Source organism: Micrasema longulum, unplaced genomic scaffold (genome assembly GCF_059751315.1).
Source record: "Micrasema longulum isolate JH-2025_06_02 unplaced genomic scaffold, ASM5975131v1 h1tg002514l, whole genome shotgun sequence".
In the NCBI taxonomy this organism is placed as follows: domain Eukaryota; kingdom Metazoa; phylum Arthropoda; class Insecta; order Trichoptera; family Brachycentridae; genus Micrasema; species Micrasema longulum.
Window position 1 is genome coordinate 1 of NW_028279655.1, and position 121,712 is coordinate 121,712.

A 121,712-nucleotide genomic window follows, 5' to 3' on the forward strand; every position below is an offset into this window, starting at 1 on the left:
TTATTCATTTCTCACAAAACTTAACAAAATGTACAGAGGATTTTACACTTCAATTTGAACCTCTATGGGCTTGTGACTTATTCCTTTAGAGCATATATATTCAAATCTGTACTCATAATAAATGTTTTGTGTGTGTGTATGTATTAATATATTTATTTATATCACTGTGTACAGTTATCTTCAATTAACATTGATGTTTATATAATAATTCCAAGTGATATTGTATCTTCCTCCTCAGCATTTTTGTCTTACAATTAATCCTAAATTATTCTAATATCCACAGAAATTTTATTAAATTATTAAGTACGTAATTTTAAATGTGAAATACAAATCAATGGAAACATTTTAAACTATTTTTGTTGCTCTATTTATATATTGATTTGATATATTAAAAAAATAATAAGAAATAAAAGAGCTTACTATCCCTTGCATCGCTCATAGAACATTGGTTTGTTTGTTGTACATACATAGCAAAAAGATTTCTCCTGTAAGGGATATTAAGTTTAAATAATTTTGAGCATGATGTTTTTTGTTCAGTAATCACTCAGTATCAACAGCTAATTTCTATGATATGTAAGTGCATGGTTTATCATTTGTGTGTGCGTGTGTTAACGCTAGATTTAATAAAATTGCTATGTATTTGTGTGCAAAATAGATTATATATTTTATGTCTACGTGTTGGTATTTTATTTTATTTCATGCACCCCTTGCGTAGCATGTTGGTAATGCTTCTAGTGTACCTGATCACGCAATGTCATCACCTTTACACCTTCGCTTTTATAGGGTTGCCAACATTGTACTGTAAATAAAACAATTATTAATAATACAACATAGAGACTATTACATAAAAAAATACATTATTTTGATATTTCAGTAAAATAATCAATGTAAAATCGTGTGTATTGATTGATTAAATGTAATTACATTTTGATAAGCACATTTTATTTTCTTTGTTGATAGAATAAGTGTAAGTGAAAAACTGATTTACCGTCCATTAATTTGACTTTGATTGGGAAATTGTTGACAATAATTACGTATTAACACGGTTGGCAAGTCTATTACATAATATTCCCCTGGATTCCCATTGTTTATACCACCCCCGTGAGTCTTACAGCACGATCCTTACAATGTTTGTGTTGCAGCTGCACATCTCACTATAACCCACTGCACAAAAGGTAGTATGTTTTATAAAAGTATAATTGCCTACATTATATGTTTGTTGTGTGTTTGCATAATTTAACCATACCAAATGTTATTATAATATGCATTATATACCATTGCTTCTAGCAAACTGCCTCTACACATTTAAGCTAGAGCTCAATAAATATTATAATTACATTTTAAATTTAAACAATATCAATTTATACTTAAGTCACATATTAAAACGATTAATTTTCAGTTTTTCTGGGAAATTCAAGGCTTGGAAATAATTTGATAGATTAAAAACATATTTACTTATTAACAATTTACCATTTTGTGTATTAAATGTAATATTTCACGGTGAATTGGTATACATCCTTATGTTTATGTAAACTTTTATATATAAAATCAGGTTGTGGCCCGATGTTAATGATATTAAAACCCCCCGTAATTGCTATTTTCAAACATAAGACATAGTCTTCTTGAAAATGGTGCAAGAAATTGTAATAATATTATCTACATATCCTACATGTGCCCTTTTATAAAATGTGATTTGTCGTTAACAGATAAAAAAAAAAAAAAATTACCCGGTTCATCAACAAAACAAATAAAATAGCTGGTTTTGTTATTTAATTTATACAGCATGGTTGTTAAAAATATTGACTAAATTTATGATTGTATAAAAACATAAATATTAATGTGGATTGATCTTCTTTCAAAAACTTTGCCGCGAGAAAGTTGGATAATAGAAAAATATTGATAAAGGCCGTGTTTTGGTTAGATGATTAAGAACTTTAAATTATAATACCGTCGTCACACTTATAATAAAACAACTTTGTTTTTTACCACTTATTTTATATTGTTTCGAAGCTACACAAGGTTCCTCATCGAGGTATCAGCTGGTGTAGCTTTGAAACCGGTCGGTAATAAAATATGAAATAAGTGGTTAAAAACAAAATTGTATCAAACTGATTCAATTCATGCTGAGCGGCTGTCAGAACAGCATGCGTGACCGCTGTTACCATTAAATACATTACGATTGTAATATGTGAGTTTATGTATTTGAACTATTTTTGCACTATAGGGATGTTAAGAAAATTTGTGATTTGCAATTTCTGAACTGTTTTTGGATCTGGGTGTGATTTACCGCCAATATGCTTCCTACCTATGAAAATGTAATTAGTTGCATATTTTGTCATCTAAAAGAGAACCGACATAAGGAAGAAATTCTACATTGTCGAAAAAAAAAATTAAGTAGTTGGAAGAGTTCTGAAAATGAGCATCAATCCTTTTTTTTAAAATGTTTACTTTAACAAAAAAAAACTTTTAATACTGCCATGAAAATGCTCAAATACCTCAAGTTTAGCAGTCTGGCGGCAAAGTTTGCCATTAAAATTTGTTTTTATGTTTATTTTTCCTGTAATCTACAGGCCACAGAACATTTCTTTCCGTATAGGGCGGTTTTGAAATTCCACAAAATAAGAAATCAAACCACTTTAATAAATATATGTAGCAATTAAATTTTTCGTTCATTTTATGTAATGTAATATTTTAATTTAAAAAAATATATATATAAATTTAGTAGGAACATTAAATACAAATCATCTGTGTCATAAACACGAATATTTATTTAGCATTTGCTAGATTATGATATCATTCATTTTCAAAACAGCTCAATAATATTTCAATCTTTATTTATATGTTGACCTATGTTTATTTTATAAAATATTTTTCAGACTATCGACATTCATCGGCTGACCGTGTGCTTCAGAATTCCCCGGGACATCCTGTTTATTTACCTCTTCAAACAAATCTTCAAAATCAATATATTTCCAAAGGCGAACATCATATTCAACAAGGGCCAATACCAACTGGAAAATATTATAGCCATGATGACCTACAATCTATAAGTGTGCCTTCTTATTCCCAAGGTAATGCGTATTGGACTTTGCAGCCTAAAAAGTCGGACTTATTATTAGCGTCTGATCCAAAGACATATCAACGATCGGTTACACCAGATATAACAAGAGATTTATATTCTTATCCTAATAAGATTCGTCAACCTTCGTTACATACGCCACCCCACATTAATGTTCAAAACAAATTGGCTGCCCCTGTCAGTCAAATGCCTCCTTTGCAGCAACTATATTACCATCGGATAAACTCCCCTATAATGCAACTACAAAAACCAGAGGACTTCCAGAGAAGTCATGGTATTGTACCTCATTCTACTCACTCACAAAATATGAACATTAAACAAGGCAGTGAAAATTCATTCCTTCCGATTGAAAATCGTCAGGACCTTTCTCTTGGAAGAGTCAGTTCAATTGGACGTGATAGTGATTCTTTAAAAATGTCTCCTATAGATCCCAGAAGTAATGGAAGATTTAAATCTTCAACTCCTACTCGTAACAACAGCGCCAAAGAAGAAAATTCAGTAATGGAAAACCAAATAACATCTCCAGTGAAATCTACTATGTCTAATGAAGAACTTTATGCAGTAATTCATAAAAGTAAAAAGAAGATGAACATTAAAAGCCCACCTCTAGATAGGGCGGGATCTCCAGCTCTATCAGTCACAAGTCTGTCTCCTGGTAGTTCTGAAAGTTCAATCTCGGGACACATTACTCCTATTAAGATGCCAGAAACTGGTTATTTAAATGATGCTCGCATGAGACACAGCTGGTCACCAAATTTCGTAGAAAACAACTGTATACAATCAGATTTTAATAGAATGCAAGAAACTAGTTCTCCGAGACCAGATATTGGTACAAAGCAGAATTGGACTTGCGCCGATCGAATGGGTCCTCCACCACAAACTTCCAGATTAGATTTTAAGAAATTACTTCTTCAGCATGGTGTGAAACTTAATACACAATATTCTTATAAGCAACCGACAAAGATATCAGCTGTTGAAAGGCTTAAAATATCTAAAGACTCAGGTAATGTGGGTTCTCAACAACAAAATCCTAATTATTCTAATGTTAATATTTTAGATCTCAGTGGGTCTCCTAAAACATATACCCATAGACGTATTATGAGAACTTATGTAAATCCAGCACCGTGTTCCCCATCAAGAACAAATGTATTAATCAAAGAACACAAGGCGACTCCTAAAATCCTTCTATCCCCTAAAACCCAATGGCGCTTCTCCAGCCCTCGATCAGATGTCTTGTCTTCACCGATTCCTGAAGCCTTTAATGAAGACGAAAGTCCGAATGGCTCTATCGACAAGGATCAAAGACAACTGGAAATTGACTTCTCTGACAGAACATTACAGAACAGACCCATATCCTTAAAAGCTGAGCACAAAGTAACTACAGGTGCCAGGCGAAGTCTAATACCTCCCATTAAAGAAAATGTTTCGACCGAATCGACCACTGAACCTTATTTTAGTAATGTTAGTAGAATTTCACCAATAAAAGACAACATTTTTCTTACAACACAAGAAAATAATTTTACGAAATTAGAACAGCAAGCTTTGAGTTCTTTCGGACAACCTCAAAATAAATTGAATCTTCAAACTAAAGTATCTCGAGCAGATATGTTACAAGCGCAAAAAGCCCAATTTCTTGCCCAAGATACAACTAACGCATCCCCATACAAAACTTCATCAAATGTATTCAAACATCCGAGTGCAACCAACTTTGCTGTGAATATCCCTCCAAATAAAAATGAAAAATGCCCATCTCCACCCACCCTAGAAACAGCATTATGATGAAATATAAGGAAGCTTTCCAGTACTGTAAATAATGCTTTCCGGTTGCGAAAATCAACAAAGAATGTAAGAAAATGATGATATATAAAGGATCAACTTTGTAAACGATTGGTGTAATTATTACAATCTTTAGTGTTATTGCCTTAATAATATTTGTACAGACTCGAATTATTTGCTGTAGATTTATAATAAATTTATAAATTAAGAGTCTAGAAGTTCTAGTCCATCTGCATTCATTTCTGTTTTGTTTCTACTGTAATTAAACATAAATGGTGCAGTTTATTTTCCAGTTTTTAATTATATTTTTCTGGGACCAATACTATAATATTATGAATCGATCGATTTGGATACCCCAGACTGATTTATGAAGTATTCATTTTGTATAATTATTTATTGAATAAGTTAAGTGTTTTTTTTTTTATCTTTATGATGCAGCTTTTATTTATTAAAACGAAGGAATTAATATATTACATAAAGCAGTTTTTCTTTATTTCCCTAAGTTTTACACAAAATCCCAAGTTAAAAATATTTCATAGTGGGTTGAATCCTTGCTTACCAGTCTAGTCAAAAGTCCAGTCTACATCAATAAAGGTTTTTATTTCACAAAAATGAACAGATGGAAGGATCAAACAAATATTAATGTTCAAACATAGGCGGAATTGTTGATGTTAGTGTGTAAAGCACCAGCCAATGACTGGTCATAAGCTCTATAAATACTTAAGACTTCTATATTCCTTCTTAACTAGATACTCTATCTCAGTTGAAATATCTTGAAACTAAGCCCTTGAAGGCAATTTTTTAGAAAAACAAATCAGTCAAAATTATTTTCAGAAAGTCTTCATAATTCTTCACGCGCATGCTTGGGATCAACAGTTTGCAACTTAGAAGGGACGGGTTCACACTGATCCATTTTTTCAGACTGATAAGAGGTTTTATAGAGAACTCAACCATTTTAGATAGTATACATTTTTATGTTCCTGATGGTTATCTCCGACAGCATCAGCACATACTGTTTTACCTCCCGGCTTCCAAAACCAACCTGCCTCTGGTTTTGCCAATTGAAAAAGCAGTCAGGCAGCTGAACATAATCACTTTGGAGATCCATATCTTTCACATCAGTGAAACTATGTTTAAGAGGCAAATATTCTTGCTATTGGAGAGTATAGACCTTAAAAATGTCGAACCATTGCTCATGGATTCCTGGTTTGATATATTGTCCCAATATAACAATAAATATAAATATTTTGTTGTTTGTAATGTTATTTTGGTAAAATAAATTCATTTGCAGAAGAAATTATAGCACCCTAATATTACCTGTGAATAGAGAAGAGGGTTCAGATCCATTAATCTGTCAGTACTTCGTTTTGTAAATTAGTTTGTACCGGGATAATGTAAATAGCGGGAGTGAGAGAGAAATACAATTTTGATTGCTTTAGAGTAAGATGGATGTATGAGATACGAATGAACTTATGAAACAAAGTAGTGACAGAATAGGGACTAAGAATCTCAAAAAAATCATGAGAACAAACAAAAAATAACACAACAAATTTTACATCGATGTCAAGGCATTGTAAATCTTTTTTTAACCAGTTTTCAAAAAAAAAAAATTAATCATATTATATTGATGTATCAATGGTCTCCTATCTACGATATCCATAAAGAGTTAGAACATTTGAAGAGTGATTTTTCAAAGTGGACTAAGTCAAAAAAGATCGTTTAGAGAAAAACAGTTATTTGTGTTTTGTCTGTTTCATAAGATCAAGTGGTTTTTTTTTAATAACATGTCAACATGATTTTAAACTCGAGTCATGCAATCAGATCACTTAAATACACTTTGGTAATTTACCATCATCTTCATTCTCATTAAAATGGGGATTTTGGAGAGCCTTTTGAGAAAATATGTGAAATTTAAAGCCTTATAGTATCAGATTTAGTGATGGTTAGTGAACAAATTTTATTTATGAATATGCAACTTTTAATTGTGATTACAATGCCATTCTTAATTTGAAATACATAAATTTTGACTTAGGACTCTTTAAAAAATCACTGTTCAATTGCATACCGAAACGATTTAATCAATACTTTGGATAATTACTTCGATAGACTGTAATATTTACTTCAAATAAAATTACAAAACGGAAAAATTAAAAACATGTTTCTAAATAAGCACTTAACATCTTACTATATCCAAATACGATATAAAAGAGTAAAATTGGAAAAAAACTTAAATGCTTGAATTTTCAATACAGGAATTTGAGAGTTAAAGTTTTTTGCCAGTATACCTACGATATGTAAGTATAAAATATAATACAAATATGTATGTGCAAATATACTCGTATATTTATATATGTGTGTAAATATGGTTATGAATGCATTAAAAGTGCCCCGACTCAACATGGATTTTCTAGCGAGTCGGGGCAAGTTCACAGGCATGGGTCGTTCCTGATTGTGACACTATAAACTGTGTCTCTGTTCCGTATAAACGTTTGTAAAATGTTATTAATAAATAAAAATTAAATAAATAAATGCCAAGAAAACTTAACTTACAATGAACTGTCTTACAACAGTTTAGTTGATATATTCCTACTTACGGACAAGGCAATAGCTTGTCGTAGTCGTGTGTTGATGTAGTTTATATGTAATTTAATGTACTTAGTATATCATTAATCAATTAACTACTTATGTACCAATCCATTAAGGTTTATTCAATAACCTGTTGATTGATTGAAATAATAATAAATAAATAATTGATATAAGTGAATATGGAATTGTATTTTGATAAAGAGTGTGAATAAATAAATAAATAAATAAATTTATTTAATAGAATTACTGTCTGCATCTGGGCGGATGAAGAATACAGTTGTGTTTTTGACTTGATGGCTGCTCTCTGAAATCTCTCGATAAATCCCGGAAAAGAAAATCGAGCGGAGAAAAGTCCATTTTGTAATGTAGTTATTGGCGCGTTCGCCTACCATGCTGGAGGTCCGGGATTCAAATCCTAGAAAGATTTGAAATATTTGTTTTAAATGTTACATTGAAATATTTTACTGTCCCTGGACTGGTACATGAAGCGTTTAGTTAAATAATGCACTGCCCTATGCACCATTGGGTGTGGACAAGGGTTTGATGATGATGATTTCATAGGGAAACTAATTACACAAGCATGTCAACACTTGCTTATAAAGAGAATCTGTCAGTCAAATTGGTTGATCAACTTGTCTGTAAAAGATTTTTTTTAAAAGGAAAAACCCGCTAAGCCTTTATTTCGAGGCTTGTCAGTAGGTGGGAAAGGGGGGCTATGGAAGGAGGTAATGAAAAATACATAACACCCAGACCAATTGAGAAAAAAATCTTTTTAAACTGGCGGGAATCGAACCCACGATGCCAGTTTCGCAGTCGGCCGTCTAACCAACTGCGCCATGGCACCTGTCGCATTGCGAAGCTGTTTTTAAAATGGCAGGGCATCAATAACACCAAAGGTAGAATACAACACTTCCCAATTCTCACCAAACAAAATTAAGGTTTGTTGATGTCTGACAATGATCGGGCTACTATTGATGAGTTTTCTGCGGTGTTCTTGTCACAAGAATGAAATATTTCAATTTAATTGGCAACACAGCTAATAAAACATCTGATTCCATAAAAATGTATTTTAATTGTATCATATTACATCTTAACCTAAGAACACTTGATATTGATTACACAGCGAGTTAAAAAAAGTAAAATTACTAAGAATTTTTTAATGGAGGTCCATTCATCATCGGAGGCCGCATTGGTCCCATTGGTCCCATGGGGCCCATCATGGGACCCATGGGACCCATCATGGGCGGGGGACGCATCCCCATCATGGGGGGCATGGGGCCATGAGGGCCCATCATCATAGGCGGCATCCCTGGCAGCATGCCCGGAGGGACGCCGGGCGGCCGCTGTGGGGGGCCCAAGTTGGAGGGCGGCGGGATCGCGGCACCGCCTTTGGCGCTAGCAAACGGATTCTGCGCGATTTTTCCAGCCTTAAAAGCTGCTGTTGTAGCGTCAATCAAATGCTGAGCCTGTTCTTCCATCCATTTCTGATAATAGAACTTAACATTATCCTTATGTTTGCGGCCAGTACAGTGGGTCTTGCGGACGCTAGGAGAGTCGTGAGTAAGATAGGTATCACAATAATCACAGTAATATTTCGGCATTTTGAAGCATAAAAATAAGAAAAACAGTTATTTTGTGATTTAGGTTAAACGCTAAACTAACGTCAAACTCAGCTTTACCATAGACAATCGAAATTTGAAATCATAGACTGCTACCACAGATTGTTACAATCTTCATAACGATTGAAACCAACATTGGCTCATTGGAGTTCATTTTTTATTTATTCAAGGTCGAATGGAGCTAAGCGGTAAATAAATATTCTAGAGTGTGGAGTAAAAAAAGTTCTGAAATATCACATCAAATTTTCTGTATGAACAACTTCATAAAAATAATTTCCATAACAATCCACAGTTTCAAAAAACAAGCGGTTTCAAAATTACTGAATCTTTATGTATCTTGATTACCGCAGTATTTTTGTAATGTGTGATTCCCAGTTTCAGAACTGCTAATCTGAACTTTTTTACAGTGCGGTATAACCCGTATTTAGTATGTAAATACGCGCTTTTCATTCCTTTTAGGCAATTGGTCGTAGAGTATAGGAGACAGAAAATAAATATAAATTGTCACTTGCATATTTTGAGATACAATAAGAAAATTAAGTGTTTTTTTTTCACCATTATCATTCCCCTTTCCACACCTAATGCAGTTTATCTTGATCATATTTTTTTATAAGATGATCAGTCTTACGCTTCAGAAGCCAGTCCATTTTTTCCATAGAGTGAAATGGGCAAATCACGTGATATCACGCAGTGGGCTTGTGTAGTTAAGTGAACCAGGTAATTTCTAAATCTATACCTGATTAAAATTATTTTTTTTTATAAAGGAATTAATTCAATTCACTCAATTATTTCAATAATTTTATTATTTACATTTATATTTTTTATGATTGACAAGCGGACCCGACAGACATTGTCCTGCCCAAAAGTTAGCTTGCCTGCTATTAGCTAGTTGAACAAACATCTTTTACACACGTTATTTATTTTGAACTTTTTTAAGCTATTTATATATTCGTAAAAAGGGTTTGTTTTTTGTTTTATCTCCACGTGTTATTGGCTAAGAGGCCTCATCGTGCTCAAATCAAAATCGTGCAAAAATTACTACTCTAGTTCCACAATCTATGGAGAAAATACGTGAATGCGTGTTGATGAAAAAAAGTCAGACTTGTGTTTTAATTAAAATTAATTAAATTAATTTTGGATAACTTATATAGCGCCATTTTCATAATAAAATACCTCAAGGGCGCTTTACATGGTGATTCTATTGTTAAGTTAATTTAATTGAAGCTTTTAAATTTGTAATTTAATTAAAATAATTTATTTTGTTGTCACGTGCTACGGATTTATTCAAATGATTTAGAGAACAAGTGGGTTTTAAGTTTTTTACCCTGAGCCTTGTAAAATTATGACACTTAACTCATGCCCAATGCGAATTTAGTCGTTCTCTAACCGCCAGCAGTGTTTTGATGTAAGTTTGACATTTAATTCATTTAATCCATGGAGAAAATACAGGAATATGTGTTAACTAAGAAAATTCAGAACGCGATTTACTCTGAGCTCTCTAAAATTATGGCACTCAACCCATGCCCAACGTAAATTTAGTCATTCTTTAATCGTCAGCCGCGTTAAGACGTGACCATGACATTTAATTCGAAACCAAAAGAAAAAAAAAGCTAAGATACACCAGATCTTGTCTTGAGGAAACAATTATTTTTTTGTCCTTGCTTTAATTTTATTTCGTTGTATTTTATTTAATTTGTACCTGTTTACCTTTATTGGAATGGACTGTATAAGTCCGTCAATAAATAAATAATAATTAAATAAAAATTTATGATAGTGAAAACGTGCAAAAACGTTCCGGATAAAACTAAAAATACTTTTCATTGATTTGTAGGTACTTAAGTACTTGTTAATGATTGAATTCGAAAACTAAACATTTTTAATATTCAAATATTGGATTTAATTACGTAGGTAGGTACCTTAGTACTTGTTTATGGTTGAATTCCAAAATATGAAATAATATTTTTTCAAATAAAGAATTCTTTTTGCAAATGTCACACTCTACGGTACTTACCGGCAGTGGTGCATTCTGAGTAAGAATCTGTTTTTCAAAAATGTCTCGAATGTTGGTTATTTTTTTTTTAAACATTACTAAAAATCCATTCAAAATATGTTAACATGTAGAAATTAAGAAAGTGTTGGGAAACTAATCAATTCAGTATCTATTGAAAATAATTGATGTTTGTAAACGTAAAAATACAAACTTTTTTAATATACAAAAAAACAACATTCTCCATTTTTTTTGGAATATGCATTTCAGTTGAATGCAACCCTGGAAAATCGATGAAAACACATATATGCTTCTAACTTTTTTTCTACTCAATATATTGAAGATGTTATTATTTGTAAACCTCGAGTATGTGAATGTAAATCTGTCAAGCCATTTTTGAGTTTTTGCGAGACACAACACGGCGATCCATTTCTATATATAAAGATAGATACAATTTTGAACGATTAGAGAAAATGATTACGATTTTGGAGAATTCGATTATTTTTAATTCTTAGTAGATACTAAATATGTTTTAAGGTGTAATATAAAAAATAAATATCCCTGCCTACGCCGATGAATAAATAAGTGTACCAACCTCCCAACTCCAACTACCAACTGCATCATAAAAATTTGCCCGCGCTCTTGCGCAGAAGGAAATCGTATGACAGTAATGTGAAAAAGTATCTCGATACCTTAATTGGCAAACCAGCTAACTCCATGTGGACAAATTTTTCACTAGACGCTTAAAATGTTATATTTTTTGCAAACTACTCATGAAGAAATAAAAAATACCGTTGGTAGATATTATTGTAATCTGTTATTTTTGATACCCTATAATCCTGGTAACTTTTTTATTACAATACTAAAGCGTTTTTAGGAGTTATCCGTTTGTCCTTTCCTGTAAAAATATTTGTTCTTGGAGTTAGCTGGTTTGCTCGATAAATAAATGGTAAAACAAAAATATTATATTTAAATTTAAGTAAAAGATAAGTAAGTGAACTATTTTAGGCTTCATGAGGAAAGTTGACGTAATAGTTTTGGTAATCTTTTGACATGGAGTTCTTTAGTTGCTGAAAATCTAAGAACTTTTTTTTTGTAATTTTCCTGCGCTCGTTGTATAGGTTAGGTATATTATGAAAGTCAATGTAGTTAATTCGGGCATTCCTGCGTTGATTGAGTAATTGATATTCATCGGTTTATTTAAGTTCATAAAAAATTTCGCCTGACGGTGCATACTTTAGTGCTCATAGGTCGGTAACCTGATAAAGAGAAACATAACTTAACGTGTGCATACAATAATTGTAGAAGTTATAATAATGAATGCAAGTAAATTTACCTTAGGGTCTCCCTTCATTTTTCCAGGTGTGATGGAGTTGTAAAATTGTAAATTTAAAAATTCTTAAAGTAGGAATAGTATACGTATTTTAATGTACATATATGATTTTGTTTTTTTTTTTGCATTCTTGCAAATTTTGATTTACTCTGCTGGAACATTGATTACTTTATTTTTTGTTTTTTTTCGATCATGACATGCATACTATCAATCTCTACTTGAGTGTGTCCTGATTTCAAATATTTTTGCTCTATTGTCACGTTGCGAAGCATGGCTAGGTTGAGTAGAGCGTTGCTTAATGTTGTGTTTCTATTCATATGTGTACAAGGTGATATACCGTTTTTTATCTTCCATTTTTGAGATTACTTTATCCATAAAGAACTTTGCTTAAATTGTTGCAAACTCATCAGAATTTAGCCCACCTTCGGCTTCATTCCATAGAAAACAATATCCGTTACTAGTTTTCATGTTATAAATACACCTGTTTATTATTGTGAATACATAGCTAAGTATTGTAATAATTTTATGACACATTGGATCGCGGCGCTAAAAGTACTGCTTGTGCATCTGCAGTAGAGACAAATTACTTTTTTTCTTTATCAGATTCTTTTTCCATTCTTGCTTTGTTCTTTTTATTTACCCACTCTTCGTAAATCTCTTTGATAATATCTTGTAACTATTAAAAAATAATTATAAATATAATCACTGAATAACACTATTTCTCTTTTTCTCAAAACTACGCCGCGGCTTCAACACTTTTTTTGTTTTTTTATATTTTTTTCCACTCTCCATCAACTTATTTTCTTACCACAATATTCTTTACCCTTTTCTCCATTCTTTTTTATTATTTTTGCTAGTCCATTCTTCTTTCTTAAATTGACACCCCTTTCTTTATATCCAGTTCATCCACTTTAGAATCAGATTCACGTTAAAAGAATATTTTTTTCATTCATTCAAGACGAGCAGTTGGGATTTGAGGTATAGTTTCATGAACATTTATTTCTTCATGTCGTGTTAAAGGAACGACCAAATCATCATCAAATTGATCAAAACTATTAAAGACATTTTCAGGATTGTAGTTGGACATCTGCATGAAAACAAAAATATCCATCACCATAAGCACCAAAGCCAAAATGTAAAAAAAAAACATTATATGTTTAATCAAATATAATTTTATTAATGAAAAAAACATAAAATAAAATAATTGTATCAATTCCTTGTATAAATGTTCAGCTGTATTTCAACACCACCTTTCCTTTTGTCACTTTTTAATAATATTTCTTAGTCAAAACGTAGAGTTCTAACCGTACATAATTCGAACGCTATACACAATGGCCGACTAAATGGAGTTGGCTGTCAAACTCGTAACGTTCCGTGTCACGTGGAGTTGGCTAATTTTCGAATAGCAGTTTAAAGAAATAATTTTGATTATAATATCGGAGTTGTTGTTTTTGCAAATCACGTCGAATTACCGTTGGTCCAATCTAAACCAAGAAAATATTTTTGACAAAATGTGGAGTTGGCTGGTTTGCCAATTAAGGTATCGATCTATGAAATTTGTCTGAGTCGTAGTGCGATGTATTGTGTTTTTCGTCGTTGAGTTTTCTCTTGAAATGTGTGCACTTGTTAATAAGATTTCAAACATGAAGTACATTTTAGTTACCGGTGGTGTCATAAGTGGAATTGGGAAAGGTGTAATAGCTAGTTCATTCGGGACTATTTTAAAGAATTGTGGGATAAGTGTAACTTCTATCAAAATTGACCCCTATATTAATATCGATGCTGGGACATTTTCGCCTTACGAACATGGTAAGACACTTAAATTTATAATGTTTATTTACTTCTGAATCAAATATTGATTCCCGTACCGCGCTTTCGAGGAAGTTAAGTTATTTGTTTATATTTGGCAACAAATCAATTCTTTGTTATCTACCGGCCATGTGTTTTTGATGCCATATTCGTTTAGGTTATTTATACCAGACTGTCAATGTCAAAATAGATAATGTAATTAAATTTATGAAATTCATTCAGTGATCTTGGATAATAAAATAGCTAAGATGATATTAATACTACTTTCATTCAGGAACTCATCGCGGTATTTAAAATTATGGGATTTTTCGCTTAGCATTTATCATCTACATAACATGTTTAGGCTGTTTAGGTTTACAATATTAACACGTGATTTCAATGTGAACTGGTTTAACAAAAATGTCATTCAATTAGATAGTAAAGAATGCTTATTTAATTATTTTAGTAATAGTAGCTAATTGTAAAGGGGAGCCATATAAAGTTTCTTTCTGATTTAATTCTATTGTGTGGATATATTGTAATAATAGTAGTTGAAAAAAAAATATTCTCGTGGTTTATTTAAAAAAATTATTTAAGTTTTGTATTTCTGAAATAACTCCGCATGTGACGTCAGAGGTTCTTTTCCGCTTATTCTCATTCAGTTCATCCATGGAAAGCAAACCGGAAATCTTCCATAGCCTTCATGTGATAATAGTAGTTGAAAAAAAATATTCTCTTGGTTTATTTAAAAAAATTATTTAAGTTTTGTATTTCTGAAATAACTCCGCATGTGACGTCAGAGGTTCTTTTCCGCTTATTCTCATTCAGTTCATCCATGGAAAGCAAACCGGAAATCTTCCATAGCCTTCATATCATACGTTGATTCATATGAACCAGTGACGTCATTCAATGTAGCCCATTTTTATAAAAATGTTTTTATGATTTTTTTGTACATTTTCAGGAAACTTTGCCGTACAATTTAATGCTTTAATGTTTACCGCGCGCAAGAAAACATTTATGAAGCTGAAGTTCCTCATTCTAGAGTTGAAATATTATAAATACCTACAGTTATTATCTAATTACAAGTAAAATGATTTCAATATACGAGGGGGGACCCAAAAAAAACGGGAATTTCATCATAACTTCTCTATTTTTGTATATTTTTACACCAAATTTTGATCACCTTTAAAGTATTCTCCCAGGGCAGATCTTCGACACACAAGCGACTGGTTTTTCCATCATGACAACATGCTGGCCCACACCGCTCTCTCTGTAAAGCTGTTTTTGACCAAAAACGGCATGACACCAATTGTTCACCCCCCCCACTCACCGGATCTAGCCCCCTGTGATTTCTTTTTGTTCCCCAGACTCAAAAGGGACATGAAAGGAAAGCGTTTTGCCACTGTGGAGGAGGTAAATCAAAAATCGCAGGAAGGCCTAAAGAACATCACGATAAGTGAATTAAAAAAATGTTTTGAACTATGGAAAGATCGTTTGCAGAGGTGCGTTGTGGTCAAGGGAGAATACTTTGAAGGTGATCAAAATTTGGTGTAAAAATATTAAAAAATAAAGAAGTTATGACAAAATTCCCGTTTTTTTTGGGTCCCCACATGTACTTGGTATGTATTTATAAAATTTTTTTTTTCAGGTGAAGTTTATGTGCTAGATGACGGAGGAGAGGTGGATTTAGATTTAGGAAATTACGAAAGATTCTTGGATGTCACTCTCCACCACGACAACAACATTACGACGGGGAAAATATACCAACAAGTTATTAACAGGGAGCGCAAAGGAGATTATTTAGGGAAAACTGTTCAAGGTAATATTTATCTCTCCACATTGTCAGTTTTGTATTCACTGAACTTTTCTCAATACAGAATAGGGAAATATCAATTTTTTCTTCTACATTTTTAAAGTAATAAATGTCAAAGAAATACTGACCAGTAAAAAAAATTTTTTGCTTATTATTAGTAGAATGAAAAATACTTTTAAATTTGTAATTTTGAACTCCCGCAAAAACGGTCATTCCATTGGCCACGCCTCTAATACGTCACGATTCATGTTTATTTGTTCTTAGCCATTGAAATTTGTTTAAAACATCACGAATCTTGACGTTACAACAACCAAGGCCAAACACATCGCGTATTTCTCGTATCGTTTTTCTATTAAATTTATTTTTTACATTTATGTATGAAAACATTTTTCCACAATATCCATATTGATTTTGAAAATATAATTCATTATTCTAAATCCATTTCTTATATTTTAATCGGTATTCGTAGCATGTGATATTTCCCTATTAATTACCCAGGTTTTCTTGTATTTCCATTATTGTTATTATGGATAACTTACATAGCGCCATTTTCGTAATATAATACCTCAAGGGCGCTTTACAAAGTTATTATATAAAAATATAAATTTAATATTAACTTTTTTAAATTTCAGTTTAATAAAAACAATGTACTTTGTCACACATGCTAAGGATTTATTCAATTGATTTAGAGAACAAGTGGGTTTTAAGTTTTTTCCGAAACATCACTTCACTCTCACAGTTTCGCACCTCTGCTCGGAGACCATTCCATGCTGTAGGGCCTGCGACCGCAAATGCGCATTCGCCGAATTTAGTGCGCTGTTTGCGTATAAGTATAATAACTTTTCCTTTCGACGTAGATGTAGCTGGTAAGCGTAAGACGTTTGTCAGCTAGTTCATCTGGAATGCAGAGTTCCCTTTGATATTCTGGAGCAGAGTTGTGCAGTGACTTATACATAAGCCAACAGAGTTTTTATTTCACTCTCTGTGAAAAACGTAGCCAGTGTGATCCCCGAAGTAGTGGAGTGATATGACTGAACTAAAACATGCCTAAAATAAGTCTCGCTGCGGCATTCAATACAGACTAGGTCATTTTATTCATTGGTAGACCTGCGTAGATACCAATACAATAATTGACTAGACACTACAAACACATTTATTAATTGACGGGCGGCATCAACTCGAGACGGACAATCTTTACTCCATTTCCTTTTTCAGGATTTTTACCTGAGGGTAGCCGTCGAGTTGAAAGCATTCACCAGGATTCCGGTTTTTGGTTTTATTTTAGACAACTTCTAGGATATGTCCAAGAAAGAAAACAGCATTTGACTCATGAACTGACTTTCAGCATAGCTGTAATCTTGCACTGTAAAATGATGATTCATGTCTTATCTGCATTTTAAATTATCCCATGGAATGCAGCTGGACTTCTTATTTGTTTTCCCAGCTTCTCATAACACATTTAGATTATCTTAATATCTCATTACTTTCTCTATCTGGGATGAGCCACTTTATTCCATCATTAGTTTTGTTTGCTTTATCTCTCGTTTCATAAAAATGTTTTTAATAAAATGGCAGTAAAGAGTATTTTCCAAGCTTAAAGCAATAAAGTCGTGAATCATTATAAAATGAAAAGTTTTTTAGTGCCACACATTTATTCTACTAAAAGAACACTTCTACGCGAATAACATTAAATTAAGTGAATTGAATTGAACAAATGAAAAGTGAAATATGTAGAAAAATAATTGATAATTGGAGCTAGGAACCCCGGTATTTGTATGACTGAGCGCTAGGCTCCCAATAAAGATAAATGATTAGCTTTCGAGCCTGGCCTCAGTAATACCGGGGAAATATAGCCAGAAAACACCCTTTTATTTCTGTATTGCGTGTATTTCGTATTGTTTTAATCATGTTTTGTAAGGCCCTGAAAAAGGCCGTTGTATTGTTTTGCCATGTTGTGCGCGTCACGACTGCCGGTGAAATAGCCGTACGGGCATTAGGCGCCTGTATTTACGTGACTCGCGGCCGGCGGCATGTGGCAAGTGGTGGGGGTAAGCCACCCCCACCACTCCAAGCCGGCCGGCGTGGGTGGGACGGCTGACTCACGAAGCCCGACACGCACCGCTTTATAATGCGTGTAATTTTGAGGAATAAATCAGTTGAGTTCCTAACTCTGAGCAGTTCACAAGTGTTTTATTAAGTTCTCCTCCCTGTTCGCCCTCCTGCACTTCGCTCTTCGCTCCGCTCTGCCAGCTGACTGCCTTCGCCTCTCTTCACCACTTGGACTGGGTGGAATGTCCTTTTCAGGGCTATTGAGGTTGACTTGCGGTCGGCGCAGTTGTACCCCTACCTTCCGACTTTGTCTTTGACTCTGTCTGGGAGGGCGGCTTCTCGTTTACGCCGGGAAGCCTGACTGCGGCAGACGCGGGTGACGAACCAGTAAACACATGGTAACGCGTATGTTACAGCGTGTATGGTAAACACTGTCACATCCAAAACCACAATGATCAGTATGAGCAAGATGACATATTAGCGTATTAATTTTTTTTTTATTAACGTTTCAAAATAAAAAAAAAAACATTAAAATAACTAAATGGTTGCTTACTTCTGCAGAATGCAAAGCTAGCTACCCCCTCCGCACTCCTGTTTTCTCCTCGGTTTTTAAATATATTTTTTGAAGTTTTAAAACATTTCTAAATTATTTTTTAAAAAATATTTTGAGACTAACCTTTGTTTATGTTGCTTGCAGACCCGATGGTTGGGCCTGGTTGCTGTTTGCTTACTGCGAACCAGTTTGTTTATAAAATAATTCAGCATGACATTGGCAAAAGCATCAAATTTATTATGCAAAGCCATTTTATTTAAAAAAAAGATATATATATTTTGAGTTTGTCCAATTTTTTGTAGACAAGAACTGGATTCAACTCGCTGGGAAGCTGTTAATATTGACATATTACAACATAGATGAACATTTTAGAGAAGGTTGTATGACCTGGCCTTAAGACCTGTCATTGGCTGATAAATAAACATTTCAGGCATTGCCTAGTATTTAGGTGATATAATTCAATCAGATGAATCTCACCCACATAAATAAAGGTTTCAGCTCTTTAACTTCAAAAACATCTACAGATGAAATAATTGAAGGAATAAAGATGTTCAAATATGGGCAGAATGGTGAATAAACAATGTTACACAGTGTGTAAAGTGGCTACTAAAACCAGCCAATGACGGGTCATAAGCTCTGTAGATGCTTAGACTTCAATATTACCTTCTCTAAAATGTTCTTCATCTCTGTTGTAATATATATCTTTTTTTTAATATGCCAATATGTCCTCGTACTCGTATAGATCATCGTGGTTTCGGATGTGACAGGGTTTAACATACACGCTGTATAGTTGAGAGGATACTTCTTTCAACTAACTCTAGTCGCGATCTGCGGATTAGGTTTTAGATTTATCCGACTGTGCAGATATGAATGTTGATGGATGCAGAAAACGAGAAAGACCGAGAAAGACATGGCTCGATCAAGTCCATCAAATACTCGAAGATGGACATGTCAAGAGTAGGAATAATCGGTGTGCGTGCATGAGAAGATGTATGAATGTAGAGGATCGAGGTCTGTATGCAAAGACAGTGTGGTGTGGCGTTCTATCCTCTCTGCCTACCCCTACGGAAAACGGCGTGATAGTTTGCTTGTTTTGTTTGTAATAAAAGTGGTTAAAAGCAAAGTTTTTTATGTTTTAAATTTAATTATAGTAAAATGAATAACCACAAAGTGCTTCAAATATAAATCTTGTATTTTAACTAGTATATTTGACCAATTAGCGTTGTAATGGCCATCGGTTCGAATTCGTCCCGGCAGTGACATCTGTTGAGAAAATATGAAGTCAACCGAAAAGGACAACGTATTTGATTAGTTAATCAAATACGTAGTTTTAATGGGCGTCTATAGATGGCTCGCCTGGTCTTCCGTCACTGCACACGGAAATAAAAAAAAAATATGTGTTGCAAATTTCGCCATATTGGGCACGCCTCTGAGTTTGTAATCTCCTTTCTTCGAAATAATCGCGAAGGAGTAAAAATTCAAATTCAATTCAAAAGAAGAGTCAACAGTTAATCCATCCCTGTTCGGGCGCCAGTGACCAGGAAGACGAATTGGATGCAGACCAGGACTTCGGGATTGCCCAGGTCAGTTGTATTCAGTTTTCTTTGACGGATTACCTGTCGGTTGGGTTCGAACTGTTGGCCATTGTTATATAAATTAGCTTTGATTGTTATTTGCGAATCGAAGCTGCAAAAGAAGAAATATGTGTATAGCTTGTGATTGACAGAACATTATACATAAAATGGTCCTTCGCCGGACATAAATAGTCCTAATCGAGTTACTGGATTATTCCAGTAAATTTATTTATTGTTCTATCGAATTTAATACAAAATTAGTTTATTAACTTCAACTCCAGAATAAATAAATTCTGCAAAAAATTCATATCAATTATCGCTTTCTAAATTTATTTCTTACCGTACCGTGTGACATTAAGTTATTTTTATACATATTTAATTAATGAAATTAAATACCTACCGCACATCTGTGGAACACTTATTTAGCGTACGTTTTACAAATACGTTTTACATATTATATTAAACATGTCGGAAATAAATGCAAGAAAATTAAAAATTCTCATAGGGAAACGAGAGGTATTTTTTGAACGTATAAATGCAATTTATAAATTATCGTTAAATATTAGTTCGTTAAACGATTCCAGAACAAATGAGAATTTCCTAGCGGAGTCGGAAACAGTCGACGAATTGAATAAAAAGTACGAGGAGGTGATCGACCTTATTAATCAGATAAATTTGGAAATTAATCCCGAAAACTCGCTTGATTTTCAATCACTGGGAGTAGTTCAGGATATGCATTCGAGAATTACCAGGGCTAGAAATAAAATAAACAAAATGAATATAACTACTTCTAGAGAAAAATGTAATATAAATTTGCCGGTTTTAAAAATCCCATATTTTGATGGTAAACAAGAAAATTGGTCTATTTTCTACGAATCTTTTAAATCCAATGTTCATCTTAATACCAATTTATCGAATTCGCAAAGAGTGCAATATTTAATTTCAAATTTGACGCATAGCGCGTTGAATATAATTTCCGGCGTTATTCCCACGGGAGAAAACTACCAAATTCTTTGGGATAGTTTAGTTCAAAAATACCAGGATTCAAGGTCACTGGGAATTTTTTATTTGAAAACCATTCTCGACATAAAGCAAGTAAATAATACTGCCGCAAACTTAAATACCTTTTGTGAAAATTATACTTCTAGCGTCGCCGCTTTAAAATTATTAAAGATAAATGATTTGGCGGATTTTATATTTTTACATTGCGCGTTAAGAAAAATTGATGTTCAAACAGCGCAACAATTCGAAATGCAAATGCGGGATAAGGAATTGCCCACTTTCCAAGAATTCACAGATTTTTTAAAAGGCCAAGTAAAAATATTGGAAAGGACAACAAATGTTTCCGCTTCCTCTTCTTCTTCTTCCCGGGCTGCTATTAATGCGGAGCCGAATGGGCCCAGTAATAAGAAAACCTATAAGGCTTTCATATCTACTATGGAAAAGAAATGCTTATTATGTAACAAAGACAATCATACTAATCTTTATGATTGTTTCACATTTAAAAATATGCCTGTTAAGGGTCGTTTTGATTTTATAAAATTAAAACATGGTTGTGTTAATTGCTTGAGTTACGCCCACACCAGTGCAGGGTGTAAATCTCAACATACGTGTAAAAAGTGTCAAAAGAAACACCATTCATTATTACACTTTGAATTTTCTTCTAATAATTGTATTACGAACAGTAGTAATGGGCAACATGCCTCAAATTCTAATAATGGGGAACATGCATCAAATGCGTTTATTGATTCTGAAAAGGAAGGTGGCAAAAATAACTCATTTTCTCGGAATACTCGTGTTGAATCTACTAGTACAGTAGTATCGCCTTTAACATTCATAACATCGCGATCAAATACACTGTCTTCTTCACCTGGCCACGCTATTTTACTGTCTACCGCGCAAGTTTTTGCGTATAAAAATAACAATAATAACAAAATAGTAGTGCGTTGTCTAATTGATAACGCGTCGCAAAACAATTTGATAACAGTCGATTGCTGTAAATCTTTAAATTTAAATATAATTCCACTAAATAACTCCTTCTTGAAAGGTGTGGGAGAGACATCACGACAAATACATGGGTATGTTTATTTTAACATTGAATCACGCATGGTTCCAAAAAATAAATATAAAATTCACGCATTAGTAGTCGACTGCATAACAGATAAGTTGCCTTCACATTTTATTGAAAAATGTGATTTGAATTATCTCGCTAATATTCCCCTCGCCGACCTAACATGGAACATACCTGGGAACGTGGACATTATTCTAGGTGCGACTATTTTTCCCTATATTTATTTTGGAGAAAAAATAGAATCTGGTTCAGATGCCCCGCCTGCCTTGTCTACAGCTTTCGGATATGTCTTACTTGGGAAAGTTCCTTACCATTCCGATATTCAACCTAATTCCTTTTCCGCTTTAGCCCTTCAGGGGTTAGAAAAATGTTTACAAAAATTTTGGGAATGTGAAGAAATGCCCGTTAAACGGTTCTTAAGCCCCGATGAAACTAAATGCGAAACCGCATATGCTGCTACAGTTTTACGCAGTGTTAATGGGAGGTATTCGATATCTTTGCCTTTTTGTAAAAATCCAGATGAATTAGGTCACTCTTACACGGTCGCTCTCCGTCGATTCTTCACTCTTGAACGAAAGTTCAAGTATGCCCCCACCCTTCGGGATGATTATCATGAAATTATTAAAGACTATTTAAGAAACGGCTATTTAGAAGAAATTCCGTCTACTTCAGATATAGAATGTGGGTATTTTATACCTCACCACGCTGTAGTTCGTAAAGATAAAATTACTACTAAGGTACGAATTGTTTTAGACGCAAGTGCTAAAACACACTCTGGGTTGTCACTGAATGACATCCTATCTACCGGCCCTAATTTACAGGCCGATTTGTTTACATTATTATTAAATTTCCGCTTACTGCCTGTCGCTATTACAGCTGACATTAGACAAATGTATTTACAAATTGGTGTGATTGAAAATCACAGAAAATACCAAAAAATCATATATAGATTTGATCCTAACGAAAAGGTTAGATCTTTTCAATTTACCCGCGTTCCGTTTGGACTCAAGTCCAGTCCGTATCTTGCAATGCGCACCATACGACAATTAGCGTTAGACGAAAGAAATAACTTTCCTGCGGCTGCTAAATTGGCCGAATCCGAATTGTATATGGATGACTTGGTCACCTCTGTTATGAATAATTCCGAAGCAATTGAGCTAGCAAATCAATCAATTAACCTTTTTAAGTCTGGTGGATTCGATTTGGTCAAATGGGCCAGCAATTCATCAGAATTACTCTCAAGTTTACCTTCAGCTTATTGTACACCTGTCAATTTTACAGATGATGATAATTTAAAAATTCTTGGCTTGGAGTGGCATCCAACACAAGATATTTTTTGTTTTACTACATCCCCTTGTGCAGAAAAATGCACAAAACGAATTATATTATCTACTGTTGCCAGATTGTTTGATGTACTTGGCTTAGTTTCTCCAGTGATATTATACGCAAAAATACTTATAAAAGAACTTTGGAATGCTAATCTAGGATGGGACGATACTCCACCTGAACAAATAGTAAAAAAGTACTTTAATTTAAAAAATGAATTACCTTTGTTGAAGGAATTACGATTGCCGAGACATTTGAATATTACACCTAATTGCACAGCTAACTTGGTCGCCTTTTGCGACGCAAGTATGAAAGCGTATGGATGTGCAGTATATTTACACGTAACTGATTTAACGGGAAATATTTCAATGCGATTGATTTGCTCTAAATCTAAGGTTTCCCCAGTCAAAGTGGTGTCATTAGCACGTTTAGAATTATGCGCCGCAGTTCTTTTATCGAAAATTGTTCGCAATGTTTATGAAACATATACTCCGCGTTACCTGATTTCCAAAATATATGCATTTTCTGACTCCACGATAGCTTTATCATGGATTCATTCATCTCCGCATCGCTGGTCGGTATTTGTGGCTAACAGAGTGGCTATAATACAGTCTAATTTAGATTCGAAATGTTTTTATCACATTTCTGGTGTTGAAAATCCTAGTGATTGTCTATCTCGAGGCATTTTGCCATCTCAATTATTGATGCATACTCTTTGGTGGTATGGACCATCGTGGATGTGCGCACCCCCTCAGTCATGGATGATTAGGCCATTTGCTGCTTCTGCTTACGAGGAAACGCCAGAATTTAATTCTAAAACATTGATCACCACCGTAATTAAAGAATCTTTTATGTTACTGTCTTTAGCAAATAGGGTTTCCGACTGGAATAAATTATTACGTATTATTGTATATATTCTGCGTTTTGCAAAGCTGTTACCATGTTCCGAAAAAATCAATTCTTCTGATTTAAATTTCGCTGAACATTTTCTGATATGTGAAGTGCAAAAAGAAGGTTTTAGGAAGGAAATTGATTTATTAAACAAGGGTCTTGTAATTTCTAACATTAAACATTTAAATCCCTTTATGGATGAGAAGGGAATCATTCGCATTGGAGGTCGATTGTCCAACTCCAATTTGCCGTTCGAAACTCAACATCCGGCTTTGCTACCAAAGAAAGGTCACATTATAAACCTTTTAATTGACCATTATCATCGCACCAATTGTCATACAGGCCCAAATTTATTGAACTCCTTAATAAAACAAAGATATTGGATTCTTTCTTCACGAAATATTATCAGAAAACGCACCAAATCGTGTATATTTTGTTTTCGCGTCAAGCCTACCTACGTATGGCCAAAAATGGCAGACTTACCAACGTACAGAGTCCAAGAAGCAAAGGCCTTTGTTCATACGGGTGTAGATTATGCTGGGCCAATCAACATTACTCTGACTCGTAAACGCGGTCAGCGTTCTCAAAAGGCTTACCTTTGCATCTTTGTTTGTTTGACAACAAAAGCGGTGCACATTGAGCTTGCTTCAGATTTATCTAGCGACACGTTTTTAGCGGCTCTAAAAAGATTTTTGTCTCGCAGAGGCCCAGTGTCTAACATGTATTCCGATAACGGAACCAATTTTATAGGTGCCAAGACACAATTAAATGAAATTTATAATTTAACCGCATCTTCAGACTTTCAAGCTACTATCAGCAATGAACTCAATAACCGTCGCATATTATGGAAATTCATTCCCCCTTATAGTCCTCATTTTGGAGGAATTTGGGAATCATGCGTTAAAAGTTTTAAGACACATTTATATCGAGTGGTAGGCGGTCAGTTATTAACTTATGAAGAACTCCTAACAGTATTAACTCAGATTGAAGCATTGCTTAATTCACGACCTCTTTGTTTATTATCCGAGGATCCGTATCCTGAGGTGCTGACTCCTGCTCATTTCTTGATGTCGTCTCCTCTTCAATATCTTCCCGCGCCCGATGTGCTTAAAAATCGTCTTAGTCTCGTAAATCGTAAACATTTATTAGATAGTTTAGTACAATCTTATTGGAAAAAATGGAGAATAGAATATCTCCATACTTTGCAAATGAGACAAAAGTGGTGTACCCCCGAAAACCCAGTGCAAATAGGCACGGTAGTTTTAATAAGGGAAGATGATGTTCCACCACTTCGTTGGCCTCTTGGGAGGATTGAAAAGGTGTATCCGGGGACTGATGGAACTATTAGAGTTGCATTAGTCAAAACACAATCCGCAAGAATCAAACGGCCAGTTGTCAAACTGTGCCCTATTCCAACTCAGTAACATAAGATTTATTTAGGCATCTTAGTTATAATTTACCTTTATTATTTTTTAATTAAGCTTGTTATTGAAAATACTGTTAAGTAAAGAGATACTTTAAAGAATAGCATACGCTTTTCTTTGAGTTTAGGCTAGTTCATTTGATTATTATTTTTTTGTTTTCTCTCGATTGTTTCCGATTTTCTGGGACAATTCCGCTTGTTTCAATATGTCACATATTTAGTATCATTGCATTAATGATCAATATTATTATGAATACAGTTCTAAATGCTTCGGTTATATTGCAATTATATGCGGTTTGTTCATGCTCCGCCATAGTTTATGTAAATACCATTAAATAAAACAATCATTAAGTTATTCAATTTTCTTGTTGAAAGTTTCGTCTGCAAACTTTCAAGGCGGGCAGTATGTAATGGCCATCGGTTCGAATTCGTCCCGGCAGTGACATCTGTTGAGAAAATATGAAGTCAACCGAAAAGGACAACGTATTTGATTAGTTAATCAAATACGTAGTTTTAATGGGCGTCTATAGATGGCTCGCCTGGTCTTCCGTCACTGCACACGGAAATAAAAAAAAAATATGTGTTGCAAATTTCGCCATATTGGGCACGCCTCTGAGTTTGTAATCTCCTTTCTTCGAAATAATCGCGAAGGAGTAAAAATTCAAATTCAATTCAAAAGAAGAGTCAACAGTTAATCCATCCCTGTTCGGGCGCCAGTGACCAGGAAGACGAATTGGATGCAGACCAGGACTTCGGGATTGCCCAGGTCAGTTGTATTCAGTTTTCTTTGACGGATTACCTGTCGGTTGGGTTCGAACTGTTGGCCATTGTTATATAAATTAGCTTTGATTGTTATTTGCGAATCGAAGCTGCAAAAGAAGAAATATGTGTATAGCTTGTGATTGACAGAACATTATACAAGCGTTTTCACCCTTTAATGATGGAATTTCATCAAGAATCGACAATAAATAACATGAATCAAAATAATATTTTTGTTTTATTTTCAGTTGTGCCCCACATAACAGACTCCATCCAGGAATGGGTCAGCAGAGTGGCACAAGTGCCGGTGTGTGGGGACGAGGCCCCCCAAGTCTGTATTGTGGAGCTCGGAGGCACCATCGGAGACATTGAGGGTATGCCCTTCGTGGAAGCCTTCCGGCAGTTCCAGTTTAGAGTTTCACGAGAAAATTTCTGCTGCGCCCATGTCTCTCTCGTTCCTTCCGTAAGACCATTATTAGATTTTACAATATTTTAAATAATTCTTTGATTGGTTAGAAATTATACTCAGATGTGTTTTTGTTAATATATTGGTGATATATATAAATATACTAGATAAATATACTAGAACAAATTAGTCATTTTGTTTAGCAAAAATTGGTTTAATTATTTTGATCGCTCAATTCATTAATAAACATCTCCAAATGACATGTTTATAGATAATGAGAAAATAAGTATATATTTAAATGGTCAAATCTAGTATTGTTGATTTGTGCCTGAAATTTATACTTTTTACCAATACAGTCAACCCTCCTATAACGGGATTTACATATTGCATCTTTTAGTTTGTTTTTCACTATGCTTTTTTTTTTACTAGGTATTTTTCTGTTTTTTTTTTAAAATATGTTTTTTGCTGTACTCATATTTTTATTTACTAGGTCTTTTACTATGTATTTTGTTTTTACTACATTTTACTATGTTTTTTTAAACTATGAATTTTACTATGTTTTTCAGTAAATTTTCGCTATGTCTACTACTTTTATTAGTATTTCTATATTCATATTTACATTAAAAGTAGTCTATCGACTATATTGCCCCCGATATCGCTGAGGCCAGGCCTGACAGCGAAACGTTTGTTTTTATTAAGGGCCTAGTACTCAGCTAGCAAATACCAGGGTACCGGATATCACATTTATTTATATTTCTATTACAATTCATTATACGCATCCTGAACAGGAACGTTTATCAAATATCCCAATTTGCTTGGTATTGCTATCACCATTTGATTCTGTAAAAGTTTTCCGGCATTTTATATTTTTTGGTGGCATTTTGAAATTATCTGAGGAGTGAATCAGGAAAATTTTATACAATCTCCATACTTAATTTTAATATTTTTTTAGACTTATTTTTATTAATGAACTGATCAGTTGATTTATACATTATAAAACACATTTCTGATATTGTTGCAATTTTATTTTCATATTAACATATTTAAAAAGTGTTGTTAGGGGAGTTCCTACATCAGTTGGAAATAACAGAAGGATGTTCGATGTTTATTTATTAGATGGTGAATATAATACAGGACAGCAATAACTAATTCGAACTGTATAATGTGATTAGGTGAGTACTGAACCGAACCACACAATGTTATCACACCCTGTGCTCCTTTTATAGGTCGTGTTCTTTTGTTCTTGATGTACAGACGTAGAGCAGAGATGAAGTTGAGGACTCCAGAGTAATACACACAGAATGTTTATTTTTAATAATGATATTATATCACAAATCCAGTGCAACCCTCTGGAGTGTATCAACTTTCATATTTTACAAAACGGCACAATGACAAATTCTGCTTGTACTAGGAATAGGCTCAGTATATGAAAGGTCAGCAAGCCAGAAATATTAGTAAAATGTTTGGCCACAAGGTTAATGCTTTGAATATTAATAATAATTTACACTTTATCCAACTTACAATATCTTTCCTTTTCCTGGATCATGTATTCAGGAATAAATTTTAAATCTCACAGTTTCCATTATGTAATGTATTTATGTATCTTGTAAAGTAAAGTATTGTTTTTTCGGCCTTATGGCGTAATGGTCAGCGCGTTTGCCTACCATGCGAGAGGTCTCGGGTTCGATTCCCAACATGGTTGATATGAAATATTTATTTAAAAGGGTGTATTCACACTAGAATATATCATAGTCCCTGGACTGGTACCTGAAGTGTAAGACTGATCATCTTACCTTCATGTAACAAAAAATGATCGAGATACGCTGCGATTGGATTTCAAATGCGGTGCCCTCTGCACCATCAGGTGCGGAAAGGGAATGATGATGATGATAGTACTGTTTACAAAATGCAGAAAGCATCTATCTAATAGCCCCGCCACACTATGCTCCTTGCGCTGCTCATGCCCATGCCCCTCGCGCTGCCGCCCTTTTGCCCGATGTTGCTCTCTCCGCCCACACACTGTTCTACTCGCGCAATTAATCGCGACGTTCCGCACTTGTCATTTGTCTTTCTATACAATGGACGATGAAACTGTGATAGCGTGCGCGCTATGCATTTTTAGTACTGCTAATTATATCAATGTGTATTAATATGGAATGATGGAATATTATTATGTTTTTTATATATTTTTTATTTCCTTTTTTAATTACTATAAAATAAAAAAGTACCTTATAGTCTTTAACAGAATATTTTCTTTTCTCTTTCTTATATAACACAAAAATATTATATCTGTCTATTTATTATAGGAGCAAAAATTCATAAACATTTCTTGTATACCCACGAACAGGCTATGCCTTTGTAGGACTTTTGTTTGCTATTTTTACAGTTAATATGTATTTCATTAATATGTACGAGTATTTCACTTATATGTAATTATCCTTTATTTTTTTAATAGGTACTTTGTTTCATCTCTTCTGTATATTTAAAAAAAAAAGTTACAAAAAATAGTAAAAAAAATGTCATACAAAGAAATATACATCATTTAAAAATTACGTGCACGTCTTGTGTGAGCGCTTGATGCGTACTGCGACCGCGCGATTATGTGGCCCCACTCGCGCTCATATTGCCGGCCCTTTGACTCACGCTCCAAAAACCGATGGGCACGACGAGGAGCATGACAAGCGGCATGACGAGTAACGTTGCCACACTACGTCTCTGCCTCCTTTCCTCGCTACTTCCCATACCACTCGTCGAGTGTGTGGCAGGCGCATAATAATGATTTGATAAAAACAAACCTTTGATGGTCGTGCGTATTGTTTTTGCAGCCGCGAGCCACAGGTGAAGCCAAGACCAAACCCACCCAGTCCTCCGTGCGGGAGCTACGGGGGCTCGGCTTGACTCCGGACTTGATAGTCTGCCGCTCTGAGATTCCCATAGGGCACGCTGTCAAGGAAAAGGTATCCAACTTCTGTCACGTTGCTCCTGAACAGGTATGTGAAGTAAACATAATATTAATATGTAGTAGAGATAGTAGAGTGATATAGATGGAGATTTTTTTCTTATACTACTTTTATTATTTAAATATTGTTCCTGTACATATGATATCCGATGATAAATAAAGAATAGTGCGAAATAAAATCAAAACTGTGGATGTGAGTTTTTCGACTCTATGTGGTGTGGTGTAGTGGTTGGCACGTTAACATTCAAACAAACCATCACGCCGTTTCACCGTAGGGGTAGGCAGAGAGGATAGAACGCCATAACACTATCTTGGCATACAGACCTCGCTTCCTCTACATTCATACATCTTCTCATGCACGCACGTCGATTATTCCTACTTTTGACATGTCCATCTTTAAGTGTTTGATGGACTTGATCGTGTCATGTCTTTCTCGGTCTTCCTCGTTTTCTGCGTCCATTAACATTTGCATCGTAGATCCTTTTAGCCGTTCTTTCGCTGTCCATTCGCTCTACATGTCCAAACCAACGCAGCACCCCTTTCTTGATTCTGTCAATAATGCATGTCTCAGCCTTACACACTTCACGGATCTCGTTAACATACCGTGCTTTATTTCCCGGATTTGATCCCTGCAAAGTTTGACCTGAAACATTTGTTTAAAAAGAGATTTTACTGCAGCGTTTTACTATCCCGAACTGGCACGTGAAGCATAAGACTGATCATCTTATCTTTATGTGATATTTTAGTTCAAAAAACCTTTGAAATTAATTTTCTTGTATACCTACGAACAGGCCATGCCTTTGTGGAATTATTTTTTACTATTGATATGTATTTCATTGCCATGTAATTATCCTTTTTTTTAAAATTATTTGTTTTACCTCTTATGTATATTGTAAAATAATAATCAAACCCAGGACCTTAGAATGGTAGGTGAACACGTTAACCACTACACAACAAGGCTGACTTATCTCTACTCGATTTAGTTTGTAGGATTTTTTGTGGTTCATAATTTCTTGTAAGGTTATTTCCCTCTTCTCTGTTTAGATTTTGGTCTCTTTTTATAAAATCTTAAAATGATTGAATTCCAGTTGGAAGATTTGGTCACACTCAAAACATAATAAATAAATAATGGATATATTATTTCAGGTTATTTGCATCCATGATCTCTCCTCACTGTACCATGTTCCCCTCCTCATGGAGTCTCAAGGAGTTGTACAGTTCCTCATCGACAGACTCCACCTCAATGTGCCGATACCCAAACCTGGAAAGTACGTACCCATTTCAATAAGCTGTTCTTTTACTCTTTTTTCACAAGTTCTGTGAGACAAAGTGACACTACGTCTACATGTCAAGTCCTCAAAATTTGTTGTGAACTTCTGTTGCACGCACTCATTGTCAACTCCAACAAAATGAATATTTGATAGATCATCCGCTTTAAATAATTTGATAATCAAATGGCTGATAAATACCTAATGAATGTAAATAAATTATTGGAAGATGCTACCGCAGTTGGAAGTGACAAAGGAAAATGATGTTATGTTTCAATGTGGATTTATTACACGTTGAATAATATACACAATTTGCTAATGGAGTGTGAGAGTTACTGACTGAACTAAGTGACTGAGTGAATGTGCTTGTAATAAGGGCTCCATGGCTTTTATAATAGTTCTCACTTCTTCCGAGTGGGCAATGGAGGTAATTTTCTATTTCCCTGACTGTCAGCAATTGGACATCTGCACTAGGTAATCAGTAATTTAGATGTTTTGACTATTCATTATTTTCATAAGGTAATCGTACATTTATTATTTACATACATAAATGTAAGATTACCTTCTGAACTGTCCTTAAGACGATAGTAGGTCAGATGACAACGAGGGTTGGTTTCCGGGGGAGTCCCGCAGTTCTTATTCTTAGTGGTGGGGGTCAATGCTATGTAAGCTCCTGACGTCACTGCGACTGACGGGTTCCTATGAATAGTTCTCGCCCTCCAATCTAAATAATGTGAAGTCCCACAGTTGTACTTGACATTATTTATTTGCAAACATTAAATACAAAGGAATTATTTTGCTAATTCTCTTATATTCAATATATAAACTGAGGTGCGCTGACCATTAAAAGCAGTAAATGTAAATTCTAAATGCGGTCAATTTTTTACAAACAAAAAATATTCAAAATAATATATTAAAAGTAATTGGCTCTATGACCACTATAACAGAGCCGGGTAAGTGGAGGGGGCTTTTGATGCTAACTCTCAGAATATGTATGTTTTTAGTAGCTTTTTGCTTTTACTACTGAAAAGTTCGATTATTCTTAAATATCATCATCATCGTTCCCTTTCCGCACCTAATGGTGCATAGGGCACTGCATTGGTACTCCAATCGCAGCATATCTTGATCATTTTTGTTACATGATCACATTTGTTACAGGATCAGTCTTAGCTTCAGGTACCAGTCCAGGGACTATGAAATATTCTAGTGTGAAAACACCCATTCAAATAAATATTTCACACCAACCACGTCGGGAATTGAACCCGAGACCTCTTGCATGGCAGGCTAATGCGCTGACCATGGCCGATGATATATAACAACAATAAACTGTTAAATGAAGAGAGAAAATGGGAAAATCTACATATCTTCCTGAATTAGTTAAAGCATTATTAATACCAAAGTGTTTTATTTTATTATTTTTTAGCCTAAAAAACAGATGGAAACATTCTCTGTATTACAAAATACCATGTCTGTCTATAGACAGTATACATACAGTATACTGTATCAATATTTTATTAATTTATTTTACAATCAAAATTTATATTTAAAATATTTTAGCTTTATAGGATATCTCTCTTGTGTATAGACAAAATCAAACAAATTCACATGAAAAAGTGTTACCAAAAAGAAAAACAGCATATGTTTACGATTTTGTCAATACTGAAATTATTTTTAAAAATGTGGTAAATTCAAGGCTCAAAGTACATTGTATAATTTCATTTTGACTAGTCAGATGATAATAATTTGTTTCTTATTTATCATAGGTTCATGGCAAAGTGGAAAGACTTAGCGAAACGCGTTGATCTTCTCCGCAATGAGGTAAACATATCCCTGGTAGGCAAGTACACCAGGTTTGAGGATTCCTACACCAGTATTGCCAAGGCACTCCAACACGCTGCCGTGGCCTCTGACTATAAGGTCAACATCAAGTACATAGAGGCCGCCTACTTGGAGAAAGAGATGAAGACCGAGAATCCCGTTCTGTATCATGAAGCTTGGCAAAACCTCTGCAAAAGCGAGTTAGTTGTTTTTTGTTAATTGAAATCGTATCGGAAACGTAAGATTGATCAATTTTTTAATTCAAATTTTATTGAATGCATTATGCTAGGCCACATACTAGGGATGACTCAACCACACTAGCCCACTTTTATTAGAAGCGCAGTCGGCGATCATAACCCGTGATGTCAAAATGACGTGATGCAAGCTGTTTTGTATGCGCTCATTTTTAAACCCAAAAATTATAAATGAAAACTTGTTTTGAATGCATTGACTCTAAATATATACAGTAAAACCCCCGTTTTTACGTTTTTCAAAGGAGCAAGAAAAAAAGTGTAATGTACTGAAATGAAAAATGTATGGAAAAAATCAGAATTTCATAAAAATAAAATTTATTTGCTCCTACTATAATGTACATATACTTCCAGAAAAGTTGTAAAAATTGTGATAATTGGGGATTGTTAATTTTTTTTTGACTATTTTCACTAAAAAAAAAAAAAAAATATTTTTTCGAATAATATTATGTAATCTGTTTTTTTTTAAAACAGCATGTTAAAATTATTTTATATGTGAATAAAAAATAAAATTTTGAATTTGCATAAAATAACCCACAATATTTTTCCCTCTAAATGTTGGGAAACTTTATACGCTATCACTTTATTTATACGCTATTACAAATAAAATATAGTCAATTTCCACTTATTACCGTTTTTACAATTTTTCTGAAAGTATATTAACACTGTAGCAAATCAATTTTATTTTTATGTAATTCTTATTTTTTCCATACATTTTTCATTTCCTCACTTTAGCATTTTCCTCAGTTTTACACTTTTTTTTCTTGCTCCCTTGAAAAACGTAAAAAGGGGGACTTCCTGTACATACTTTTGTACTTGTCGAGTTGTGAGATAGTGTCAAATTTTATTTTAACTGCTCGTGTAAAGTTAAAGAAAATCACATGCGTCATTGTTCTACGATCGTGATGATATGGTGACCCAAGTTTTTGAAGTACTGATCTTATAACAATTTCCTTTTAGGTCAACGAATTTTTGTGGGATGACACTCTCATTTTTGTATTTTTTGGGTTGCGACAAATTGCACTATAACCGTCGATATATTTATTAGATGCCTCTTTAAATTAAGTTTTGTTGGGGCAATTATATAATCTATCTAACAAAATAGCCATTTATTTAATTAAATTTTTCAGTGGTGTAGTGGTTCCGGGTGGATTTGGCAACAGGGGAATGGAGGGTAAGATCGAAGCTTGCCAGTGGTGTCGAGAGACCAAGAAACCCATGCTGGGGATATGCCTAGGTCTGCAGGCCAGCGTGATAGAGTTCGGTCGCAACGTCCTCAAGCTGGAGAAGGCCAACACGACGGAGGCTGATCCCAACACCCCTCACCCGCTGGTTATAGACATGCCGGAACACCATCCCGGCCAGATGGGGGGCACTATGAGGCTGGGGAAGCGAACTACGTATTTGAAGCCGAGCGTTATTAGTAAGTCTAAAATTCTAACACAAAAATGAAAATAACAATGCATCATTTGTGATAAGTTTAATATTTTCTGTGCCGCTAGGTATTGCTATGATAGTTCCCAGTAGGCTGTAAAATTTTAGGTAATTTTTAAAAAAGAAACAAATACCTGATGTGGCATTTACGACACCATTGTATACATTTTTTACAGCATGCATTCACATTTTCCTTTCATTTTGAGTCCGCAGAAGAAAACAATATTTTTTCACTAACTTAATGAATAGCAAAAATAAGCAAAAATAGACTTGCACATTTCACTTTGAAAAATAATATTCAGAAATTATATAAAACACACATTCTTCTATCCACAAATAATAGTTTTGTAACACCTGCATTATCTACGCATCAAACATAGCTCTCATTTGAATCACTGTTGCGTCGATAATTTTAATAATTCCTCGTGTCCTAGTGTTTCACTAAGGTTCTGAAAGATGTCTCCGGGTGCATGAAATGACCTTCGCCTCAACACGTAAAGTGTGTAAAAAATCGCATATCTTCACGTGCTATTTTTGTATGGCCAGCTCTCCGAGCACGGAAACGGAGGGCATGTTAATAAGTGCTTATGGCACTTAACCAGTTAATAAACTAAAATGTCTATATTTTGAGTTATTCCAAATGTTTGGAGACAAAAGACTGGATTTCACCCCCTAGGAAGTCAATAAGATTTAAATTACAACAGAGATGGGGAACATTTCAGAGAAGGGAATATGGATGTCTAGGTAATTTACAGGGCTTATGACCTGTTATTGGCTGTTTTTTCTGACGTCCGTAAAAAACTCTACGCATAGGTATTTTCTTAAACCAACAGTCAGTTTTATTATATTGTGATAAGTGAAAAATTTTAATAATAAAATTATTTTTTTTCTAGTGCAACTTTATGGTAATAAAGAATCTATCGACGAGAGACACAGACATCGATATGAAGTAAATCCCGCCTATGTAGAACAATTAGAAAACGCTGGACTGAAATTTGTTGGTAAGTTTATATTCAATTCAAACTACAGTAAGTTCTACAGAGTTTTGTTCATTCTACTTTCCTACAATGCAGCCCTACGGAAAATTGGATATGAAAAATGTTTTCTTGGGCGTGGTAAAAATTAGGGCATTCAATTGCACGGAAAAGTTTCTTGGAAATGTATGGAAAGAAAACTAAACTTACTAGTTCATATGAATCCTCAGAGTAATAATTTTCTAGAGAAGCCCCTAAGCTCTATTGCATAGAACAAAACCGTTCCGTTTGTTTGGTTTTAGTTTTAGTTTTTAGTTTAACAACAAATGGTAACGGGCGGTTTCGGTTTGCCCGTAGCATTGCTGAAATCTGTAGCTAACTTTGAAAGATTTCCGGTTTACAATACGTTAACTAACGGACAAATCAGCAGAACTGACCGAGAAGAAGTGGAAGAGAACTTGAGACGTCACTCCTGGAGTAATTTCAGATATACAAAACTTAAATGAATCATAGCGCTGATAATACGATACATAAAATTTAAAAAAATAAAATTAGTCTAGTTTAATAGTCTATTGACAATTTAAAAAAAACAATGAAATTCCTCATTCGCTATGTATTTGTAAATTTTTTATTTAAATTTTGATTTTTCTTAAAGATACAGAATGTTGTAGATCTCCTTTACAAGAAAATAATGACTAGTATTCAACGCGAGAGAAATGTGCTTGTTAATTTGATTAATGGATGCATTGAGAAAATAGGTAACTGGATGGCTGAAAATAGACTAACACTTAACCCATCTAAAACGGAACAATTATGGATAGCTTGAGCCAGACGTCAGAATTTGATTCAGGATACGGCACTACCCGATGTAAGGAGTACCGCTTTACCCACCGTTAAACTACTGGGAGTCATCCTTAATTCTGACCTTTCTCATGACGCTCAAATTAGTAGAACGATAAGTTCATGCTTTTACCAGCTGAGACAGATTAAATGCATACGCAAAAATTTGCCAGTTGATGCCGCCTGTCAATTAATAATTGCATTTGTAGTGTCTTAGAGTCGATTATTGTAATGGTATCTACGCAAGTCTATGGTGATACCGTGTGTGTTAGATTTGTTACGACGTTTCGGCTACCATTGCAGGAGCCATCTTCAGGGTAAACTGAGTGAACAAATCCAACACACACGGTATCACCCAAAAAAGAAACATTGATAACAGTGACCGTGAAAACCTTCACACCTATTTAATATGAATTTAGATCCCAAATAGAACCAAGTTGTCGAAAGTCGAGCTTTGCATGTATTTATTTGAACTGTTTGTGGGGAATTATTATACTAAAGCGAGATATTTGTTTCAGGCCGTGACTTATCTAATAATCGTATGGAGATAGCCTGTGTAGAAGATCATCCTTACTATTACTCTGTTCAGTTTCACCCGGAGTACTTGTCCCGCCCCCTCTCTCCGAGTCCCCCCTTCCTCGGCCTTATTCTGGCCTCGGTAGGGAAACTCAAGTCTTTTTTATCCAAAGGCTGCAACTTCAGTCCTAAGACTATGTCCGACGTCAGTTCTGGTAAGTTCAGATTTTTCATTTTTCATGCTGTAGGAAATAACTGTGTTAGAAAATGGAAAATGAGTTGTGGCAGAACAATGTTAGAACCTCGGATATTTACACATCGAACTGGACTGAGGTGCCATTGAATATTACAGTAAAACCATCTTTTTACATTTTTCAAGGGAGCAATAAAAAAAGTGTATAACTGAGGAAATGAAAAATGTATAGAAAAAGTAGAAATTGCATATAAATAAAATTAATTTGCTACACTATAGTGTACATATACTTCCAGAAAAGTTGTAAAAACAGTGATAATTGGGGATGGATTGATTATGGGGATAATTGGAGATGAAATAACAAAAATAAAATTTTGAATTTGTATAAAATAACGAACAATATTTTTTCCCCTAAATGTTGGGAAATTTTATTTATACGGTATTACTTTTTTTTCTATGGCATCTCTAAAAACAACTGTCATATAGATCACTGCAAAATTGTTTCACACTTTTATGGCAACTTTTTAAACCATTTTTTTTATACTTTTAAATATTTCTGTTGTTGTTTTAAACATGGCAATTTATTGATATTTAAACTTTATTTTCCCTAAACGTTTGTTAACCGCGTATCATGATTATTTGTACAAGTAACTATGACATTTTTGTTCAAATGAAAACTAAAGGAAGACACTTAAACAAAAAGGTCAATTACACTGCACCTACTTTGAATTTAGTTTAAGACAATAATTTATCCTTTATTAGTTGTTTACCCGTTATTATTGTTCATTCATATTATTGCACACCGGTGGCGCACGGACTGCAGCACCATCAAATGAATTCCGAAAAAAAATTAAACGTAACACCGAGGTGATGAAAAATGTAAAAAACGTTGATTGGGGGAATATTTGTTGTTGTAGAATGTATGAAGAAAAATGAGTCCTGAACATTTTGGTGTAAAAAGTGGGAAAACTTAAAATCGAGGAATGTAAATACGAGGTTTTACTTTATGTTTAAATGATACAAGCTTTTTTAATATCCTCATTATGGATATACAATGTAACCGACAAATACACACACAAGTGGTATTTGAAATGGGAGGTAATTAATTACGCCGCCTTGACATAATTGAACTTGCCTATGGTTAAAGATGTATGTACATCATCCTTCTTAAGAAACATCCATTGATTATCAAATGTAAAATTAATAATCTTTACATGAAATCCGTGATGCATGATTAGTTAGTCGGCCACAAGAATATGTCAACTTTGATTATATTGTTGTGTTTCAGAATAAGTGTTATTTATTTTCAGATGAAGAACTGGAAATGGAAAAATTGACAGTTACCAACGGCAATGAATCGGCTTCCTCGGGATCGTCGGAAACCAATGAAGTTTGGATGCAAGAGAAAATACCCAATGGACACGACAAGCATTAACTACTCTCTTGTTTAGTATCAATTTGTAAATTACTCGAGTCTATTTTTAGAAAAATATTTTCATTTATTTTTATATTCATATATACATATGTATTATTGGAATTTTCATTCAAATAAGGTAAAAATCCATTCTGCTATCGTTAAATAAATGCTTAATACAGATTGTTTCTGTTTGGGCAACTAACAGACAGTGCTAGGCGCTTTATCCATCTTAATAAACACAACGCCGAATGAGTACAATGTATGTACCTACTATTAAGTTTTCTCGTATTAAATTGTCAAATAAAATTTAAATAATACACAATTTGAAAGTAACCAACCCAAACATCTGTATATTAGCTATGTAGTGATTTAAAATTCAGTAGTTGAATTATGAATGTACAATTCATTTCATATAATTGGCGCTTTGAAAAGTACATGCTTAGTTTAATAAATGCAAATTAAGAATTTGTCTCAATTTCTGTCAGGCAAACTAGTGCCCTTTTGGATCTCGAATCTTGAGAACTCGCAACTAAAGATGAAATACATAGCATGAAATCAATTAGAATAAAGATTATCACACGTCTTTCATGTGTTTTACTATTTTAAGCAACTTATTCAATCTTTAATTCGATTTAGCAAATTACCTATGGCAGCGCTCTTATCAATTAGCTACTTAATGTTATCCATACACTGTTTGAATTTGTGATTAAAACATATTATTAATTCATATAAATTTGTAGAATTGGTATACATATTTAAATAGTACGATTTAAGTAATGTGTTCTAAATTAATAACTTCTTGAATGCTTTCTGTTAGTTTTATACATATTATTTTAGGTTGTATTATAAACAAACATAAGATTCATTTAAGCCATAAAAATGAAAAATGACTAGCCATTTTTAACTTCCAATTGACCATAGTAGTGAGATAAATTTTGTTTAAATACTATTCTCAAATATAGTATGATAAACATTTAGTGAAGTTTTATTTCCGACTTGGATAAGTTCTAATTAAGACTTCCCATTTGAGCGTTTCCAAGTATGTTTTGACTGGTTTTGCAACATGTGGTCGAGCGTTGTCATGTTGCAAAATTACTTTGTTTTTCCTTCAATGCTTGGCTCAAACGCATCAATTGTAGTCGATAGCGATCTCCCGTGATAATTTTGTTGACACCCACCTGATCCCATCAAATACAGAGCATGAGTTTGGAACCATGAATATTCGGGTTTGCCGTCGATGTTGATGCGTGACTGGGCTTACCCCTCGATTTTTTACGCTTTGGGTTATCGTAGTGTATCCACTTGTCATCACCAGTCACGATACGATGCAAAAACCTTTCCTTTTCTGCCGTCGGAGCAGTTATTCACATGTGAACAATTGTCTTTTTTTTTATGCACCACAACAGGCCAGAAGGCCCAATTACAGTTGTGAATTACAACACAGAACACCCAGGCTTGAGAAAAATCACATTTATTTTTTGTGTTCTCACTGAGAATCGAACCTGGAACCTTCCGAGTGTGAGTCAAGCGTCTTAACCAATACACCACGGAGGCCGCCTCGCTCGGCTTCAATTTGTATGGCCTCCAATTTCCTCGCTTTCAAATCATTCCTAATGCTTTCAAACATTTGGCAACTGTTGTTTGATTAACTCCTAATTATTTTGCTTTGCAATCTCTGCATGTTGTTTCCGACAGAGCATGGTCGTCGTAAGTCTTCCACAAGTTTTATGTGCTTCAGCTGCAGATTGAGCATGTTGAACTCTATGAAAAAATATGCTTTTTACGCTTCTGCACAATAACATATACTATCGTTTAAAGCCTAGTATAGCCCGATGTAAGAAGGCTTAGATGACACCATCTGTTGGTAATCAGCGAAAACTTATTCAAGTCTCTATTATTTTAGCTCAGTGTGATCTTTTATTTGTAAATAACATTTCGCAAGCTAATGAAATTAATAATAAAATTATGTCATTGATTTTCACCCTTAGGCAGGTGCACACACTCCATAAAAGCATTTAAGCATTGTTCACTGCCTATTCTATTTGATTATCAGGAAAATATTTAAAGTATTGACTTTGACTGACGACATTGGTCATCAATGAAAATTATATTTACTTGGCTTGTAATTTGCCTCAACAAAAGAGTTTGAATCGGGTTAAGGTCCCGTGGCTAGTGTTGCGGACTCACGGATCAGAGGTCCGAGGTTCGAACCCCACTCGACCCCAACGTGATTTCCATTTTCTATTAGTGAGTTATTTACAACTCGTTGAAAATGGCCACCAAAATTTAAATATTTGTTAGTTTTACTATATATTTAAATATAAAGTAAAACTGCAACTGTTTTACAATATACCTTTTTAAAGTTTCAATTGATTATGTTTTCTCTAATAATTTGTTACAAAATATTATTTATAATTTAGGAAATATTTATCAATGATCTTACACATAATGCTATAGTTACCTTAAGGTGCATACAAAAGCACTATGTAATCTAATATTATTATCATAAATAACTTTAAATATCCAATTACATACGGGAAAGTCTTGTTAATTTGTAAATTAGGTGACATAATTAATATTTGAGATTCAAAATGGGACACAATGTTTGTTCTAATATAATTTTTTTTCCAATATTTTACATTAAATGTATGTATTGAAATTGTGCGCAAGTAAATTTCTGATTGAGTAATATAAATTTTAATTAATGTAACTTTGGAGATACTTACATGTTTATTTTTGTAAGTGTTCACTTGTAGTATTTACGATCAACATTACACAGTATAGAGAAACTAAACATTGTTAAAATACAGTAAAGAAAAACTTGACACTCATTGATTGTATTAAGTATGTACTTAATTGTCAAATTTTAAGTTTAATCAACATACTTTACTCATGCGAACAGTCTACCTTGAATCTGCTTCAATATATATAGATAATGAATGCACTAATATAATCCGCAACTTTTGACCCAATCTAAGGTTTATCACACTTGTCAAGATTAGAATATTGACTTTAGTGTATTTATAAAAAATGTAAAAATTATTTGCTGGAAAAATATATTAAATGAAAATATACTAGTAAATAAATTGTTCCAAATATTTATATATACAGTAAAACCCGTGTTTTACGTTTTTCAAAGGAGCAACAAAAAAAGTGTAAAACTGAGGAAAACTTTAAAGTGAAGAAATGAAAAATGTATGGAAAAAATGAAATTTCATCAAAAAAGATTATACTAAATATACCGCAGAAAAATTGTAAGAACTGTCATTATTGGGGATTATTCATATTTACCAATTAAAAATATTTTGTATTTTTTCAAACAATACTGCAATGTGTTATTTTTTATTGAATTAAAAAAAATACATGTAAAAATAATTTCATCTAGGTCCTTAACCTCAAAAAGACGAAAATAAAAATTTGAATTTGCATAAAATGCATACAACAATTTTTTCCCTAAATATTGGGAAAATTTTATTTGTATGGTATCACTTTTTTCATATGGCACCACAAAATTTTAACTGTCATTTACATTGCGGCAAAACTGTTTCACACTTTTATGATAACTGTTTAAACTATCTCCTTTTCACATTATGTTTATAACATCAAATAATTGCCAATTTTTTAAACCTGCATCGTAATTTATTGATGTAAAGACTTCTTCCTAAACATACGTCAACTGCATGTTACTATTTAGTAAAATGTCAAAATTAGACACTTATACAAAATAGTCAATTACACTGCACCTACTTTGAATTTAGTTTGAGACAATAATTTACACATTTTTTTATTTACCTCCATTTTATTCTCCATTCATGCGGCGGCGCACGGTTCGTCTTTTGACAGATCGAATGAGTTATAAAAAAATTTCGACGTAAAGCCGGGGTTATGAAAAACGTTAATTGGGGGGAATATTTTAATGATAATGTATGGAAAAAAGTTGGGACTTAAATATTTCGGTGTAAAAAGCGGGAAAACGTAAAATCGAGGAACGTAAAAACGAGGTTTTACTGTAGTTTTATTTAATTTATAAATTTTCTTTAAAAAAAAACTTTTCAGTATTATAAAAACTCCATTGAACAGTAACATGAAAATGTGATTAAATTATTTGGTGCTGATGTATTATTCTATCGAGAAAATTAATTTATATTTTGGTTTAATTTTTAGTACAATTCATTTTCATATGATAATGCAATTTTAAAAATTATTTTAAATAATATTTATATCGTAGAAATTTATTTCTTGTCTCAATAAGACCTATGAAATATATTTTCAAGAAAAACAATAAAAAATCATTGGGCATAAGCTAACTTAATTGAGATATAATTTTGATATACTAACCTGCTCGTGTATTACATACATATTTATATATCAGTCGAACTTGGTTATTACTAAGCATTACTCTTTATATCAGAGAAAGTACTTTATAATCCAATTACCATTGCATATAGATAATTTTAAAATAAAACTTTTAAGTAAAATTATAATAAATTCTTACAAAAATTTCAAATTCTGGCAAATAAAGATTCTTATTTTTCCACAATGTTGACACTGTGGATAGAAAAAATTAATTACACACTTCAAATTTTTTTACGCCACATTCTATTTCACAAATAATTGCCACTTTTTCACCAATTCAGAGACACTTCCTCTTGTTAGTAGAGAGGTTTATAGTTCAAAGGTTAGTTTTTTACTGAGCCGACATCACCCACTCGTCATAACTCGTAATGCATTGACTATAGAACATTTCAAAAACTGAAAAACATTGTAAAAATCACCGAAACAAGGATGTCAGTCTTAACTACAAAAGCTGTTGTAAATTGTAATGAGGTGCCCAGCCGGTAATTACTGAGTTCACAAAGCGTGTGATACATTTTTAATGCCGCGAAAGAAAAAATCAATTAAGTACTTGGAAACTAACATAAACTTGTCATAAACTTCATCCGATCCCGCTTAGTGGCCCGCGATATCTGTCCTTTAAATTAGCCGCCCATTTGGATTTTATTACTTAGGTTTAGATATAACTGCTCTATAAGTGCTCAACTATTGACAATATTTTTGTTTGGTACGTCCGAGAAGTAGCTTATTATAAAAGTGAATAAATGTATGGAGAAAACCGCAAACTAAAATGTCAACAAATGTTTCCTGATTACATCCGAGTGCTCGCTATTTCCATTATCGTTCTAACCAAGTTTGACTATTATTATAATACATTTTTAAATGTACAAATTTATTCCATACTTTATATTAGAAGCCCTTAAAAAAAGTTCATTATTATTAATGTATTAGCAAATAGCTTATAACAATATAAAATATTGGATTATAACTGTTTACACTTGCTATTTTAAGATGTTTCATATTTTTGATGTTCAGTTTTGTGGAATCTAATTGATTATTGCTTGACTAACATAGTTGTAATTTTAATTTTTCCTTTATTAGTTTGAACTCTTTTGCCAAAATAATTACATAGAGAATTATTTATCTTTTCAAAGTTTGATAAACTCTATGGCATTCTACGCTTGCTATTTTAAGATGCTTTGTATTTTTTATGTTCAATTTTGTGAAATCTAATTAATTATTGCTTGACTAGCATAGTGTAAATTTATTTTTTCCTTGGTAACTTTGAACTCTTTTGCCAAAATAATTACATAGAGCACTTGACTCATTTTTTTATTCAAGAAATAATTATATATCTGTTTAAAGTTTGATAAACTCTGGCGTTCAGCCATAGTATACGCTTATAGTTTCATATAATAGATATGTACATCTTTATTTTTATAATCAATTATATAAAGTACCTTTAATTTTATAAATCGCTGTCTAATAATGTTTGAACTTCTACTTATAAGGCAATATTCTGAATTTATTATTATTTTAATTCTTACTGATACAATAGTAAATTATTAATAAGAAAATATTCGTAACTAAACTTAGTAAATTGGTATCTTTCTTATTTTATTTACATTTAAGAACAATTACATAGCTCATGAACTGTTCAGATAATGGCGTGGATTTTGTAATTGATAAAAAAGTTACTAAGCGACGTGTAGTAACTTTACAGAAAAGCCAAAGTTTTTTTTTCAATTAAAAAAAATAATTAAAAAAAATAATTAAAAAAAATTATTTTTAAAAAAAGTATGTAGGAATCGCGCTAAAATAATACCGTAAATAATAATATAAATAATAATAAATAAAAAAAATAAAAAAACGGAATTGGCTCTTCTATAAAGTTGCTACAATATGTCGATTTGTAACTTTTCCTTTCCACTGTCAATATTGTTTAATTTACCGTTATGTCCAAAATAGTGCGAAAATATGTCTCCCATCACTGAAATTACGAGTATTGACAGTAGGGAAAGTCACAATCGCAAGAGTAAAATTGGCACGCAAATTCAAACTTTTTTTAGAAATTCGATCCTGTAAATTTTGAATTGTCTTTGTTTGAACTGTCGCATTGAATATTTTCCTAAGATTTAAAAATGAACTTTTTTTCAGGTAATATTGAAAACGAAAGGAGAAAAAATAGGTTCATTGTTTTCTTTATTATTGCATTTATCAATTTCATTATGTAAATATTCAGCAACATGTTTCTTACGATTTGAAAATGTTTATTATAAATACCTTTATAATAAGTGTTTTGAAAAAAATATTTGTAGCTTGTTTGTAATAAAGTTTATTACTTTTAAATTTTGGTAAGCATCTGAGTAAATAATTTATTATATGATAAACAAATATTAGATTTATTTCTTAGTACCAATGATTGTGTTTTCCTAAGCACTCGTTTAATTTATCTTGTTCTTGTATTTTTGCTCAAGCGGTATTTTCGGGACTTACGCTGCCATTTGCTATAGTTTATATTAACTTCAATAAGTGGTACTCCAAAATGAATATTTTTCGCTGAATATACTTATAGTTGTGTAAAAACTAGGGATTTAGTTTCCATCTTCATAATAGGGTATTTTCACGTTTTTTTTTTATTTTGCAAAAAAATAGAAAAAAAAAATACGATGGTAACTGTACAGTTTTTATTTTTTTTGGTCCACGCGTTAATTTTGCAGAGCGGTTTAAAAACGTATACTTTGAATTGGCGCCAAAACGAACATTCGGATGCCGTATGGGCTTGTGACGTCACGCGTTACGAATTTGACTGACCGTTTAAACAAGTTCATACGAATTTGTATAGCCTACGTGTTGTTTTTGTTGTAATTGGTTGTTTTAACTAATTAACGCGCATAAAATGTCTTTAGTTATAAGATACAAGTACTGTTTAATTCCGATGTGCACACACACTACGGTGAAGACGCAAAATAAAGCTTTTTTCGCCATTCCTAGTACCTAATGAAAAAATGCAGAAAAAATGGTTTAACGCATTTGAACGTTATGAAACGAGATGTTAAAAAAAACAAACCACTATTATTTTTTCCGTAGGTCTTGTTCAGTACGAAATACTATATTTTATGGTGTAGACTGTTGACTATAAACATTTAATAACAGTAGGTACTGAAATTAGCACTTATAAAGCTTGACAGGTACTACAATACTTAAATAGTTTATTCTTTGAACGTTATTGTTTATATTTGTTTTATATTTCTGTACTTATGTTACTTAGTTTAATTTGTGGAACTGTTGGTTTTCTATATGAATAAAAAATAAAATTACAAAAAAATTGCCGTATGAAAACCTACCTTATTTATTTGTGAAATTTATTGCATTTACAAAATGGCAACTGACCTTGAGATGCTGGACAGTCTTCACACTTGCAGGAATCTATTATTTCCTAGACTTCATCGCAAATCAACATCACCGAGTACGATTTGGTTCTAACTTTAAGTTCTGCTGGGGTGACTAGACCTTTTACCATTCAAATATCACCCGTCCGTTTTACTTGAATGTAATCTATGGCACTGTCTCCGTAATTTACCCTAGCTGATATATTAAGTAAATCACATTTAATAAAAAAAGACATTAACACACACTCGAGTAACAGAGATGTTTACAAGCAATGGTATTTTATGGATTATGTTGTGTCCAAGTCACGTTACTTCCCTTTTGCATTAAATGTACGCTAAACAATATATTTATAGTACATGCAAATAATACAACTATTTGAATGAATACATTCTGGAAGCAAACATTATATATTTGCTTACCTTACGGCCTTTACATTATTTCTATACTCGAACTTAAAAAGTTTGTATTGGATGAGAAAAAAATACCCATCATGATTATATCTATTTTGGGCAAGTTATCGGACTTTCCTTGTAAAAAACCAATTTTAGTCATAATGCTATAAATGTTTATAAATGAAAACAAAAAAAAAAACAAAGGAAAAGACGAAATTTAACTAGAAAAAACAAATAAAAAGCCACTATCCGCCCGCGTCGGAGTATCTCAGTATAGGATTTGAGTGAACGTAGGATATATAAGTCACGCGTGACGTCATCAACCCTTTTGGCCAGTTACGGGCCGTTTTATTTCTATCCAACTTTAAATAGGAAATTATAAATGAAAACATTCGTTTCAGATTTTGATAGTTATATGGTTCGAATCGTAAAAATATTCTTTAAATACTGAATACATTAAAAATCATATCCCCAGTTTATGAAAATACCCTATTATGGATGACCTTAGCGCTTTGAAACCATGCTTTGGCTATGATGCTAGCGAATATCTTTTTAGGTTTAAGGATCCCTATTACATTTTTTAGTAAAATGGTACAAAGTTTTAACTTATTATTTAAGCTAATTCTTCTCGAGGTTCTTGCGTATTACTATTATTTCACTACTTAAATGTGTTCTATTTTATGTAAAATATAACATTCACAAACAGATTGACAAAACACTTAGAATTTGTTTCCTGATGTATTTCCTAATTTTATGTATGTATGTATCTATTTTTTTGAGAATACATATTCAAATATATATTTTATGAACTTTGTGCCTTTATATTTACACTATTGTGCGCGAACATTTATCTATTTCTGATAAAGTAGATTCTGAAATTCGATCTTAAACACCAGCATGTAAAAAACAATGATTATTGTAATCAATTGTGAAATATAAAACGTATTGTGTATTTACAATTTTCAAAGAAATGTTTTCAAGACAAAAGTATTTTTATGGTTAATACAGATTTACAAATATTCAATGAGGAACTTCAGCCCTACGGGAAATTGGATACAAAAAATGTTTTCTTACGCGGGGTAAAAATTAGAGCATTAAATTGTACAGCAAAGTTTCTTGAAAATCTACAGAAAAAAGAATAAAAAATATTTTGATAAAAACGTACTACTTTAAATGACGTCACTGGTTCATGTGAATCAACCTATGATCTGAGAGCTATGGAAGATTTCCGGTCTGCTTGTCGCTTCTGGACCAATAGGAAGAACTGAATGGGAATAAGCGGAAATGAACCTCTGACGTCACACGCGGAGTTATTTCAGAAATACAAAACTTTAAAAAATCGTAGCGCCGATAATACGATATGTAAAAATTAAAAAAAAAAAAATTTGACTTAGTTTAACAGTCTATTAACGAATAAAGCATTTGAAAAAAACTACTGAACTTCCTCATTCATTCAAATATACAATTGACGAGCAATTATTTATTTAGATTGCTATTTATAAAAAAATGTTGCGCTTTTGGTCTGGATCAACTGAAATTCATATATTATGTCCTTTAAAGGAGGATATCGTGACTGAAGTAAATACATTTTTAAAATATCCTCCAAATAAACAATCGAAATGCGTGTTCGGTAGGGGCCAGTTTTTCAATCCAGATTATTAATATCTTTTGCTCTCCTTTTTAAAAACTTTTACATCGAATGTTTTTCAATAAATAAAATGTAAAAGAAGCAAGAATATTAAATTACTTATTGATTTTAGTTAGTAGGTAGGTACATATACAATGCGTAATGTTTTAGATATTTAAATATACCAGACCAAAACAGACATTTGATAGATCCTTATGGGTGAATTAATAATGAAGTGATATTAGTGAGCATAAAGTGTCCGGGCGGGTGAAAACTACAGTTTTCGCTGTAAAATGAAACCAGATTTTTGGACTTGGATATTATATTTTTCATTACACTTTACATTTATACATACATATTGGTCGTTCACCGGTTATTCCACATGCTATCACAGTGATATATTCCAGTTCGAGCAAACCAATTATGCGGAATCCCATTATATTTTTTCTGAAAACGTCAAAGATGCCACTTTCTACGTTAAATCAGGTGAATGAAAAAAACTGGTGGTCATAAATGTCAACCGTATTTTATCAAGGGAAAATAGTCATTTTAAAAAAAATATCCATTGATATCGACCAAGTTCGAGTCGAAGGCTTCAAATCACAATTCTGGAAAAACCAGTTTCATTATTTCAAATGTGTTCAAGGTCTTTTATACACATTCTGACAAAAGGATTTAAATCTATCTATTGATATTTCCAGTTCAAATCCTTTTGCCAGAATGTGTATTGACCTATGCAATTTGTTTAAAACAAATTTGAAATAATGAAATTGCTTTTTCCAGAACTGTGGTGTGAAGTCTTTGACCAAAACACACTTGATATATGTTTACTTTTATCGATTCCATTTTTAGCTCTCCTGTAAAGCATCCACAATTTTTATTTTATTTTTTTAAAAAGAAATATTTGCGTTCTTATGATTTACCCAAATATTTAATTTTGAGGGCCATTTTCAACGAGTTGTAAATAACTCACTATTAGAAAATGGAATCGAGTTGGGGTAGAGTGGGATTCGAACTACGGACCTTTGGTCCGTGAGTCCGAGACACAGGACCACAACCCGATTTTACAAATTACCTCGCGGTTTGTCAAAACATGGCTGGATCAGGTTTGAGAGATACCAGTGTCTGAAGTATTTTGTGGGTATTTTGTAAACAGTTGATTTAAACAAGGTACTCAATAACATGATCAACGCACTGTTCTATAGAGATAATGTAATATGACACTCGAGATACGGCACAAGGTCACTGTCAAGTGGGAATTTTTTAACAGTTCGGTCATTTTTTGCCCGCTCTGATTAAAATGTTTTCTAATATAAAGACATATAATCCTAGGAGTTATTCAGAGATGTCACTCATCAACAAATGTTCAGGGAATATTTCAATACAAACTTTTTGGCCATCAATTGTGCACTTATCAAAGTATCAGCCCCGTAAAGTCAAAAATGTCTAAAGACAATTGCCGCATACGGGACTCGCTTTCTCAGACTGTCTAAAGATAGTTCCCGCTGGGATTGGGTCAAAGGGGGGGGGGTCATTTTAGCCTTTTTGCTCCAGTGGTCCAAGGCGACTGCCTTGTAACCACTGAGATTGGCTCAACTTTCTACACTTCTCAATATTATTTGCCACAAAAAACAGAGCTGTATAGTGAAATTTTTATCCTCGAAACTGTTTTTTTTCTTTCTCTTAAATGTGATTCTATCCATTCATCCAATTTATGAAAATTTAATTAGACCATCTTAGAGAAATAGCTTAGTCACAAACGTTATGTGCAACACTCTCAATAATAAATTATTTCTTTTATTGTGTTTGGAATTTTAAACATTCATTCATATGAGATCATATTTTATGTGGGATGAACAATCGCGGGGAAACAAATAATTTATTATGTATTCACTGTTGTGAAATGCAAACATTGATTATTGTTTTTAACACAATTTAACAATATAATCATTAGGTAATACAATAAATTGAACTTCTAGTTCTGAAACTATCCAAATACTTATATTTTTGCGTGGAGAAGTTTGTAAAGATGGAGAAATTAAACAAAATATGTTAAATAAAGATAATTTATTAAAACAACATTTTTTAAAAGTTCATGTTTGATTTCACTACTTCTTAAAAATATATAATAGCTCCATATGAGAAAATCTAAACTTATTCATATAGAAAAAGGAACATTGTTAAAAACAGAAGGTATATAAAATAATTTACTAAATATACACCAAGTTGTCACTGCACTGGTAATACTGCTAAAATGTTTCCATCTCTTTTTGGTAAATTAAAAAAAAAAGTTTACCGTTTATGTTTTGAAAGTAATTTTGATTTATTAGAAAGTGTCAATAAAAATGACACATGAACAGGTAAAATGATGAGCTAAACATAAATGATAAAATTAGATAGTCAAGAATGAAAATAATTTTTAACATAAATGTGTTTATTATTAGCGCAGTAACAACGTGTCAAAAGATTGATATTTAGTTTAAAAACAGTTAGTCAAAAAATGAAACATAAAATTTAAAACTCGCTAGGGTATGAAAAATTGCACAATGCCTAGAGGTATGTATACATAAATAAACCTTCAATCTTTGGCTAATGATACATACATATAAATATACTTATTCACATAGTCCTTTATAAATTGTTAGTCTACTCAACCAAGATGGATTTAGGAAATATTTACTACTTTTTAAGGCATATATATAATATTGTAATAATCACAGGAATACATATTGTGTCTCAACAATTTTTCTTATAAAATACAGAACGACTTGAAATCACTTATTAGTAGATATATTATACAAATAAAATACATATATAGTAAAAGCACGAAGTTTACTTTATAAATTATTTTTTGTAATTAGCTATGAATAAGTTTTCTCTTTCCTTGTAGTGTTTTAAAAGAAAAGTTAATAAGTATTATCACTAATCATATGTTTTGAACATTTCAGTTTATCTCACTCTAAAAAAAAGTAGAAAAGGGTAAAAAAAGAAATAATTTTACTAAAACTGAAAGGGTTATTGAAGCTAAGCATGATCATAATAAAGTCGAGGATAGTAATCTATATAAAACGAGGCAGCTAAAATACTCATCCAAGTAAATGGAAAGAAAAATGATATCACATCTTAAATCCTTAACATTATGATTTTGGCAAATTTATAATATCCTATGAGGATATTCAAATGTCGGCGTTAGAAGCGATCATTTGGGAAACTAATGAAACTTGCTAAACTATATTTACAATTAAACTAGACAGAAATAATACTGCAAACCAACACTGACTTATCAATAATGAGGGAGATAAAAAAATGCAGCTAAATTCAGACAGTAATATACACAAGACCGGGATGAGTGAAATCAATACAGAAACAGACGATCGAGATTTGAGTGACAATAAATTACATTGCAAAACGTGCATACATAAAATATGTAACTATTTTAGATTAATACATATAAAATGAACAGTGATTGATAATGAAACAAATGATTGAGGGATAATTCATTAAAAGCTATACGTAAAATACCAATAGTAAATGCAAAAAGCGATAATACATTTTGTAACGAGGATAATTTATCTCTTCCTCAACATTTATTAGTTTGTGCTTGTTTGGAAGATGAAAATCTCATTTCATTATGTGTGGATCGTCTCGGAATAGCGCTTACTCTGATGGGACTGGGTAGGGCAATAGCAGAAGGTAGAGATTTGTATCCACTGTCGGAGTTTTCATCTGTGTCAGTTAGGTTTCCATTACAACCGTTGTGCAAACTGCCGTTTGTTTTAAAATAATTACATTCATTATAATTATTAGGACCCTCATTTACTAATTTAGCTGGAGTTGTGTGATTATTTGCTGTGCGGGATCTGAGACCGTTTTGGGGTAGTCTGATATTTTGAGGTAATTCTATTTTGTTAAAAACTAATTTAAAACCGTTGGGATTATTTGATATTCTTGTGTCGTTTTCACACAGTTGGTGGTTCTGAAAGTTTTCTATAGATTTAGATCTAGAAGAGTATAATGATCTACTTCGTTGGGATCTTTCTCTGGAATCGTTTTTATTATTTTGTTTACTCGCTATGGCTTGGAGGTACCTCGAGCCTATTCGGCAATTTGTTTTAACTTGTACATTATTTTCATTGGAAGGCTTGCTGCAGTCGTTGGCGGGGAAGGGATGTTTCTGGTACTGTATGTCAATCGGTGAGGAGAGCTTTTCGGATTTTCTTTGCTCATTCCAACTGTAAAATAGATCAAACTTAGTTTTCTTACAAAAAAATTACAAAATACCGACAGTTTCTAAGAAGAGTTAGATAATTTTTTAAAATGGAAAATTTTGTCAACCCTTGTAAAAAAATAAAACAAAACAATAAAGCAATCTTATCCAAAAACCAATGTTTAAGACAAATCTATTTAGTTTGCTATCTGAGTCTGGTATGAAGCCAAGACTGCCATGTTTTGTACATACATATATACAAATGTATGTATAATATTAAGATTTTATGTGTTCATGAAAAAAATGTAGCGCATTTATTGAAAATGTATTGGAGTACCTTTTTTCTGCTATAGGAAAAAACATTTAACTCATATTGACATAGATATTTTTTTTCAATGCAAGGGGTAAAATGTTTTCTATATTTTGTTTTTTTTTTTTTAAATTAATATTTGCTGTTAGGAAAATTTTTATTACATACGAAGCTAAAAAGAGTAACTTGAAATTGTTTTTAATATTATTTAATTATTAAAGTAATCCATTCATAGTACTAAATTATTGTTCTACCGCAGTGTTAATAATATTCACAATGAATAAAAAAAGACATATTGATGCAAAAAAGGAATAAAACTACATAAACTGAAAATATTTTTGTTGAAACGATTGGTAAAGTCTTGTCAACTTACCCTCACAGTCTGAAGAAGGCAGCGTGTAACATACAAAATAACTCCATAACCAAAATAGTCCAATCTAATTATCGCTTTTAGCTATGACAATTATAATTTTACCCGTCACATACGTTCGAGGCGCACGGAAGGAATGCGATAATGTGTTTTGACGCAGCCCGGTTGAGTTTAGGTAAAAATTGGTGCCTCGATTTTTAAAAATATAATATGTTTGTGAATTTTGACCGGCTATGTTTTTTATGTAAACCCAACCGGACAGCGTCATTGTTATGTAGTGTGTTCACTACCACATTCTTTTTGTGTGCCTTGAAGGTAGACCCCGACTTAAACTTAATATCAAATTTATTTATATATATTTTACTTCGAGTATATTCATGTTCTGTGAAAGTATAACAATATTACCATAATAATTAAAACAAGAGTACATAAAATAAAACTATAGAAATATAAACTTAGATTTCGTTTTTAAAATACTTTAAAACATAACATATAACATATTATTTCAATTTAAAATCCCATTTCTCTTTTACCCGCATATTAAAGGCACCTGTATACAAATATTTATACTCTTTTTGCAGTAAATTTGAATATGTATTTACTATAAGTACCTATTTAAAACACAAATCAATTCAGCCATATGTTTTGAAAACATTAAAATATCCATCAAAACATAATTTACTCAAATAACATTATATAGAACTCTCTATATTTATTCAATCATTTGAAATGATTTTTTTTTTTTACAAACTCGGTTTTACAAATAATTAACGATACAAAAAATCAATACAAATTTCACACCAAGTTAGTTATTCAAACAGTTATCAACTTTAATAAATAAACACACTAAATTGTAATAATGTTATAATTTATAAGTAGTATGTATTAAACTTTTTTATAACATTTTAATATGAAAAAACAACTTTAGCAATCAGTAATAATCATCGCATTCTCTGTGACAAGTTTCTTTGTCTTTGAACATGTTAGCAGAGTGATAAAACAAATGCAATAAACAGAGAAGGTTCACAGAACACAGAAGGCATACGGCTAACAAGCAATCTAACCACTGTACCTGGCTTATAGAACTTTGGTGAGGAATTCCTCGAGCAGAGTCCTCACCGAGATGGAAACTGCAGGACGGTAACCGCGCGTAATGTGTTATATTGTGTTTCCCAATCAATGTTTAGGGCGTCAATGCAGCATGCGAAAATTTATAGGAGGTTTATTAATCCATAGCACGTCTCTTATTTACAATGGAAACGAATGGCATTTTTGTTATGTTGGATGAATAAATGAAAAGTTGATTGTATAATTTAAAAGATTTAACTTCGTGAAGTAGAAAATATTTAACAGGATCATCAAAACAATATTCTAGAAACAATATTTTCTATGTTAAGAGGAAGCAAATTAAAAAACGAAAATGAATGATAAGCTGATGAGATGTAACAAGTAAATCGATCAACTAGTGCCGAACTTTTTCGAGTGAGTTGTTCGATCGTTTCGTTTTTAGGCCCCATAACTCTAAAATTGATTCTGTTACCGAAGAAAGGAATTTGATAATTGAAGGTGAACAAATGACTTCTGCTACTGATAGAATCGGGTACGTAAGAGAATGTATAGTGCGGTAATAATGTATGTGCGAAATTATTGCTGATTGAGTGGATGAAATGATAAGCTCGTCCCGACAACCTAAAATGAATGAGAATGCTTTACTAAGCAGACACGAGTGTAAAAGTGGGTATGATTGAAAAAACAAAATACAATGGGGAAAGTAAAAATGTGGAACATAAACACACCTGACAAGGCCTCCGGTGTGTGTATCCGTGGTGAGGTTGTGAAGAAGATTTTGTCCTTGTGAGAGAGGCCGCAACTATAAATATTAAAATAATACAGTAAATATTAAAGAAAAGCAATACAAGTGTTAGTAAAAGTATTAACGCAACTATAATAAAACATTCATGCACCCTTTTACAAGAAACAGATTATGAAAAATATGAAATAAGACTCTACGGATATTTCAACAGAGAGATGTATACTATATGTATTGTAAAACTTACTCTTTCTGTTTGAGTGGCGACATTACACATATCATCACTGGTGATTGCCCCATTACAGCAGTTATGGTCTCCATTGGGAGAGTTGTCTTGGGATATTTTGCTCATTTGTTGCTGAAGAAGTTTGACCATTCGTTCTCTTTCTTCCAGTTGACTCTGAAAACAGATTAAAAAATATTGATAATGAAATTAGACAGTAAGTAAAGATGTTTCCAAGGTTCTCGCCATCTCAGATCAATAAAATTAGACTCTACATCCTTTATATCTATCCACAGAAAGAACCTCCTGACAAACAGAGCTCGGTTGATGTGTTCAAAAACCACCTGGACGAACACACATGAGAGTTAATACTTCTAATGAAACAAACTTAGATATCTCTATTGAAGGAGTTACTGAGATATTTGCGAAAAACTTTGAAAAAAGAATTGTGAGATTTCTAATAATTATGCTTCACTAACTCAATGGAGAATGCTAAGTTTGCGGTGTCGTATAATTGAAATCTGTTTTTGCAAGATTTAGAGACGGTCTTGAATTACGTTATTATTTAGCTAGGTAAGTTTTTATGTGTAGTTTATTTTGGCATCAATAACTGATTTTCCGTTTTTGGTAGACATTTCTAAGTTTGCTTCTAATTACCTTCACATGCTTACGAGTAAATCTAAGTTTATTTTTAAATTTATAATTAGTATAGTTATTTTCTTCTACATTGTATTTTATGCATTGAAATTTAAAACACGGCGCATTAGATGAACACGCATCAGCTTAAAGTTACAGCGGTCTCCATGGTGCAGTGGTTAAGACACTTGACTCAAACACGAAAGGTTCCAGGTTCGACTCCTGATGAGAACAAAAAATAAAAATATGATTTTTCTCAAGGCTGAGTGTTCAAAATATTATTTTCTGCTATAAAAGATATTGTGTTTGTTTTTACATTACATATATATATTTAGTAGAATAACTCGCTAAGCCTTATTATAGAAGCTTTTCAGCAGGTGGGAGAGAGAGGATATGGAAGGTAGTTATGAATAATACAACACAACACCCAAACCAGTTGAAAAAAATCCTTCTTGGATTTTTTCCTGCAACTGGCGGGAATCAAACCCGCGACACCAGTTTCACAGTTAGCTGTGTAACCAACTGCGCCGTAGCGCCTGTCTGGCGAATACTAGCCAAAACAAATAATACTAATAAATGGAATGTCAACTGGACGAAAGTGAGTATTTTTGACACCTCCTTCTGTTCGCATTCAATCGGGGGGATAAAGCTGCTCACGATATTTGCGCAGTGTACCGTAATGGTGAAGACGCTATGAATTATTGACTTATTTGTTGTAAAATAATGAAGGAGAGTGTACATTATTGACCAATTAATTGAGTAATTTTATGTTATTGCCCTCTCATTCAAGAGAAAAATGAAGACATTTGGAAAAAAACAGACAACTTATGTTGACATCCAGTAGTTTCCCTAAACTGACCTCCTGGGCTGCTATTCTAAACGCTCTCGTGGCCGTAGAAAAAGCTTTTATACCGTGTCCTTTACATACTGAATACGCGCTATAAAGGTGTTTTATACTGCCGCGAGAACGTTCGGAATAGCAGCGCAGAAGTGTAAAATTAATCATCTTGCGTTCATGTAATCAAGAGTCAAATACCAATGCAGTGCTCGAAATGTTATGAATAATTGATTCACTTAATACTTTTCCACCAAGTATTTTTTCTTGCACCATAACAGGCCAAGTGGCCTAAAAAAAATATAAAAAAGTGGTGAATAACAACATAAAATATCTAGGTTTGAGAAAAAGCCCTGAGTGTGAAAAGTCTTTTTGATTTAATTTCTATAAAATATATCAAGTTCATAAGTTTTTGAGAGTACACACTGGTACCAGTTTTTGTAACAGATTTTACAATGAGGAAGTTCAGTGTTTTTTAAAAAAAAAAATATTTGCTAAACTAAGCCAAAAAAATTGTTTAAAAATTTTATATATCGTATTATCAGCGCTATGATTTTTTAAAGTTTTGTGTTTCTGAAATAACTCCGCGTGTGACGTCAGAGGTTCTCTTCCACTTATTATTGGTCAGTTCTGCCAATTGGTTCATTGACAGCAAGTAAACCGGAAATTTTCCATAACTCTCTTATAATTGTTTGATTTATATAAATCATATGAACTAGTGACGTCATTCGAAGTAGTCTATTTTTTTTGTACATTTTCAGGAAACTTTAATGTTCCAATTTTTGCCGCACGCAAGAAAACCTTTTTTGTATCCAATTTCCCGTAGGGCTGAAGTTCCTCATTATTTGCTACATATTCTTGGCTTCGATTGAAAGAGGTCATGTCCAGTCAGCACCGGATGTAACAGTATCGAACGTACCGTCACTTATTAAAAAGAGACGGGAATATACACTTTTGTAAATTAATACGAGCATATTATTATCTCCTCCCTTGTAAGCAAGTTTTTGGTTTGTTGTGCTAACTTAACCTTTGGTAGGGGTCCGGCGTTGTGTCCAGTTAGAGATTATTCGCTCTTGCGAGAGATTATAAATAATATTACAAATTAAAATATTATTTGTAGAAAAAATTAGACTGCGTACCTGCAAGAAAATGAGCTGTCTCCTCAGGTCAGCTACTTCTTCATGCGGTTCTGGAGGCGGTGGTGGAGGGGAGGCTTCCCCCCCCTCGTCTCCCAGCATTAGGAGGGACTTCCCGTTCTTCAGCGCTGACGAAGTCGTGCGCTGAATGTCCAACGGGTTTAGAGTTTCGGTCTAGAATAAATCATATTTAAATTAACAAACTTAAAGCGGTTTGTCTGTTATTACATGGATGAAGATGTGAGAATTATACTTTCATTACTCAGTTATTTAGATTTGTTCTTCACAAAAAACAGTACTTTTTGGACAACATCAGAACACCTTAGGTTAGTTTTTTCTAAAATAAATACGTATTCTCATTCTTAAGATATCTTCTTTAGAAAAAACTAAAATTTAACCTGTGACCTCCAATCCGGATGATTACATAACTCGTAAACTCATTTACTGATGTAAAACTAGCACAGGACCACAAAATGTTTTATTTTTTACTTGGTAGATTTAAATTATATAGACTTGACATTTCACACAACTAGATTGTCATAAAGAGTAATTTTATTATTGAAACCAAACTATTTTATAAAGTTGAAAGGATACTGAATAATACTGAATCAGTTTGACATTACTTAATTTTAGTGTAAATAAGAAAAATCCTATAAATATATATTTTTTTAAAACCTCAGTATTGAGTACAAACATAAGCAGGTAACACAAAATAGACAGGATGACATGGTTAAAAATAAACAAAAAATAAAAAATTATAATGAAATAAAATCTCACCCTCGTCATATTATGTCCCTCATCTGGCTGTAGGTTAACAGCAAACAAAGCAAAACCATGAAATAAAAATAAAATGAATAAACACAAAAAGCAAAGGAAACAAAGAAATGATAATTTAATAATATTAGTCAATTGAAAAGTAAATAAAGTGAACATAAAAAAGATGAAACACATTTTTGTTGTTAAAGTTAAAGAAACAAACATGAAACATAAATGTTTTAATAATTATTATTTAACAAAACACAAAATGAAATTATTTTATGTTAAAATGAGTAAGTAATACCGATAAAATATACTAAAAATGTAATATTTTCACACAACATGAAAAATAATATTCACATGCATTCAAATGGTACCGAAATGAATATTTACTGTCCGACCGAAGTTTCGGTTTCAGTTTCGGCCATAAAACGAGTTTCAGCCGCGGTTTCTGTTTCGACCAAAAAAAAACCGAAACTTCGGCTCAGCCAAATCCTGCGGTCGGGACGTGTCGGATTATGTTCAGCTGTACTCGGGTGCATCTTATATGGCTCGTGACTAAGTTCTCGTGAGTTCTTAGATCTTTCATATTTATATTTTTGTAATTCCTTTATGTAATATAGTTAAAAATTTAAAGTTCCGATAGCGTACATTGAAGAACTGTTACATATAAGTTATATGTATAAAAAGAACGTACCAATAAACGCTAAAAATTAACAAATTTACTCATTCAATTTATACCTTTTATTTCCTTTTAATGAACTCGTAAGGCTCAACAATAAAAACGCCTAATTTTGGACGTTTTGGAGTGACCTATAACTTATTTAAATAAATTTCGGTATCGACCAAAACTAGAAAAGAAGGCGAAATTCGGTTTCGGTTGAAAATCTTGTTTCGGTCAGACACTATTAATATTTTTAATTAATTGATAATAATTTATTCGAGCCTCTGTCTATCCCCTCAGTAGCTACTGAAGTAAATATACCTATAGTACACGAAATATTGTGTCGTTTCGTCATACACCTGTCTGTATGACACACTAATCAGTACCTAGGTATTTTTATGTAATTTAATTACTGACATAGCGTTTTAATAAACATAATGGGCTTTACTTATAAACCTGGTATAAAGTTACGTTTAGGCATGGTATTCCTATCCGTATTCTACTAATATACCTATAGTCCTTAAAATATAGCTTGTTTAGAATGACATTTGTCAGAAAAAGTGACGACATAACTTTGTAGTAACGTCAAAGGAGTTATTTGTATTGACACACGAAAAATCATTCGTATCTGGCGTGTTAATTTATTTTTTTAATGCAATAAGTACTTAACACATAAATCAACTTTATAAAATCAGCTTTAAAACTAAAAAAACTAAAATAAACCTAATTATTAAACGTTCTTACAAGGTAACATCATTTTGGAAAAACGTTAGAGATGGGACAAATTGATCGAATAAAAAAAAAGTTCATTTGATGTTGTTCGTGAAAAAAGTATAAATGTCTTATTTTTTGGTGAATAATTGTGTTAAACACACTATTTTTCATATCACACGCGTTTTTCATATCAATTTTCGGAAACAGAGTTTCATGATTGCATGAAATAAGTGATAAAATCGATTTGATTAGTGATCAGTAATTTCCCATTACAAATGAAATTAGTTTGACAGCTGTCATTCTAATCAAGCTATATTTGAAGGACTATAGGCGTAACTTTATGCCAAGTTTATGAGTAAGGCCCATTATGTTTATCAGGATGGTGGCATATCTCTAATCTATTTTACTCTCCTAAAGTGCCGAAGATACCCACCCCACATCTCAACGGAATCGACATTTTTTTGTGGTTAAGGTTGCATCTTTAAATCACTAATTTAATGGTCTGAAGATGATCTTTCACGCTGTATCTATAATGAAACATCATGGATTGTTCCCTCGGTTGGTACAGATCCAATTTTGACATGATTCTGTTGACTATGACTATAGTAAAAAGCTTGTACAGATGATAATCATCACGCCTTTTCTCCGTAAGCGTGAGCAGAGAGGATAGAAGACTACCCCATTCTGACTTCGCATACATCCATGCATCTTCTCATTCATGCACGCTGATTATTCCAACTTATGACATGCTCATCTACAAGCAATTATTGTTGGATTTTTTCATGTCATGTCTTTTTCCGTTTTCTTAGTTTTCTACACCCATCAACATTGCATTGTAAATCTTTTTGTCTAAAAAAGAAAGGCTGTTCTTTCGCTGTCTATTCATTCTACATGTCTAAACGCAGCAACCCATTTTTAATTTTTTCGATAATACTTGTGTCTGCCCCGCATACTAAATTTGGGTGGGTTTTTTCCCCTATATTCTATCCTACCTCCTGGAGAACTCTCTTGAGCTTGTGCAGCATCGCCTTGATGGCCACTATGTCCTGCTGCATGCAGCCCTGCCCCAGGCGGTCCTCGGGCGGCGGCGGGGGCGGGCCCCCCGGGGGGCGCGCCTCCAGAGGGTGGGCGCCCCCGGCGGGGCGGACCTCGGGCGTGGGCGCCCGCGAGCGCGTCAGCAGACGCGTGCGTACGGGGAGAGCGGCCCTGAGAAAAGGAAAAATACAAAAATAATTAACGAGTTGTGTACGGCGTTTTATATTTCACGTGGGTAATAAATAATTATAATATAAAGTGACTTGGATCCAAAAAAGGCAATGTCAAATTTATTTTTTACCTTGCCAACATTTTGTAGAGGTTCGGTGTCAATTAAAAAACTATTATAAACATCATATTCAAATATCTTATGTACGCATACGTGTTTTTTTATATTTTTATTTATATTCGTTTCAAGCACGTCAAACAGTTATTTATAACACGACAAAAAGGCTGAAAAATATTGCGATTTACGACAATTGTCGCTGATTTTTTTGCGAGATTATTTTTTATTCCAGTTTTTTAAACTCTACATAGGGGACTGCATTGGTACGCCAACCGGGGGGTATTTTGATAATTTTCGTTACATGAAGGTAAGATGATTAGTCTTGTGCTTCAGGTGCCAGTCCAGGGACTAAGAAATATTCCAGTGTACAAATAACTTTTTTGAATAAATACTCCATATCAACCATGTCGGGAATCGAAGCCGAGACCTCTTGCATGGTAGGCAAACGCGCCGACCATTAGACCACGAGGCGAATAATAAACTCTTATACAATGAAGACAGTGCCACGGAAAACAGGATATAAAAAATCTTTTCTTACACGCGGTAAAAAAAAATAGAGCATTGTACGACCAAGTTCCTCAAAAATGTGTGAAAACATTAATAAAAATGAACTATTTTGAAACGTCATAGGTTCTTTTGAACAATAACCAATCAATTATAGCATTACAATATTTAAGTTTGTCCAAATGGTTGCAGACAAAATACTGTATTTCACCCCCTCAAGAGTCATTAAGATTAACAAATTACAACAGGGATGGAGAATACCTTAAAGAAGGTAATATGGAAGTCTGGGCATTTACAGGGCTTATGACCTGTCAATGGCTGGTTTAAGTGGCCACTTTTCATACTGTGTAACATTTACCATTTTTCCTATGATCGAACATCCATATTTCTTAAATTCTTCCATTTATTGATTTTAGTTATGTATTGTGGAAGATTTCTGGTTTCCGAGTAGCCATTTTTTTCAACGTTTAGTGTGTTCTGATAGCTACAGGATTCTACTTTTATATGTCAGCACAACTCACCGACGACAACTCGTTACGTAATTAAAATTATAGCGATGATTAACGTTACACTTTTTTTTTTGGCTTAGCATGATAGTCTACATTTTTTTAAAAATCATTGGACTTTCTTATTAACATTGATGTTTTTTTTACATGTTAATTTTGTTGATAAAATTCCATCGTTAATAATAATTTATGATAATAAAATATCAATGTAACTTCCTAATTTAATAGTACTATTTTCATCTCCATAAAGTTTCGTTGAGATTTGATATCAAAATTATCATACAATAATTATTATGTATCGTTAGCGAATATAATTCGCGAACAATTTCAAATATTCACGAGGAATGCAAAATTCTTGCGAATTAAAAAATAATATGATATTCTATAACTCGTAAGAGAAATTTCAAAGTTATCTTTCATACGTTTCGGTTGACTGGGTTAGCCTTTTAATAACTTTCAGTTGGTTCTTTGTACGTCTGCATGTCGAACATGGGTTTGGAGATGGTCTTCCCTCGCATGGATGGGAATGGAAAGTGATGCAAATTGATACAGAACCAATCGTCTGTCTTCAAGAATAAGTAAGACAACTGAAAAATAGTCGTATTTTATTTTAGAAACCTTAGAAAATTAACCATAAAAAATATGGCATAAATTCGCATGGAAAAGTATAAACTAACGATTTCCAAGAAAAAACGGAATATTTAACAAAATATATACTACTTTTCTTTAAAAACAAAAAATAACACTGTATTATAGCGCATAGTTATTATGCGGTTCGACCACTGAAATCTGCGGTCTCTACAATGGAGTTATCTCCATCCACTATCAAAGACATTTCTACAGTAGCTCTGTAGAACCATCTTTTCTTAAACTCTCCACTCTGCCTCTCTTTTTATTCCCCTTTTTCCACTGATGACTATAGCGATATTAATTCATTTATGCAGGCATATTGCTAGTTTTATTTTTTATGTGTAGTATATTTTTTTCTCGCATGTTTTGAAACTAAAATTATACACAGAAATAATAAATAACATATTTTTGTGTAAAAATATATATATTATTGTGAATTCTTTTAAAAATTATAAATAAAACAAAAAAATCTTTAAGATAAATTGTAAAACGAACTCTTTTTCGGAACACGAGAATCTTGCTCCATTAGAGAGGTAGAAACGTTGAATAAAAAAAATCGTATGCAGAGAGGGTTTACGAATAAGAACGATAGGATTCAAAATTGAAATAAAACCAGAAGAACAAAACACAGTAAATTCGATTTCGATTTATTGATGGTATTACCTATGTAATTTATGATGTAAACAAAATATTGTTTAAATGACCACCTCGGCTTATCTTGCACTGATTGATCCAGTGACGCCAATTTTCGATAACTCTGCAGCATTTCGGATGGTATAGCGGCCATAGTGTGGCGAATATCGGCTTCGAGCTCATCAAGAATCCTGGGTTTATTGGTGTAAATCTGTGATTTAACATAGCCCCACAGAAAATAGTCTAGTGATGTTAATTAACAAGATCTTAACAAGGTGGCCAGTCAAATTTTTCACGCAATAACACCAACGATCAAACGCCCGCTGTGTGGCAAGTTTCGTCTTGTTAAAAACGAATATCTTCCTCGTAAATTTCTTTCATTTGGGGAGTAAAAAAATCATTCAGCATGACACGATAGCGCTCACCGTTCACAGTAACGGTACGTCCTTGCTCATTAAAAAAAAAATATGGTCCGATGATTCCATCATATCATAATTCACACGAGACAGAGTTTTTACGGATGTAATGGAGCCTCATCAATCACTCGAGGGTTTGAGTCAGGCCAATAGCGAAAATTTTGCATGTTGAATTGAGCCTCATCTGAGATGATTTTTCTATGAAAATCGGCATTTCATTCCATCTCCTCTAGAGCCCACCAGCGATCTCTCGACGCGAACGATAGTCAGATAGCTTGAGTTCTTGTGCCAATGCCATGTTATGTTGGGATGTTACATCCGTATAAGATCCGGATGTTACATGGGCTTAGCCCGAGTCCAATTGCGAAATTCGCGAGGTAGTCCTCGTGGACAGGCCGAATTCTTAACGGAAACGGAAAAAATATCGTTTTCTGCCACACTTGCTCGAACAGCGACTATATTTTCTTCACTACAAAGCGCCGCGAAGTCGTGTCGGTAGCTTACTATCGTGTAGATAAAATTCAGTCTCCGAATTAAGCGACAAATAGCGAGTTCAGAAAGATTAGAATGACGAGCATATTTTGCACAACATGCTCTTTGAGTAGCAATAAAACTTCTCGAATTTTGATAGAATATTTTAAGCATTTTCAAATGCTGGGGCAAAGTTAAACGAGTCATGATCAAATAGCAAACCTTAGTGATGACAACTGACAGCAGATGTCAAATTTTGAAATTTAAACATGGCCGCCATGAGCTATAAAAATCCTATCGTCCCTATTGGTAAATCCTGTACTTGCACATAAAAACATGTCATTGGAATACTTTTTTATTGCAAAAAAACACATTTTATTTTATCAGTTGGTTAGAAGAAATTGCCGTTTGGCAACAAGCCCACCAATGTACAAATATGTACGCACAAAAAGTTTCAAAAAATAAAACAATAATCAATCGACCTTTTAAAAATCACATCTTGCAAAATAGTTATATATATTAAAACAATAATAATAATAACATAAAATATTGCAATTTAAGCTGAACATGTTATACATTATGCACAAACGTTTCATGAAAGTACAAATTAGGTTTCATTGCTTGTTTGTAAAACTCAAAGAAAGTTTTTGTAGATTTCATAGACCAAAGTGTAACCAAAATTAATCAATGAAAAATTACATATTATAAAATATGATTTTGCATCTATGAAGCAGATAATATACGGAGTATCGAGTATTGACTTGACCTACCTACTCCAATATTATATCTCAAGAAAGTTAATCGACTGCTTAGGAAAAAAAGTAGCTAAAAATGACTATTATTATATGTAGTAGTTAGCTATTTAAATTCTGATTAGATTTTTATATTTTTGAATAGTTGACAAACTATTAGTTGACCGGGACCAATATTTTTAAATATTTATCGTACTTATTATTAAGTGAAATAATATTATATTAATACATTAAAAAAAATCTCTTTATAAAAATAATATAAATTTGATTGTATTCAATAAGTATAAACACATTATTTCTCCTAAACATAACTTTGCAAAAATACATCTAAATTATCTAATAAACGCAAAATCGTAAACTTATGGAAAGATGTTACTACGCGAGAATATGATACGATAGTGTATGTAGATATTGCATATTTTATAGTATGCACATAGGAACAAAAAAAGTATTTGTAAATAAGTTTAAAAAATGTCATTTAGTTTTAATAACTTTTCAAAGTAAATAACGTAGGTATTTTACTTACTGCAGTTTCACCAAGAAACGTCAGGTAAATAAATTCAATTCTACATTAGTTTGAAAATACCCTAATAAGGCATATTCTCAAATCAATATATGATTTCAATATTAAAATGAAATAATCTCAGAGTATTTAAAAAGTGTCGATTATAGAGTTTTAATCGAATACCGAATGACGTGAGTTCTCTGACTTCTGGGAGAGGCTGGAGTTATCGTCCTCATCAGGCTCGGTTCCTGGAGGTGGAGATCTGTCTTCTGTCTCCTGGCTCCCAGTGCACCGCCGACCTTCACACTGCCCTCCATCCTACCCCCACCCCTGGCTACACAATAAGGCACGATAACCACACTGCCACCACCCCCGGACACGTCCACGTTCATAGGAACACGATCGGCGATTGAACCAGTATCAGCGATTATTATGCGGGGATTGCATGTTGAATTTTATTAATTCACTTTTATTGAAATGTTTTATTGTTTTAAGCATTTTATCAGCGATATTACGCGTACACAGTTACTGATAATCAAAATTATTATGACGTGTACGGCGATGTTTGCACTATCGACTCATGTTTACAAAATACTCATCGATTTGCCATGCAAATACATACAAAGCATTTTTATTTACAAATTTTCACTTTCTGCATTGCCATTTGTATTTAAGTAGGTACACATACATTGAAAGGTGGTTAAATTAACTTTTATTTAGTCGGAGTTCACGCAAAATAACTACAGTGATTATTTAAATTTGGCAATCTTAAATAATGACATAAAATATACGTAACACAATTTAATTTTATTGAAACAGTTTACGAGTTCTTATTTCAGAATCATTTGATTTTGAGTTTAGAACTAAGATTCTGTGAATGTTTTTTGAAAATCATTAATTTTATCACTTGCATTTAATTAAAATGACAATATATTAATTTTAACACACAAGCGAAAAGCTTGCAAAAACACCGCACACTTGTTACAACAATTCACGAACGCATCACACATAGATATCAGCGACGGTATATCCTCTCTGTCTACCACTGTTCATATACAACGATAAAATGCACTAGCGATAAGATTTTAAGGAAGATAAAATTCCAATAAAATAATTTCACTATAACTGTTAGTATTAAATATTTCAAAAAATGATTGATCTAAGACACGACATGATGGACGCCATGTTCAATTCTGTATAATAACTGAAATGATTTACTAACATCATAATTTAAATTTTTAGAAGATGTCGTAAAACAGGGTCACTTCGCGTCTAAATGAACTTTTCATCAACTATTTTTAACGATATAAATTAACAGATTAAATTTTTAAAAACATATGGATAGGTAGGAAATGAACAAATTAATATAGCTAATGTCATTTATTGTATCTTCATTTTTTTTAAATATATTATTATGGTTCTAATTGTAATATTTGCGCCTTGCACGTGAATAATATGTGAACGTGCATGAAAATAAATACATTTACATACATTCGAAAATGCTGCAAAAGTTTTAACAAGTTAAATCAAATTGGTAAAATATCGAAAAATGATATACGAGACCTGTTTAAAACATTTCAATGTCTTACGAAGTGTAATTGCATTTGATTTATTTCCCTTAAATTTATAAGTAGTCATTATTTTAAAATGTATTATTGAAGTTTTTATTTTACAGAAATTCACGACACTTTTTGTGTTACATTTTGCAACATTAATAAAGTATCAAGAAAGAAGCTCTGCGCTGGTTTAGACATGTAGAATGAATGGACAGCGAAAGAACGGCTAAGAATATTTACAGTGCAAATGTTGATGGATGCAGAAATAGAAGAAGACCGAGAAAGACGTGGCATAACCAAATCCAACAAATACTTAAAGATGGACATGTCAAAAGTCGTAATAAAAATAGTAATATAGAAGATGTATGAGTGTAGAGGAAGCGAGATCTGTAAGCAAAGACAGAGTGATGCGGCGTTTTATTCTCTCTGCCTACCCATACGGGGAAACGGCGTGATGGTTTGTTGTTGTTGTAATAAAGTTTTAAAAAAACTATTATTAATACTACAAATAAATATAATACACACCTAAAAACAGATTTCTTATTGAGTAAAAAAAATATTACATAAATAAATAAAAGGATTAAAAATTATTGTTGCATAGTTGCATTACTTGAAGAATCTATCAGGTATATTGCGGATCTACAGTGCTACAGGTGTGAGTAGGGTTTATAATGTGACCTTGGCCCCAAAGTGATCCTGTTGCGCTAAGTATCCCCGACTTACAGTTCACGGTTGAGCTTCATTGGTAATTGAAGCGACCAAGAAAGCGTTAAAACCACAACAAACCATTCGCAGAGGGAAAAAATAAATAAGAACAATTATTGCAAAATATTGATACACCTTTCTATTCTAGACCGACTCCAGACACGATCTAATCATTCCGAATTCCGACATAGCTATTATATTTCAATGAAATTGAAAATAAGCACCAACAAACCAAATTTTCATCGACCATTTCCGTGAAATTACAACAGGTGAGATATTTTTGCGCATAACTGTATTTAAGAAGGTTGTGTAAAAAATAAGGTTCTCATTTTTTTTTCAGGTTTGAGGCGTTTTTTATTTGAACTGAAAAATACATCGTTGGAAAGCTTAATTTCTTAACTATTTTTCAACATAATCACCAGATTTTCAACGCATTTTTGTTGACGACTAATCCACTTTTGTAATCCATCTTCAAAGAAGTCCGCCGCTAGTCCGTGGAGGAATTTGGTGACCGCTTCCTGCACTCTTTCATTAGTCTCGAAACGTTGTCCACCCGAGTGTTGCTTTAATTTTGGAAACCTGTGGAAGTCACTCGGTGCAAGATCAGGGCAGTAGGGAGCCTGTTCAACAAGATCCCAGCCAAAATTTTCGATTAAATCCTTGGTTCGGTGAGAGACGTGCGGGCGCGCATTGTCGTGGTGCAGTCTAACGCTTTTCGTCAGTCTTCCTCTCCGGCGATTTTGGATGGTTCTTCTCAGTTTTTTCAAGGTCTCGCAATAATTTTCCGAATTTATTGTGGTCCCTCGAGTCTTAAACTAAACAAGCAGGACGGTCACCAAATTCCTCCACGGACTGGCGGCGGACTTCTTTGAAGCTGGATTCCAAAATTGGATTAGTCGTCAACAAAAATGCATTGAACAATAGTTAAGAAATTAAGCTTTCCAATTATGTATTTTTCAGTTTAAATAAAAAATGCCTTAAACCTGAAAAATATTTGAGAACCTTATTTTTTACACAACCCTAGTATTTATCATTGATTTTCATTTGTTTCAACGAATTGATAAACACCATCATTATCACAGTGACAGTATTATAGATACGAAAGTGGAATGCTAATGAAATAATTTATATCATAAAAAGAACACTACACACACATAAAAGTAACACTCCCACACTACCAGAAGTCAAACTGGAGGATGGGTCATGGGGTCTACCACAAATTCTGAGCTTGGGCAAAGAAATTTCAGGTTTCTGGGCCCCAAAATATTTAAAACGTTACCCGAACATTGCAAAACTATGACCCGGTTTCAATTAAATAAATTTGTAAAAAAATGGTTACTGGGTTTAGGTAAAGAAAAATCGGAAAATTTACTCAAAAACATTCTTAAATAATAAATGGGATAATTTTATATTGTACAACTGTATAATAAATTAACTAGTAGGTAGTGATGTTATTGTTTATTTTGCATAAAATGTCTGCCTTAAAACAGGTTGTACCTAGTTAGGCAGACTAGACATGATCCAGAGAAATCTATTACCTAAGTGTGTATGTAGTAGATAAATAAATTGTTATTTTTGTTAATAAACCATTATTATTATTATTTTATTCATATTTTGAATTTTACGCTTTGATTCGATTCCAAATTGGTTCAATTTTAAATAAGGTGATATTTCGCTCTAATGTTAAATACGTTACCCCAAATATCTGAAGCGTAAGTCCAGTAATTTTGACGATCTAATTTATGCCTCAACTGGTGTTACGATAAGGAAGGCTGGAAAGTTTAATGCATATTTTGGAACACGTATAAATGTCAAAAGTTGGAATAATCGGCGTGCGTGCATGATAAGGTGAATGAAGCGAGGTCCATGTGCAAATACACCGGTATGACAGTGGTTCCTCTCTGCCTACCCCTACGGGGAAACGGCGTGATGGTTTGTTTGTTTGTTTTTGTATAAATAATACTCAGTGTAAATATTTTCACGTAAAATAACCTTATTAAAAATAATTTTAAAAATTTAGTCCAGTACCTATTGGAGATTTATGAATATCCAGAAACAGATTATTAAAAAATAATAATTAGTTACTTTGACTTATTGAAAAAAACTTGCTGTGCATTAGTAATGCGAATATTTTATTTTATTGAATACACATTTCACATTGAGAAAACGCAATTATTTCATTGAGATTAAATTATTAAGTTTAGTAATGATTTTTATTTGTATATTTAACCTCAATCGCATATTAAAATGATTCAAAACATTGAATCAATAGCTATTTTACTCCATACGTCATCGTTGGGGTTTATAATGCATTGTTAAAATACTAAAATAGTTCTAAAACTTCACAAATAAACAACCGTAAGTAAATGAAAAAGACACAGATTATGATAAAACAATTGTTATGTTCGCGTTGTTAAAATGGACGCCATTTTAGCGATCGGCCTAAAGGCGTCGTGGCGCCAAACTGGAGAGGAAATTTGTCCCGGCGAGGAAGGGAATGGCGCTGGAACAGGGGAGCGGTGAGGGTGAACTTGAGAGGAGGGGGTGAAACTAGGATCGATGTATAAAGTGCAATACATTTATTTATTATTTTTATAAAAATGGACATATCTATGAGTCTTTCTCAGATCTAATTTAGATAATAAAATTATGTTAGTAAAATATTAAACAATTTTTCATAAGTCTTAGTCATTAGTACATTATTTAAATGGTAATTTCTCCATACAATAGAAAATATTTCGAGTTTGAAATATGGGCAGCAACTAATGTAATGTATTTTATGTAGCCTTATTGCATTATAATATGTTTGTTTTAAATGAATCTATATAAGGTAATATTATAATATCACCTTAATTATTTGGATGATATAACTCTGGATTTAAAAAACAACATAAATAAACAAGAATCCAGGCAACTCAAAACAATCTGTATCATAAAGGACTTAAGACGTTTAATGAGTTGCTTGCGGAGATTAGGGTTGCTGGGTCTATAGCATCGTTTCGTGGGATGGCAAAGACTTTTGTTAAAAACAAACATGCATATGAGTGTCATCGGAAAGCGTCTAGATTTTATAATAATCTTTTGTTTTTTAAATGGTTTTTATATTTCAATTTTTTTTATTAGCTAAGGTATAATTAGATGTTTAAATTTTACAAATATAGTGTACAAATACAACTATCTTTAAAAAAATACAATACAAATAAAAATGCTTTCGTTGAAATACAAAAAAAAGAAAATATTTTTAATAAATTGTGATACTTATACAAAAATACATTTTAATTGAGTTACCATAATAGTAAATTCTCGCATATACTTCAAAGTAAATAGAGATAAAAAAATAAATCCTTATAATAATGGGACGTGGCCATTCACTGGACTTGTCACATTTAATTTAACAGTATGAACGATCACTTTACAGGTCATAAGAACTGTAAATGCCTAGATCTCTAAATACCGCTTTCAATCGCGTGCGGATCTGAAAAAAGACCACAAGACCTTTAAAGCAGATTCGGTTAAGTGGGTGGCTTTCAATGTACCGCTTTCAAAGAGGTTTTCCCTCTCTGTTGGGATTTCTATAAATTTTGACAATAAACTCCCGAGAAGGTTAAATCCAGTAATTGTCAACATTTATTTAGATATTCTTAAAATAAATTAAAAAAACATATCTTTATCCGAAAGATAACTTATAAAGCGCTATAATCATCCCCATTCCCGCACCCAGTGGTGCATATGATACTGCACTGGTAAACTAAATACAGCTTAGTTCAATCATCTGTTACAAGAAGGTAAGGTGATCAGTCTTGACGCTTCAGGTGCCAGTTCAGAAACAATGAAATATTGCAGTCCAAAAAACTTTTAAAATCAATATTTTACGTCCACTGACAGGAATCAAATCGAGGACCTCAATAATGGTACATGAATGGTACACAAAACACTCGTCCAGGGTTCAGGTTCTATTTCATACACAAAACTGTATTCTTCATAAGGCTGAACACAGAGAAGAATAATAAACCACATATTAAAATTAACATATTACAACAGAGATGAAGAATATTTTAGAGAAGGTAATATAGAAGTCTAGGCATCTACAGGGCTTATGACCTGTCATTGGCTGGTTTAAGTGGCCACTTTACACACTGTGTAACATTTACCATTCTGCCATATTTGAACATCAAAATCCCTTCAATTCTTTCATCTGTTGATGTTTGTGAAGTTAAAGAGCTGAAACCTTTATTTATGCGGGTGAGATTCATCTAAATGAATTATTAAAATCTCACCAGCATAAATAAAGATTTCAGTTCTTTAACTTTGCAAACATCAACAGATGAAAGAATTGAAGGGATAAAGATGTTCAAATATAGGCAGAATGGTGAATGTTACACAGTCATAAGCCCTGTAGATGCCTAGACTTCTATATTACCTTCTCTAAAATGTTCTTCATCTGTGTTGTAATATGTTAATATTAACAGCTCCCCGGGGAGTTTCATACTTGTCTACAAAAATTTGGATAAACTCAAAATATTGTCATATATTATAACGTTTAAAAAAATATTTTTACTGTAGGTTAATTAATTTTGTTGATTATTTAGTATTATTGTGCGTTTATACACGTAATGTGTTGCCTGTTTCACAAAGTAATCTTTTAAAAAGGAAGAAGCACTTTTTATTTAGTAATGAACTATTTTTTTATTCATAAAATGATCGTGGGAAACTTCCCGAGTTCTGTGATGTGAATAAAAATCTTTCTTTTACAGCTCAGAGGGTAAAAATATTATTAACTCTCCGCGCGATATCACCCTTCCGAAGGGCTGGCTAGGGTCGATAATCACATCCCCAAAGTGCTGTAGGGATGTTCATATTATACACCCGCGCCCACTCCTGACCCCATACGCCGGCTGAGAGATCAGCTGATAGTGAAAACGGCTAAAAGTGTTATGAGTCACTAGGGCTGGTCCATTAACTCCATATTTGAAGAATGAGAGAACGGGTCTCGGTGTAATAAATGATGAGAAAATTTAGAACGTTTATTCACAAGTCACATTTCACAGAAATATTGAGAGAGGTAGGTAGTTATTTAGGTTTAATTGTTGAACTGTACAGTCCATTTAAATCTTAGACTTTGCTTATTTTATTTATTTTAATCTTTAAGTACAAAGAATAAGTATTTTGGCGGACTTATTGCTAAAAGCCACATCTTCCAACCAACCAAAAAACAGACTGGTCAAAATAAGAGTTGGTCAAAAATTTGTACTGAAGAACGAAAAAACGACAAATGTGTGCGTAGTAAAGAGTTTTCGTACAAATCGTTCAAATGCGTGCTTACACAAAGAAAAATAGGATGTTTACTTGGTTAACTGACAGACACCACGTTAACATAGCGCACCCCCATAAGTACATTGTCGTATGTCTAAATTTGGCTTTTATGTATTAATTAAAAACTGCAGTTTAAGTACAATTTTTTTTCTTTCTTAGAACACTCACGTAACTCTATGATTTTTTTGAGTGATATATACCTTTAGAGTATATACATCTATACTCTAAGGATATACCAGTAATTTCAGTATTCTTTGAAATAAATCGAGTAAAATATAGAAAAAAAAACACTATTAGTATAACAATTACGAACAATAATTATGATGCTACAGTGTTCTTATCATATTAAAACAGTCAAATAAGTAAATACAAAAAAATACAGGACATTTGTCTTAGGCTACGAGCATTTGAAAAAAAATGTTTGCTCTCCTGCAAAATGGTCGATTTAAACATACGACAGTGTACTTTTGGGGGTGCGATACGCTTATTTAGAGGAAACGCGATCTGACTTTTCTTCATACGAACGCAGTCCCGTATTTTCTCCCTGGAAAATGGCACTAGAGCGGTGATTTTTTACAAAATATAGATGTTTACCGATAGCGTGTCCATAGAGTTTTACTTTTTTGATAAATTGTCTCTTATGAGAGCTAGGATTATCCAAAAGCCCAAAAAAGCATCCAGTTTTATCTGCCGTCTTCGGACGTATGGTGTTCAAATACGATAAATAATTTTCAAAAACGAAAAAAGTACCGACACAGAAATTTTCATCCTAATACAATACACTTTCTCAAAAAAATAATAATATCAGTTCAGTTTTGGCATAATCAGTCCAACATGCAGTTGTCTTTTTCGTACAATATCGGAAGGCATCTGCGAGAAAGTGCCTGAAAAACTAAGTTCAAATACCTATTCATAAAATTTATTTGACATCGCATATCCTTTTAATGTCATCCTACTCGAATGTTCTAGCAACCATCTTCCACAGTATCGTTTCACGATTCGCAGAATGTCTGTGGTACCTTTACCAGCGGGCTCATTCTGCCACAATTTCGTTTCGTAAGTTCGTTCGTTCGTCCCATATCCATCTCACTCTAACGCAGTCGAAATCGTATTCGGCTCTCGCTCCCTCTCACACGATACGAATGAGTTTACGAAACGAACATTATGTAACATTATGTCGACTTCGTGTACAAATAACTTGACGTCGCTCAAAAAATGAGTTCACTTTTTACTGGAGAAATAATCGAGTAGGAGTAGCGGTATCTTGCGGATGTTTCGACTGACGATTGACGACTGACGCTGACGACAGACAACAGTGACCAAATTGCCGATAGTGACTTAACTGGGCATTACCTTTCCCATCGCCAATTATTGTAAAGTTACTAACAAAGGCCATACGACGGACAATTTAACGAGTGACGGTTTATTCTTTTTTGCAGTCTTGCATAACCGGTATACCTATCGACGGGGTCCACGTTCATGACGCGCGATAGTGTCGTAACGCTACCAAGGGAGGCCTAGTAAAAATCCCCAAGTAGCAACCTTCTCTTCCCACGCGAAAAGATTCAAAATAGCACCCGAAATTGAGTTTCGATAAGAATTGGAGAGTCGATATTCACGAATATAATTATGTACGAGTATATGCATAAGATCTTCGCAACGTGATAATGATTGTACCTGAGGATAATATTAATTTTAAAAGACATCTCTATAATTATTATGTTTTCTTTTTGAATTGTTAATGGTTACTTTTTATTCATTTCTGAAACCATGTTGAATGATTGAAAATGGGTAGGATTCAATAAAATACAAACGCTTCCATGGACGACAAAAGACAAAATCATATTGAGAATAAATATATATTTTTATTTATAAAAAAACATAGCCGCACCGTTAATGCTTTACCGATTTTTTTCAATTACTTGTTTCCACTGCCTTTGACGCATGTTTCGGGTAGTAAATTAATTATTGTTTTAAAGTATTTATTTGCATACAACACCATAATTTAATACTTTTGATATTTAGATGAAAAAAAAACTTGTATTACGTTAGGAACTGTCGCTCTGCACGAACTGTTGGAATGGGTGGTGGAAGAGTGATGACGGCTCTGGTTCTCCCGATCGAGCTTGTTTCCCCGGTTTTACTAACAAGCTAATGAACTAACATACCCTGTCGCTGTCAGAAATGGGAAAATTAGATTAAGGGTGACGGAAATTTGACTATATATATATAAACTGAGGTGTAAAGCAGTAAATGAAAATTAAAAAAAAATGAGAATATTTTGTAAACAATAATTACTTTATTTTTAATATTCTTAAAAAAATATGATCTAAAAATAGGCCGCAAGACGTATAAAAGTGGGTGGCTTTCAATATACTAGATATCTAAATATCGATACGCGCAAAGCAGAATAAACATTACTAACGGCAAGGGCCCATCGCATCGGGTGCGAGACGCGGGGGCTGGGAGTTTCTACCCCGCCAGCACCTCTTACCGTCCACGTCCTGGACGTGGACCCCGTCTGTACCTATATTGTTGTTTATGTTGTGTTATAATGGATATAATTATGGTATAATATGCATACATACGTACGCAAAACGTGAGTCGTTAGTACACTCTCATCCGTTAGCCATGGAATTAGTTATTCTCTTACGGTTATAGAAACTTTGTATGAATAAAAACATAAGAAAGCTTTTTTTTAGCAAATCATTGCGGACAAGTACTGGATTTTACCACATAAAGAGCTTATGATGATTGATGGATATTTCAACAGAGATTGGAGAACCTGTTTTAAGAAGGGAGTGAACACCAACTGAGGTTTCAACTCTTTTAATTACAAAAATTGACGAATGGAAGAATTCAAGAAATATCGATGGTCAAACATAGGCAGAATAGGTAATGTTACATAGTGTATAAAAAGGCAACTAAAACCAGTAAATAAGTCAGATCCTGTAAATGTTTAGAAATCCGTTTTCCTTTCTTAAAAAGGTTCTCCAATCTAAGCATTTTTTAATTATTTTTTTTATTCATAACACCTAGAAACACATCTAGATTGGCACTTGCAGCGTGACACTGATCATCTTACCTTCATGTATTAATTATTAATAATTATTGATTATTCATACTTAAATAAATATTAAATGTATAAAAAAAACATGAGAAAATATAAGAAAACTAAATGATTTGTTATTTTCATTTTAAATATTAAATTCAAAATTTTACTGTTCCCAACTGTTACAACTAAATATTAAAATTTGCGAGTGCCTGGCCGGGTTACCCGATTTAATAAACTTTCTATGTAAATGTATCTTCAACAAACTACAGTGCACAGTCGCCAGTAAGGAGAATTTATGCGTTTGCAAATGAATACGCAAATGATATAGATATATTTAAAATAACCCATTTGAATTTGAAAACGCAGTGTATCAATTTACTTTCTTCAAATTTAAATACACTTATAATACAACAATATGTTGATTTCGATCGTGTACCATTTATTTACTTATATCTGTATTCAAAATTATTATTTTTCTAACTTCTTCTAATTTTAAGATTCTCTTAATATAACGTATACAAAAAAATGCACTTCAGTTCTCTCCACTGTAATAAATGTAGGTAGTATTATGTATACCCATATATTTTATACTAACATGTAAATATGTGTTTTTATTATTCTTACTTTTCTTAATTTTGCTACTTTTGTGTAAAATACATGTCTCTCTTTAAGTTAAAAATGCACTTATATTTTTTCCACTGCAATAAATGTATAGTATATCCATATATTTTATACTAATCTGTAAAGATGTTTTTGTTTCTTCTTCTTAAAGTCATTTTTATTTTTTGCTACTTTTGTGTACAATACATGTCTGTCTTTGTATGTATGTAAAACATGTAAAAGACAAAAAAGCATTTAAATAAATAAAGTAATAAAAAGTAAAGAAATGTAACAAAAAAATATCCCACGATTCGCTGACATTGATATGTACCAACAGTAGTTCAATCACAAATAACTATCGACGTGATAACAATTTCTCACTATGGTGGCTTATCGTATTCGCAATCACAATGGAACATGCGTGAACACCTTATTTATTTATTTATACATCAACGGTTCAAAGAACCTTTTACAAAAAAATAATAATTTACAGAAATAATCACAGCAGTGCACAATGATCATGTACTACATAGTTAGAAATAATAGAATAATTAAAACTAAACAATTTAGTTAACATATAATACAAAAAACCTTATATTAAATGTCAAAATAATTACGTTTCGCGACGTATAATCCTACTGCGCAATCTTATATTTGAATTTCACCGGTGTAAATATGGAAAATAATCCAAAACTGCTATTTTTATTTATTTATTTATTATTTATCATGCTATTCATTGCATTTAGCCTGGGGTTTGAAAGCCAAATATCAAGAAAAGCAGTCGCTATAGTATTGTAATTTAATTTTCACTTGTTTGTATTAGATACTCTTTACTATTTTGCAAATGCAATATATTGTTTTTTTTTAGTAAACGCCGATTTTATGCCAATGAATTGCATTTCTTTACGAGGAAAATAAAAAACAAACCGACACGAGCGTTGACTTATAGATTACATAAACGTTGACTTATGACCGCGATAACTTAAGCTTGTCATTGTGATCGCTCAAATGCTTAGCATGTTTTTAAGCACGTCGATAGTTATTTGTGCTTGAGCTACAGGTGTGAATATGGGAATGATGATGATTCTAAACTTAGTTCGCTGTTCAATAATTAATTACAAGAAATATACGTTTTTTGTCTAACTCAACAAAAGTAATATAATCTTAGATTTAACAGATGCAAAAGTACTTTCAGTAAGTATTATTATATAATATCACGTAAAAAATATTTTATCATAGAACTAAAAATCGATTAGTATGTTTTGAATGCATAATTATATAATAACGCGGATCCGCAATGATCCGAATAGAAAATATTGACTTCGATGTCACAAAGGAATGTCTGCCTTACATAAAATTTTAGATTTGGCTCTCTGGTTCACGAATAGCGTTTCAGCGCCAGAGGGGTCAAACCATGTACAATATGTACATATTTATATGTATACCCAATTTCCAATTTAGCGAAACTAAATTGCATTAAATGGTATTTTTGAAAGTAACCTAAATCTTATTTAGCATTCCACAAACTTAATCGGTTGTTAATCATCACAATTATTATGTAAAACCCCGCAGCGAATAAAATCGTTTGTTTATTCTTAATAAAAAACTCCATTGAAAAAGGTTAACGATTATTTTTCGTTCATTTTAGATTTTTTACATTTTTAACGGCAATGCTTTTTCATAACTTGTCTTACATGTTACAATAGAGAGGGGGAATATTTTAGAGAAGGGAATTCAGAAGTCTCGGTATTTACAGGGCTAATGACTTGACAAAATTGACTCAACACAGAGCTCTTGGCCTCATAGAGTTAGGGATACGTTATTTTTCTTTGTAATATGTATATTTGTATGAATAAATGAACAATAAAATAAAAAGTTAGATGAACACCATCACCTCACCCGAATCAATCAAGGTTTTAGCTCTTAAACCTCACAAAAAACAAACAGATGTAAGAATGAAGGTAATACGGATGTTCAAATATAGGCAGAATGGTGAATGTTACACAATTACCAGTCGTTTTTTTTTTCTTTATTTTTTATAAAAAAAGTATTTATTCATCCAAATATGTATGCTACAAAAAAATAAAAACTTGTTTTCTAACTTCCAATCAGCTTATAGAAAATTCCACTCAACTGAAACGGGACTGTTGAAGAGTCTATCAGATATAACTGTAGAAAATGAGTCTGGAAAACTAACGATACTTGCTCTCCTGGACTCCGTGCTGCATTTGACACAATTGACCATAGTTTTCTTATTGAAAGATTAGAAATCACTTTTGGAATTTCTGGACTCACTAAGGCAAGGACCCAATCTTATCTTTCGGAGCGAACGCAAATCAGTTCAAGTTGCGGGTAAAAAATCTTCATCTACCCTTCTTAAATCTGGCGTCCCACAAGGCTCCGTGCTTGGTCCAATGCTCTTCGCACTGTTCATTAACGATGTGTCCAAAATTATTCACTCATTCGGATTACTTTCTCACTGTTATGTGGATGACTAACAAATCTATTTTTACTGATCTCCTCAAGATAAAAAACAATTTTAAAAATCACGTGTTTCAATGCATCCAAACCGTCAACAACTGGATGTCATTAAAGAGACTCAAACTCAATCCATCTAAAACTGAGCTTCTATTGACAGCGACAAAAAAGCGACAACACCTTTTAGACCGATCTCCAATTTCAATCACAGGTTGTGATCTTACCCCTAGTATAAATGTTAAACTACTGAGTTTTCATTTAGATTCAGATCTTTCTCTTTATTCTCAGGTCAATAAAATAGTAAGTGCTGTTTTTTCCATCTCCGACTGATCAAATTCGTGCGGAGAAATATTCTTATAGATGCAACTAAAGCTCTTGTAAATGCTTATGTCGTTTCGCGTCTAGATTACTATAATGGAATATACGCAAATATCCCAAAATATCAAACTAATAAACTTCAATCTGTTTTCAATAAAAAAATATTCTCACACCTCACAACATCTTCGAGATTTGCACTATGTAAAAAGCCCAGAGATAATTAAATACAAGCTTTGCTGGACAGTATTCAAATCTCTTCATAAAATGGCTCAAAATTACCTATCGGACCTTTGTATTAGAGAAAATACATGTCGAAGAAAATCTACTCTTAGGTCAGCATTTTATTCAGGAAGAGGAAAACTTGTCAAAATCCGGCGCTCCCCAAACACTAGATTCGGAGATCGTGCTTTTGCCGTTGCCGGCCCCTCTGCCTGGAACCAATTGCCTTCAAACTTACGAATCATCGGTAGTCCCAGTCAGTTCAGATCCCAACTAAAATCCTACTTCTTTAGACTATCATACCCTCAATTTTAAATCTGAAAATATAATATATCACTTTAGTTTGGTTAGAATGTAAGTTTAGGTTTACAATTATAAAGCGCCCTTGAGGTGATTTTTCACAAAAATGGCGCTATATAAATCGGCCAAATAGTATTATTATTAACGTATTTCAAACTCTATGAGGCCAAGAGTCCTGTGTTGAGTTGAGATACGACATAATGGTAAGTGGAAGCATGCATATTATCAAACAATACATATATTTTAATAAACATCTGGACATCACGCTTAATAGTATATAAAGCTATGCAATATCTCGCAGCAGTCTCCTGCAATGGTCTCTTCTCTTAGACAAAATTCAAAGTTGTACACTACTTTCTCTTCTATTAAGGCTATAGTCTCATAAAAAGTAAGAAAATCATATGATTTAGCCATTTTAAAACGCAGTTTTTCAAAACCGCAAAATTGTAAACATTAAGTAATTAACGCATTAGAAATTTTTAAGGTATTTAGTTTTATAGAACTAAAATATGATTACTTTTCGACCGGAAAATTACGCCTTATAAAAATTTAGACCAAACTTTGATACGTCGATTTTCATAATATAAATACATTTGTAGTATTAAAGTTTAAAAAAATCAATTGAGTTAAAGATAATTAATTGAACAAAAGAGCTGTTGTGGCAAAATCAAAAAATTTTGTTATTGAAAATAAAATAAGTTTTTGAAATACTTTTTAAAATTATATATATTTTGTGATATTTTTCTACAATTTTATGCAAAATTATGCCTTCAACAATCGTTTTAAAAAAATAAAACGGTTAAAATATTTTAGTTCATACCCTTTTTTTTAAATTACGTATATATGTATATTTTTTTAAGAATAGTGTTTTGATGATGTAATATGTAACTTATATTTACTTATTAGTTATTAATTAAAAAATACTTGGTACACTTCCACTTATTTATTTGACCAATTAGCGCTTTTACCCTCTAATGGGGCGTACCAAGTATTTTAATATTAATAACTTTTATGTAAATATAAGTTATTACATCATTACAATGGGATTCCATCAAGAATTGTCAATAAATAATTTAAATAAAATAGTGTTTTGGTTTTAGAGAGGATCCAGGAACAAGAGAGGGATTGCTATGATGGAAAGTTAGGAATCTTAGATTGATAGCAGTGATTCAGAATTTTCATGTTATGAATTGCAATATTTCATATAGGGAAATGAGCATACAGTTATTTTTTGTAAGCGATCAATATCAGTCCTCGCGCATAAGTATTATGGTAGTTGTAATTTAAGACTTTTGCATTGCATTGGCTCTAATCCTCGACCACAAACGTCAAGAGAAAAAAACATTGTTTGAATGATTGAGGTTAGTAATACAAGATATGACAGAAGCCCCTGGTATTACAGTCATCATAGTGTGATATAATGTACATGTACAATTAAGTACTGTATGCAGATTCACAATACATTTGAACTCTTTATAGCGTCATGTGACAGTTCTGTTAAAAACCATTTCAGTGCTTACAAAATCCAAAATAAACACCAAAGTTAATTTTAAATTTGTTACCGATCGAAACAAGACTCTCATCTGAAACCGAACAGAAACCTAATTTCAGCTTCTGTTCTAGTTTCGGCCGATACCGAAATCGAAATTTATTTAAATAAGTTATAAGTCACCTCAGAACGCCCAAAACAAGGCGTTTTTATTTATACACATTACGAGTTCATTAAAATAAGTTTTAAATGAAATGAAAGGCATGGGTAAATTTGTTTATTTTTGGAGCTTCGTGATTCGTTGTTACTTTACATGTAATTTAAGTAACAGTTTTTCAATGTACGCCATAGAAACAACTAATTCACTATAAATGAATTACAAAAACATAAACATAAAAATAAAAATCGGGTTGTGGTCCTGTGGCTAGTGTCTCGGACTCACGGACCAAATGTCTTTGGCTCAAATCCCACTCTACCCCAACTTGATTCCATTTTCTAATAGTGAGTTATTTATAAAAATAACTCACTATTAATGGCCCCTAAAAATTAAATATTTGGGTAAATCATAAGCACGCAAATATTTTTTTTTTCTATTGAAAAAAAATATCTTAGAATATTATCTTAGAAATACTAATTAAAGTCAACAAATCACAAGCCGAAATAAACTAAAGGTCACAGGTTACGCGACTGAGTCACGAGTCATAAGATGTACCCGAGTACAACCGAACGTAATCCGACACACCCCAACCGCAGGTTTCGACTGAGTCGAAGTTACGGGCAACTTGTGGCCGAAACCGCGGCCAAAACTCGTTTTATTGGCCGAATCTGGTCGAAACCAAAACTTCGGTCAGTCACTATTTTAAATTTAAATCAACGTTAGACCACAGGTATACTCTATTCAATGCTTTTAAAGTAGGTACATTTAATCATAAACAGGGCCTTAGTTATAAACTCGGCATAAAGTTACACTTAAGTATAGTGGTATAATTCTACCACTATATTAAGGATGGTATTCCCACACGAATTATACCACTATAATGAAATGTAACTTTACGCCGAATTAAGTAAGGCCCACAAATGATTAAAGGATAATGTTGGTTGCTAGAAAGTTCGTTTGAGATTCACTCTCGGTGAAACTTACAGGGACGCGTAACTGAAATATCTAAAAAATAAAATAAAATAAATATACCTGCTATTAAGAACATATTTTGCGCTTTGTTAAAATAAGAAAAAAAATTGTTTTTGAACATATATCATACTTCTTTGACAATTGATAATACTTTAAGGCATTATAACACAATGTGGCACAAACGTCAAACTCCAATTTTCTACCGTTTTTTTTATAATGAAATTTAAAAAAAAACTAAAATAATGTTTTTTAATTTTTTTTTTTGCAGAAAGCTATCGAACATCCGGTATTTTTTTTATTTAAAGAAGTTGAGTTATAAAGAGTTCATGTTAAAGCCACATAACACTTTTTACGTAGGTATTTTGTCAACATATTTTATTTATTTATTCATCTTCATATTTTATAGAAAGTGAGTTTTGTATAAAAAACTTTAACTTATTCGAGTATGCCGTTTTAACTTAATTATGTCTTCAATATGCTCTCACTGAAAAATATTCCCACGAATATCAAATCAAAGAAGCAAAAAATATAATGTAGTTTCTCAACTGACTTTGGAATTTCTTACATGCACTATTAATTTGCACAATAATAATATAATGCTGATAATTAAATAAAGGTATGTGGATATTCAGTTAATTGACTGATGTTTCACGAAGATTGGTTTGCAGTTACTTTTGTTTATATTAAGTTTGTTTGACGTCGATTAATGTACAATCCAATGGTGAACATAATTATTCATTTATAAGAAGATAGAAGTTCTCGACCCTTTAATAGAAGATCTTCGACTACCAACAGGCTGAATTATAAAGCCGAGAATGTCAATACTGTATGAGCATGGAATAATTGAAGGAATATAGATGTTCAAATATAGGCAGAATGGTGAATGTAACAGTGTGTAAATGACAGGTCATAAGCCCTGTAAATACCTAGACTTCTGTATTACCTTCTCTAAAACGTTCTCCAATTCTGCTGTAATATGTTAATATAAACATCTCCCGAGGGGGTTGAATATGGTTCATGTGTACACAAATTTGAACAAACTCAAAACATTGTCGTTATTTGTTGTAGATTCATCTCTTGTATGTTTAAATTTAGACGAAGATTGCAATTATTTTATTTTATTCATTCATACAAATACATAGATATTACAAAAAACTTAATAACGTATCCCTAACTCGACGAAGCCAAGGGCCCTGTGTTAAGTTGGGGTACAACGTAATGGAAAGTTAAAGCATGCACATTATTAAATAGTAGCAAAAATTAAAATTAAAAATTATAACATAAACAAATACGAGTATTTAACTAAACATCTGGACACCACGCTTAATAGTATATAAATCTATGCAATATCCCGCAGCAGTCTCCTGCATTGTAAGTACTACTTCTACTAGTACTACTACTACCATCACGCCATTTCCCCGTAGGGGTAGGCAGAGAGAATGGACCGCCACACACATCTATCCTGGCATACATTCCTAGCTTCTTCCGCATTCATACACCTTGTCATACATGCCCTTCGGTTCTGTCTGCTTTTGACATGACCAGACTTAAGATTTTGGTTTATCTGATCATGCCACGTCTTCCTTGGTCGTCCTCGTCTCTCGTTACCGTTCATTTTTGCCATATATACTTGTGTTACCATTCCTTCGTCGTCCATTCGTTCTACGTGACCAAACCAACTCAGAGACACTTTCAGAATCTTATCAATTATACTTGACTCGGATTTACACTCTCGCCTGATTACATCATTCGTAACCCTGTCATACATTGATTTCCCACACATTCGTCTAAGAGATCGCATTTCAACCACAATCACTCGGCTTTCATCCTTCCTCTGTCAGTTCCATGTTTTACTTCCATACGTAAGTGTTGGGAGTGCACTGCCAGTATAGCTTCGATTGATATATTTTTATTAGCAATTACTGTGCTTAGTGCTCCGTTCATTTTGCTGCCCGCATTCACTCTCCTTTCAACATCTTTTTCTACTCTTCCATCTCTTGAAAACATGCTTCTCAGATACAAAAATTCTTCTACTTGTTCGAGACATTCGTTGTTTACATTTATTATGCAGTCAGTAGCCTCACTATCCCTTTCAAATAACATCACTTTTGACTTACTTTCGTTCATCGCCAATTCGCTCTCCAGGCATACATCAAACATTCTAGAGACTATTTGTTGCAAATCATCCTTGCTGCTTGCTACCAGAACTGCATCATCAGCATACAACAAGCAGCTTACTGTAAAAATATCCATTTTTGCTCCAATACCCAGACATTCTATATCTTAAATACAGTTGTCCATGTATAGATTAAACAACCAAGTAGGTACTTGTTAGTATTTCCTAATTATTAAGAAGTACTTACAATGCAGGAGACTAATTATTTTATAATCATTACTTTAATCATTATAATGTGGTGTGCACTCAAACAAAATATATTGCGTTTAGTAAAAGTCAAACAAGCACTTAAAATATTTGAAAACAAAAAATAATGCTTAAAGTGTTACAATTGCAACATGAAATTTTCAATTAAATAAAAAACCAATTACTTTAAACGACGGCAAACCAAAGAAACTGTTTTTACCTTTAGGCCGCTTCACTCAAAAACACTTCATAAAAAATATTATTTAAGCTTACGCAATATACTAGAATATGGAATGTATTTGGTGTAATCTGTATTGACGTTGTCCACCTGTTGGCTATTTCAGGTGGGCGAATGTTGGACCTTATATATAATACTCGAGTGTTACAATTTGCTATCAGGGTCAATCCAATTCGAGAGTTCAATGAAGTTATGAATGTCTGAACTGACACGAGACTAAGTCAGTGTCACATATTGTTATTTTCATTTCATTTTTTTTTTGCACCACAACAGGCCAGGAGGCCCAATTACAGTGGTGAATTACATGACAGAACAACCAAACTTGAAAAAAATCACATTTTTAATTTTTTGTGTTCTTACCGGGAATCGAACCCGGAACCTTCCGTGCGTGAGTCAAGCGTCTTAACTACTACACCACCTTATGGCAATAGAATGCCATTATTATTAATTTATTTATTTGACAAGTGTAGTCTGCTTTACTTTACGGGCTGTTTAACCCATCACGTAATGCAGAATGTAAACAAAAGATATAAATAAATTAATATAAAGCAGATAGCTGCTAAACTGCCGATATGTACAGAAAAATAGATACGTATATAATTAAGAGAAAATGAAAGAATTTGAGATGAATAAGTCACTCATTTACCAAAATAATATTAAAATCCCTAATTTCCACACAAGTCATAGTCAAAATAGCCTTGTCTTCAAACGTTTAAAAAATTACAATAATAGCCCCCCCAATGAACTAAAAACTAAAATATCAATAAATAAATTCAAAGTAAATTTAAAGATTTTTTTGAACAAGTACAAAAACTGCTTTCAATTTTAATTAGTATGAATATATTATTATTTTCTGTTTTTCCTATTATATCCTATAAGCTTTTTTTTTTTCTTATTTACTCGTATGTATATTCAAAATTATATAAATTCTAATAAATGAATAACTATAACGGTGTAAGTCACTCTCCAAGCACAAGAGTTGGTCTCTGTATTTTTAGAGAGTTACAGTTATAACATTTACTAGATGTATACAAGTAGATTTGCATAGATTAAAAAAAACATGTACCATTTATGAAATACATTGATTAATAAAAAAATTATATTATATTCTAGATTGTGAAAGTTAACGCATTTTTCAGTCAAAATATCGTTTTTATCTTAATCATCAATGTTTTGAATATGTATGTTTGTATACAGGCTGGGTTTTGTCTCCTCTTTCGGTTGCGATGAATTTAGATTTTGTATTAAAAATTAAAATTCATTGTAGCAAATTGAAAGCAGTTTTTATACTTGTTCAAAAAAATTCTTTAAATTTACTTTGAATTTATTTATTGATATATTAGTATTTAGTTCATTGGGGGATATTATTGTAATTTTTTAAACGTTTGAAGACAATGCTATTTTGACTTTGACTTGTGTGGCTTGAAAGGCAATGTCCAAGCAACTTTGTCAGAGTGGTGTTGAACTTCTAGGTAAATAACATGAAATAGTGGTTTCTAAATATTTAGTTATTTATAGATCTGATTACTTTTTTAAATAAATTTTACTGTGCAAGTGTAAGAAAAAGCCTTAAAACATTATTATTTTATGGTTTCCTTAGAAAGCAAAATCTACCACCAATGCGGTTATATATTTTTAAGACTACTGAATTTAAATTAGCGTTTGATTTACATTTTACATTATACAAAACAATAGTAATAGTAATACAGTCGAATTCCCTCTCAAACATAACCATAATACACGCTACACGTATAATGATGGCTTGGTAGTACCAAAAGTATGTAATAAGTATGGTATTGTTGCGCGGTATTATTGACAATCCTGAAATTATGCGGAGCATTAGCTTTTATGTTCCTGATAATTACCTTAGACAGCGTCAACATAGACTGTTTCACATTCCAATATACAGGACCAACCTGCCAATGGTTATGCCTGTTTGAAGGGCTATCTCTATGTTGAACAATATCACTTTGGACAATAACATTTTTCACGTCTCTGAGGGAGTTTTTCGTTACAAGATTCTCTTACTTTTTTAACATATTATTCTTTGGATATTATGTATACTAATGTGTTTTTTTTAATATATACCTAATTATTTCTATATGTATGAAATAAGATATTTTATTTTGTAATGTACATATATATGAATAAATAAATGATAAATAAATAAATAAATGATAAATAAATGAAGTAATAGAACTCTCAAATATTTAGTACCTGGCATTTTTAATTTTTTGCCGAAAGAACTTAAATTTAATTCACAATATAACAAGAGCAAAATAAGAGTTTATACATGAATAGTAGCTTATGTGTAAATATTTTAATTTTTCATATATTTTCTTGTATTTGAAAAAAAAAATTGTTTATATGTACATCTGATCTTTCCCGCTATTAATTTATATGTGTTATTCATTGTTTTTTTTATAAATGTAGACAATGTTATATAAGTTAGTATAAATATAATCTCCACCAACAAACTACAGAAAGTGGCTTGGTGGGATTTTAGTTTTAGTTAAAATATAACAATTGAAATTTTGAAAACTGTTAAAATGTAAAGTTGTATTATTTAAAAAGTTTTTTTTTCTTTTTTAAATAGTTTTTAAACATAAATTAAGTGAATACGTTTTGATAAAATCGATGTTAAATTTGAATGTCTTTTTATCGACAATCAATGCGCTCAATTTTGTTATACACATAAAAATACCAAGACTTATCCACTGGGATTGAATGGAACCAATATTGTCGCTTTACAGTAATATCTACTTTAATTTAAACTACAGATCAGCAACAATATTGTGATATAACCAAACTAAAGTTAGTATCCTTCTGCATTTAGCAGTTAAAGATTCGGATTAACTTCGCGCACCGCCAAACGTTTTGCACTGATTAATATAAGAGCTATGAGTCATCTAATGCGTACTTGATAGAAGGTATTACTTTATACCTATTAATTACGTATGCACGCATAATGATATGTTATGCTGCATAAACAAGCGAGAAACAAATAGAAGAAAAAAAGTCGTCATCTTTTTCGGGAGCGAAAAATTGCGTATTGTGGAGACGAAACATTAAAAATACTACGAACTCGATAACTAAAATCCGGAATATAATTAACCGTTTAGCAATAGCATGATATTATTATGCTATATGAAAAAATGTGCACATATATTATAATGCTATGCGTTTTTAGTTAAAATAAAATGTTCTCATATTATTCAAATTTGTAATCACTACGCGAAATTAAAATTAAGCATTAATTAAATTTAAATATGTTTCTTACTAAGTATTCTGTTTTTATTTCGCATTTTACTGAGTTTCAAAATATTTTTATAGACATATTTATATATATTTACATGGTTTTTTTTACTATGTTTTTACTACAATTTTACTATGTTTTTATTACATTTTACTATGTTTTTACTACATTTTTTAGCATGTTTTTACTCCATTTTTTACTTTGTTTTTCACTTTGTCCTGTATCTTTATAACTGTTTCTATAAATTGATTACTGTTTTTTATATTTTTTGATTGTTTTAGAACGGGGTAAATAACCCTAGTTAGACAGTCAAAGCAACTTTACATAAATTATAATTTTGTGTATGGAATATAATGATAATAAATAAATAAATAAATAAATAATTGAGAAGCTTTTTTACTGATTCGCTTAAGAATATAAGTGTTATATTATGAACCTGGACTAAACAATTACACTGTGTACTGATTTTGAGCAAAGTTATTTTATTTTTATTTAAGTTAACATTAACCAGGGCTTAAGGAAACTTTTTTAATTAATTTTAATAGCTATCTGTTTACCAATGAACTTGCATAAGATTTAAAAATATCGTAAATGTTACTAAGCCGCTGCGCTTGAGCGCACTTAACGGCCCAAGGAAGTGTGGTTCTTATCATAAAAGTAATGATAGAGAATACAAATTAAAACAGAACCATTTACCACGTGTTTTAATAATACACTTGCCACACTAACAAAGATCGCTCTTTGCCGAACGAGCTGAGAGAAAAGCTGCCCGAATGAGCTCTGTAATCTGGTAGAACCGCGCTTCTCCTCTGTAATAATACCAAAATACGTTTCCCAACGCTGGCAGATGCTGCTAACTTCCGTCGTCATCACCAAGCTACCTTCGAGATGACTCAAATCTTTACTGGAGCTATGAGAAGTTACTTAGATAGGTTTAAAATAAGGAATGATGACTTTTGTCCACGTGATAATATCTCCTCACAGAGTGTCGAACATCTGTTATTTCCTCAAAGTAATAATTCTCTAAAGAAGCCCTTAATCTATATTGCAAAGAACTAAAGCGTTTCAAATTTTTGGTTTGGTTTTTAGTTTAACAACAAACGTGTAATGGTTTCGGTTTGCGATTCCCGCCTGAGTACCAACGGCCCGTAGTATTGCTGTAATCTGTAACTAACTTCGTGGTCAATAATAATATAATATTTTTTCTCCGTATGAGCGACTCTTTTAGGTTATTACTCTAGATTTAAAATATCACAAGAAGTTAACTTGATTTAATCGTCCAGGAGTTGCGTCAAGGTTATTTCAATGTCCGTTTTTCAGCTTGCTACGCCATAATCTTAAAGCAGAATGCATGAAAGATGGAATATTCCAAACAGATGTTCACATTATCATTAAAAGTCATATTTTATCTGATTTACTGTCTTTTAGCACCTGGTGCTCACCCAATAATCTACATCTCAACTTAAGTAAGTGCAAGGTTATGAAATTTTTTCGTCTGGAAAATCCAATCATATACGACTACTTACTGAACGATGAAATATTATCATCTGTGTCTAGTATACGAGATTCAGGTATTTTACTGGACACTAAACATTATTTTACAATTCATATTGAACATATTATCAATAAATCCTTAAAACTCCTTGGATTTATTAACAGAAGCACAACTGACTTCAAAAATATCAATACCTTTAAAACTCTCTTCTGTTCCCTAGTTCGCCCGCACCTAGAGTTTCCTCTGTTATCTGGTCTCCGTATTATGACGTTTACATCAAGAATATTGAATCAGTTCAACATCGATTTTTGAAAAAGATCGGCTGGAGGTTTGGCTCATCCAGAGACCAATATACGAAAATAAGTTAGAAACTAGCTTAAATATATCTTCTCTTCAAGACCGTCGAAATAAATCCGACCTTCTAGTCCTATTTAAAATTCTCAACTCATTCTTTGATGCGCCTGAACTACTGAGCTCAATAAAATTAAAAATCCCGACTAGAAACCTATGAACTAACTATGATTTTCATTCCCCCATGCCCAGAATTCTTAGGTCTGTCAACAAACATACCAGTCTTTATTTCTTTGTTAACAAGTTGTCTTTTTTCAAACGATCACTGAATCAAATTCAATTATAAACACCTATCCCCCGCTTCCACTACCACTTCCACAATTGTCCCATTTCTAAGATGATAAATTGCGATTTTTCCAGAGTACCACAGTATTGTACATGACATGTAAGGTTACTAACTACGGGACTTCCAAACACATTTTATTTTATTTTTTTAAATAGAAGAATTAGCGTTTTTATGCTGAAAAAAGATAATCCAGAAGTACATAAAAGGTACTTCGTTGGATTCAAGAAATGGGGGAATTGAATTCTTTACTTGCTCTGATTGAATTGACTGGACATAATTAATTCACCGAAATGATTACAAAACATGTGTATCCGACAGGACCCATAATAAAAATACTTAAGCATCAGCATATTCTACATACATTTATGACACGTTACTACGTCAATAACGTATCGACATACTAAGTACCTTATTTTTTTTTATTACAAAGGTTATTATAGGTATAAGCGAAGTAAGTACCTACATAAATACTAAATGTACTATACGGTAAATTATTTTACTAGAAAAGATTTCCTTTTTTTTCTATTTGTCTCTTTTACTAGATATACTTGTATCGAAAAAAAACTAATTTACCTAACGTAAATTTAAACAAAAATTTTAGTTGGACGGGGCATTTAAAATATTCAAAATCGTTCAATCGTTTTTGCACGTATAAAATGCCTTGCAGTTATGAGGTACATATTTTATTGTTAAGTATTTAAGACGTATTTTAAATTAAAAAAATTACAAACTTACTGTCAAACAGACGCTTTTGTGGCGTGAGAAGGATAACCCGATAAAGACAATATTATTAGTGTTAGATAATATAATAATATATGTCCAATAATATATTTTTACGTGTAACCTCTGTGTTAGTTAGTGAACACGTGTCTTGTGGAAAATTAACGATATTATTACATTACATTATTTCAACTCGGTTCACACGACAAATGGTAGGAATCATAAATTATTTTAATTAAATTACAAATTTAAAAGCTTAAATTAAATTAACTTAACAATAGAATCACCATGTAAAGCGCCCTTGAGGTATTTTATTACGAAAATGGCGCTATATAAGTTATCCATAATTATTATTTATTATTATTATTATAAATGTGATCTAAGGTTCTGTAAAATAGAGAGTCGAGTAGTGGTCCTGTGGTTAGTGTCTCAGACTCACGGATCAAAGGTCCGTGGTTCGAATCCCACTCTACCCCAATTTGATTCCCATTTTCTAATAGTGAGTTATTAACAACTCGTTAAAAATGGCCCTCAAAATGAAATATTTTATAAATAAATCATAAGAACGCAAATATTTCCCTTTTCAAAAAAAAAGATATAAAAAGGTATTTTTTTTAAACTAGAAGTAAATATAAAAAAGGTTGCGGTGTAGCATGAATAAATAAAATGGAAATAGTCGGAATCCCAGGTTCGATTTCCTACTCAGGCATACATTTAATTCCGCTTCCCATCAAAGTATTTTTAAGTATCAATGGAAATAACCTAAAAAGGAAAAAAAAACAAGTTCCATTTTTTTATAGATAGCTTTTAGATATTAAACGAAAGTTGGGGAGAACGATACATCTATGTATGTTTCAAGCTGTTTAAGTATGTAAAACGTTTTAAATGCTTAATTGCATTTTGTTCAAATAATAGACATTCTTTGCTTTTTTTGTTTATGAGAATCACCTAATTAGTATTATTTTTTTTTTTTTACATTTTACATTTTTTGCACCACAACAGGCCAGGAGGCCTAATTACAGTGGTGAATTACATCACAGAGCACCCAGGCTTGAGAAAAATCACATTTTTAATTTTTGTGTTCTCACCGGGAATCGAACCCGGAACCTTCCGTGCGCGAGTCAAGCGTCTTGACCACTACACCACGGAGGCCGCCAAGTACGTACTTCCGTGCTCACCTCTCCTGTGATATGTTGTTTACCTTGTTGAATATTTAACACAAATGAAAACAAGACGAAATAATACCAAATGGTATTGACGATTGTTACACGCATATGTAGGCACGTATTAAAAAAACGTAGATATAGGTAATACTTGTAAATAAAATATCTCAATTTTAACATTTTAAAACATTTGATAAAAAAAGAGGGAAATCAGGAAATAAAAAAATAAGCAATTAATTAAAAGCAATTTTTTCGGAATTATCTATTTAAAAATAATTTAATTACTAGATAAATATAAAATTAGTTTGCCTAATTCATTATTTATTTATTAGAAACATGAGTACATGCATTAAGAAAACATGTCATTTCTAGTTTTAAATTATTTATTATAGGAGCAAAAATTCATTAACATTTTCTTGTATACCCACGAACAGGCCATGCCTTCGTGGGATTTTTTTGTTTACTATTTTTACTATTAAAATGTATTTCATTGCTATGTAATTATGCTTTATTTTTTGATACTTACTAATGTTTTATCACTTAGGTTTATTGTAAAAAAACAAAAAAATAAAATAAAAACAACGAAGATTACTGACAAAAAGAACACAATCATTTTATGTTTTTAATATTTAAGGAAGCTTAATAAATTATTATAAATACTTTGGACTGATTTGAGCAAAAATAGTTTTCTATATTTTATGAACCACAACATGCTAGGAGGCCTAATTTCAGAAAGGAATTACAGCCCAGAACATCCAGGCTAGAAAAAATCAGAATCAAATTTTGTTTTTTGTCGGGAATCAAACCCAGAACCATCCATGAGTAAGTTTAGCGTCATAGTCACTACCACGCGGAGGCTGCCGAGTTCCACTAAATAAGAAATAAAATGAAAAATGTTTTATACTTTTTTTTATTTTTACCACAGTTAAAATCCAATATTAAAAATACATTGTGTATATGGCAATAAAAAATCAGATTGGGTTCGGCAAGTGTTTATTTTTAGCAAAATCAGGAATCGAAACTCGAGTCTTCGCTTTCCAATCCATTGCATTTTAATCATTGAACGAAATCGCGTTCACTAAAGCGTTAAGTGGGAAAATTTAATTACGTCAAAGTAATAAATAAAACAAAATGGCACAATTTTACCGCTAAGCAGATTTTTGTCACAAAAAAGAAGATATGATACAGATTTGTGTTCCACTCTCCATAAATAACTATAAATTGAAATGGTTAAAATTTTAATAATTAAAAAATACACTGTACATAATATAATACTTATGTTATAAAAACTTTTTCATGCGAAAGACTTTCAACGTGATTCACAATGCCATACCTAGAAACCTGGTAAATGTCTGTTAATTCTTGATATCCAATATAATCAGTTATAAATTATTTTATTTGAAGAGTTGTGCAAACAAAAACATTGTGTAGATTATTTACGAGTATTTAGAAAAAGATAAAATTTTTAAATAGCAAAGCATCATCGAAATAAAGCAAATTAGTAAACACCGGTCCCTACATATGATCGAATCTGCAATTTGCAAGGTTTACAGGAGAGCGAAAACAAAGCTTGATATTACAATATATGAGTTTGTCCAAATGTTTGTAGACAAAATACTGGGTTTCACCCCCTCGCGAGTCATTAATATTTACAAATTACAACAGGGATGGAGAATATCTCAAATAAGGGATAATGTAAGTCTAGGCACTTACAGGGCTTATGACCTGTCATTGATTGGTTTGAGTGGCCACATTACACACTGTGTAACATTCACAATTTTGCCTATGGTCAAGGTATTCTCCATCCCTGTTGTAATTTGTTGATCTTAATGACTACCAAGGGGGTAAAATATAGTATTTTGTCTTCAAACATTTGGACAAACTTAAATATTGTAATAAAACCAACAGGTTCAAGAAAAAGTTTGAAAATTGGAAAATCGTTTCAGGCTTTGCTTAACATGTGAAATAATTCAGTCAGATGAATCTCTTCACAACAATAAAGGTTTCAGCTCTTTAACTTCACGAAAATAAACAAATGGAAGAATTTAAGAAATACGGATGTTCAAACATAGGCAAAATGGCCCTGTAAATGCCTAGACATACATTTTCCCTTCTTGAAGGTATTCTCCATCCCTGTTGTAATTTGTTAAAACTTTATATGTTTTTAGGAAGCTATCAGATACTGTAGAATTGCCAAACATGTGTCTATTGAAATACATTAGTCACATGTTGGGCAATTTTACAGTATCTGATAGCTTCTTAAAAATATATCAAGCTTTGTTTTTGCTTTTCTGTAAACCTCTCAAAATGCAGATTCGATTGTGTACGTAGAGAACGTCGACATATTTGTATGATACGAGTAGGTATATATTAAACACATTTATATACTATATCCATTACTAGCCTTGATGTAACGACTAAGTGTATAAGTATTGGTGGAAAATCTTCCCGATTCTTTGTATATTATCCACAATGCAGGAAAATGGATTTTCCACAGAATCGTTAGGCTTTGTTAGTGTGGTCGTTGCTAGGCAACACGAAAATAAAACTAGGGTGCAATATACTTATACTGTTTCCATATCTAGATTGGATAGAGTACTCGACTAGACAGAAAACACCTAGCTACAATATTATACAAGTCACAGAAATACGAATAAATTTTTTTTTGTATTAAATCTTTAGTTTACTTTTTCCATTAAATACGTTATTCCCGGTTGAAAAAAAATGGTTTGCATTTCTTAACTGAATTTAGTTAATTAATTGGAAAGGAAAAATATTCGTTGGGTAATCAAATTTCTACTGATAGATTTATACCGGGTGCAGTAATGGCATTGTACAGTTTTATTACGGAATGTGCTAAACGAAAAATTAACAAAAGCAATTATAATATAATTATTTTCGCAAGTTTCCGAAACAAATGTGTTTCAGTGTAGCGTGACTATCCTTCTCCAATAATGGCGATGTTTGATATCAGATAAAATATGTGAACGCGAAAATTTATTGCGTTCGTATTGAAGAAATTTGTTATAAATTCGATAATTTATTGCAATTATAAGTAGATCAATTTAAAAATGGAAAACGATAATTCAGCTTGTTGTTTTCACAAAAACCGTCTGCCTTAATTTATCAATTTATTCCAGAAAATAATTAAACAATTATTTACACGGAAACATGTATGGTTTTTATTTATTATAAAAAAATAATTGTAATGATATGAAAGTATAGAATGAAATGTAAGGAGTATTGATTATCATTGAATTTAAGTGTTAGAAGTAATTGTTTTATATTTTGTACTTTTATATTCCATTGTAGCTAATGTTGGATAATTAAGTAAGAATTTTTTATAATGTTTATTTATTTATTACATATATACGGCCTAAGTCAATTATAACAGTTACATGAAGAAACATAAATGCAAGAAACTGAACAAAAAGAACATAAAACTATTTAGCAAAGACAAACAAGGGCAAAACAATAATTGTATACAATATATTAAAAAAAACAAAAGACCTAAAACTTTGAGCTAAACCATGCCAATCTAACTTCATCCCACACTGTTTAGTCGCGAAGAGATCTACGAAAAGCCGGAAGATCTATCCCAAAAAATTCCAAGTTGTGTGATGAATTGACTAATCTACACATTCTGGACATTAGGGCATAAAAACCAAAGTTGCTTTTAGATGATTTTATAAATAGCAGATTTTGACTTCTGGTGACACGGTTGGGAACATGAAAAGAAATTGATTGCAACAGAGATGGGACATCACTTAAAGCATTAAGTATTTCGAAAATGCATATAAGGTCCATCTAAGTTCTACGTCTCTCCAATGAAGACAGTTTAAGAGATTGCTCTATTTCAAAATAGGAATAATTACCCCTTTGTAATCCGAGCAACCATGCCACTTTTCTTAGAAAACGGCGTTGGACAGACTCCATATGGTCAATATGAGTCCTGTAGAATGGAGACCAAATAGGAGAAGCGGATTCTAAATGGGGTCGAACTAGTGAGCAATAAAGAGTTTTGATGGTAATAATATTTTTGAAGTCCGCCGTCACTGTATTGATAAAACCGAGAAGTTTGAGAGATTTGTTTACAATATTATCAATGTGTTCACGATAGGAGAGTTTACTATCTAAAGTAATGCCAAGATCCTTTATTGACGAAACCATTGAAAGGGAATAATGTTGTATAATATACACTCAAATCACCAACTTATTTATGTGTGTACATAATGGTATTAATAAATCGTGGCTTTACTGACAGAATGCATTAAGTCATTAAAACAAGTGCCGAGATAATCGCATTTAAAGATTTTTTATTCTTACAACGCATTATTTCTCCCAAATTTTCTTTTTTTTAAGCTTTGAAGGAGTAATATGTATTCTAGGCAAAGCATAAAATTTAAAATCAACATCTTGCACCTATATTTAAAAACATTTGAAATATAATGCATTCTGTCAATATAGGCTCGATAAAAAAAAACGTATTTATAAACTTTGTAATATAAAATTGAACTACAGGCTGAATTCCGAATATTTTTATCCCTATACTTAATAAACATGTTATTTTATTTTATTATTCAGGAGAAACTAGTTATGCAGAAGAAATTTCATAGCAAAATGCGTTAAACGCATATATCTTACGAAATGCACCAAAGGTAAATTGCATAATATATTAGAAGTTGATTTAAAAAATATATTATTGTATTATGACAATAAAAGGAAGGTAATTTACCCGACACTGTTGCTATTCATCAGAGTGACCACCTGAGCCACTAGTCCCGGAGTAGGGAGAGCATCTCTCTCCAGCTCGGAATGCTTCATCGTGGAGTCAGAAATAACTCCCACCACTTACTAAATATAATAATCCGCAAGGCGATTCGATTTAAAAATACACAACACGGCCACAACTTTAAAATATCCCGCCACCGAATATTGCGAACTTCATGTATGAACAAACTCACGATGCATAAACTTTACTTTTTTCAAATTATAAACAATGTTGGCGTCTTTTATTCACATACACATCACAAGATTTCTTAACCGTGTCATTTGCACATATACGCAAAACTCGAGAACCATTTGTGTAAATTTTTAACATTCTCATGTTTTTTAAAAAATGCAACTAGATTTCTGGCGTTTCGAATTCAAACCACGATCGCTTCGTGATTTTGTCATTATTGTCAATGTGATCTATTGTTGAAAAATAGGAAATGAACCGACAATAAGGTTTTTACAACCGGGCCGACGGTAGTTAAAAATATTCAACAATTTTCCCGGTAAGCTGTTAGTTGAACTGATGTAACGAGAGAAGGGTTAATCACTCTTTCGCGTTAAGCATGAGAGAACAGAAACAATAGCACTCAACCGGCGAATCAAATACGTATATTTATTTTGCGGGATAGTAAATCACCGAATAAAGAAATGAATTTTGTCCAAAATAAACGCACAGAATTGAGAAACATTGTCATAATGGTTAAATAAAAGTTTGACCAGTTAAATAATTTCACCGAGTACGCGTAAAATGACAAACCCAACTGGAATAAGTTCACTTTAGCACAATGCAGTCGTCGAGTGAGAAATCAAAACAGAAGAACGACGAATGTTTACGCGGCAAGAAAATATCGAACGGACCGTTTGAATTCAAAGGCGGGAGTAATCACCCGTGAAGAGTTCGTTTGTAAATGGCGAAAACAATCTCCAGTCCAGACAGCTGATCGGCGCGGTGCGCTCCATTCCCATCGCGTGGTTGGCTGACTATATTGCCTCCATAACTCTACACTGCCTGCATCGAGTTACGAGTACAGAGTTGTTGCCAACTGACAGCTAACGAACTAACTAATAGCTTCTAGCTCTAGCTGCTAGCTGCTAGCTAAGCCGCACGGCAGGTAACGAGGAATAAACTCCATACACGAGCGAATATTACGAAGTTTGTAGTTGATTTCTCGGCAGAACCGATTGATTAAATTCTTCGGCTTTCCTTATCCGTTACTCTTGGTACCTTCACGTAAATTTGTACGATAACAGCCGTAGAAAGCCATGGAAATATATTTGACAAATCTCCTTTCATTATATTATGTACATGTACGTATAGCCCGCTGTATACTCGTACTATACAGTAGTACGTATGATGACAGTGCCAGGCGGTGCATTGTCCCGCATTTTCGCGGCAACAACCTTTCCCAGCAAAATTATCCACGAACTGTAGAAAGACCACCGAATAAACGTATTTAGATAGTTAAGTAATAAATTACCTATTTACGTTGAACGGTAATGTAAGCTTTCATCGTAGGTAATATATTAATTTGTAGGTAATATAATATAAAATTTGTCGGCCTCGTGGTGTAATGGTCAGCGCGAATGCCTACCATGCAAGAGGTCTCGGGTTCGATTGGTTGATGATATGGTTGATATAAAATATTTATTTAAATGAGTGTTTGCACAATAGAATATTTCATAGTTCCTTGACTGGTACCTGAAGCGTAAGACTAATCATCTTACTTTCATGTAAAAAAAAAACATGCATATGGGTAGAGTGTCATCGGAAAGCGTCTGGATTTTAAAACAAAGAATTTTGAAATTATTTGTATATATACATTTTGTTTATTAGTTAAGGTTTAACCAGATGTTCAAATTTTATTTTTACAACTATCCAAAATAAATACAATACAATACGAAAAAACTATCAAGATATGCTGCGATTGGTGTGCAAATGCAGTGCCCTATGCACCATTAGGTGCGGAAAAGAAATAATGATGATGATAAATATATAAATAATAGAAATATTTTTTTTTCGTATTTTTATATCAATTAGAGTAATAACTTATTTAATTTTTTTGTTTTTTTAATTTATTGTTTATTTAATTTTGTGACTTATCCGATTAAAAACATGTTTTAATCGGATAAGTCACTATAAAATTAACATTTGCGTACAAACGTAGTAAATTATAAAAATTAAAAACAAATGTAACAACAATAGGATGTATGAAGAAAGCAAACAAGAATTTGGTAAGAAATACTACACCAATAATATTTTCTTGACTAACATCTAAATAAAAGAAATAAAAAGTATTTATTAAATATGAAATAATTCGTTAAGGCAAATTAAGTACGTAGGTACAGAAGAAAATACAGAACAAAAAAAAAACAGTTCAGTGGAAAGCATAGAAAAAACGTTCTAAAATTCGAAAATATTGTATGAAAGAAAAAAACAAAAGCGGTCGGAAAAATAGTCACTGAAAAAATGTGCAAGTCATGAAAGAGCAAATTTCAGAAACGTCGTAATATGGTTTTATTGTGTTGTTGCCCGAGTTAGACATATTGAAAAGAAAACGGCTGATTTCCAGTAATTATTGGGTGAGTAACTGAGAAAAGTTACGTTTACATTGGAAAATGAGAGCATGACATTGTTGCAGGAATACGAAATTATGGCAATCAATTTAAATTATCAATTTCCTAAGATCGAGTGACAAGTGACAACACAGCAATAACGACAAAATGACTTTAATTGACACATTACGTATTTAAATTGAATCCAATGACCGTGTTTTGTATTTATTGTGACTAATTTTGTACCTAGTTTACATGCCGCCATTTTGAGCGTGAAAAGGCTTGTAAAAAATGATTTATTTTAACTAATGACTTATACATAGAATTAAGAATAGTCCAGAAACCGCATACGCACATCAATCAGAAGGCGACTCAACTACTCATAAATGAGTAGGTTTACGTTTTGACCCATTAGTTTCTTTGTAGACGTCGTTCAGTACGCAACTCCTGATTCGAATTTAACCATGCCGTGTTGTGTCCTTTTAAACTGCTAGGATCTTAAAGAAACAGGATGCAATCACATTTCATGTGTAATTATCAAATGAATGTGTTCGTCACAAATGCATTACGTAAAAATTGAATTATTTTTCCATCTGTCAGATTGTCGAGGAAAAAAAATGGAAATTTCGTTAATATTGCCAGGGTAGTAAATTTTTTTACCCTACTTTGCTCATATAATAAGAGAAATAATGAAAATTGAACCTCGGATTAAACAACGCCGCGGTGGACATTTGGCCGACATTATCTTTTAAACATAAAATATTATTTAACATGATATAAAAAATATCCGTTTTATGTAAAATAAAATTGGTTTTATATTTTAAGTTCAAAGTTCATTAATTCAATTACTCTTATTAAATGACCCTTTACTTATCTACTCTGTTGTGTCAATCAATGTTTTAGAGTGCACAATAAAATTTTAGAAAAATTAACAAATCGATTTTTTTACCTTACATTTGTGTTATGGTTATATTATTCGCGATCTGACAATATTACTTGGTGACTTCAAGTATGCGCGCGGCGAAAGTGTGTCGAAGTGGGGGTATTATTGGACACAGTCCGATGTATTCAAATATGATTCTAGTAAATAGACACATTAATCCTGTATAGCTTTATTTAAGTTATAGTAAATATTGCCTTGCCGGCAACTATTAAAAAAAAGAGATAGTAAATCACATTACACACATGCAGTCATTCATACAAGAAAGAGATGGGGATACATACATATTTCGCCTTTTTGTGTATTTATTTTGTAAAAAAATTGTAACTTATTAAACATAGAACTAAGTATAGTCCAGAAACCGTATACACTCATCAAACAAAAGGCGACTAAACTAGTCTTAAAGGGGTAGTTTTACGTTTTGACCCATTAGGTTCTTTGTAGACGTCGCTCAGTACGCAACTCCCGATTTGAATTCAACTATTCCATGTTGTGTCGTTTTAAAGTGTAGAAATACTGCTGGTATCTTAAAGAAACAGGATGGGATCACATTTCATGTGTAAGTAGCAAATGCATGTGTAAGTAGCAAATGCATTACTTTAATATTAAATTATTTTTCCATCTGTCAGATTATCACAGAAAACAAAATGGACATTTTGTTAGTGTTGCCAGGGTAGTCAAATTTTTTACGGTACTTTGCTCATCTAATAAGAAAACTAATGAAAACTGAACTTCTCGGATTGAACAACGCCGTGGTCGAAATTCGTCCGACATTTTCTTAAACATCATTCAACATGACATAAAATATCCGTTTTATGTTAAATATTTTTTTTAAATTTTTTAAATTCAAAGTTCATTAATTGAATAACTCTTATTAAAGGACCTTTACTTATATACTCTGTTGTATCGATCAATGTTTCCGCATGCACAATAAAATTTTAGAGAAATTAACAAATTACTTTTAAAAAAAATATTTAATTATCTTACATTTGTGTTATGATTATATTTTCCACGATCTGGCAAGTATTCCATACACAAGATAAGGCTTGAAAATATTCAGAAAACATTTTTGAGACATCTCAATTGGAGATCCAGATTTACGAACCTTAACTATAAAACTTCTTGTCATAAACATAATATACTTAGTCTTGAGGATCGTCGTTTGTTATTAGATATGGGGATTTTACATGACATTCTTAATGGACGTCTTGATAGTCCTGTTCTGGTTTCTGAGTTGGCCCTTAACGTACCTGGCTACCGCACCCGTCACACGAATCTATCTCTTTTCCATGTACTCACAGTTCGCACCAACTATGCACAGAACTCTCCTCTGATTCGCTTGAGAATTATATATTACCTTCTCTAAAATGTTCTTCATCTCTGCTGTAATATGTTAATTTGACATAATTAATATAATTATGTACGTACATGTTTAACATAATTTAACGTTTTCAATAGGTACAAATCAATGATTTCGTTAGTAGTGATTTCTAAAAATGCTGATTATAATTTTGGGAAAATCACAATTGAAGACATCAATTTATAGTAAGTAACAATGCAAATCGCCATTCTCACGGATTTCTGCAATGCGCCAAACAATAAAGTTGGCACACTTTGCACGACTTGGACGGCCTACTGCCATGACTACAGCAGTAGGAGTAGAGTACAGAGTACAGACTATAATAGAGACCCGACTGTCCGCGCGGGGTGGGATAATCGAGAATGGCGGATAATCCGGAACTGCCGGAAACTGCGGTCTAGTGATCAACGTGACATTCGGGATCGATTCCCGACTGGGTCAACGCGATACAAATTAGTTGAAGGGATTTTTCACCGCGATATTTTAAAACTTTAATGAAAGACTTGTTCAAACCGACGATCTTCACCGATTAACAGATTACTATGAAAAAAAAATCATAAATGTAAATGTCTCAAAATGTTTACTCATTTCTTTTTCACGTAGCTCCAAACCTATTTCATATCAATATTTTTTAAGTAATCAAGCTATACAACGAGTTGAAAGTGTTCGTGATCTTGGTGTGATTCTAGATAAAAAACTTACGTATGAAAACCACATCGAAAATATAGTGAACCGGGCACACAGAAACTTAGGTTTTGTTATCCGCACTTGCCAAGTTTTTAATGATATTGGTAGTATCAAATTAATTTATTTCGCTTACGTTCGTAGTCTCCTTGAATATGCCTCCTCTGTGTGGTCTCCCCAGTATTCCATACACAAGATAAGGCTTGAAAATATTCAGAAAACATTTTTGAGACATCTCAATTGGAGATCCAGATTTACGAACCTTAACTATAAAACTTCTTGTCAAAGGCATAATATACTTAGTCTTGAGGATCGTCGTTTGTTATTAGATATGGGGATTTTACATGACATTCTTAATGGACGTCTTGATAGTCCTGTTCTGGTTTCTGAGTTGGCCCTTAACGTACCTGGCTACCGCACCCGTCACACGAATCTATCTCTTTTCCATGTACCCACAGTTCGCACCAACTATGCACAGAACTCTCCTCTGATTCGCTTGAATCGTAATTATAATTTATTTTTCAATAACATAGACATATTTTACTGCAGTAAACTCACTTTTAAAACCAGAATTAAAAAACTATTATTTGAAAAAAAATATGTTTTGTTATAAAAAAAATAAAAATATTTTTACATTATAAATTTCAATTGTTTCTATTCACTCATATCAAATACACACTTACCCTGTCCTTAAACCTACCCTCACACCCATATACAATCACACACATATTCACATACCTACCAAAACCACACTCCACTTTTTTACACGCGCATCCTCACACAAAAAAAAACTCGCACACATGCACTTCTATGAATTATATTTAACTGAACTGGATTTTTATAATTGTATTTATGTGGAAAACTGATTTGGCTTTATTTTATGTTTTTTTTATAATGTTGTGTATATTTTTTGGTATTGCTGTTGTTTTTCTTAATAAACAAAATTTAATTAATTAAATTAAAATGAAGGCATGTCAGTACCGATGTTTTGTAACAAATACTGCCAAAGAACTTTCGTATAATTATGTTGTTCCGAAAGTTTCCAATAAAATATCATCTTAAAATAAAATGGCTGATACGCAATAATGCCTTATTTGGATACTAATTTCACTTTAACATTTACGGATTCAATTTTTAAATCATTTCCAAAAAAATTCTTATAATTTAAAAAAACATTTATCATTTAGTTTTTAATTATATTTACTTTGTTATGTAAATTTGTAAAACTTGTTTTTATATCTATCCCTGTTTTAAAAAAAACCTGGTTACAAATCGGTTTCGCGGTTGAGCGAATATTTTCTTTTCATTTTATTTATGTGTGTCTATTCTAATTAAATAAATAAATTTAAAAAAACGTCTGTGGGTTAAAAAAAATCTTCTAGTTATTATATAGAAGGGTCGCGAATTATTATTCTGAGATATTATGCATCTGTATGTGCTTAAGTCGGCCTCGTGGTGTAATGGTCAGCGCGTTTGCCTACCATGTAAAAGGTCTCGGGTTCGATTCCCGACATGGTTGATATGAAATATTTATTTAAAAGGGTGTTTCACACTAGAATATTTCATAGTCCCTGGAATGGTACCTGAAGCGTAAGACTGATCATCTTACCTTCATGTGACAAATATGATCATATAATCTGCGATTGGTGCACCAATGCAGTGCCCTATGCACCATTAGGTGCGGAAAGGGAATGATGATGTACTTAATAGTCCTAGGTACGCATTACGGTACCCAAGTATTCCAATTTTCAGCGCAATGCAGCTACTTGATTATTCATCATTAGTATGAGTTCTAAAACATTGAACACGAACAGATTAACTAGGCTGCATAGCACGCTTGTTTTAAAAATATGCAATACCTTTTTGAACCCCCCTGCATATTACTTAAAAAAGGGAAGGTACCTAAATATTCACATTGAAATTATCCAATTCCATATCTTAACAATTATTTATTTTAACATATTACAACAGAGATGAAGAACATTTAAGAGAAGGTAATATAGAAGTCCAGGCATCTACAGGGCTTATGACCTGTCAATGGCTGGTTTAAGTGGCCACTTTACACACTGTGTAACATTCACCATTCTGCCTATATTTGAATATCTATATTCCTTCAATTCTTTCATCTGTTGATGTTTGTGAAGTTAAAGAGCTGAAACCTTTATTTATGCGGGTGAGATTCATCAAATTGAATTATTTCACCTACATACTAGGCTTCTATATTACCTTCTCTTAAATGTTCTTCATCTCTGTTGTAATATGTTAATATAAACAGCTCCCCAGGGAGTTAAATCCAGTCCTTGTCTACAAAAATTTAGACAAACCCAAAATATTGTTAATTATTTATTTATTTAAAAAACTTCAAGTACAAAGAATAAGTACTTTGGCGGACATATTGCTAAAAGCAATATCTTCCAGCCAACCAAAAAAAAGAAAAACATTATTTTGCTTACCGTCAAACATGAAAATTTTGCCCACTGCCGAAATCCTTAACAAAATCAAGTTTTAAAGTAAGAAAAGTTACTGGAATCATAAAAATTAGTATATTTTGTATTTTTCCAGTAAAAATAAAAATGAGTATATTTTGATAGTTCCATGGCAAAACTAAATATTTAGTTTACCGCCAGCTTCAGTTGATCACTTGAAATTTGAAGTTAAACTTGAAGGTCTGTTTGTGTATATCTACAAATATTGTCAAAACTTTTGTTGTTGCGGAGTTTGTGTTGAAAGGAGGCAAGTAAGTTTTATATATTTCATTGCATACATAATAAAGACGCTATAGAACGTATTTTTGTATATCTATTTGAACAAACACAATAGATATTTAAGTGGGCAAAATTGTCTTAGATTTCTTAGCTAGTGTTTAGTCAATTTTGCCCACCTCTAGGGTTGTCGCTACATACTACATTAAAAAAACATTATCCAAGAAAGTAGAAAAAAACAAAGTAGAAAATATAAAAGAAAATGAAGTAAATGGCAAAAACATGATTTTAAACGAGGTAACGGGATTTTTTGTTCAAACTGGCCCATAAATCAGATTTAACAAATAAGATTTTAAAATCTGATGGGGGTTTCAACTCAAATACACGCTGAAAATGACAAGCCTGTTATTCTGTTCATTTAAACTTTTTATACCACACAGCAACTGATAAACAATCCATCCGATTTTTCTCTGCCATCAGGATCAAAAGATACCTACACCTTATAGAGGAGAACATTGAAAAAAAATGTCATAGCCACACGGAAACAACAGATTTTGATGCCTACTCAGTTGATGAACCAACAGATTTCGAGACATTCATCATAAGTCATTACGACGAATATGAACAACGCGCCTCCGAATCTTCGGCCGAGGATAACGAAAAAACAGTGTCTGATCCGCTTGAAATTAATAACGGTGAAGAAGTCGCTTTCGTTTTAGTAAAGTTTAACACTGTTGATACGCAAAATGACAAATATTATGTCGGTTAAGTTATCAGCGCATCAACTACCACAATTTTAATATTGTTATGTCATTTGTAAGACGCAAACGTAATGGAGCTTTGTGTGATCTCAAGTTGAGGATATTGCTGATGTATTTAATTGGAACATAGTGAAATCTTTACCTGAACCTGTAATCTTGCGTCAAGGTTTTCATAAATTCAATGTAAATCTTAAAAACTGCAAGATTGAGTCATTTTATGTGAGTAAATTAAAAATTGTTTTACAAAAACCAATTTTAATTTTTACCATAAAAAAAATAATGTAAGAATATCCGACCACATTTTAAAAAGTTTTATTTATTAAATTTGCCAGCTTTTTATGAAATTATGAAGACTTATTTTTATTTTAAATGTTTTTTGTATAAATATTTTTAACAGTCTAAAGAAGAAAATAAAACATACAAAATATTATGAATTTTGTACATAAAATACAATTTCAAAGTATAGGTAATCTAGCGAATAATTGCACTGCTGTACAAAAAAAATAAAGATCGTTTTTTTTCTACATACACATTAAAAGAAAAATCGTTTTGGGGGCAAGCTCCCTTAATTACGAAAATCGCATCAGAACTGAAATGGTTTGTAAAAAAAAAATGGCTTATGCATAGTCAAACACGAAAAAATTAAAAGGATTAGAGATAAACTCCTTTGGTTTTGTTAATTTGTTAAAAACCCAATTTTGTGCCAACCCTGGCTCGCAAATCCACATTGTATAGAAAAATTGAGGAAATAGTTGACAATTTTGCCCACCGGTTTTTTTCATTGATTTTATAATGGTGATGCCTCAATGATGCTTTTGTTTAAACATAAACAGTTTTTTTCGCCCAAAAAGTAGTGATAAACCGTATGATAAGGATGATAAAACCAAAAATAACAGTTAATTACCAAGTGGGCAAAATTGTCAACAAGTGGAGATAATTTTGCTCAGCGTGTTTTGTCTTCTAAAATTGCATAAATAAAAGAAAAGCAAACGTTTTGTACTTGTAAAAATGCTCAGAATAATTATTATCACTATTCAACAAAATAGTCCTATACAAAAAAAATATTATATTGTAAAAATTTGTTAAAACTGGGCAAAATTGTCATGTTTGACGGTATTTCTAGAATGATGCTCCTTTTTATGTTTTTTTTTACTGTTTTAAGAAAAAATATTAAACACGAGTATTTAACTTTTTATTGATTTGTTTTTTAATATTTTGTACAGGCATTCATGCCTAGTGGTCGGCAAACCGCGGCTCGCGAGCCGCATGCGGCTCTTTAGCTATTCGAGTGCGGCTCAGCCTAAGTTAAACTTTTTGTTCAAATTATTTAGTCTACGGATTCTGTAAAAGAACTTCTAGGACTATTGCCTTTTGAATTATTGAGGATATTGCAAATACTGTCATCAAACGCATGGAGAAGCATCATATTAAACTTGATGAAATTATTTCAATTTCAACATATGGCGCTAAAAGTATGACCGAAGTGAGAACGGTTTTTTTTTTCTATTTTCGAAGCAAAATTTAATCACGAGATGCCTTTTTACCATTGCATCATTCATCAAGAGGCAAAAAATTTCAAATGTCGTAGATTTGGCGATCAAGATTGTCAACACAATTGTGGTTAAATCTCCTTTACATCACTAATTTAAAGAATGTTTACTCAATAACAGAGAGTAAATACGGGGATCTTCACTGCATAATAAAGTTTTGGCTTTGAAGAGAAAACATTATAAAACCAAAAGAAATTTGGCTCTCAAAAGAAATCTTAATCGTGGTAATGCTGATCTTTGACTCTTTTGACTAATGAGTTTGCCGACCACTGGTCTAGGCTGTTGCAAACTGTATATATCTTTGACGGGCGGACATAAGAGTATAACAGCAAAAATGCAACTTTTAGCTCAATCACAAATAACTATCGACGTGCTAATAAGCGACGTGATACAATTTCTCACCGTGTTTGTTTATCGTATTCGCGGTCACAATGGAACATCTAATATTAAATGTCAAAATATTTACGTCTCGCGACGTATAATCCTGCTGCGCAATCACACATTCGAATTTTACCAGTGTAAATATGGAAAATATTCCATAACAGCTATTTTTATTTATTTATCATGCTTTTTATTGCATTTAGCAGGCGGTTGGCAAACCAAATGTCAAGAAAAGCAGTCGCCATAATAATTGTAATTTAAAATGACAAATTATAACAGGGATGGAGAATACCTTAAATAAGGGAATATAGGGGGTAAAATCCAGTCTTTTGTCTACGAACATTTGGACAAACTCAAATATTGTAATTGTAATTCAATTTTTACTTTTTTGTATTAAATACTCCTTACTATTTTGCAAATGCAATATATTGTATTATTTTTTATAGTAAATGCCGATTTTTCGCCAGTGTACTGTATTTATTTACGAAGAAAACAAAAAACAAACCGCACGAGCGTTGATTTAGAGATTACACACGCGTTAAATTGTGATCGCTCAATCGGGTTGTGGTCCTGTGGCTAGTGTCTCGGACTCACGGACCGAAGGTCCGCGGTTCGAATCCCACTCTACCCCAACTCGATTCCATTTTCTAATAGTGAGTTATTTACAACTCGTTGAAAATGGCCCTCAAAATGAAATATTTGGGTAAATCATAAGAACGCAAATATTTCTTTAAAAAAAATAAAAAAAATGATTAGCATGTTTTTAAGCACGTCGATAGTTATTTGTGATTGAGCTACAGGAGAGTAAAAAAACATTATTATGAACCAAATTATTTAGCTACAGAACTCATATTTTGCAAAATGGGTAATTATTTACAGATAATTTCATTTGTGCAACAGCATTCAAGTAATTTGTGCAAATAACAGAAATATTACAGATATACTACTTGAACCATTAAAGATGGTACAGAAATGAGTACTTATACTACTATAACTAAGTAATACTATTTGTACCACGCAATGAATGATTGAAATAAGTCTACTTATATTACTGACACCATTTTGTACTATCTGTGCCACTGAAAATATGACACAAATGTCCATACTTATTTTATTAAGTTGTTTATTTATGTTTTGAGTAGTGTACTGTAAATACCATTGATGCGGGCATGTACAAAGAACATTTTCGCAAATAAATCACAAAATGAACAAAAATGCAATTATACCTGTCCTCCCACCAAAGATATAAGAATAAGGGACATGTTTGTTTCTGATAAAAAGACACAGAAAAGATAAATGTTGAAGCACTCACCCAACATTAGCGATGCTGCTGTTACTTGTAGAGTTAGATTGTGTCTGCTTGGTCTGTGTGGCGGACAGTGACAGCTCACTATTAAGGGCATTTGTAAGCTGACGCTTGTGGCTTATGGAATACTTCATCAGCTCCTCGCGCAGCTGGGCATCTTCCAAGGAGTTGAGACCACTGCGGATTGAACTATCGAGCCTGCAAGGAAATGAAGGGAAGATTATTCAATTATTCTTTAAATTTATGCGGATGTGAATCTTATATTGATGCCATAAAAATATAATGCATTACATATAATGTACTTATGTAAGGTGTATTGACAGGTAATTAGAATTATTAATATAATTTGAAAAACATAATAGGATAAGGTTGTTCAATGATTTTCTTCTTGTAAGTACGAAGTTGAATTGATGAGGTACTAATTGAGTGGTTAATTTTGTAGCACTATGTTAAATGGATTATTAATCTACATCTAAATTGAGTAGATATAAGTTAATCTCATTGTGTTATGTAGTTTTCGCTTACCATGACTATTCCAGGTGCCAGGTTCGATTCCTGGTCGGGGAGAAGTAAAATATAAATAAAGGTGATTCAATACTGCAACATTTCAGTGTTCTTGGACTAGCTCCTTAAGCCTTCGACTGATCACTTTACCTTCTATGTATCAAAAATGATCCAGATACACCGCAATTAGAGTACTAATGCAGTGCCCTATGCACCACTGGGTGCAGCTAGGAAAATGATAATGATGAATATTTGTGTTTAAAACCAAAAAAATCTATCTTTCATATTAATACTCTAGAATTAATTGATTGCGTCTGTTCCTTATACTCACGCACTGGAATTTGAGCCTCATTATCGTGGTATCAACGCTAATTCAGGGTCATTTTCTCTTGTAAAAATTGTATGTAACAGTTGGCCACAGCTGACTGTTATATTTTTAAATGACTTTCCTTTTTCGTTTTATTAATCGCTAACTAACCAATATTTTTTCATTCAGTTCTCTAGCATCTTACAGTCGGCAATAGCCAAACTAGTAATGTTTATAATGTACCAATTAACATGATATGAGAAAGAATATTTTAGTATAAAAAGTCCTATGGCTTTGACTAATTCAAAAAAATGCATTAAACTAAGAAAAAAAGAGACGAAGTGAAAAAAAAGGTTCCACTGTTATGCCTAATCAAAGAACTTTTGTAAAATATATTTTACCCAAAATATGGACAGTTCAGGATCATTTACCTGTCAATGTATTCATCTTGGCTGTTGAGGCTGGTGAGTGAGTGGTGGATGTCCATGTCGCAGATCAGGTCATCTGAAGCTATGCTGTCACACGGGGAGAGGGTGTCCAGGGAGGGGGAGCGAGCAGGGGGGCGACGATGGAACAGGGGGGAGGAAAACACCTTCTGGGAGTTCTGCAAACCTGGTGGACACATAAACAAAATTATTCGCTGCTTAAAAAGGAATCTTGCAATCAAAGAAACACAATAAAATCCTTAAAATTAGATTAAATTAATTGTTGTAAGAGATTCAGCTTACTAAATTTAGTATTAAACAACTAATGAATTGTATTTTCCACATCCAGTCAAATTGTTTTGCTTTAGATAGAAAATGTCATTTTGAACCATGATTTTAACAAACTTACCCACATTCTATATTTTATTCAGATAAAATATGAAAATAATTATAGGCTTTAAAAATGATCATCTATAGAAAAGAAACACTTTTTCAGTGTAGGTACAAACTAAATTTATAGATACAAAAATTGAGTAATAAGTAATAAATCACTCTCGAGAAAATTTTGTTTGCAACTCTATTATATGCACCAAAAAGAGAATGCATTAAAAAAAATATTTTTATAAAGTTTTCATTTATATGCAGATGAAATCCTTCTTATTATTAAAATATTACAATAGAGATGGAAAAGTATTTTTAACTGTTGCCGGCCTTGTGGCGTAATGTTCAGCGTGTTTGCCTGCAACGCAAGAGGTCTCGGGTTCGATTCCTGACATGGTTGATATAAAATATTTATTCAAAAGGGTGTTTTCACATCAGAATATTCCATAGTCTCTGGACTGGTACCTGAAGCGTAAGACTGATCATCTTACCTTCTGCGATTGGTGTACCAATGCAGTGCCCTATGCACCATTAGGTGCGGAAAGGGAATTATGATGATGAGTATGAATTATTATGATGATAGGTATTTGAAATAATTCAGTCAGTTGATTCTCACCCGCATCAATATAGGTTTTAGCTCTTTAACTTCGCAAAAATCAACAGTGGAAAGAATTGAAGAAATAAAGATGTTTAAAAATAGGCAGAATGGTGAATGCTACACAGTGGTAAAGGGGCTACTTAAAACAGATAATTACTGATCGTAAGTCCTGAAAATGCCTAGATTTCCATATTCTGTTCTCTGATATGTTCTCCATCTCTATTTTAATATGTCGTTCTTATTATGATTTCTAATATTGTAAAAAAATAAAAGCAATTCATTTAAACTATATTAAAATTCAATAGCTGTGTAAGACATGTACATATTATATTTATTTATCAATATACACGGCACGTAGTGCCTTTTACTTTACAAAAAATACATATTGTGCAGAAATAAACACTTCAAATACAGTAGATAAATGAGGAAAAATAAGCATAAATAGTGTATATGTAAATATTATATTACAATTGTTTCATTCAATAAACAAGCTAACATATTATGTAAAAAATAAAAAGTCACAAGGAATAAAAAATTTCATTAAAAGGAATATAAAAATTAAAAAGTACAAAAAATGCTTTTTAATTATTTTTTAAAATTAATTTTAAAAAAAGGATAGGTAGGTATATCTTTAATCATAATTACATTAAACAGAAAAATACAAAATTACAAAATCTAAGTTTATTGTTTAAAAAGCACTAAAAGCTGGAATTAATAAGCATGAAAGTTTAAGGTTTGTAATGTTGAATACATTATTTATTATTTAATTACATTTTTAAATAATTTGTTTAGAAACATAAATACAAAAATTCCACCATAACTAAGAACTAATCTAACAAGATGAAAGCAGAAGCTTCACCTCACCTTTGTTTTTCTTAGTCACCAAAGGTGATTGATTGTGCTCCTGTAGTGTTGTGGTATTATCAGTGGCATTTAAATGTATTAACTGAAGCGAAGATGTCATTTGTTCTGCCATACTGCTGGCTGTAAATATTGCATTCATTGGTAAAGGTTACAACATTGAAAAAAAGGTATTCCAATTGCATGACAAATCCGGTAAGTACTTATATTTTAAGACGAAAAATGAATAATTCATTTTATTCTGATTATTTATCAAAATAACAAATAAGACAGAATGATGTATCAAGCAATTGAAATTATGCGCATCTGAGAGATAAATATTTACAAACTTTTAATTGTGCAAAGCTATTTAAAGATCTGCAGAGTTGTACGTGTCTGCATAGTATGAACAGTAATATATTATTAGTGTACCTGATCTGATCGACATACCTTCAAATATTAGGGCTGGTTGATCCGCAATCTCATCATCTATTAGGAAGTCTCTTCCTTCAGATAAAGACAGTGAATTTGAGGGTGTCCCTGGTGTATGTGGGCTCTTATTTTGAGGAGAAGATCTGGAATGTCGATTGTAAATATTTATTTTAATTTCAAATATGTTTTAGGTGAGAAAAAATTAAAAATGCATCATAAAAATAACGTTTTATGTATTTATTTAATGAAATAGTTAAAATGTAGAAAACATATTCTTAAATACATTGTTTGAAGCTGAATTAAAGCGGGTATATTTTTTTTCTTGCTAATTTATCTGTTTTTAATGTATATACCAGCATATTAAGTTATATGTACTTTTATATTTTATTATTTAAATAAAAAATTATGTTTTATTACCAATTATTTTTTGTTATTTATAATTAAATTTGATTTTTGGACATTATCATTTTTTTCATTTATACACTGTTATTCAATTTATAATGCATCTAGTTTGTACATTGATTTTTAAGGAAGATAGACTGGAGGTTGGGCTTATCCAGAGACCAATATACGTAAAATGAGTTAGAAACTAGCTTAAATATATCTTCTCTTCAAGACCGTAGAAGTAAATCCGACCTTCTAGTCCTATTTAAAATTCTCAAATCACTCTTTGATGCGCCAGAACTACTGAGCTTATTAAAATTAAATATCCCAAATAGAAACCTCAGACAAAACTTACTCTTTCATACCGATAACCATAGAACTAACTATGGTTTTCATTCCCCTATGCCCAGAGTTCTTAGGTCTGCCAACAAACATACCAGTCTTGATTTCTTTGATAACAAGTTGTCTTCTTTCATACGATCACTGAATCAAATTCAATTATAAACAACTCTCTCCCGCTCCCACTCCCACCAAGTCTACTATAAACCATTGTGTCTTTCTACTTTTCTTTATAATAATTTTCTATGCATAAATATGTGCTTAAAAACGCCCATTGGTCGTATATATAAATACTACTACTACTACCATCACGCCATTTCCCCGTAGGGGTAGGCAGAGAGAATGGACCGCCACACACGTCTATCCTGGCATACAATCCTAGCCTCTTCCACATTCATACATCTTGTCATACATGCCCTTTGGTTCTGTCTGCTTTTGACATGACCAGACTTAAGATTTTGGTTTATCTGATCATGCCACGTCTTAATTGGTCGTCCTGGTCTAACGTTGCCGTTCATTTTTGCCATATATACTTGTTTTACCATTCTCTCGTCGTCCATTCGTTCTACGTGACCAAACCATCTCAGAGACCCTTTCTTAATCTTATCAATTATACTTGTCTCAGATTTACACTCTCGCCTGATTTCATCATTCGTAACCCTGTCATACATTGATTTCCCACACATTCGTCTAAGAGATCGCATTTCAACCGCGTTCACTCAGCTTTCATCCTTCCTCTGCCAGTTCCATGTTTCACTTCCATACATAATAATGTGCTTACATTAATTTTTAAGGTTAAGTTTAGCTTTTTACTTTTTTTGTTCTTACAATACTGTTCATTTGTAGGTACATAATTTATTATGTTTTGTTATTATTAGCTATTGGTATGTTTGTATTTTTTACTCACCTATATGTTATTTTTGGGTGTAAATGTGTGAGGAAAAAATCTTTTAATAATTTGAAATACGGATGAACTTAATTTGCATTCAAAATTCTAATGCCATCTATTATACAATCTATCAAGTAAATCTGCATTGTTAAATATGGATATTGTGTGTACAGGTCATTATTTTGGTAATTAAATTTCAAACATACTTTTCATGTGTTCCATTTTCCTTCAAGTTATTCTCCTCACAAACTTCCTTCTCAACGTCTTCTTTAGATGCCTCGTTTTTATTTTCAGCTGTGTGGTATGCGGATGAAGACATGGTTGTATCCTTTTCTAATATTGGCATTTCATTGTTTGATTCACTGCTGGATGAAATGAGGCTGTCGGCAGGTGAAGTTTCATCATCGATCAAGCTCTGATTTGACGACGCCAGAGCCGCTAGCGCTGCTTTAGGATCTTCTGTTAGAAGATTAAACTGCTGGGAGTCACTTCCAGCGCTAAATGCTGAAGATGACATGGAAGCTGTAAAGAGAAAAATATTTTTAATTTTTCCAACAACCGCATTATGAATATGAATAATTGAGAAATTATATACGAGAAACGGGGGAAAAGTTCAACTGAAAAAAAAATCACCTATGTGACTTCCGCACAATTAGCTAACAGAAGAGTTAAAAAGAACATTACTAATAATAAATAATCAATATGTGTATTTGAAATTTAACATATTTTTTGCACATAAGATCTAGGTTTTTAGGTATACTTCAGAACGGAACATTAAAAAAAATATATTTGTATTATTATGATTTTTGGCCTCGTGGAGTAGTGGTCAGCGCCTTTGCCTTCCATGCAGGAGGTCTCGGGTTTGATTCGCGACATGGTTAACATGAAATATTTATTCATATTGGTGTTGTTACACTAAAATATGTCATAGTCCCTGAAATGGCTGCTGAAGCGTAAGACTGATCATCTTATCTTCATGTTACAAAAATAATCAAGATACACTGCGATTCGTGTACAAGTGCAGTGCCTTATGCACCATCAGTGCGAATAGGGAATGATGAGAATGATTCTCTGATAGGATATATTTTTTTTTTTTCCATTTTGAGGCTATTTTCCATGAGTCATAACCGCATTCGAAAATGGTAAACAAGTTTTGTTAGAGTAGGGTTTAAAGTTTGAACCTTGAACCATCCTGAGTCTGCAATACTTTCCCCACAACCTGTTTCTTATATTATCAAGATTTAGTATTCTATTAATGACCATTAGTCAGTGTTTGTTATAATAATAAAAAGGAAATCAAGCTCAAGTAGAAATAATTAGTTACAAGCAGAAATATGAGTACCTATTTATAGATGCTAATATTGATTGTTGTAATGGACCCACAGATGTATTAGATACTTGTTTGGAATAAAATACTGTTTTATATGACTATTGTTAAATGTCAGCAAGGTTATTATTTAGGTATAAAGAAAAAAGAAGAAAAGACTTACTTGACATCATCATACTCGGGATGTTGGCGTTTTGACTTAAAGTGAGTGACTTCAGCATCATCGGGTGGGCAGTTAGTTTCGCGTAGTCTCTCGGCTCATTGTGAACAACTTCCACTCTTGTTTGAGTGAAACTTGGTAAACCTGATGATCTGTTAAATGCTCTATCTTCATCGCAGCTCGATGATAAGCTCAATCCTACAGATATGTCCTCATCATTTGACCTATTAATGAAGTAAATACATTTTAAATGACTTTTATTAATTCTTTTTGGTTTTTTAATGTTTTTATTAAACACAAATAAAGAAACATTAATTACCACCGTTACTATAAAACAGTTTCAAAACTATGGTAAGTACATGCTTAAAAAAACTGAGACCTCCATGGTGTATTAGCTTAGATGCTTAATTTACGCACGGAAGGTTCCGGGTTCGATTCCTGTGAGAACACATAAATTAAATGTGTTTTTTTTAAGCCTGGGTGTTTTGTGTTGTAACCCACCGCTATGATTGGGCTAACTGACCTGATATGGTGCAAAAAAATAATACAAAACAAGACAAAATTAAAGTTGTTACTTTTTTACAGATAAAATCATAAATAGAGGTTTGATGTTACTAAAATTACCATGGAAAACAACTCTGACGACCACTATTGTAAAAACCAAACTGTAATAAAAATGCACAAACAATTTTCCCTTTTTTAAAAAATCAACATAAATTATAATTTTATACCTAATACTTTTTTTATAATGAACAAAAAAAATACAAAATATATCTCACCTCAATGCCATGGATTCTCCAGCTGTGTGATTCATCCAAGCTTCCAAAGGATCATTACTGGCAGTACTATGGTGACTCACTTCACTTTTAGTGGAAGGGCTTGATTCTTTGCTAGAATTTCTCGTTAATGGTGAATGTGCACTAGACGACTGTGCCTTCATACAATCCTAAAAAAATATTTTGAAAATTATTATAGAATCTAATTTGCACCACAATAATAACACTACATATAAAATAAAAATCACAATGGACTATCATGAGAGACAGCCGGGCAGGTTATGATGTCACAAAGCAGTTATTACAAAATATTAACATTCTCCACATTTTAATAATGAGTTTACTTTATTCAACTAAAATTCAGAAAAGTGAAAGTTGGTTATAAATTTCATGAAAATGTTAATTACGTTTTTTTTAAAACTCATTTTAAGTGATTACAGTAATATATGGTTATTATATAAGACAAAACATATTGAATACTCGTACATTTTGCAATGTACCAGATGTTTTATTGTCAATTATTGTGTATTGAAAATATATGAATCACATAATACACATGGAAAATTGAAATGACCTCATCATCATCATCATCTTATCTGGGCATATGATTACGGGCATTAGCGGCCTATACACGTAAGGTTTTAACCAAACATCTGGAATGGCACTCCAAACTGCTGGCATAAACGGGCGCTGGATTGACACATCAAACTGTGGTTTAAACTGTTGTCCCTAATTAGGCAAAAAAAGACACCAAGGCTCGATGCACGTTCCAAACTGAAGCTCGCATGACCTGTCCATCGAACTGTGTGCGTAAAGGTATTTTAAGAGATAAAAGTGCAGTGTCTGTTGTAAATTTCAAAAGTTTTTTTGTGCAGTTCCAGACCGCAGGCTGCGATTCACCGCCTTTCTTTGCATGCTAAGTTCTCCATGCAGTTAGGACTGGCGTGTCATGTTTCCTTCGGACCGATCTTTACGTGTAATGAGAACTATTGTATAATGCATTAGCACCATTTGTTATATGACAGAAAAATGATCAGCCATAAGCTTCAGATACTAATTTACGGACTATGAAATATTGCAGTGAAAAACATATTTTTAAATAATATTTTATCATCGACCTATGGTTCCCGAATATGCTAACCAAGGTGATAAGTTGATATTAGCGGCCTCCGTGGTAAGGGGTTAAGATGTTTGACTCACAAGAACTAAATATTTTTATTTTTCTCAAGCTTGGATATTCTGTGCTGTAATTCACCACTGTAGTTGGGTTTCCTGGCCTGTTGCGGTGCAAGAAAAAATATTTATATGTATTTGAAGCGGATTCTGGTCACAAATTAGAGTTGCAGACTCACGGATCACAACTTGATTTCCATTTGTTTAGTTCAGTTACTTACAACTTAAAACAGCCTCAAAATTGAAATATTTGGGTAAATAAATAATAAACATTCAAATAATTATCTTATAATAATATAAACGAGTAGTAAAAAATTACCTGTTTTTCAATCTTTTCCCTTTGTAATCTATCCTTGCATACTTTTTCTTCTTCCTTATCATCTCTAGTATTGTCTAAACGTCTGTTGTGATCTCTATTGCCTCTATATCTCTCTAGAGTGGAAAAACCTGTCCTGTTTTGGTCGCTCGAAGAACTATCTATGCTGCTTAGGAGTCTTGAGAATCGGTTTGTCGGTGGGTAGTCGGACGATAAATGAGATCTGTTGTCTTTCCCGAATGTGCTCGGCAACTTTGGGAGAGGTATCACATCCACATCCGTGACGATCGCTTCATCTACAAAATCATTCACTGAAGTGAATGGAAAGTGGATGCATTAGAAGAAGCCGAGCAAATAAAAAATGATAAGCCTCGCAAAAAGATAATACAATTCTATGCATATGCACCCTATCTAATTAAACAATCCCATTGATATTTTCTTACCTTAAGATACAATTCAAATTTAAAGATAATTCAGAGAAACTTTGTATATAGGAAGATTTATAATCATAATTTTAGATTGCACAATTTTTTTATTTTTTTTTTACTTTAGTCTATTGATGTTTCTCTTTTAAACCACTGTTATATATTTTACTAGCTGCCCCAACAAACCTTGTCCTGCCCGAACATTGGCTTGCCTTGGAAAAATACTTTATTGATAAGTAGGTACCTAGGTACTTGTTTGTGATTAAATTCCAAAACTAAAAATTGTTTATATTCAAATATTTAATTTAAGTAGGTACCTGTTTATGGTTGAATTCCAAAACATAAAATAAATATTTTTTCAAATATGGCATTCTTTTTGCAAACGTCAAACACTGGTCTTCTCACCAACAGAGGGGTGTACTTATGTACGAATACGATTTTCAAGAATGTATTGAATTTAATATTATTTTAGTATAACCAAATTTTTTTTATGCTCCTTACTTCTTTTTTACATATTTGATTGAAGATTTTAATATCTACGAACACGCACAGCGCAAAGATCTATATTTCTCTGAAAACCGCACGTAAATCGGTTAAGCCGTTTAGGAGGAGTTCAGTGACATCACAGGTACAATAACTTCTGTTAGTTATATAAATGCTGTTTTTCAAATACTTTTTTTGTTGACAACATTATATTACCTGCATCTACTCATTTTATATTATTTACACTAATGTCTGGACTATATAATTATAATTCTATGGTCTAAACAACATTGTTTTGAGTATGTCCAAATGTTTGTAGAAAGGCGGAAATTCACTCCCTAGGATTAAGATCTATCTATATATATTGCAACAGAGAGGAAAAACATTTTTGAGAAAAGAATATGCAAGTATAGGCATTTCCCTCTCTGTTACAATAAATTTAGATCTTAGTATAACAGTTTTTTTAGATGAAGTGATTTTATGATTATTTTTTTGTGAAATATTGTAATAAATAATAATAAAATGTTTGTTCGTTGAGTTTATAGTTGTAACGAAGGATTTTACCCATGATATCCAAATCTGAAACCTGCAGCTCTCTGAGGTGGAACGAGTGCTCTCCTCGCATCACCATTTCCAAAGTCCGGGGACGGCGATTTTCGCGTCTCGAGGATCTCGGAGACCATCCTCCTTCAGCTGGTTGGGGGTCCACGTCCACACCGACTCCAGAATCTTCGGTCATCGATCCTGCAAAAAACGTAATAAGCCTTTAAAAGTACCTACTTATACAGCCCAATCTTTATATCACTGCGCAGTTTTCAAATATACACGGTGTTCATTAAACCCTGTCACATCCGAAACCACGATAATCAGTTTAAGCAAGAAGACATATTGGCACATTAAGATATTTTTTTAGAATTAATAAAATTTTGAAAAATAATTTAGCAAAAAAGCAAATGGTTGCTTACTTCTGCAGGGGTGAAACGAGGAGTGGGGAGGGGAAGTCTTATGCGCCCACAACCGCGCGGCCGTGCTCCCCCCCTTTTCCCTTGCAGAAGTAAGCAACCATTTGTTATTTTTTTAAATTTTCTTTGTTCTAAATATTTTTAAAATATGCTAATATATCTTGCTTCCCATACTGATCATCGTGGTTTCGGATGTGACAGGGTTTTAAGAACACCCTGTATGTACTTGTTGTTAAAGTACACTGACATTCAAATTTGTAGTTAAAATAAACATCTACTGGATTTAACAATCCTAATGTAATAAAAAAAATGTATTTGTAACTTATGTATACCTATTGTAAAATGCAAATAATATATATATATATTTACAAAATTAAAGAAGATATTTTTAAGATTTAAAAAAAAATACAGATCTAAATAGGTAAAATGGTAAATATTATACAGAGTGCGAAGTGATAATTTAAAACAGTTATAGACGAGTCATAAACCCTATACATGCGTAGACTTCTACATTTCCTTTTTTAAAAAGGCTCTCCATCTCTGTTAAAATATCTGGTTTGGACACAATATGAACCGGTTTGCGGTTCCCGGGTTGTATTGTGGCCTTACAGATCAAAAGTCCGAGATTCAAATCCTACTCTACCACAATTTAATTTCCATTTTCCTAGCAGAAGTTATTTACGACTTTTAGAAAATGGTCTGAAAAATTTCATATTTGGGTAAATAATAAGAAATAACAGAGACGAAGAACTTCTTTGAGAAGAGAAGGTATAGGTCTAGGCATTTAATTTAAGCTTACGGCTTGTCATTGGCTATTCCTGCCTAGCGAAAGTGAAGCAGAAATATTGTCTACAAAGTTTTGAATACATTTAAAATATTATAATCATTCGACTTTTTGAATGTTTCAACCAAAATAGGCTTTGAGATTTTTTACAATAGGCAGGTAAATATTATGTAGAAATTTTAAAATCATTATTTCATAATATGGATTTTTTAATATCTAAGGGTTTAGTACTAGAAGTGCCTATCTCAGATTTTGGTCTAAATCAGAAAGTACTCAAATAACCATTCTCTTAGATTTGCACAAGTCAACCGA

The 121,712-nt window shown here is 32.5% G+C and overlaps 4 protein-coding genes across 4 annotated transcripts; 2 read left to right on the forward strand and 2 right to left on the reverse strand.

Annotated features, from left to right (window-relative positions):
- Window positions 1-7: 7 nt before the first annotated feature.
- LOC148272052 (uncharacterized) lies at window positions 8-5,326 on the forward strand. Its single transcript, XM_088240591.1, has one exon. The coding sequence runs from the start codon at window positions 2,840-2,842 to the stop codon at window positions 4,856-4,858; it is 2,019 nt and encodes a 672-aa protein (XP_088096717.1). The 5' UTR covers window positions 8-2,839; the 3' UTR covers window positions 4,859-5,326.
- On the reverse strand, window positions 3,142-9,150 carry snRNP-U1-C (small ribonucleoprotein particle U1 subunit C). The gene is made up of 2 exons (XM_088240593.1): window positions 8,588-9,150; window positions 3,142-7,856 (listed from the first exon to the last, which is right to left on the reverse strand). Coding segments are annotated over exons 1-2 (456 nt in total). The 5' UTR covers window positions 9,043-9,150; the 3' UTR covers window positions 3,142-7,855.
- A 4,584-nt stretch (window positions 9,151-13,734) lies between these two features.
- Ctps (CTP synthase) lies at window positions 13,735-47,633 on the forward strand. Its single transcript, XM_088240592.1, has 10 exons — window positions 13,735-14,189; window positions 15,817-15,987; window positions 26,876-27,090; window positions 29,859-30,023; window positions 31,139-31,260; window positions 33,024-33,278; window positions 34,460-34,752; window positions 35,657-35,764; window positions 37,096-37,308; window positions 38,597-47,633. Exons 1-10 carry the CDS (start codon window positions 13,994-13,996, stop codon window positions 38,719-38,721), a joined length of 1,863 nt encoding a protein of 620 aa, XP_088096718.1. The 5' UTR covers window positions 13,735-13,993; the 3' UTR covers window positions 38,722-47,633.
- Window positions 47,634-50,505: 2,872 nt separating this feature from the next.
- On the reverse strand, window positions 50,506-120,394 carry LOC148272055 (uncharacterized). The gene is made up of 16 exons (XM_088240594.1): window positions 120,219-120,394; window positions 118,750-119,057; window positions 117,261-117,427; window positions 116,485-116,705; window positions 115,201-115,516; window positions 113,401-113,525; window positions 112,975-113,094; window positions 111,138-111,318; window positions 109,902-110,093; window positions 61,104-61,317; window positions 58,755-58,781; window positions 57,981-58,151; window positions 55,395-55,547; window positions 55,134-55,207; window positions 54,410-54,467; window positions 50,506-52,682 (listed from the first exon to the last, which is right to left on the reverse strand). The coding sequence occupies exons 1-16, from the start codon at window positions 120,391-120,393 to the stop codon at window positions 52,674-52,676; spliced, it is 2,511 nt and encodes an 836-aa protein (XP_088096720.1). The 5' UTR covers window position 120,394; the 3' UTR covers window positions 50,506-52,673.
- Window positions 120,395-121,712: the final 1,318 nt, after the last annotated feature.

Bases quoted from the DNA above. Each gene is read 5' to 3' on its own strand.
- snRNP-U1-C (XM_088240593.1), bottom strand. From the start codon at position 9,042: ATGCCGAAATATTACTGTGATTATTGTGATACCTATCTTACTCACGAC.
- Ctps (XM_088240592.1), top strand. From the start codon at position 13,994: ATGTGTGCACTTGTTAATAAGATTTCAAACATGAAGTACATTTTAGTT. The intron at 14,190-15,816 runs GTAAGACACTTA...TTTTTTTTTCAG, and splicing joins ATTTTCGCCTTACGAACATG to GTGAAGTTTATGTGCTAGAT. The intron at 30,024-31,138 runs GTATGTGAAGTA...ATATTATTTCAG, and splicing joins GTCACGTTGCTCCTGAACAG to GTTATTTGCATCCATGATCT.
- LOC148272052 (XM_088240591.1), top strand. From the start codon at position 2,840: ATGTTGACCTATGTTTATTTTATAAAATATTTTTCAGACTATCGACAT.
- LOC148272055 (XM_088240594.1), bottom strand. From the start codon at position 120,393: ATGACCGAAGATTCTGGAGTCGGTGTGGACGTGGACCCCCAACCAGCT. The intron at 111,319-112,974 runs GTGAGGTGAAGC...TGTGTCCACCAG, and splicing joins GGTGACTAAGAAAAACAAAG to GTTTGCAGAACTCCCAGAAG. The intron at 110,094-111,137 runs GTAAATGATCCT...ATTTCCTTGCAG, and splicing joins CAAGATGAATACATTGACAG to GCTCGATAGTTCAATCCGCA.